This window comes from Rhinoderma darwinii, chromosome 8 (genome assembly GCF_050947455.1).
Source record: "Rhinoderma darwinii isolate aRhiDar2 chromosome 8, aRhiDar2.hap1, whole genome shotgun sequence".
Lineage (NCBI taxonomy): Eukaryota > Metazoa > Chordata > Amphibia > Anura > Rhinodermatidae > Rhinoderma > Rhinoderma darwinii.
Window position 1 is genome coordinate 12,377,671 of NC_134694.1, and position 121,896 is coordinate 12,499,566.

A 121,896-nucleotide genomic window follows, 5' to 3' on the forward strand; every position below is an offset into this window, starting at 1 on the left:
TCTCCGTTCATTTTGCTAGGCAGGTGACCCCGGCATCTATCAGACATTTATGGCGGATCCTGTGGATATTGCATAAATCTCTGATGAGAATACCCCTTAAACTCTTCTATGTCATGAGATGGCTTTTGTGGAGGGGTAGTCATTGGAAACTGGGAAAGGGTCCAAGTTCATGGTGTGTTCTGGTATTCTCATACATCCACAACTCTATTTCACCCTTTAACACAGAAGGTGTGAAAACCACAATGTGTGTCGGTACCCGAATAATGTTGTTGCTTTTTTTGAACCTCTATAATAATATTGGATGGAATTTGTTGTTTTTTTGTAGGAATCTCTTCCTGAGTGCAGCAACAGACGGACACGCTCACCTGTACTCCATGCTTCAGGAGAAACCCCTCACGTCTCTGCAGCTGTCACAGAAGTACCTGTTCAGCATTCGGTGGTCTCCAGTTCGCCCCTTGGTTTTTGCAGCAGCTTCTGGAGAAGGTAAGACTTGGGGCTATAGTGATACATGACTTATTGGGGATTTTTCTGAAGGTTGCATCTTGCAGGATAATAGAGGGGAATTTGAGACCCCTGTGGATTCCCTGCTCTATTATGGAAGGGCTTGTAGGAGTTCTAATAATTGAATATATAGCCATTACATAGTATTCCTCGCTCATGTAAGGAAAGGGTCACCAGATGTAAACCTATAATTCAGTCCACAACCTAACAGTCAAATATTTTCCCAAAGGAGAACTGCTGCTTTTTGACTTTGGAAAAAGCTCCCAGAAGCCATCATTGAGCATAAAGCAGACATCCAATGAGCAACCAGTTTATTGCCTTGAGTTCAACCGGGCACAGACCCAGCTCCTGGCAGCGGGCGATTCTACTGGTGTGGTTAAGATATGGCAGCTGAGTTCTGACTTCACAGAGCAAAGAGCCCAAGAGATGAACTTACTGGATGAGATGGCCGGAGCCGTCACCGACTGATCCTCAGGGACCCTCAGGCGCTCCATCTAATCTACGTATTCAGTCTGACGTACCATCATTGTAAATAGTAAGTCACTAATAAATTCTTATTTATGGGTCACAGCCTTCAGGTTCTTGTTCTTCATTCATCTACAAATACTAAAGAAGGGATTGTCTAAGGGCCTGTTCACATCAGTGTTGGGGTTCCGTCGGGTTAACCCCTAAACGGAAACCTTAGCTTCCGTTTGCATCACCATTGATCTCAATGTCGACAGAAACTTTGCTAATGGTAACGGAACAGAGCCCCCTCTCCGGAAGGGCACCGGTGAGATGAACAGGCTCTTAACCATTTTCTAAAATCACCACAAGCAGTTTTTTTTACGTAGATGAAGCTTGTTGTATCACGTATAGTTCTGCAACTTTCTAATATACTTTGTTACATTTCCTCCCCTTTTTCAAGACTTCTGCTTGCTGTCAGTAAATAGACATCTTTACATCCAGAGGCTGAATACCTGTCTTGATCACATACAACTATGAATTCAGCACATTTTAACCCCTTCCCACCGCCCTTTTTTGTTTTTTCCTCCCCACCTTCCAAAAGCCATAACGTCTTTATTTTTCCGTCGATATAGTCCTATGAGGACTTGAGGGACGAGTTGTAGTTTACGTAGCACCCTTTATTTTGCCATATAATGTACTAGGAAACGGGGGGGGGGGGGGAGGGAAAAAATTGTGGGGTAGAAAATGAAAAAAAAATAATTCCTCCATGTTTTTTTTTTTTTGCGCACCGTTTTTACGGAATTCACTGTGCAATTAAAACAACATGTTAATTTTATTGAGTGGGTCAATACGATTACGGCGATATCAAAAATATACAGAGTGGGCCATTTATATGGATACACCTAAATAAAATGGGAATGGTTGGTGATATTAACTCTGTTTGTCGCACATTAGTATATGGGAGGGGGAAACTTTTCAAGCTGGGTGTTGACCATGGCGGCCATTTTGAAGTCGGTCATTTTGTATCCAACTTTAGATTTTTCAATGGGAAGAGGGTCATGTGACACATCAAACTTATCGAGAATTTCACAAGAAAAACAATGGTGTGCTTGGTTTTAACGTTACTTTATTCTTTCATGAGTTATTTACAAGTTTCTGACCACTTATAAAATGTGTTCAAAGTGCTGCCCATTGTGTTGGCTTGTCAATGCAACCCTCTTCTCCCACTCTTCACACACTGATAGCAACACCGCAGAAGAAATGCCAGCACAGGCTTCCAGTATCCGGAGTTTCAGTTGCTGCACATCTCGTATCTTCACAGCATAGACAATTGCCTTCAGATGACCCCAAAGATAAAAGTCTAAGGGGGTCAGATTGGGAGGCATTTCTTCTGCGGTGTTGCTATCAGTGTGTGAAGAGTGGGAGAAGAGGGTTGCATTGACAATCCAACACAATGGGCAGCACTTTGAACACATTTTATAAGTGGTCAGAAACTTGTAAATAACTCATGAAAGAATAAAGTAACGTTAAAACCAAGCACACCATTGTTTTTCTTGTGAAATTCTCGATAAGTTTGATGTGTCACATGACCCTCTTCCCATTGAAAAAACTAAAGTTGGATACAAAATGGCCGACTTCAAAATGGCCGCCATGGTCAACACCCAGCTTGAAAAGTTTCCCCCCTCCCATATACTAATGTGCCACAAACAGGAAGTTAATATCACCAACCATTCCCATTTTATTTAGGTGTATCCATATAAATGGCCCACCCTGTATATATTTTACTACTTTTACAAGTAAAAATTTATGTGTAAAAAAGAAAATGTATTTTGTGTCACCAAATTCCGAGAGCCGTAACTTTTTTATTTTTTTGTCCATTAAGTGGTGTGAGGGCTTATTTTTTGCGGGATAAGCTGTCGTTTTTAATACCATTTTAGTGAACATGCGACGTTTTAATCACTTTTTATTTCATTTTTTTGTAGGAGATCAGGTGACCAAAAAATAGAGAGAGATTCTGGCGTTTACAATTTATTATTTCTTTTACGGCGTTCACCGTGCGGGATAAATGATATATTGTAATAGTTCAGACTTTCACGGACGCAGCGATACCAATTATGTTTATTTTATTTTTTTTACTATGCTCTAGGGGGAAAATGTTTGTTTTTTTTTAATTTTAATTTTTTTTCCCCATAACATTTTTTTTTTTTATTGAACTCATTTTTACTTTTTTTTTTTATTAGTCCCCCCTAGGGGACTTCAACCAGCGATTGAGAGATCGCTTGCACGATATACTGCAACACTAATATATTGCAGTATATCGTGATTCTGACAGGCTACTATTATATAGGAGTACAAAGATGGTGGACCTGGGGGGCTTCATTAGGCCCCCAGGCAGACATAGCCTCCCCCACCCCACCCCGCGGGGGGGGGGGCGCAATGAGCTTTTTGAGTGTGTCACCCCCCTCTTTCTAACCATTTAAATGCTGTGGTCGCTATTGACAGGTATTCAGCCTCTGGCTATAAACAATGTTTCTATTCACTGAAAGCAATACAACATATTAGAAAGTTGAAAAATTATACAAAGCTATACTTCCAAAACAGAACCAAAACCTTTATCTGACAGAACTTAGAGACTTGTAAGACGAGGAGGTCCATGAGTAGGAGAGGTTTTGGTTGTATTGCCCAGCACGGCCGCCTGTTCTCTGTAGATCTTGTGAAACTACAACTCCCACCAAACATTAGCTGTTCTGCAGGTCGTTGTAGCATAAAGTCGCGATAGCAGCAACCGCCGCATGTTCCTTAGTAACGACACAACGCTTTGAATAACTAGCATTTATTAAAGCACGCTGCTTCTATTGCTTCTTTAGTCGGCTAAATCCAAAGCTAAAACAATGACAAACACAGAGGGCACGGGATTGGAGCGATAGGACATGCACAGCCAAAGTCAGCGGGCACAAGCAAGGGCTTTAATTCTTCTCCGTCAGTTCACGAACAGCGATCGTGTGAATTCCACATAGTCGTACGCAGAGGGCATCTCCCGGCCCTTACTGTCCATGTAAGGTTTCATGTGTGAGATGCAGTAATCCGCCTGTTCACGGGTAAGGTTCTGAAAAGGAACAACATGGAGATTAGAGACTTGTTCAACAATATCAAGCTACAAGATTTACAAGAAGGGAAGAACTGGGGAGCGAAGTAAGAGCGTTTAGGTGAAATGGTAACATCCTCATCGCACCTCAATACTCTTTAGCATAAACTTAATAAAACTGGATTTCTCTACAAAGGAGGCAGAAACGGGTTAGTCTCCTCTACAACACCCTGGTACTAGTTTAACTCGGACATTCAGGTGTCCGACTCCCTTTAAAGTGCTGCGTTTCTTCATTCTGAAGATTGGTGGGGGCTCTGGGAGTTCATCAGAAATTGATTGTATATTGCCAGGATTTCCCATCAAGTCTCATGATGGAAAAACCCTTATTATAAAATTAGAAAGTTACAGACCTTTCTAAGTACATTGTGGATTTTTTTTATTTCACCATTTTCCAAATCACTGTTTGCAGTCAGTGAATCGAATACTTATTGTTTACACCAATGCCTGAAATACATCCTAGTCTAGTCCTGGTCACACATTGCTTAAGGCTTTGTTCACAGTGAAGAAGATTTTGCATGCATTTTTTTTAAAGCCAAAATTAGATCCAGGAGGGCAGACCTATAAAGGCCTTTTTGTTTAGGTTCTGTTCCTGGTTTAAAAAACAAACAAAACATGCAAAATCTGCATTGTATGAACAAGGCCTAAAAGGGTTCCCCAGAAACTTAAGCATTAAAAGCCTATCTTTAGGATCTGACCCCCAGCACAGCGGCTCAATCCAATGCATTGCACAGTCGTGGCTCCTTCATTGTGCGGATGTTCCCAGAAGTTGGATCCCCGCGATGAAACACTGTTGGTAGACCAGCAATGTTTAAAAGTTCTTGGGTCAGGACACACACAGCGTAAACACTTAATTGTGGAAAATCTGCAGCGTAATACAGTAGCAGCAGAGTTGAGATTTGAGAATGTCACCCAAATTTTTAAAAAAAAGTTCATAAATGGAGTTTTTCGTTTTTTTTTTAATCCACAGCATGTTCATTTATGTTGTGGAGTCGCTGGTTTTCTTAACTGAATTCAACGGGAAGGTAAAACCCATAAATGGAATTTTTTCTTCCGCAAAACTTGCAACATTTTCTACCACAAAAATGGATTAAAAAAAAAGTGTTAATATTTACCCCTCTGGGCGTGGTCATAGCGATGTATCCCTCTGGGATGACGTTTCATGCCATGTGACTGCTGCAGCCAATCACAGGTTGCAGTGGTCACATGGACTGAAGAGTGATCCCAGGAGGCTGGCCTCAGCGGAGAACAGAGGGATGCATCGCTATGACAACACCTGGGGAGTAAGCGTTATTTTTATTTTTTTCCTAGCACGGCTTCCGCAGTGGGGATGTTACGTGAAAATCTGCACCAGTTTGGTGCGGTTTTCCAGGCAGAATTTCCTGCGGGTTCCAGGACGGATACGCTGGGTGCTTCTACTCTGCATATCTGCCCTGTGTGGCCTTACCCTAAAGCGTGACGAGTTTTGCTATAAAAAAAATAAATACCACCCATGCAAGTGAACTGCCAAAGATCAGCCACTTTTTTTTTCTTTTTTTTTTAAATCCACATATGCCGTATCTGCGTTTTTGTACAGGTATTTGGGTGTATTGACACATGCAGGTTTTGATACCAGGACTGGATCGAGGATTCTACTGCTAGGTTTGCCATCAACACCTGCACATACAATACAGTCTTCTACTCATTTCAATTAAATTGTGAAATCTGCACAGAAACGTATAGAATGTGTTTAAAAAACAAACACTTTTGTAAAACACATTAAACAGTGTGTGAACATAGCCTAAGCCCTCACTATTCTGGGCAGTACACGATTTATTCCCCCCATGAAGCACTGAAAAAAACCACATCTACTAGGAAGAATATAGTGCAATATACGGTATTAGATTTTTAAAAAAAAGCTGCCGTGTTGGTGGTGTGCGCGCCCCCACTGAAACGCATGGTGGCTTTATCAGATTCTAAATATGCTTGTGTACATGAGCGATCGCGTTGTTAACAAGCCATGAAGTTTGACATGATCAGGACATGTTTCCAGTCTCTGAATATAAAACAAGAATGTACACATTCACTGACAGCAAGCAGATAATATGAAAATGGTGAATCAAAAACACACAGCGGGAGACTTCTTAAGACTAGCGTTTCATACTCCAGTCTTAACTTTCATACTCTCCTCTTAACATTGTTGCATCTCTGGTTGTCCGCGCGCCACGGAATGCAATGTACGCCGGCTCGGAGATCTAAGCCAGAAGACGTCTGATAAAGATAAAGTTCTTACCTGATATAATTCTTCCTTTGTGACGTACGGTTTCTGCTGTGTGCTGAGCGCTCGGAATGCACTTTCAATCTCCTCACTGGACTTGACGTTCTCCGTTTCCCTGCTGATCATGAAGGCCATGTACTCCTGTAGGGACACGTGGCCATCTCTGATAGAAAACAAAACATGCGCCATGAGTAGGGAGTAACAATAAAAACAAGACGTCTATTACCTCTTGTGGATATTCGGTCTCTCACCTGTTGGGATCTACGATGTCTAATATGTTTTCAAACTCTGGATCGGGTTCTCCTTCTTCCACCATCGGAAGGTCGTATCCGAGAGACCTCAAGCAAGACTTAAACTCCTGGTGGTTCAGACGGCCAGATTTATCCTTGTCGAAGTGCCTGGACAACAAAAAAGGTGGTGTCATTTCTGGGAAATTAAGTCTAAAAAACGATGAACTTTTCCATAGACAGCAACATGGAGCCACTCACTTGAACATCATACTGAATTCTTTGAGTGCGTCTTCTGTTACTCCGGTTGTGTTTCTAAGGAAGAGAGAAGGCGATTATAGTCCGACTCCTAACAGAACTTACAAGGGGCGCACATGTACCATATGGAATGGGAAAACCAACCGGGAGGATTTCATTGGCTGAAGACTGTAGAATATTGGAAGTGGATGTGCTGATAGACACCTAGTCCAGTTCTGATCTTTATTTTGTTTTTAGGTCCAATTTTCTGTTCTAGTTAATTTTAGAATGCAAAGAGCTCCAAACCCTCTCCTCTGGCACATAGAGGACAGGCTTGTGAACCCTACTCACTAGATAACTTATTAGAGGTCTTCCCGCTCACCTTGCTTGGATTTGCTGTTCAAGGTTGTGTTGCATTCTCATGCCCAGCTGATCCAATTGGTCCCATTGCTGTGCCAGCCCCACCGTACTGTGTTCTGTGTATTTATTATCCAATATCAAAGCTTCCTCCATTGCTGCTCCAAGGTCCTCTATCTTCTTCAACTGACTTCTCATTGCACGGATCTCTTGATGCTTTCTCTGGGGTAAAACAAACAGATCAGACCAGAAAGTGTTAAAAAAACAAACCACCATATACTGACACAAAGCAACGAGCTGGAAATGCTGCACAAACCTTAGTGGCTTCCAGCTGAGACTCCAGCGATCCAGACTCCTCAACCATACAAGACCTGTAGGAGACAAAGATCAGTTAGCGGATGATGGCTTCATATAGACGCCTTAACATTAACATGGCACAATCACTATTGTTTGAGTGGCATGGCCAAAATTTGTACTAAATGGACTGTGCCGGATAACATTAAGGTCAGAGCATGCGAACGGATCCATGCCAAGCACTGCTCTGCCATCACACACTCGACCAGTGTACAAGAGCCAAAACACCCTATAGCTCAGCCACACTACAGGTTAGTGAGTGTCCAAAAAAACATGTTGGAGAATAGAACTGAACACCGAGCTACTTCTAATTTACAGCTATTCAAATACATCACTCCAGGGGGTGGTGGAAACCCCCACCTAAAATACAAAATCAGTGCAATATGTGGGGTTAAGAGACCACAGCAGACTGTGCACATCACTACTATAGTGGGGGGGGGGGGGGGGGGTGGTAACGTACCCTCAAAATCAATGGGTGGTAAACGAAAAAGTGCTTTCCGCTCTGAGCTATGGATTCCATGTCAACCCATTCCGCTCATAGCCGCGAGGCCAGCAATGGCCATACTACCACTGCAGAGACACACTTAAATGGGTTGCCCATTTTATACAGTCCAAAAATAAATAAATCAATGGACTCTGAACTAATGTTGACAGCCCCAGTCCTACATTACACAGAGATCTAAAGATTTCCAACCTAAAGCCGAATAGATGCGTGCGCAAGCTAATGGTCCTAACATCAGCCAGGACTTGTAGAACGAATGGTCACCCTGTAGACAGCAGAGGCCATACACGTGCAGTGCAGGGTAGGTGTACACACTATTGCAGCAGTCCTTGGCAGTGTGAATTAGTATCAAAAAGCATCACAATGTGCCACAAAAAACCAGTGGAAAAAAATAAAAAGGAATAAAAAAAAAAAAAAAAAAAAGAGGAAACGCAACCTTCCAGATAGATCATCCCCAACTTCATACCGATACACACGTATGACTCTGCGATAGGCTATGCTAAAGAAGAGAGACCCAATGGTGAATTCCCCACACAACACACATGGATATTGAAACACGTCTGATCAGCGGCCGTCTGCACAATGTAGCGGCAGAGCACAGGTCGATCTGCACTGGAGGAACTTCAGCTATATTAGGGAACAGCATAAGGGGCAACTCCTTATTATACGGCATCATGATATGCCCTGTACACAACACAGGCTGCTGAACCTGCGCCTGTATTCAGCACCCACAGGGAGACACAGGGAATCTATTTTCCCCATAATCTTGCAGATTTAGTATTTGCCATTTCTTGGGCCAAGGGAATAGAACCTATTAGGTGACTACTTTTAATGCAAATCGCCAATATAATATTTACACTAGATAAACCGGAGCTTCGCTGTTTAGTATTACATGGATAAAGTTTTCATAGCCGACCATTGTGTGTCCCTCCCGTGTAGATCACGTTACACTAAATGGACAAGTGGATGTATGCTCTATTAAGAGGCTGGCCACTTTGGACTATCTCTTTTTGTTAGACAGGTCTCCCCGATAATCTGATCACAGGTTGCTAAAACCCCAGCGATTAGCTGTAATCTGTGGAAGGCAAGGGTTAAATTCTCTCTGCAGCGCCCTCACAGAAGAAATGAAGAATTACACAATTCCCATTAAAATCAACGAACTGTTCGTGTAATACATGGATAGCCGGGGTCCTCCAGAGCAAGATAGTCCCTTTGTAGCTGATCCATGTATACATTTAACTCAGCCCTTGTACACACAGACTTAGATAACATCTCACGATCACCACATGTGCACAAAGCAAAACCTGCACCATAAAATCTCAAAATACTAACCCGTCCAGTAGGTAGGTCCTATGGAGAGAGGCAAATGGAGGTAGCAGCAGACAGATCAGGGAACAAAAAAAAATAAAAAATAAAAAAAAAAAAAGAACAGAGTGAAAAAAAGCATCACAGAATTACAATACTTTACACAACATATAAAGCAGATACATTTTAAGCTACAGAGCGGTCTGAAACGACAAGAGATGGACACAGGTGGAAGAACACAAACAGACTGCACATAAACAAAGGTCTCGGAGGCGAGGGAATCAATAACCTGGTCTCCTGGATCCACTGGTGGAATGCATTGGCATGTTGGGCAAATTCTTGGCGCAGTTTATCGTTTTCTTCCTGTCTTCTCTGTTCCTTCTGTAGCTCCAATTCACGTTCCTGAAGAGAAGGATAAAAGAAGAACCTTCGTGGACTCCAACTAGAAATAAATACCCTTAATTTCTCAGCATGTCAAGGTCTTGGAGCCCATACCTTTATGATCTTCTGCAAGTTGCGCCAAGTCTCTTCCAAAGCCTCCATGGTGAACCAAGTATAAGGATTGGATGCCACACGATAACCCTTGATCTGCCTGTCCAGTTCAGCCAGTTGGTTGAAATCAGTCTGCGCGGAGCTGAGAGAGTTTCGGAATGCATCGTGTGCCTCGCGCAGCGCCTTGATTTCTTCCAGGGAATTACAGCGGACTGGATCAGTCAGGTCCTCCTCAGCGTTCTCAAACCAGCTGTTGAAAGCAGATGCCTTCTTGGCAAATGTCAGGAACAAGTCCTCGACCTGAGAAAACCAAAGAGTTCATTACAGAGTGGCCATAGAATATTAAGATGATCGGTTTATGATCTTATTTTTTTTCTCTTGCCCTAAGGGTAAGGTTACACGGAGCGAAGTGGGAGGATAGATGAAGCCTACGCGTTTCAAACGCTAGCTGCGTTCTTAGTCATGGCTGTAATCATTACAGCCATGACTAAGAACGCAGCTAGCGTTTGAAACGCGTAGGCTTCATCTATCCTCCCACTTCTCTCCCAGCACTCGAGGACATCATGCCGATTGACCTCTTTTAATACAATTCATTAAACTTGGAACAAGTTCCTTTTTAGTTACAGCTACGCTGGATCCAAACCACCTGTTTTCTCTTGTACTCCACACGACGCGTGCCGACGCGAGGATCCGTGCGAAGACTTCAGTACACCCATTTTGTACTCACAAGGTGAGCTGGAGGTTCTCCTCCTCCTTTTTTTCGTTACACGGAGCACCCCGCTCCAGTACCATGTTCACGCGGCAGTCAAATAGCCTGTTAGAGGCCGCACAATATTTCAGGTAAAACGGCCCTTTATCTGCAAAATTGTGCAGCCATTAATTAATAAACCCTTTATGGCCGCACGATTTTGCAGGTAAAGGGCCGTTTTACCCACAATAACGCCATTAACAGCAGCGCTGAACATGGTGCTGGAACGTTGTTGGCCGCATCGCAGCCAGCACCGGGCCACTTCGTCTGGCCTAACCCGGGGGCAAACAAAAATTGGGAATGAAAACCGCATCTACTCGCCTTTCGGTAATGCTCCTGAGCCTCCAGAAGCTTCTTCTTACGAGCAGCGGAGTTGTCCAGCAGTTGGTTCCACCTCTTCATGAGAGAGGCATGGCGAGTCTCAATGGCCCTGGACTGCACGTGTTTGGCTGCAAGTAACTGGTCTTTCAGTGCAGTGATGTTGGTGATGCCCTCCTGCTGGAATGCCTGGAGACCGGCATCAAAGGTTTCCTAAAATAAAGAAAGTACTGATCAGTATGACAGCGGAGAATGTAATAACATAACCCAGGATCAAATCTATTACGACTGTTTACCTGCTTAGTAAGCAATGTCTGCACAGAGGACAGGTCTCTGCCATAATCATCCGTCTTTAGGCTGTTCTCCTTCTCACCTATAAACCAGAGAGGAGATATTAAAAAAAAAAAACATTACATTTTTCACGTAATTGATGCACCAAATAAAAAAATAAAAAAGTGGCTGTAAATCCCACCGATCCATGATTCCACCACGTCGGCTTTCCAGTTGAACTGAAGGAAGGCAGAATTCTCATCAAGTTTAGCCTTGCGTTGAGCAGCCGCCTTCTCAAGTTCAGACACTTTTCCGCGAAGTCCTTGCATTTTGGCCGTTATATTATCCACATGGTGATTATTCTAGGAACAAGGTGGCAGAGTTTAGTTTGCTAAACTATCAGGCAGCTGCTGGAATACAACTCTTATTAGAAGACAATCTCACCTTATGGATGAGGTCTTCACCATTGGCACAGACATCATGAACTCTGTCCTTGTGAACTGTAAAGTCGGTCTCAAATGCTTCATGCTTTTTCAGCAATCCCTAGGACCCAAAAACATAGCAAGTTTGTCATCATAGGAGACGATCGGTTCATAGGTTAGGTTATACAACGGTCATCGCCAACTCACCTGTATGGCAGCCAAAGTATCACCATAGTCTTCACTTGCCACAAGAGTCATCTTCTCGTTAATCCAAGCTTCTTCTTCTTCCACGTTGGCAACAAACTGTTGATATTCTAGAGACTCTTCCAACCGCTGACCCCTGAAAACCCAACCAAACTACTATAAATAGGGTAGAACAAAGTACAGCGTTGTACAGACCAGATCTATTGTAACTTAGTCCTGCATTATGTGCTGGACTACCTGGAATAATAGTGCTCACCTGGCGGATGCCTGTTGCTTCAGTTCCTTCCAGTGTTCCACAAACTGGCCCAGCCTTTGCTGAATCTCATCCTTTCCAATAGTATTGTCATCAGACAGCTTCTTACCAGTGTCCAGCACGCTCTAAAAAAAAAAAACAGACGTCTCGATAATTTGGCTTGTTTCCATACTACCAGATTGCAATATACACGGACTAGAGAGACTAATCTCTACTCTTACCTGGATAGCTGGCTCATGAGCAGCCAGTTCTGCTTCCAACCTCTTATGTTTCTTCCTCAGATTCTGAACACCTGTGAGATCTCGGCCATAGTCATCAGATCCAACCAACAGCTTCTTTTCTCTGAAAGCGATACAAGAAATTCCTTCATCTAAACACAGAATATTAACGCTGATGTGTCGTGCGAACTCTGTAGAGCGCCTGAAGACCTTTGGAACATTTTGGAGATTTCACTTGCAACTTATGCACTTACTTGATCCAGGACTCTTCATCATCAAGGTCCCTGAAGAACTGATGAAGGCGATGAGACTCATTGAGCCTGCTGCGGCGGGCAGTTGCCATGCTTTTAATGCGTTGGAAGCGGTCATTGATGGCATCGCGCTTGTCCTTTACTTGCGAGGTATCGAAGGCGCTGCTGGTCATCAGGCTGTCAGCCTGTCCATTCAGATCCTTTAGACGATCCTGGAGGGAGCAACAACAAGGACTGTGAGCCTCAGGAATATCCATTCAGCCTATTCAGGTTTTAGAGATTCAGATTAAAGCTCACCTCATGGGCAGAGATGTCGGCTTCCAGCAGTTGGTGTTTCTTGAGCAGGTTATTGACAGAAGCCAAGTCCTTTCCATAGTCCTCAGAGGCAAGCAGGGCCTCCACCTGGTGACAATGAGAGATGTCAATTGTACGACTTTGCACACCCATCATTTTACCTTATGCAAAAGGTTTCACCCTCTCTCACCTCTGAAAGCCAAAAGTCAAAGTCCTTGATGCCGGTGTTGAAGTTCTGCTGTTTGTTGGCCTCCTTGAGTTTCTGACTCTTCTCTGCAGACTTGTGAACCAAAAATTGCCACTGATCTGCGAGCGCCGCCAAACGAGCCTGGAAAATCATACAGGGTTAGCGTGGTAATACAATCCTCGTCAACCCCATGTCCTTTGGCATTGTGGTCCCACCCACCCAGATTTTAAACCAGCTACTGCTCACCTTTACAGCATCTTCACTGCCAGCACAAGCGCCACGTTCAATGAGGGAGTTGCCCATATCGATGACGCCACGAATACGGTCTGCGTTGGCATGAAGCTCTGCCTCAAAGGCCTGGTGTTTCTGGTGTTTGCTCTGCCAGACAAGTAACAGGTCACTTAAGAGCAGCCATTCTAGCTAAAGAGTCTAAATATGGGAAGGCAGCTACATGTTAACCCATCAAACCCTCTCCTTGTATAACAAGTTTCCTTGGTCCCACAGCAAGGTAAAACGAATACAGGTTACTGCGTTTTTTTATTTCTTCATTTTTTTATTTTTTTTAAACCCTTGACAATTCTGGAGGGAAATAGTGTATTATGTGGGATGTGTGTGTGGACCAGGGAAACATGGGAGTCCTTATAGTCCACAAAGCCCAAGGGATGTAATGAAGACACAAAACATTACAATCTACAGGAAAAAATAATGGAACTTTCCACAAACAACCAGACTGAAGCTGAACACGTTCTGCATGAAGTAGAGGGCGCACAGGTCAGTATCAAATTCTTAGATTGGAAAATACTGCACACTGGTTAAATAGGACAGAGATGGATCAGCATCTATCTTCATATCCAACTCTTAATAATAGCCATATGCTGTGAGAGCCCCAGGCAACGCCGCCCCCTGCGGCTGAGAGAGCCCCAGGCAACGCCGCCCCCTGCGGCTGAGAGAGCCCCAGGCAACGCCGCCCCCTGCGGCTGAGAGAGCCCCAGGCAACGCCGCCCCCTGCGGCTGAGAGAGCCCCAGGCAACGCCGCCCCCTGCGGCTGAGAGAGCCCCAGGCAACGCCGCCCCCTGCGGCTGAGAGAGCCCCAGGCAACGCCGCCCCCTGCGGCTGAGAGAGCCCCAGGCAACGCCGCCCCCTGCGGCTGAGAGAGCCCCAGGCAACGCCGCCCCCTGCGGCTGAGAGAGCACCAGGCAACGCCGCCCCCTGCGGCTGAGAGAGCCCCAGGCAACGCCGCCCCCTGCGGCTGAGAGAGCACCAGGCAACGCCGCCCCCTGCGGCTGAGAGAGCCCCAGGCAACGCCGCCCCCTGCGGCTGAGAGAGCCCCAGGCAACGCCGCCCCCTGCGGCTGAGAGAGCCCCAGGCAACGCCGCCCCCTGCGGCTGAGAGAGCCCCAGGCAACGCCGCCCCCTGCGGCTGAGAGAGCCCCAGGCAACGCCGCCCCCTGCGGCTGAGAGAGCCCCAGGCAACGCCGCCCCCTGCGGCTGAGAGAGCCCCAGGCAACGCCGCCCCCTGCGGCTGAGAGAGCCCCAGGCAACGCCGCCCCCTGCGGCTGAGAGAGCCCCAGGCAACGCCGCCCCCTGCGGCTGAGAGAGCACCTGGCAACGCCGCCCCCTGCGGCTGAGAGAGCCCCAGGCAACGCCGCCCCCTGCGGCTGAGAGAGCCCCAGGCAACGCCGCCCCCTGCGGCTGAGAGAGCCCCAGGCAACGCCGCCCCCTGCGGCTGAGAGAGCCCCAGGCAACGCCGCCCCCTGCGGCTGAGAGAGCCCCAGGCAACGCCGCCCCCTGCGGCTGAGAGAGCCCCAGGCAACGCCGCCCCCTGCGGCTGAGAGAGCCCCAGGCAACGCCGCCCCCTGCGGCTGAGAGAGCCCCAGGCAACGCCGCCCCCTGCGGCTGAGAGAGCCCCAGGCAACGCCGCCCCCTGCGGCTGAGAGAGCCCCAGGCAACGCCGCCCCCTGCGGCTGAGAGAGCCCCAGGCAACGCCGCCCCCTGCGGCTGAGAGAGCCCCAGGCAACGCCGCCCCCTGCGGCTGAGAGAGCCCCAGGCAACGCCGCCCCCTGCGGCTGAGAGAGCCCCAGGCAACGCCGCCCCCTGCGGCTGAGAGAGCCCCAGGCAACGCCGCCCCCTGCGGCTGAGAGAGCCCCAGGCAACGCCGCCCCCTGCGGCTGAGAGAGCCCCAGGCAACGCCGCCCCCTGCGGCTGAGAGAGCCCCAGGCAACGCCGCCCCCTGCGGCTGAGAGAGCCCCAGGCAACGCCGCCCCCTGCGGCTGAGAGAGCCCCAGGCAACGCCGCCCCCTGCGGCTGAGAGAGCACCTGGCAACGCCGCCCCCTGCGGCTGAGAGAGCCCCAGGCAACGCCGCCCCCTGCGGCTGAGAGAGCCCCAGGCAACGCCGCCCCCTGCGGCTGAGAGAGCCCCAGGCAACGCCGCCCCCTGCGGCTGAGAGAGCCCCAGGCAACGCCGCCCCCTGCGGCTGAGAGAGCCCCAGGCAACGCCGCCCCCTGCGGCTGAGAGAGCCCCAGGCAACGCCGCCCCCTGCGGCTGAGAGAGCCCCAGGCAACGCCGCCCCCTGCGGCTGAGAGAGCCCCAGGCAACGCCGCCCCCTGCGGCTGAGAGAGCCCCAGGCAACGCCGCCCCCTGCGGCTGAGAGAGCCCCAGGCAACGCCGCCCCCTGCGGCTGAGAGAGCCCCAGGCAACGCCGCCCCCTGCGGCTGAGATGTGATCAGGACAACTTGTTAGAATATTTATTTTCCTTTACACAGAACGTTTGTCCACTTTTAAGAGAGGGTCTGGTGCTTGCGGTTGGCTGTCATTTTTGGCCTAGACAAGTATCCGTAATGTAAGTGAAATCACTAGTTCCTAGGTCATCGACAAGTGCAATATTAATTTTGGCGCTCTGCTTCCCAACGACACAAGCAGAAAACGGCGGCCTAGCACGGTGTTTGAATAGCGGATGCATTACAGAGTATCGGAGATGTTCATCCTCATAGCACCTAGTAGGTATTTACGGTTGGAAAAATGCTAAGGATTCGATTGGCTGTCACGAGATGCAAAGTTTTGTCCTTCGAATATGCTGAATGTTGGTTCCGATCTACGCCAGGTGTGGTCATAAATCACCTATAGACATTTTCGCTGCCCTCTATCAGGCTTCATGCAGAGTGCGTCTTACGGAGGATAAAACAGGCTTCATGCAGAGTGCGTCTTACGGAGGATAAAACAGAACCCTGTGGTAGTACCAGCAAGAAGGATGACTAAACGACTAGAACAAAAGTAAAAACCAAAACAACCGGGTGGTTTAGAGGAATGGAGAAACATGTTCTAATGTTATCACATAAAGGAGGTAAGAAAAGGAGAACTCTTCCTGACCACTTACCAGTAATTTGGAAAGCTATAAAACAGATTAAGAAGAGAAGACATTGAGTACAGGCCACAACACATACATGAAGCATTTGGCGACTACAAAGATTTCAAATTTTGTTATTTTTGTTTTAGTGCTTCAGCGAAAGACCAAGAAACCAGAGCAATTTATTATAATGTAACAGATTTTAGTGTATATGCGAAGAGCCGGTCACCAGAACAAGCACATGCAAAGGGGTGGTCTCAAAGACACAAGTGAAGCCGGCCAATAATAATCTAGTATAACATGCCGGCCATTCAAATGACACGTGTGGTTGGGCCAGGGTCGCCATTCACTCTTTGTTAGGGGCTCTGGCTCATAGGCCATATTGACAGGGGTTGTCTTAGAGACACAGTAAAGCCTTCAGCACAATTGCATCCTCTACTTTAGCGTTATTAATGGGGTCTGTCCTGTGCTATAGTAGAAGTTATGCGCTAGGATTATCAAAAATGCAATAACCAGACAGAGAATGTGAGATCACCGATATATCAAAATACGTCCAATAACTGCACCTCCTAAACTTACAATTCTCCTTAGAAAGTGTTATGAAAACGCTGTAAAAGACTGGCCACCATCACGATTAAACCTGCTACCATCTCTACTATAATGTCCTTATACCCATTTAGCTTTTATTATTAGACATATCCTGAGAGTCCATCTTACAACAGGAGACCCAGCTAACTGTAGCAAACACAAATCACGCCCGGTTTTTACACCCACCTGGATGTTTGTGGGGTCTTTGTAGGACTCATCACTGGCCGTCTGCAACTTCTCACTAATCCAGGCTTCAATCTCATCGACATCTCTGCTGAACTGCTGCAGAGTTTGAGATTCACCAAGTTTGGATCTCTTCTCGATCATCTGAGCCTTCAAACGGCGCCACCTGCGAGAAGCAGAACATCAAGAGGACCATGAAACCTTGAGATGCCCTTAGAGTGCAAACGGTTAGCACACCCAACTTCAATGATCTCTATCGGTGGCCCCACAAACTCTCAAGGATGGAGATGGTACAAGCCAATCTAGTACCAGCTCAAGTACCTGCTTTTTAAAACCAACTCACCTGTCCAAGACCTCATTGCGACGGGAAGCAATATCTCCCTTGGAATAATGGTCAGCAGTTATTAACTGATCAGCAAAGGACTGCAGAGCAGCAATCTTCTCTTCCTGTGAGACAAAGCCATAGTAGAGGCTACATATCAAATCAGGACAGTGATGTGCATCTTACTGAAGGACTCTGCGGAATGGTTAAAATAAATCTGAGAAAAGTCCTTTCTGCCTTTGTGGTTCTTGAAAGTTTACCTGCACATTAATTGCTTTGTCAAAGTCCTCGTGTTTCTTGATGAGGGCCTCCACGCTATCGAGAGAATCCCCTTTGTCTTCACTGTTGAGGAAGGCTTCACGGGCTGCCATCCAGTTCTCGGCCTGCTCACAGTCTCGGTTAAACAGCTGTAAAATGTATAGGGGAAAAAACAAAAGAAAAATGTAAAGCCCAAAAAGGGTAAATGGAACGGAATTAAAGACTTTGTTGTGATGTAACGTTACCTGAAGTTCTAGGCACTGATCCAGCATCATCCTGCGCTGCACCCAGGCCTTTTCCAAGCTTGCACGTTCCTGGTCTAGGATGTCCAGCTTCTCTTTAATTTCAGGACTGGCATAATGGCCTCTGGCAAGAAGCTGCTGCCCAAACTGTTCAAACGCCTGGAAAGTGCCAGCTCTGGCATCGATCTCTGTACGGTGTTCCTGAGGGGACAAAAAAGTGTTATAATGTGCAAGGTCTAAAAAACTGGAGCCATGAAGTGGTGATCGATCCAAACTGGGACAGACAGACCCCACTGACTTGTGTGCTGCGCTATCCGTGCCTAACAAAACTTCTTGATGGAGGTCCTTAACGGTAATGTGAACAGAGCCATAGATTGACAGGAAAAGGCTGATAAATCTATTCACATGGTTGAGCATAGCAGAGGTCAATGAGGATCGGTCGAGTTCTTAAAAGGCAGACTTCCTCAATACTATACACCATAACCCATACACTATACGGATAGATGGTTAACCCAATAGGGACAGTAGTACTAACCTGGTGTCTCTCCAGTAGAGCTTCAGCTCCAGTGACATCTTTTGCAAGTTCATCAGATGACACTAAGCCACGGATTCCATTAATCCAGGACATGAGGTCCCTAAGAAATCATGAAATAAAGACTTTATATCATATGGCATAGATACACCCATTAGTCTAACTAAAGCCGTGGTTGCCAACCTGTGTCTCTCCAGCAACTCTACAACTGCTGGCACGCTCTGGCAGCCTGGGAGTTGTAGTTTTGCAACAGCTGCAGAGACCACTGGTCTAAAGTACAATGGTAATGCCAAGATTGTAATCAGTTATGTTTAGGCATGCGATCTCCTTACCTGAAGTCACTGAGGAACCGCTGCAGGTCATGAGAGTCTCCCAATTTATCCTTCCGTTTGTCGGCACGTTTGCCAAGGCTGTTCCAAGCCTGGTTGAGCTCTGTGCATTTCTCCTGAATGTCCTCAGCGGATTCTGGGTGGGACTGGATCAGGCGCTCTGCAGTCTCTCCCAGGGAATTCACCTAGGAAAGGAGAAAAGTAGTATTGAAGGAATTCCTCGGATATGCCTTAAGGTGCATTTGAACCCAGTCAATTTTAGGTTGGCCATTAGGACATCCGACCGCTGCAATTCTAAATCTTTCATCTGCCCCTCACCTTGTCTCCCAGTGCGGCCAGATCTCTCTCGAATCCCTCATGTTTGCGCTGCAGTGCCTGAACACTTGCCAAATCATGCCCATAGCTGTCAGTGTTCAAGGCCTGGTTCTTCTCCTCTATCCATTCTTTGGTCTCATCCGCATCCCTGCAAAGCAAATACGAGCCTATAATGTCCACAATAATGCAAAAGTTCATGGATTTAAGTAATTCACACTAAAACCAGAGCCATTGAATTGTATTACTTTGTATCCTACAGCATAAGCCTCAGTCCTGGATCTTTGTTATTTACCTGTGGAACCTCTGCACTTCATGGGCACTACCCAGCAGTTGGCTTCTCTCCTCTGCCAGCTGCTGAAGGGACCGCCATTGTTCATTCAGTTCCTAGGGGAAGAAAGATAGTACAAATCACTTTAAGAAACAAGGTTCAGAGTATGGGGCTATTCACATGGCCGTGTATGACTGTATCTGGTCCGGTAAATGCGGCTGACATACGGTCCATATCTCATGGACCAAACACGTTCATGTGAATCCAGACTATTATGGAGACTGAGAAACCGTTCCTCTCTTACCTTGATGGAGTTAAAAGTGGCCACAGAATGCACAACCGTCCTGACAGCCTGTAATACATAAGTGAGGTTATAAACAGGTCAGGCACCACATACAGAGTTGTAATGCAGGTCATTAACAAGGTCACGGTCTTATTACAAGTTATATATGAAAGTCTATGGGAACTTGGCGCCAATATTGCAAGTCTTTGAGACAGATGGAACTAGAAAAAAACCAAAAACTTAATAGGGTACTGTCACGGTCTCATATGAATTACAAGCAATAGCATTATAACAGGTCCGGGGTTATAGGACTCCTACCTTCCATGGTGAGGCTCCCTTGGAATCTGCCTCATCCTACAAAAAGAGAAAACAGACAATGATGATGAAGAGTAAGACACGAACGAAGCCTACACCACGGCACACGAAATGCTACTTACTTTTTGTATGCTGCCGTATAACTCCTGACGGGAGGGAGAAAAAAAGAAAAAGAAGATTAAGCAGAAAGATGTAAAAATGAAATAAAAAAAATGTACTATTACAACATACACCACTAGAAGATTAGCCATCGAATGTCCATATGCACGCTAGCCATATATGTAAATTATCTATTCGTTTCTGTTGCTTATATAGCGCCAACATATTGCGCAGCGCTGTACAGAAGTGGTCACCACTCACTGGGGATCACAATGTAATTTCATGATCTGAATGTTTTTTTGGTGTGGGAGGAGACCTGAGACCCTGGTGGTAACCCACATAAACACGGGGAGAACACACTCCATGCAGATGTTGTCCTTGGTCGGATTCCAAACCAGGACCCCAGCGCTACAAGGCCACTGTGCTGCCCACTGCCTATTGCCAACGTTCCTACTATATTTATACACCACAGATGAGGAATCTTTGATAAATGAAATCCTACCTGCTGTTGTACGGCTTGCACTTCTTCAGTTATGAGCCCTTCAGACTCAAGGTCATCTGCAACCTTGTTGATATCCTTCAGACGGGATTCATTAGCCTTCAGATCCTGAAAGAGAATGGTTTCAAGTAAGAAAGTTGTGTTAAACCTTGCAAGAAGTGGATTTTAATAGCAATGTAGAAGCGAACCTCATCCGCACTATAAAACCTGTGTGTGGTTGAAGAGGATGCCCTGTTTTCAACAAAATAACTTATCAATTGCATGGACATTAGACATGTTTGATTACCTTCTGGAAATCATCAAACTTCTTCTGTAACACCTCCACCTGCTCCAGATCAGCCCCCACTTCCTCATTGGTGAGCGCGGCTTCCTTTTCGTTAATCCACTGCTGTAGCTCATTGGCCTCACGGAACAACATGAACTTCTTACAGCTTTTCTCCAGCATGTCTTTACGCTTCTCTCCAACTTCCAAAATGTTCTGGTATCTACAAACAGGATGATCATGGTCAGGTATCTGGGTACAGAACATCTATAGAGCGTCAGCCCAGGTGGCAAGTTACGCTACCACTACAAAAGTCGACATCAGTAATAAAAGTACAATAATAATAAGAGTGCAAAGTATTCTCACTGACACAGAAATGACCTGAGCTAGACTGGTTGTCTACAAACCTGAAGCCGTTCCCAAACTGACCACTAAATATTTCAAACCAGCATACAGGAGGGATACCAAGAATAGAAGGTCCAGGTCAGTCCTCCTCCAACTGAGGAGGGCTTCACTGGTGAGGTACCACAGAGTTTTTAATGTGGTGTGGCATACCTCCTAATAATCCCACATTCTATCACGATATAACTTCTAGAATAGTGATCACAGGCGTCTTCCTCGGCAGACTGGCACAGCAAATTAAACGTCCTTAGTTTGGCAGAAGTGTGGGGAAGGTATGTGTGGTGTTGACAGGGGGCACTTTGTCTGGCACGGACAGCACTCTAGATGTCCTTGTCTTGTCATGGATTCAGACTGCTGGCGAGGCCTAGATTTCATTATGGGTGAGGCTTGGAAGAAACAAGAACTGGTCTAGGTAACTGCCTATCACACCAACCAACTGGACGTGATGGGCCTTAATAAAGGTCAATGGATGGTCAGCAAGAGAATACAAGAAGAGATCGGTGACGGTGGAACAGGTCTACTCACAGTTCTTCAACCTGATTCATACGCAGAGAGACACTGCCAGCTTCCTTAGACACAAGAGTCCTGCACAGTGGAGAAGGGAGCACAGCAAAAAAAGGCATGCAGACAATTAGTGATTACCAACAGGCAGGAGGGTGCTGCTCCATCAGTGAGCGGTATTAGAAGGGTGTGCAGCGTATGGGGTGCAGTAGTTCAGATTACAGGGCTGTCCACCTTTACTGATGCCTAGTATATCTCCACACCCAAAGATATCTTCCCACTCTAGGAGGTGTATACGAGTGTAGTCAGATACATCTATACCTTCATAAGCAATACAGCAAACCATCTGGATTGTCACAATCTCTTTTAAGATGGACAGATCTAAGGAGTTGCTTACTATTGCCACTAGGATGGGTAAATATACCTCTAATGACCCCCTGCCACCCCACTAGAGCGGTAGTGAACATGATCAACCACCGCTCCATACAATTCCTTCCCTGGTGGGGAGTGATGGGAATCTACTCTTCTAGTCATCGATAGGAGTCCCAGCGGTTACACCTCTAACAATCTATCATTTACATGTATGGCATGGATAGGTGATACGGCTTGAACTAGGGTATATAGACAGTGCGGTCACATTGGCATTTTTGCCGCAATTTCGGCAACAAAAAACTACCCCTCGATATAACTGCATTGTGTAAACTAACCCAACAGGAAATTTTGGCTCTGTGGTCGGGTAGGTGCACACAATGAGAATTTAAATCAGTAGAAGTGGACATGCCCTTTAATGTTTAAGTATCACAAAACAGGTCACTAGGGTCCAGGCAGCCGTGTAAAAGGAGTATTGCTCAGCTTCTGAACTGCAGTACCTTACATGGACTGCATACTTGGTGGAGCTGTTGGAGTCGTCACTGACTAGCAATGTCCTTTCTGACCTCACTGCGGTAACATACTTCTTTTATACAGCTATGAACGACCCAAGGAATTATTTTTTTTCTTAAAGTGTGATACAATTTCTCATCAAATCACAGCACAATCAAAAACACATAGAAAGATGCGTATTAATTTTTACAGTGATCTGTGTAGTAGAATTGATGAAGGGTCAGAGAACATTACAAGAAGTTGTGTCGCAAGTGAAGAGTCAATTTGTACTTAGAAACACTTGGTGGTGATTTTATGATGGTGAATATTAGAACATGCAGGAGTCCGGGTGATGGGTAAAGCAGAGAATGGTAATATATGTACGTATGTATGACGGGTGCAGAGGAAGCAGAAGATAAAAGACACAGGAGCTTTGAATTTTTCCTATCCGCTCTGTCACATGACCTGTACAATAATGAATCCCACAGGTAAAATGGAGTCTTACTGGCCATCGATCTGCTCTTGTCGCAGTGCGATGCTTCCCTGTTCCTCCAGCAAGTTCTCACGAGAAGTAGACTGTGCCGGATCCAGCTTCTTCACATACGCAGCAGGTACAAAACCCTGACGATCATTCACTTCCACTTTCCACCAGTCCTGAAGGGACACAAAACATACCAGGTTGCGTTTAATTTCTGGACAGCCATTTAAAAGTATTTGTCCAGGATTAGCGCCACTCTTGTCCATAGGCGGTGTCTGGTATTGCAGCTCACCCCCATTTAAGTGAATCAGGCTGAGCGGCGCTTTTTATCTATTTGACCCATGTTCTGGTTTGGCACTTGCTTACCTTATTAGTGCTGTTAAGCAGTGTCAGGATGTCTCCTTTCTTCATGGTCACCTCCCGCGGGCTCTTCTCCTGATAATCATACAGAGCCAGGACCAGCTCCTTCCCAGTCTCATCATCTGTTGGTGCGACTTGTTGCTAAATGTGAATTATGAAGACAGACAATGTAAATCTGGCTATAAAAACGCTTCCATAAGTGAAGATTGACCTTTACATATCTTCATTCCCATTCACATCAGTGGGATTGCATGCGCATTACAGTCCCATTAAAGTCAATGGTGAAATTCTGACAGACAGATCTTCGAAAGGGGGGGGGTGATAGGGCATCAGTGATGCCCTCAGCCGTCAGAGACATGCCATAAGGTGAACCTTTACCTTAAGATTTTCATTATTTTAGGTCTTTGTACATACCCTACAAGCCTGGGCCTGCTCCCTCAATGCTTGAATGCTGCTTCCATAGGCTCGTAGATCAGACATCAGCGCTTCATGTTTTTTCAGCAAAGCCTGAATTTAGAATGGAAACATTAGTAATCCAGTTATATAAGGAATATTGTATATAGTGTAGGACATGGAAGGATTCTCAGACCTCAGCAGAATCTTCGTCTTTGCCGTAATCTGTGCTCCCAACAATCGGCTCCTTCTCCCTCATCCAGGATTCGGCTTCATTTGCATCGGCGAAGTACTGCTGAGCCTGCAGGGAGTCTTCAAGGTCCTGTCTGCGCTGAGAGGCCTTATTTCTGAGGGATAGCCACTTATCATTGAGCTCCTTCAGCTTTGCCTTCACTTCATCAGCTGCAAAGTGTCCTTTATGTCCAGGAAAAGGTCAGAAAGTCAAAAAAGAAGCCTGCGTGTGATGGATGTCACTGGTCTCCTTTTACCATAGAAGTCATGAGCTTTTTCATTAAACAAATGCCATATTAGCCTATGGATGGCGGATGCCGCTGTTCAGCATCAGTCACAGCCAACGTATAAGTCAAGAACGTTTCCAGTCACATACTCTAATCATATGGCAAAAATGTGAAGTGAATGGGACCCAATTGTAATAGACCCCTAGGTAAGGTGTGTTTCGCTGGGATAACTAAAGACAGCTCGCAAAACAATATACTGCATACTTTGGAAAATCTGATGACCCGCTGCTGGAACACCCAGTGATCAGCGGACATCTGGGGAAAACCAAGCAATAAGCGTTCCATTTCCCTGCAGCGCCAGCACAGGAGAAATGAAGCATTACACAGTTCTCATCAAATCAATGGGTCTTCTGTAAACTGCATGGGTGCGCTGGTTCCTCCAGAGCAAGAGACTCTTTGCAGTCTAATCTGGCGAATAGATAACGGTCCTGAATGAAGGACTCTCCTCAATTTAGAATTAAGAAATAACCCCTTTAAAGGAACAGTGTCACCACAATTTTTTTTTTCATATCAGTTTAATGTTAGTGTTTTATTAAAAACGTTTTTATTTGTGTGTTTGTGTGTTACTTTGTTCTATTTTTTCTTCCCTATGGGGGCTGTCATTTTTCTTTCCATTTCTGTGTGTGTCGATTAACGACACATACAGACATGGAATACGGCAGCCACAGTCCCATAGGGACTGCGAACGGGGCCCGTCCCATCCACTTGTGTACGCCGTCTGTGTGGGAACGGCGCATGCGCCGCTCCCACACAGTCCAATTTGAAATGCGCACCGTCCTGTGCCATTTTCCTGTGGACCGGAAGTCGTGGCCGGACAGTAAGATTACTACTTCCGGCCGCGGCTTCCGGACTTGTGCACTTGGACCAGCGGCAGCAGACGGAGCGGACGGGCCAGAGGGAGCCGCGGCGGCAGGAGCAGGTAAGAGATTTCTATGTATGTTCGTGTTTGTGTGTGTTTATTACTGTATGTAAACCTACTACACTGTGTGTTAGCTCAAAAAATGGCGACACACAGTGTAGGAGGTTAGACCGGTCAATCCCCTCGTTTATCCCGGCACTAGCCAGGATAAAGGAGGGGGGGGGATTCTCAGAGCTCACTAGAGCGAGTGCTTTTTTCCCAATTTTGCAGCAAAAAGCAATGTGGTTGCTTTACCACATGCAATGCTGCAATTTTGGGAATAGCTCCATCTAGTGACCAGCAATGGGAAATATTATAAATTAGAATCTAATTTATAATATTTCCTGACTCATGAAAAAAATAAAAAAAATTTGAACAATGTTTAATCACCTACACACTAAATGTTTAATTAAAAAAAAAATAACATGTTTTGCTGGCAACACATTCCCTTTAGACAACCAAGGCAATAATGGGCATAAAATACAATTTGTTATATCCAATCTGAAGTCTAAAACCGCAAACTGCAACCCTGAGACACCATATTACACGATTACCTTCAGTGATCATATTATTTCCCTTCTGGGTGACGGCCTTAATACGAGGTTCATGTCCAGCTATCTCAGCTTGCAGAGCTTGGTGCTTCTTCAGCAAGTTCTGAACGCCAATCAAGTCCTTGCCTGGAGACAAGATGCATCAGTGTAAGGTTTGACCCAATGGAGTCTGACAGATTGGTGATCACAAAATAGAATAACTAAGTTACCCCTGTTGGTGGAGGCTGCAATGGGTTCCTTCTCCCTTATCCAGGTTTCCTCATCTTCGACATCACGGAAAAGCTGCTGCAGACGCAGAGAGTCCGACAGTTTCTCCTTGCGAGCAATCATGGGCTCTTTCAAGGCGTCATACCTCGCAACCAGAGCCTCTTGTTTATTCTTGATGTTGTCTGCATCAAAATGGCCGGCGTCCTGAAACTGGCGTGCCTGGATGGTAATGCCGTCAATTCGGTCCTGTACGGATAACGCAAAGTTCACAAGTTGTGTATGCAGTATAACAATTATCTCCGTTCTACAGCTAGACATACTTCATAGCAATTACACATAGAAGAGGTTCAATGGTGCCCCCTGTAGTCAAGGAAAGACACTAAAGAAATCGGTTTAGTACCTGGTGAGCTGCAACATCGGCCTCCAGGAGAGCATGTTTCTTCTGGAGGTTCTGCACGTTTGTCAAGTCCTTGCCGTAATCATCAGACGCCAGGTGTCCCTCCACCTCGTATAACCAGAGCTCGATGTCTTCCACATTGCGGTTGAACTGTTGCTGCTGGTTGGCCTCACGCAGTTTGATTCCTGTGTAAAGACATTGCCATAATATTGGTCTTTGCTACTAAACTTCTTTTAGGAGAACATCTTAGATAACCCAAAAGTGCCCACCTTTGAGTTCTGTGGCTTCCAGCAGCCTCTTCCACAGGGTGATCACTTCATTCATACGCGCTGCCACTTCATCGGACGCATAATGGTTCACGTCAATTAACTTCTGGCCAGAATTTTCCAAAGCGTCAATGCGGCTTTGATTAGCAGAGAGTTCGGCCTCAAAAGCCTGGTGCTTCTGGACCTTACCCTGAAGATTGGATGGATCCTGTGTGGAAGCATGGAGAAAATCCATTGCAATTAAGTAAAATTATAATACAATAATACCATAATACCAATAGATACAATATCAAGATACAATAATATCTTCAGCCATTGTAACACATTAGACCTCACCTTGTGAGCCTCATCGGTGGCAGTCTTCATCTTCTCATTAATCCAGCTCTTCAGCTCATCAGAGTCTCTGAAGAACTGCTGCAGGTGGAAGGAGTCAGCCAACTGGGTGCGGCGATTCAGAGCACGCTCATGGAGGGCATTACGGCGATTTAGGAGCTGCCAAGAAAACAAGACATTGACAATATTTAAAGTGAACTGGTTGCCGACAGAGGACGAGAATACTCGCCCTGAGCGGCGGGTACTTGGCGCATCTGGACGAGTATTCTCGTCCTGTGTGACAGCCAGTGCCCGCACACCAGGATGAGCGAGGCAATGGCTGTAACACACAGCCGCAGCCTCGCTCTAACGGCGGAGAGAAGAGAAACCTCTCATCTCCGCCGTTAACCCCTTGAATGCCGCGATCAAAGCTGATCGCGGCATTCAAAGCTAAAGCGAGAAGTGGGCCTCCCCTTTGACTGCGTCACAGGAAGTCCCTGTGACGTGATCAATGGCTATACCTGGTATGGGCAGACAGCCCAGGGTCCATTGAAGGACCCAGGGCTGTCCGACCATATTCCGTTAGGGCATACTTAGGTATGCCCTAACAACTGCCTGTGTACAATCACTTCACAGGCTAATGTACTGACATATAGATATATGCCAGTACATTAACGCTCAAATATCAAAATGAAAGATCCCTCTATGGGATTAAAATAATTAATGTTAAATAAAACTATTGTAAAAAAAAAAAAATTACAAAAAAAAAGCCACAACACACATTTTTTTTTTTTTTTACAATAGATAAACTTTTCAAAATGAGTCCCAAAACATGAAATTTACGCATATTTGGTATTGCAAGTCCGTAACAACCTGTACAATAAAGGTTTGTTATTTATGATGCTCGGCATATGGTGTAAAAAAAAAAAAACAAACAAAGAAAACTGCAGCGGAACAGTTTTTTTTTCTCTACATTTTTGCCAAAATAAGATTTTTTTAAAATTTAACGATAATGTAAATGTTCCAAAAAATGGTACCTACACAAAGTACAACTCGTCCCGCCTAAAAATAAGTCTCATACAGCTACGTCGGACAAATTTTTTTTAAAAGTTATGAGCAAAGAGGGAAATATAAAAAAAAAAAAAAATTACGGTCCGCAAGGCCAAAATTGGTCGTGTCCTTAAGAAGTTAATGTACAAAAATATGAGGGAGAAGACCCACTCCTACCATACAAAAACCATAGGTAACACTGTAACTTACCGCATCTCTGCGTGCAGCGACATCCTCCATCGCATAGTGGTTATTTTGAATCAACTTTGTGGCAAATTCATCCAGAGCCTAAAAATATATAAAAATCCAATATATCATTTAAAAGTACAGAATAATAAAAATGCAAGGAGGAAAAAAAGTGTCACAGAAAATCAACTTTTCTTTTAGATCGACTAAGAGAAATACCAGCAGACAGATTAAATTCTCCCATTAACCCCTAACCTATCCCATATTATAGCAGTGTTCTTCTATTTTCCCCATGCAGCCTCTAACTTAGAATAGAAAATCCAGATCCCCTCTGCCATTGTAGAAATATCAGCCAGAAGTTTTGGTAACTAAAGGTCTCATGATGCCTTGTCTAGGCTTTACAGAGGTACCACACCTCCCTATCAGAAGCTAAAGTTATATGGATTATGAGCAAGATGGCGGAGAGCCTCAGATGCAGGTCTAAGGCACAGGAGAGGCTACACAGTGCAGCAGCATGCACATCACAGGCAGTGTGCAGACTCCAGCCTACTGCAGGACGAAGCAGGCGTCACTCAGGCTGGAGGAGACTGAGCGCCAACAATACACAGGACTAGGAAGATTCGTGGCGGTGACCCAGGGCACTCCTGGATTCCGACAAGGGATGTGGGTTAATGTGGCAAATTGTGCCAATTAAGCCAGCCAAGAGGTGGTATAAAGTTACACAAGTGTCGAAAGGTGCGCCAAATGCATCATCCAGCATGAGCCACTGTGATCAATTTGGTGCATAGTCTAAGCCGTCTGAATTTAAGACCGTTTTAATAAATCCACCCCATTCTGTCTGATATTTCGTTACTCAGAAAAATACGAGACAGCAGTGGCATCAGACGCGGTCATTACAGGTGAAAAATTCACATGGGAAAGTATGACCCAAAATAATATATGGCTAAATAAAGTCAATTAAGGCCATGTGCTACTTTAGGTTCCCAGAACTCTTTATGTCTATTCCTACTCCGGTAACGTGTACTTGAAGGCAACATACCGTGATTTTCTCCTCTTGTGCGCTAAGAGATTTTTCAAAGTCTTCGTGCTTCTTCAGAAGGGCTTCCACGCTGTCCAGAGAATCCCCCAAGTCTTCATTTAACAGGAAAGCCTAATGTACAAAGAGCCAGAAGGTTAAGATCAGATATATTTGTGGGAGATGCCCAGGCACGCTGCGCTGACGGCTCGGACCTCTTGTTTGCTCATCCAGTTGTCCACTTGTTCGGTGTCTCTATAGAAGAGTTGTAAGTCCATGCACTGCTCGTACTGCTGTCTGCGAAGGTCCCACAGTTCCAAAAGGGTAGTACGCTCCTCTGCCAAGATGGTGATCTAGGAGTGAAAAATAAAAACACTAATTAGATTATAAAAAAACCAAAAACAACTTGTCTGGTAAATATTTGGATTGATGAAGCAGATTTTAAATTGGTCTGGTAGAAGAACATAGAAGAGCTATGATTAGAAGTCCAGCCATACAATGCTGTGCACATTGGCTGAATTACAAAACACGCTAGTAGTGAGATTACCAAAAAATCAAAAGGAGTTTTCCCACCATTAGATTGGGCTCCCCACAATCTGCAGACCAAAGAGGAGCCACAGCACTGGCAAAGCTCTGCGGCTTCTCAAGTTTTTCCCTGCACAGCGGCTCTCCTGGCCACCCGATATGCAACGAAGGAACCTTGGTCCTCGGGATCGGCAAGGACCCCCAGAGAATAATGGTATGGAATATCCTAAAGACATACCATAACATTAGATGGGTATACCCCCTTTAATGAGCAGTAAGAAAACCAGTTTCATGGAAGCTCTCCAATTCTCATGCTTAGTTATGGCAAGCGAAGATAGAATAACCCATTATATGGATTGAATACCTTCTCTCTGACTTCATCAGAAGCGTAGTGTCCGGCACTCAGCAAAGCTTGTCCTGCAGCATCTGCAGCTTTAAAACTGTCTTCATGAGCATCGATTTCACCCTGAATCCAAGAAGGAAAAAAAAAGTGGTTAACCAAAGCTTTAATAAACAAAAGAACCGACGTGGTAGAAGAAATCAGTCCTGTCAAAGCAACAGACTACAGCTCACCACTGCGGTGACAGCATCTAACTGCACATACAAATTCCATCCTAGGGTCAGCTTTTAACTATGGGGATCCCCAGGACAAGTGTGAAAACGTTATGTCAGCAACGGTGATCTTTGGGGTTATGCGTTGATCCGATGCAGGTCCGCCTATTAATGACTACCTGACAACCATCTGCATTTACCTTATGCTCCTGGTGTCTATCGAGAAGAGCCTCAGCTCCAGCCACATCATTGGCGAGCTCATCAGCATTGATAAGGGCTTTCATTTCAGTCACCCAGCTGGTCAAATCTCTAAAATCTGCAAGAAACCTCTGCAACCTAAAAAGAAAAAACATTGAGAGAGACCCAGCAGCACAAATACCCAGCCATCTTTAGTTCTCCTACTCTACATGTCACGTAAACGCCGATTTATCATACAAGCCGTGTATGGATTACTTACTTGTAGGAGTCATTGAGACGTGTGTGACGTTCTGCCGCCAACGTGCGGATCTGCTCCCAATTTGTAAGGAGCTCCTCTCCTTTCACCTGGATCTGGGGTGCATTCTGAGGGTGTGACTCCTGCAGGCGATCAGATTCGGAGCGCAAAGCCTTAACCTGGTAATGAGAGAATCACTGAAGCCTCACTGGACCCCTTTATGATGTTCTCCCGCAGTTTGGGGTGTGCTGGACATACATACCTTCTCTTCCAGGGCTGCAAGGTCTCTTTCCAGGCCCTCATGCTTGCGCAAAAGTGCTTGCACACTGGCCAAGTCTCTGCCAAAGTCATCGGATGCCATCAGCTGCTCCTTCTCTCTGATCCAGCCAATAGTTTCATCGACATCTCTAAAGCCAGGAATGAGGAAGGCAAAGTAAGATCAGGCTGAAGTGGGCTACAAAAAGCGACTATACAGATTTCAGTCGGACCCAGCACCATCTAGTAATATCAGGTATCATTGGTTCAGAGCTGAATAAAAACAAAAGTTGCGGACCTGTTAAATCGTTGCACTTCTGCAGCCCCAAACAGCTTCCCTTGTCTCTGTAGAGCCAGCCCCTTCAGGCGTTGCCAGTTAGCATTGACTTCATCTTGCTTGGTCTTGATTAATTCAAGCTCTGGATGTTCCTCCTGTGGACAGAATGAAAACCGGACAGGGTGACATAATGAAATCCGTCTTGGCATTCTAGACAAACCGTTTTTTTTGGGGGGGGGGGGGGGGGGGGGGGGGTAATTACCTGTGCCAATTTGCTGGCAAACTGATTGACTTCATTCACCCTCTCCTCATGAGCTGCCAAGTCAGTCTGAAACTCCTCAAACTTTTTCTGCAAGACCTCTACGTGTTCAAGATCTTGTCCCAGCTCCTCGGAAGTCACAATGGCCTCCTGTCATGATCAGAATAAATACATTAGGTAGCAACAAGAGCCATACAGGAGAATACATTTTTGGGGATTCTGTGAGGTAGGGTCCGCACCAACCACAAAGACAAAAAGTATGCAGTGGTCTGTCGAGCACCTGAACCCCTTTGGCGCTGCTCTGTGATTTCCATCATTGCAAGTCTTCAACGCAATGCTCACAACAGTCCCCATCCTAAAGAAAGGCCAACAGTATCTGAGCTGCAGTACCAAGAGAAGCCACACTATGCTGTGCCTGTAGGGGCCCTCTGCTGAACTGCTGGGGCCAGACCCCACCGATCAAACACCAATGACCTATCTTAAGTCCCAGAAAACCCCTTTAACAAACAAATCTGCCAAACTTGTCTTCAGACATTTGAACTATTTACCTTGTCGTTGATCCAGTCTAGAACATCCTCACATTCCCGCAGGTACTGGACCAACTTCTGTGCCTGTTGCAGCTTAATCCCCTTTTCTTGCATTTTCAAAAGCAGCAGCTCCCACAGACGGTGCAGCTCTCCTAGACGTACCTGCAGAATAAGAAAAGTATCATGAACGGCCCATCATACTGTGAGTGTACGCGTAACCATCAAGGCACAAAATGTACATCTTCCTGAAGAAGAAGCCGAAAAACTCCAAACAAGGCAGGAAATAAAAGGAGGAAGGAAAAATTATATAAAAAAAACTCCTGAGCGCGGAGATGTTCTATACAAAGTTGATATAGGAAAGTTGATTTAGTACCAACCCATAAGGTCTCAGTGTGCCAAGGGGTATGAGGCGGCCAATGATTCCATTCTACAGGCTGTCATAAAACAGCCTACATCTCTGCTTCCCTCTATGCGTATAAAAGGTAGAGCCATGTGGGCGGAGCCTGTGAGAGAGAGAGTACACAGAGTCCCTATGATTCCATACTATAGGGCCCTAGGCACGGTGTGCCTCCATACAGTGCGGTGATAAGAGATCTAAGGGGTTAGGGGATGGCCATTTATCCAACATATTTGTATAGATGTTCTCCCTCAATATAATCAGTTTTACCGAGCTACAATACAAGGAATAAGATGGTGTGGGAAGCAGTTTCCAGAGGTGAAGTCTAGAGAGTTTGATAGTTGGAAGCCACGGGTATAGAGGTCATGCAGCAGGAAAGTAGGAAGTGATCACTGCACGTCCAGACACTTCCACCTACGCGTATGTGAGACCCGACTTGTACGCTGGTCACTATTGGTCGCTGAGCGGTCCGGTATGGCGTGAAAGACTAAACCACAAATATGCAAGTCAACAACTTGTGTTCCATGTCACAGATATCGCCAGGTTTAGTATCAGTGCATGTAAAAAGCGGATATCACACAGTAATGGACCAATGACCATTATTACGGTCACATTTGTTTAACACAAGAGGACACTGCGCAAATATTTATAGACTCAATGGGGGGTCCCGCTATTAAAAAAACAACTTGCCCTTGACCACCAATAAGATACCAGATTGCATATTCTATTCTCTAACCAACACTTGGAAATAGACACGGTTTGCTAAGAGAAGCAGGTTGCCCAAGATTAGAGAAACCTGGCTGCTTTCCTATAAAAATAGCACCACACCTGTCCGCAGGTTGCGTGTGGTATTGCGGCTCAGCACCATTCACTTATTAGAGCGAAGCCGAAATATCAGCCAACTCATGGACAGTTTCTGCGCTGTTTCTGGTAGAAAGCAACAGTGTTTTTCTAATCCTAGACAACCCCTTTAACTCTAGATACTTCTAGGCAGGATTACATGTAAGGCCTCATTCATATGGTTAACATGCAGAGCTAAATATGGATCAGTTTTATCTACACTTACATCCATACGGATAATAAAGCTCTATTTTAGGTCAATATTTTTCATACTTATTTCTCCTATAGGGCAGATACGATATATAAATATGGATGTAAACATGGAAATAAGGCTGTAGGACTGTTTTACACAGGGGTGATAGCGGTGCAGTCCTACCAGGACAACCATTTTCCATAGGCCCTATTAGGACATTGAGATAGGATTGCTTAAAGTTAGTCTCAAAGCCTAAGGCTGCACTACTGAGGGATTCGGATAACAATTAGATTAAACTTTATTAGATTGAGTCATATTGTACAAAAATTATTTTGTTAGATCGCCCTTATAAAGGACCGGTCACTTCTCCGGACAGGTCTAATTTAGTAAATACTGACTACTGGGTGTTAACATTCCCCTGGTCAATGGGACGTCACCCTACACAAACGGACACTGGCTGATCAGTGCTGACCTATTGAGACTAGGAGAACGTTGACAGCCAGTCAATCGAAATCATACATTTCCAGGAGGAATAACAGAGGAACAGCAACGTCGAGTTCTAAGAAAAGATGCTCCAGATTGGTTATTTTATGGTGAATACAAGTATTTAGTAAAGCAGACATGTCAGGAGAGGTGACCGGTCCTCTTGAAACCTCGCCGTTTGGCTTCGGTCACTTTAGACGGAACACAATTCACAGACGGCAGAGGTCAACATTAACCAGGAATACTCTGTTATTCCAGCTGTTGGACTCCCGTTAAATTAGTCCAAGATGATAAGAAGAATAGAAGTGTTCAGATACTCACTCTGATGGTCTCCGATGAAAAGTGGGACTCGGTAATCATCAGGTTTCCGGTGCTGTCCAGTTTTACAATAGCTTCGGCATTGGCCTGTACTTCTGCCTCGAAGGCCTGGTGTTTCTGAAGTTTCCCCTAGAAGCATATAATCCTTGTATTAACCCCTCCGTCACAGTACACCAGCATATTCCCTCCAACAGTACGTCTTTATTGTACATTGTAGTTGGACAACAGCAGGATAGCCAAATGCAACGCTGCAGAACATCTCACCTGGAGGTTAGTTGGATCCTTGTAGTTCTCATCGGATGCGATCTGGAGTTTCTCCTGGATCCATTTCTCAAGCTCGTCAGCATCGCGTTGGAAGAACTGGAAGCGATAGGAGTCCTCCAGCTTCTGCCGACGGATGGTGGACAGCTCCTTGAACCGCAGGTAACGGTCTAGAACCTGCTGGCGTCGATCCTGGATGTCCTCCGCCGTCTCCAACACTCTGATCCCACTTGAATCCATTTTCTGAAAGAAACAGAAAAAAAGTCTAGTAAGACCACGATAGAAACCCAGAAAGGGATAAACAAAGGGATAGCTGCGCTGATCAATGAATGATAATGAACTTATAGAGCAGTCCCTAGCCTCCGCCTGCGGCGGGTACCACATTCGCTGGCAGAGGGTACAACTGGCGAGAGCTCCACTGACCGCAAAGACAAAAGGGCTATGTTGCTTTTCCAAGTGCTGGGCTCCTTTGGCGCCCGTAGGCTGCGGTCATTTTTTTTTTCTTCAGGAAACACTATGGCAATCTTTTACACAAAATCATTAACCAAATTTGCACCCCCCTCCCCCCAAATACACATTCCTGTTGGTGGATCCAGTCTATGTATATGTATTAGGGGCTGCTAGAAACTATTAAAAAGGGAAGATTCGATCAGAAGTGACCTTCACAAATGATTCAATTGTCCCCCTCCAGGGATAAGCTGCACCAGAGCTAATGGCCCTCAGGGGTTTGTTTTTTTTGCCACATCCTCTATACAGCAGGGATCTCCAGCTGGTGGCTCTCTAGCCTGCAGCAGTCATGGCACGGTGGGAGTTGTAGTTTTGCAGCAGCTGGAGAGCCCCAGGTTGCAGATCACGGCTATAGAGGACGGATGACAGTATTTTGACCTTGAGGAGAGTGGACAGTGAAGGGATCGATGTGCACGTCCAACTGAAGCAGGAACAAGCTACAACCCTCTCCTCCGTAATACGGCAAAACAACGGCAAGAAAAAATAAAATGCAAGTTAGAAGAAAAGGATTCATATTTTTTTATGTCATCTGTCGCCCACACAATACAATGAAAAACAAACATGGCAGAGGGATGACATAACGATACAGAAGCAATCTATAGCAATCTATTGCGCTGCGCTAAAGGCGCATACATTACTTTAGTGCAAAGAGCCCGAGCGGCTCTATCTTAGTTTATAGGTTGGAGTTTTTACCAAATAAAGCCGTCAAGGCAAACGAATGAGCGCTGCTGCTGCTGTACTGGAGGAAAGTACAATGGACAGATGGAAAGACACATTCCACTAGCTGACAGCCACACCTATAACCAGCTCCCCTCCCCCACACACATGACTCCCCAGCTCAGCTCTGGGTTGTTGTTTTTTTTTTCCCCGGATAGATCTGGAGCGTTACGAGCCACATTCCTCTTCGCTGCCATCGCATGAAGAAAAGCAGCCAGACAGCAGCGGACGCGATCTGGTAGAACTGCAGCCAATTGTCTATGCAATGAGCTTTTAGGGATCAACCCCAGGGCTGGAATTTCACACTGCGGTTTTTGTGCGATTACAGCAAATTGCAACATTACGTTAGCGAAAAGCAGCAAGAAATAAACCAAAACACCAGATTGATACCACACGGCGGATTTAGGTGCTCATACGAATTACATGAAATGTGACGTGATCAGCCGTGTATATAACGTGTACGGGGTGTTGTGATGTTTCTGCGGGAGAGAAGCCCTCAACCTTAAAAACACATGCACACTGGGCCGATACTGTAAGGGTGTGCGCCCCCCACGTTGTGGCCGCTGCATGCAGATGAAACCATGCCCACATGCGGCGGGCCAATAGCCACACAACTTTTTCAGTAACACCGTGGTAATACCCGCAAACTAATGAGACCATTGGCCGACACATGTGGGCGTGGTTTTGTTCACATGCGGCCACCACAACGTGGGAACGTACCCTTGGTATATTTAGCTGCAGTTTTTCGATGTGGAATCCGCATCGAAAACCCGCTACTAAACGAATGGGAATGAGGTTTAGAGCAAATCTGTCACCTCTCCCGACAGGTCTGTTTTAGTAAATAATTGTATTCCCCATGAAATCAACATATATTCTTAATAATCTGCAATGTTCGATTCCTCTATTATTCCTCCTAGAAATGTATGAATAAATTGACATCTTTGTGGTTACCAGTTTGGGGGGGGGGGTGTCCCTACGCAGTGTGACATTATCCAATCAGTGCTGACAGTGACTGTAAGGACACACCCCTTTGACAAGGCGAATGGTAACACCCAGTTGTCAATTTATTTGTAAATCTCCATGAGCAGTAACAGAGGAATGGGACATACCATAGTGCTAAGAAGAGATGTTCCAGAATTGTTATATTATGAGGAATAAACCGATTTACTAAAAACAGACATGTCAGGAGAGGCGACAGGTTTTCTTAAAAGAGGTTTCCCCACAAATTGACATTTATGACCTATCCACAGGAGACAGCCAAGTACATCGAATGGAGCAGCAGTCCTTGACAGCCGATGAGAAGTCCTCCTCACTGAGGTTGTGCAGGGAGGCGAAACGATCGTGGTGGGTGGGGGGGGGGGGGTCATACATTTATCACATCTTCTGTGGATACGTGATAAACGCCAAATATGTGAAACCACCTTTAATATATTCAGCAGAGAACAAAATGTATAGATTTGAGGGCATACTACTTTGTAACAGGTGAAATCCGTGGCAAACGTGGATGGGACACCAGCAGATTTCATGCACATTTCCTCCAGCTGCAACACCTCCTCTGGCAGCCATTATCTCCTACTGAAACAAAGGATCAGCCCCCGATAGACATTATACTGTAGACACTATGAGCCATTTAAACCCCCCCCCCCCATGCAAATTTACCGCTCAGTAGATACGTTGATGGCCATTAACAGTTAACGCAAAAAGTTAGGAACCAGCAACAAAACTTCTAGAAACATTTGCCACCACGTCCAGCCGCAATCTATACTATATAATAATAGTGCACCCCATGCAGAGTCTCATGCCACCTTACGTCCCAGTGTTCACGAATTAAAGTAGCAGTACCTATTCTAGAACAGGGGAGAACGCTTCCAATGAGAGGAGTAAGGCCTAGTTCAAAAGGTTTTTTTTTGACAGGAAGGGAAAAAAATAATAAAATAAAAATCTGCCGCGAAATTCCTTCAAGAATTTGGAGGAAGTTCTCACTGCCAGCGTTTTAGGACACTTTTTTTTTGCCCGAGGCCGTTGAATCTAGTGCAAAAATGCTCAAAACCAGCGCCGCAGGTTCGCTCTGCCTAACATTGATTTCAATGGAAGGTCAGAGGTCGAAAGCGCTAGAAGAGCATGCTGCTTTTTTTTCGCGATCAACCAAAAACTGCACGGAAAAAAGTTTTGGGGCGTGGTTTGAGACGCAATTTCCGCGCCCAAAAAAAAATAGTGTGAACTGACCCTATGGCCTCATGCACACGACCGTAGTGGTATGCACGGCCTGTGATTTACGGCCGCAGAGTGTCACCCGTGGGCCACCCAGAAATCACGGGCCGTGCACATTAATTTCAACGAGCCTTGACCGCAAAATGCAGCCGTAATAAGACGTGCTATCTTTTTGCGGTCCAGGCTCCCAGGCAATGCACGGACCATGGAAACCACGGTCGTGTGCGTGGGCCCATAGAAATGAATGCGGCCGCAAAACCAAATAGGTCTAAGGGTGCATGTTTTAAAAACCCTATTCCGACTCCACCCATATAGTATAGATCTACTTTACAAACACACACATTAACATGGGCGCCACAGTTCCCACAGGAGTTGATCCCCGGCTTTCCCAGACCCCTGAAGGACAGATCTGCCTAACTCTACAGGGCTATGCGGGCAGGGGATGCATCGCTTATATAGGCAGAATCGCTAGTCATCTTTCTTACATCAAGAGTTAATTTGCTCACGTATCTCCAGGGGTTTATTTGGCAGCTCCCACCCTATGAAATGTACTGGACCGGGCCCCATCCTCCTGGAGCACGGTTTCCCGATGGTGAGAATTGTCTCATGGCGCCTGGAATGTGGAGGAAGGACGTACAGCGATATCTTCACGTATAAACACTGAACAGCAGAGTTCCCTTAATATTGTGTATGCGACTATATCCTGCACACAACGCCTTAAAAGTGCCCCCCCCCCCACCCCACACGGCCGTGATGTTAGATACTATTCAGGGGTTTCTTAGTTAGATCTGCTTCTGAGAAAGCGGGGTGCCCATTACATGACCTCCAGTACAGCTCCCACCCCTTCCCTGGAGTCTCGGAGGACGAGTTATGAAGAGACATTGTATAACTAGGCAGATTTGGCATCCAAGAAGCTAGATGACCTTCCAGGGGAAATATTAACAGTGGCCATATTGGCTTCCATCTATACTAGTTCGGATCGAATAGCAAATCTGCCACTTCCCTGCATGTTTGGCATTCAGAACTCTAGGAAAGCTGGGTGACACCCCCTTTGGGAGCTGTATTGGAAGCCATATAGGCGGTCACCTAACTTTTCAGAAATAAGTCTAACTAAGAAACAGCTGAATACATTTTTTAACTTCACAGTAGAGGATTATTCAAGGCGGTTAACACTTGAGGTGGGTTTAGATAGTAAGCTCTTTGGGCTAGATGCTCTAGGGAACCGGTGTAATGAATTGTGACTATTATTCAGATCTGTGTGTGTGATGTTTTGAGGTTGTGGACCACCCCGGCCTCCATGCTGGTATTAACTGGATAATAGGCGGTGTGATAGTCAGCAGAGGTGCGCATTGTTCTGGAAGGGCTGCGGGCATCACTAAGGGACTGATCTCTCCTGCTGCAGATTGGCACCGGGCGGACAGGGTGACGTCAGCCAAAAACCTACCCAGCGGCATCGTTCTGCAGAGAACACACCAGTACTAACGCAGCCGGAATATTAACAGCCTCAGTGCAGACTCCCAGGAAGCTAAGAAAGCCCTGGCGATGCAGTTCACAGCATTACCACAAAGCAAGATCCTGCAGAGCTTCCAAGTTCATTCACCGGCTCATATGACCGCGGTGCTATGTCTGCATTTACATAAGCCAAGGCTGGCCCCAGTGCAAGAAGGCAACATACCCACACCCCCCTCCTAGAACGGGAGGGCTCAGCTCTTGTGGGCCCCTCTTCCTGACCCTAGCAAGATGGAAAGGCATTGTGATAGGCTAATTGGCTTCCTATGTAATTGGCCTAGTGCCTGTTGACAATCTGTGTGCAGAAAGTATTAACCCTTCAGCTATACTCCGGTTGAAAGTCAATTTACACGAGCGTTCTTTTTGATGCAGCGTGACTTTTCCATGAATATAAACGGAGAGTCTATCCTGAGATCTGATGAGCGGTGGGGTCCAACCCCGTATCCTCCACCAATCAACAAAATCGCAGAAATACCGCAGAGCTGAATAGATCACGGTGGCTGGATATACATTGAGAAGGCCTCTTACTCCTGGTTGGTGGGAATTCGTTTCGGGGTTCAGACCCCCTCCCACCCCAATCATACATCAATGTATATTGTAGAAAATAGGAAAATGCAATTGGATCTCAAGTCTAAATAAAATTTTAAAAAAATCAAAATGATTATAATTCTCATTCGTGGTGATCCGGGCTCCAAGTAAGGAACTTTGCCCTGTTATATGTCCCATCGGTATTTATGTCACTGCCGCCCTATCAGCACTCGCCAGCTTCAGATAAGGCTGCATTCATTCCTCATAAACGCCACATTACTGCGGAATCCATCACGGAGGGTATAGAAGGCCGCCCGCCCCTCCCTTCTGCATCTCACTGATAACAGCAGAACCTTCCGCACCTCACATTCTACAGAGGACCCTGGAAAACAATTTACACCTCAATGTAAAACTAAGAAAGGGGGGGGGTGTAGTTCTCTGCATCTACTGGGGTAGCGCTGTGCTGAGAAAGAAGCCCCTTCATCCTAGGGATCAGTGGCATATCGTACCCAGATAGAGCACCATTCAATACCGGGCACGTCACCCCAATAGGAAGGACTCATGCAGGACCACAGAGCCCCATGCAAGGGGTCTTTAATCCATTGTGTATACAGCACCACACAACAGATATACAAGAAATGCACGGTCACATGATGGGAGTTGTAGTTTTACTACAGCTATAGTCAGGAATGATACCTGGTCTTCTCTCCTTACCATCATTCATGCACCAATTCCTTGAAACATTAGAGGGGTTCTCGTGACTTTTATACTGATGGCCTGTCCTTAATATAGGTAATCGATATCAGATCGGTGGGGTCTGACCCTGCTCTCCGTGTCTCTGTACGGTACGGTTACACGGAGATCATTTCCCCTAGAAGCAGCGCTTCTTCCCTCCGTAATACGGCATCCGATGGAACATTTTTATTCTCAATGGATTCATTCAGAATCGAACAAAAAAAGCCCCCTATATAAAACCGGAGGCATACGGAGTTACAGTAGGGTCCCAAGGACTCGAGTGCCATGTTGCAGATCTATATAAATATCTAGTTGTGATTTTCAAGTTTCAGCAAATTAGTATTTTTTTTGTATAGTTATAAGTTATACAATTTTCCAATATACTTTCTATATTAAAGGTGTTTACCCATAACAAATATTTATCACCTATCCACAGGATAGGTGGGTGATCGGTGGGGGTCCGACCGCTGGGAGCCCCATAGGAATGGAGCAGTACAGCGCATGCTTGGTCACCGCTACATTCATTTCTATTGGTCTCCTAGGATTGGCAAGGTAAGCCTGTTCTCGTGATCGGTGGGGGTCCCACCGATCAGATATTTATCACCTGTCCTGTGGATAGGTGAAATATTGGTTATGGGAAAAACCTTTTAATTCCTCACGGTTCTCAATATCTCTGCTTGCTGTTATTCAGTAGGAACATTCATGGTTTACTTCAAGTGGATACAATTCTGTCCGTGGTCATGTGATGGACACACAGGTGCACAGCTCGTTACAGTATGTGTATCAGAGCTGTGTCTTGATCCCAGCACCTGTGTGTCCATCACATGACCATGGATAGAATTGTATCCATTGGAAGTAAACAATGAATGTTCCTACGGAATAACAGCAAGCAGAGATCTTGAAAAACTTGAGGAATACAGAGGGTATATTGGAAAGTTTTTTAACTTAATTACACAAAAAAAAAAGAAAAAAACATTAACTTGCTGAAACCAGACAAACCCCTTTAACATGACGAGTCTTAAAAGCATTGCGATTGCAGGCATTTCATCCATCATATCTATTCACACAATACATCCATATAAAAACCATCTACATATACACCCAGTGCCGCACCCTTCGTTACCAGCCACTCAATAGCTGCCATTAAGCAGATTTCACATCATAATGAACATTTCACTATTCCAGTGATTCCTCTCTGCTATGCGACGACACAGGGGAGGCATCCTGAGCATCCAATAAAACACATTTCAATGGAGGTATTTATAGACCAGCAATGCAATCACTTTGCACTTTGTGCTGGCAGCGCTGCATGCGACTCTCAATATGTGTCACAATGGCGTGAGGAGGATCACGAAACCGTCCAGCGACCGCCACAGACTCCTGAATGCCATCACTACATAACTTCACCCCCCGACACACGCGTTACTATTGACCTAGGGGCATTACAGTTCAGTAGTCTGGGTGACCAGACCACCGCTGTGGGAACAGTAATGGTGGCCATACCGGCTTTCCCAGATATCTGAACAGCAAACCTGCCTAGTTATTCGGTGAGGTCTCCCGATGACATAAGCCTGTTTAACCACACAGATTTGGCATTCATGTCTCCAGGAAAGCTGGTCACCATTAGAATGCCCACAGGGCTGGTCATCCAGCTCAGAAAGTTGGTGTCAATCACCTGTGGGAGCAGTAATGGTTGCTGCTCGCCTCTGTCAGCACCGGTTCTCGTAAACGAGGCGTTGGATTTCCTATACAGCAGTGAAACGTTTATAAGACCACCTCACCTAGTGGGTTTTTATTCCACGATGACATCGTGTAGTCTGACCACAATATAACCCTCCGCGCCTAATATATAACGATCTAACAGAAAATCCAACCCGATTGACCATAGCAACCAATCAGAGCTCAGCTGGCATTTTTTAAATGGCTCTGGAAGAGTGAAAGCTGCACCGTGATTGGCCCGTTTTATACGGTTAGACAGTTATATCTGTATTCTGCAAAGAGCTGGTACATGACAATTCTGACTAAAAACCATTAAATATTTGCATCCTGGCGCTGCCCCGCTGTCCTGGCAGAAACAACCGACCAATGGCTTCTGCTGAACACAGAAGAGATGGATTAAACCTACTGAAGAGGCAGTTGACTATCGCAACCAATCACATTACAGCTTTCATGCTCCAATGCGGCGCCGAAAAATAAAAGCTAGACTCTGATTGGTCGCCAGGGGCCATTGCTCCAGTTCTCTTTTCTCCTACAACAGAGCCCTTGTAGTTGGCAGTTATGAAGGCATTTAACAAAAATACCTGTACCTAATCAATTTTATGTCAAGTAGCGATTACGGGGGCAGATATTTCCCTAAATTCCCGGGTCAGGCTTCATGCACACAACCGTAAGGCTCCACGCACACGACCGTGCCCGTAATTACGGGCACAGACTGCCACGCACAGCCGGCCGTATTCCCATTATAAAGTACAGGAGCACGGTCCATAAAAAAATAAAACGTGTCCTATTGTGTTTCGGCAAGTTTCTACGTCACGGACACCTTCCCGTAAATATATGGGGAGGTATCAGTCAGCAAAAGAAATGAATGGGCCCATAATTACGGTCCCTAATAATGGGCGATTTTACGGCCGTGTGCATGGGGCCTAAGGGTTTTTATTGTCCACCAATATGGATCCGGAAATACGGATGCACAACCCGCAATTGCAGAAGCACAGACGTATATGGGCAAGTGCAGGCAAGAATAGGACATGTTCTATATTTTACGGCCCGGACACACATCCGTAAACATACGCAAAGGCGTTCATGGCCTGTAGAAATTAATGGGTCTGCAATTTCATCCGTAATTACGGCTGAAAACTACGGTCGTATGCAATAGGCCTCAGTCCTCATTTTCACTAGTCGCAGCCGCTCCCCAGAATGAAGTGGCTGATAACAGGGAACAACAAGTTGCCTTCACCTGTACAGAAAAGCCTTACAAGCAATACTTGGGATTACCGTTCCTTTACGGCATCTACATGTCCTCCATAGGACTTATGTGAAGCTGCATTTCCAGAGAAAACCAGTTCTGCAGCTACATGTTGGTGTCCTGATCCGCAGCGAGGAGTGCGGCTGGTCGGACGGGATCACTTCAAGGTTGCGGCGTGCGAGTTTGATGCCGAGGATGATCTCGGAAAATAATTGCTTATATGAATGTAAACCACACATGGCTTCTTAAATACAAGGGTCTTTGACCTGCAGAGGCGGCCATTTTGTGGAAGGACTTATATTCATTCACCTTATTAACTTACTATTGAGACAGCCATAGATTTTAGTCAGTGGATCCCTCCAATTTCAACGAGATCCACTGACCTTTCTATGGGGTCTGACAGATCGAAAAAAACATTTTGTCAGTTTTCTTTTCTTTTTGTCTTTGGTTCCCGGCAGATTGACCATTTCCTCGATATACATGGATGAAATAACATTTGTTATGGATACTCGGGAGCGCGGGTCACAAGACATTAGTCAGGGCAGAATCTTCTCTAGCAATTATCTATACATTCCAGAATTAACCCTTCAGGTACGTCCACGCAAGGCGGAAACCAGCAAAGCGCAACTTTCCTTCCGCCTATGGATAAAAGATCTGTGGCTGCATCATTTGACATAAAAAACGGCGGTATATTATAGTACACACACCCATGTAACAGCTGATGTAGCAGAGTCGATTTGGTCTCTTTGCACAAATCATGGTGATATCACAATCTTATGTAAACCACAACTTAGTCCTGACCAGAAGATGGGTTTGCTACAAATTGCCTGTGTTGTTTCCATACGACTGCAGTCATTCATCAGGATGCATAAAATATGGAGTTAGGGGTTAAGTGACATACTCAGCTCTACTACAGCTGTATACACACTAGTATTTATTACAGTACTTGCTGGTGCAGAAGACAAGCCTACAGCCAGTCTGCAGAGATCCAAATCCCGCCCAGAGGACTGCAGAACTTTCTTGTAATAAACAAGTCCGGAGCGCTGCCAAATGCCGCACCTTCCACACTGCTGCATCAGAACCAGCGCAGCACAGCAGTCAAGCTTGAGGTCCACGTTTTAGCTCTACCCATCAATCCCCTTAGTTTAGTGCTCCTCAGACTATGGCTCTACAGATGTTTCCAAACTACAACTCCCATCATGTTCTGACAGCTGCAGACACTGGTTTAGATTGGAAGCTCTTCTGTACTTATTTGACCAGTGCACTCGTAGTTATTGCATCTTTACATGTTATTTACCTTTCATATCACACTGCCCAGCGCCACAGAAAATTATAGTCCTGTAAATCCTAGAAATTATATTCTGCGGAAACCTGGGTGACATATGAGCCCATTGCAGCTCGCACACACACACATTTTCCAAAATCCTGAACGGCATGTATGACTAATATACATCCTGCTCTCATAAACACAAGGCAAATTTGCTGTACAGAAGATTGAGAAAGCTGGGTGACAACCCTTGTGGGAGATGTGCCGGTGGTCACCCAACTTTCCCAAAAACAGAATTTAACGTTCTTTAATATTTTTAAAATGACGGTTAAGAAACGATCCCCTTTGCATAATTTCTACGGACCACTTCCCTAGAATTCTACTACTCCGATTATAGAATACTGGAATAGTAGCCAGAATAAGGCTGTGATGCAACCGGATTATGTAGAAAACGATGAGCCCGGTGATGCAAGGCTGTGCCCCGAGGACTAGACTGCTGTATACAGAATAAGTGATCATGCAAAATCAGAACACATTATAGATGCACGCCAAGACCACACAATATAGACGTGACCCCCAAAAAGCAGAGGACACGTAAAAGGGTTCATAGAGATGCAAATAGATAGCAGAGAGCAGGAACACATCACGGCACATGCGGATACCTGGACTCGGATCTTACGGAGGGACAACATGGCGGAACACAGACCACTCTGCCCCTTTAAAAACAGGACAGGTAAATGTAGCCATAGATCAGTCTTATACAATCAGTCACCAATCACATTGTCAGATCTCCCAGCACCTCCATAGCTAGGACTGCAGGGCACCATTATCAAGGGTTGCCAGGGTGGTCCAGCTATGTGCGGGCACGGTGCCAGCTAACCGGACTAATTAGCAATCTATGACAGCGGGGGATGTTGCTGCCCCTCAGGAAATCATTAGAATTAAGTTTGCAAAGTCACCGCTGCGGAGTTGTAAGGTTATTATTGGAGTTACCTCTGGAGAATACGTTTCATTTCTTAGTTTCTGGCCCGTACTGCGGCAGCCCTGAAGTAAAGATGTTAAAGGGGCGACAGCACCTAAGCGGACGCCTCACAATCACGGTCTTTCTAAGCACCATAGCAACTGGTACACTTCTATGTATTATCCGACTGCCCACACGCGTGTTCAGAGCCTCGGTCGCGGCTTCCATTAACATTGATGGAACGGAGAAAGCAACTTACAGCGCTATTTTTGACATAATAAACACCAGAATTCTGGCGGACCCCACTAGAGAGAATATAGTCCAACAGGTTCCGCCAGTATCCAACTGAAACCTATCCCGCATAGTTGCCACGGCTCGGTTATAAACAGAAGCCATGACGCTTATGTGAGCAGACAGAATCATCAGCTTATACTTTTACCCCTACAAATGAGAAAAAAAAAAAAATCACTGGTAAATAGAAGATCTCAACTTTAGTTATCTCAGATACTGGAAAAGCAGAGTGACAACCAATATGGCCGCCAAGATAGCCCTTATTGTCACCCAGTTCTCTCCTGCTCATATCCAGGGTGACAACCAATATGGCCGCCATTACAGCACCTGCCGGCATGGTCATTCAGAAACTGAATGTTTGCAGGAAAGCCGGGTAAAGACCAATACGGCTGCCGCAAGGGATGGGACTAGAGCCGGGGTCAGAAACCTATGGCACGCCAGCTGTTGTGAAACTACAGTTCCCAGCATGCCCTGGCTGCAACAATAAACTCTTTGGCTGTCAGGGCAATGGGAGTTGTCATTTCACAACAGCTGGAGTGCTGACCCCTCACTAGAGTATATATACAGTCCATCACTGCATAACCGGGCTGCCTGGAGCCTGGGAAATCGGGGTGATCACTCCCCTGTGGGGTGGAATGGTGGCCATATTGGCTGCTTAGCTTTTCCAGAATGGACAACTCCACTACTTCTATTTACTGAGGATTTTTTTCTTAGAGGGGAAATCCTCTTTATAGCATAACCTCGATAAGCATCTCGTGTTAGTAACTTCATTGAAATGTATTAGTGGCGTGGAAGACAAGACATTAGAGTAAACCTAAGCACTTGCCAAGACGGAGCAGATGGGGGTCACACACGGAGGGCAGCTGGCTTGGGCACAGATATGAGAGCACGCCTGGAATCCTTAGTATGCAGGGCATGTGTGCATGGCGAGAGCATAACTCCCCACACACAGGGCGAGATCACGCCGCCTTCACAAATCAAAGACTTTACACGGCTCTTACAATGAAGATTTAAAAGGTTTTGCAAATGGCGGTCAGAAAATGCAAACTCCACCTTGGAGCCCCTGTAATTATTTTACTAGAGAATTGAATAACTGGCAATTCCTAACGTATCGTGAGTCACTCACAATACAAGTGGTCAGGTAACCAAATCCATAGTAAAAAAGGTTTGTGGCGCCATAAAGTAAGCAGCATTTATGGAATCCGGATCCCGGTCAATGAAGGGGTGGCAACACATAGGCGGCATATACCAGGGTATTGCCAGGATACAGGTAGGGCAATGACAGGAACTGCAGGTTATTCTTAGATCACGCTCATTAACGGGGCGATTTTGCGAATGATATAATACTAGTTATGCAATCGCTTTTTATAACGGCGCCAAGCTAGAGCGTCATTTTTTATATTCTGCAAAGAACACGTTTTCATCCATATAGGTCAACGAACTACAAACGGGTATCACTCCAACACTACAACTCCCAGCAAGCCATGACAGCCACATGCTGGGTGTCGTCGTTTCGAACCCACTAGAGAGCCACACCGCTGATATAGGTAAAGCTGTCTGATAATTTAGGGGATCATGTCTAAAATAAAAAAAGTCTTTAGGATGAAGATGGGAAGAGATTATTAGACCTTGTATAGTGAAACCCCATACCCCCGGGGGCAGAGGGCACAGCCAAGGGAGAAAAGCGGCTGGGTGGGGGCAGGAGTCCATGCCGAGAAGGTCCTTGTCCTGGGAAATGACATGGCTCATATTTTCCTGAATGACATTCTTGCAGTTAACGCCCTACTACACCCATAGCAATGTACAACATGGCCCGCCGGGAACAATGCAACACAAGCAGCTGGGAGGGTAGGGGTTAACATTTCTGCAGCTCCGAGCAGCCTTGGGAACAGGATTAAAAATGTATGTACTGGTGGGCTGGATATGGGACAGAAATAGGATTGTTTGCACAGGAAAGGAGAGATTTAAAGGGAACCCGGCTTTTCATCCCCTATCTGGTCTCATAGCCATTGTTTGCTAATGCGTTTCATTAGTCCTGGACTGGCGGGGGTGTCCTGTTTAGATAAACCCTGTACATATTGTGGGGGCGCGTAGACAAGCCTGGACCTCCGCTTGGCCAGAACATTCATTATACACAGTTATTTGGGGCACATGATATATGGGCTATTTGGGTTTCCAAAAAGCGACTCAATAGCAAGAGACTCGTCAAATTGAGGAGGGGGGGGGGGGGTCAGCTCCAGAGCAATGCACAAATATCAATGGCTGTCAATTGTTTTCAATGGATGACAGCGGTTTCCATGGGTGGTAATAGGAAATATTACAAGCATACCCAGAATAATATTGTATCAATTATACAAAAATATATACAGTAATACATGGATAATAAAAAAAATAAACATCAGATGATCGACACAAACCAGAGCACATAATGCATTCAGGCCACCAAATATCACGTCGTCTATATACCCTACTGACGCAGACATTTTCTAGAAGAACCACATTGCAGCGATTGGGTAACGCAGTCACCCCGCATCCCAATACACAAGAGCGATCGCAATCGTCCAACCAGACACCTCCCATTCATTTCTACGGAAGGCGAGCAGTCAATAGCTCCAACTACCGCATACCGTAGGAAGCCGCGCCAAGCTGCCCATAGACGATGCGATGTTTTCTACGGTCGTCCGTAGTCACCTATATTTTGCTACAATCTGATATTTTTTTTTGCATAGAAATTTTTGGCAAAAAAAATGGACGGATTGAATACTTGCAAATTATCGGTGGCGATAATGGTGCGCGATATAATCGCCAAATATGGGTTGTATTGGTTAAGTCATAGGTGCGTCTATGTCCAGCTTTAGCAAACGCACAGAAATCGATCACTATGCCGGAGAGTGGCTTATACAATGCATTGCTATTGTTTGCAGCCTGCGATAGAGACTCAATAATAGAGTATCTGCAGCCTGGAGACATGTGGGGGAGCCGGTAGACGGGACAGGGTGGGGTGTCGGAATGGGGGACAGGGGTGCGGCCTCACCAGTTCTGAGGGCGTTTTGCACTCCAGCTTCCTCTCCGGATCTTCGTCTGAACGCTTCGGTAGAGTCTCGCCGTTTTTATAGCCGGGGCCCGAAGCGCTGACGTCACCTTCCGCAACCTCTCCGGAAAAGCACGAAGATTCCCCGAGCTCTAGAGACACGCCCACCGCTCCGAACCTGACTGCGGCCTCTACACGAAGATGAACGAGGACTTCCGGAAACTTCCGAGGGCGTGAAGGATGAAATGGCTTGTGTAGGAAGAGGAAAAATGGCGGCTCAGCTGTGAACAATATATAAGACCAGGGAGAAGTCAGCTTTTTAAATAAACGCAAATAGCTTTCTAGTTAATGTGGAAATGGCTTAAATACCAATTCTTTATATTAAATCATCACCTAAAGCGAAATTCATCAAAACTGGTGCAATGAAAAAGTAGAGTAGTTGTCCATGGCAACCAATCAGATTTCATTTTCAGAGGCTCCTTTGAAAATGAAAGCGGCTATCTGATTGGCTGCTATGAGCAATGACTCCATTTTTTCGTTGCACCAGTTTTGATAAATATCTTTCATTATTTTAATACAGGGAAGCTGAGAAACATTAAAATCTCCTGTGACGTCCCGGTCTACAGGTTCAGACTATATACCTCCCCTCTGATCCTCATGAAGGTGTAGTCAGATATGGCAGAGGACAGAGCATGCTGCCAATATACATGGCGGCCATATTCAGGGTTCATCTAAGGCGCCTTTCATACTGCGTTTTATAGTCTATGATTGACGTATACGCCAGGAAAATGCATCTGACGTATATGTTATACGGCGGCTGTGCCGGATGTCTAACAGTGGCGCCCATCACCATCATTAACCTTGTCATGGCGTATACGGTAAACGGATACCACGATAGTCTATGGGGGAAGAATGCCACGGTTAGGCATCCGATTAACTGATCCATCACCCATAGGCTATAATGGTATACGTTTAGCAGATACATCATGAAAAGCTATTAAAGAGTCTGACGTATCCGTTAAACCGACGCCACACAGTGGCATCAGTCAGCCATATACGTATTTTTACTGGATGCCTCTGGATAGAATAGTGTGGGTCTACTATGCTATTTTATCAAGCAAGAAACGCGGAATACCCGCCGTATACCGCCCGTCAAATGTCTTTTGGTCTGGTCGGTATATTGAGATGCGGCGGGAGCTTTCCAGACGCATACGAAAAACGTGCAGATAAAACACTGTGAAAGGAGCCTGCGTATTTTACGGCTGTTTTTGGAGCTGTTTTTCAATAGAGTCAATGAAAAACGGCTCCAAAAACGTCCCAAGAAACGACCTGCACTTCTTTTTACGCGTGTCTTTTTACGCGCTGTATTTAGAAAACAACGGGTAAAATTACGCCTCGTGGGAACAGAACACCGTAAATCCCATTGCAAGCAATGGGCAGATGTTTGGAGGGGTAATGGTGCCGTATTTTCAGGCATAATTCGAGGCGTAAAACGCCCGAATTGCGTCTGAAACCATTGCGTGTGCACATACCCTCATAGTTTAAGCGATCAGAATCATTTTTTTAATTGGAGAATCAATCCCATCCTTATAATCACCTTCCCATGTGTGCCACTTCACCGGTGGGTGCCCGCAAAGCGAAAAGATTTGTAATGCTGCTCAGTTCAGAAAAAATTATTCATAATCTAGTGGCAAAGTCACCATGACAGGGGACAGAAAGGAGTAGCCTACAGTGTTAGCAAAGATGGTGCAGCCATAGGCACAGCCTGAATCTCTTGGCGTCTGGACCAGGAGAATATACCCGGTGCCATCAGCTAACCAATTACTTTAGATTCCACTGTACAAAATCTATAGAATGGTTTTAATTTGCTTGTATAGTGACATAGCGATCTAGTGTAATGACGTCACTTTATGTCGCCACATAGCTCACTGCGGACGTGTAGCACCCAGGTTTATACGCCACAAGGACTGGGGGCCGAATTGTATCTGAACGTTCAATGTCAACTCTTATGCACCATTTTATTTATTTTTTGAGGGGGGGGTAGTGTTTTTCTAAACAGGGCCAACACTGGGTGCAAATTAGTTTCTTAAAATAAGCCGTACAGCAGCTGGAGCTTTTTTTTTCTTCGTATACAGAGCACCAAAAGCCTTGCATAAACATAATAACATTCTGGCAACCTGCAGCCACCACTAGAGGGCGCTTACTGCATACTGTTTATACATTGAACTCTGTAATAAACCAGTATGCAGTAAGCTCCCCCTAGTGGTGGTGACTGTAAACAGCCAGTATTTTAGTGTTACATTTTATGACTATGCCGGGATTTGGAGCGCTTACTGCTATAAAGATATGTTATAAAAGTTAATCGGCACATAATGAGATGCAGAGAACCTTCCATCAGCTATGGCTGCACAAATCGTTATCATCTCTGAAACTCAACCGATCGATTTACATTCTGGGCACTGGGCATCGGCACAAGACACATTTAGTACAATGATTGGATTGCCTAGGACCACAATGCATTAGCAGCCAGACGGTGCTCATCACAATGACAAAGAACCAGCGTTACACATCCGTTACCAGCCCATTTGTATTGCAATACACAGCAAGGGTCCGCACACAGGGAGGGGCAGTAATCGAGGTCAGCACATTAAGAGCCAGTAATATGCTGGAGAGGAGATTACTTTATGTGCCATCAATAATTACAAATATAATTTATAACATCTCCAAGAATAACCGGAACTTCGATTGCATAAGATATCCGAGAAGATGGCAGACTATACATATATACTATATTCCAGTTACCTAGTCTCATGCACATGGTCATATTATGTGGTACAGAACGGTAATCCAGCACCCATGGTCTATGAGGCCATATTGTATGCCTCACACTTCCTAGGGAGGCTCATGGATTGGCACGCTCCACCCGCTGCCGTTTCACAGAGGTATTCTTCAACCTCAATAAAGTGGCACAGGTACCTACTGTGCGTGGGGCCTACTAAATACCTTCATCTGTTCTCACCAGCCCTGTCACCAGGATACATGCTCCATGAGGTCACGTCGAGCCAGTGGGACGGGGGATGGGGGAGGGGTACCAAAGACTAGCTTGTCCTCGTGCCCTAATCCGGATTCCCTTCCATGTGCCAGAGCATCTGGTTAATCCATATATTACACGGACGGCCATTCATTTGCATGGACGCCAAGTAATATTGCATTTCCCTTGCAATGGACAGCTGATCGGGGGTTTCCACAAGCCAAAGCGTTGGTGATCACCTGATTGGCGTGATAGCTTAATCTTTTTTAAAAAAAAAACAAGTTTTGATGATTGGTGGGGGTCCCAGCACTGAGACCCCCACTGATCGCTCAAACGAAGCGGCAGTAGTGCGCGTGTGAGCGATCAGCCGCTTCGTGTCCGTTTGGCTTTGTCCAGAAAGCCAATGTATTGGAGTAGGGGCTCATAGACTTTCTATTGAGCCCGTACTCCGATACATTGATTGAAACAGCCTCACACTGATAGGTCGACGTCAGAGGCTCAGTGATAGCTAGCCAAGTGGGTTTGGCCGCCAGCGATTCTCAAAGGGCGGAGCTAGCAGGCAATTTGCATATTGGCTGCTAAATAAAGAGTGGGCACAAAACGGCATAAAAAAAGAGCCCTTATATTGCAGTTAATGTCACCCACTTATTTGAAATCTATTTCTCCTACTAAATGACAAAGATTCTAATATTACTAAAATACTTTATTTACAAGTTTGTACAAAGTTTATTGGCAAAAAGAAGGCCGGCAGAATGGGCCAATAAAGAGGAGCTTAGAAGACCATCTTAAAGGGATACTCCGGCTCGAACAGAGGTGCTGACACTTATGCAGTAATCAGATCTTGGTGTTCATGATTTGGTTTACATGGGGCTCTTTTAGGGATAAAGGCAGTCCGCAACTATACAAGCAACGGTTTCTGCGGATTACAAGACGTGATGTACGTTTTCCTTGCATATGGACATTCTCCATGTAAACCGAGGACACTAATAGCTTCAATCTGCAAAATCAACTCCTGGTGACGGAATAATTACACAGAGTCTAAAAAGAGGTTTTCCAGAAACAGCACCACTCTTCTCTATAGGCTGTGTCTGGTATTGCAGTTCAGCATTTCCCTTGAGCTGTAATACCAGACACAGCCCCTGGAGAAGAGGGGCACTGTTTCTGAAAAAACAAGCATACCTTTTAATTTGTAATCTCATACAACCCCTTTGAGACCCTTTAAAGGTGACACTAAGCAGCAGAATACAGTATGGCTCAAAACACATGAATCAATCTACATTTTACATCTTTCTTACAACTAAAGAGTGGGATTCAAACAGTAAAATAAAAGACTGACTGCAAATACATATTAAGGCTCTGTTCACATCTGCGTCAGGGTCTCTATACACATATTTCGTAGACGGACCCCCCTGTAAGTCAATGGTGTCCGTTGTGAAACGCATTCGGCATTGCGACGCAGATGTGAAAATAAAACTTACAAAAGGTACATGACAAAGATTCTTCATCTTTATAGTCAAGTCGCAACGTTCTTATAACACCGCCACAATGCAGAGTACAGACTGCTATTTACAAAAGCCTAAACTGTATCTGTAGATTCCATGTTGTCGTAAAACAGCAAAACCGCCCGTGTCAGCTGTCAATGCAGCGAGATCCAGGTTCCCTGAAGATCCGAGTATGAGGTTATATACACGGTAAACGCTCCGTTGTTTTAAGACGGCCCCAAAAAGAGGAGTTTTCTGTTCATAATACCTGGGCACCTGGCAGCTTTTTAACCCCTTGTCATATAGAAACAAAAGCCATACACATTAATGGGGTCACCATACATGATAATCTTCACAGTAGTGGTTTTCAATAGTAGCAGTTGGGGTAATAGAACATAACTGCAGTAACTTACAATTCATGACTGGGACGGAAGCGCAGACCAACATATTATGGTAGAGCTGCGCTATTAGGGCAATGCAACATTTTTCCAAAAATTCCTGGGACTTTCCCATTCATTTGAATGGGTTTTTGCGGAAATCCATGCACATGTTGCAGAAAAAACCCAATTCAGATGTATGGAATGGGTTTATTCAATCGAAGAAACATTTGCATTGAATTTGCCAAGTGTGAATAAACCCTACTGTAAGGCTGGCCATACGTTTTAGATAGCGGTCGGCCGAACGCTCGTTCATCCGACAGCTATTCCTCCCGATTCCCTCATATGCAGCAGGCACGTGGTCTCCGGGAGAAAACCGCTGCCAGACTCGTCTGACAGCCGCTTATCCAATACCAAACAAAAGGATCGGGCTTGTTAAAATCTACAGGTGTAAAGAAAGAAGCAATTAATGAATTATGCGGGGACGGCACTCTTAGGGTATGTTCACACGGCCTATTTTCGGCCGTTTTTCGGGCCGTAAACGCCCGGAAAATCGGAAGCAGAACGCCTCCAAACGTCTGCCCATTGATTTCAAAGGGGAAACGGCGTTCTCTTCCGACAGAGTGCTTTTCGCGGCTTTTTTTTACGCGTAAAAAAATGGCCGCGAAAATGAAGTGCCGTTCACTTCTTGGGACGTTCTTGGAGCAGATTTCCATAGACTATTGAAAAAAGCTCCAAAAACGGCTGTAAAAAAACGCAGCAAAAATTGCGAGTGGCTTAAAAAAACGTCTGGAAATCAGGAGCCGTTTTCCCTTGAAAACAGCTCCGTATTTTCAGAAGTTTTTGACTCCGCGTGTGAACATCGCCTTATAATAATACATACTAAAAACCAGTGGGGGGGTCACAAAAAGCCTCTACCTTATACAATGGGCATCCTGACTTTCCCCAACTAGGATTATACATTTAAAAAAACCTCTTACAGAACAAAAAATAAAAATCTACTGTTAAAAACAAAATTTGCTGAAAGCGACATGATCAAGTCCTCCAGAATGAAGATTGCAAATATCCTTTAGGCAAAGGGATATCCCTCCGTCTTATTGCTGCCTGAAATACATGGAAAAAAGACTTCATTAATGGTGTACTAGATACTTGCCATGCACATTAGCCACCAGATCGTCAACTTGCCTCTAGGAAGTGTTTGAGTCGAGACGCTGACCCCATTTCTGTACTTGTGGTTATCTTCTCAATTCTGCAGGAGAAAGAACATGGTCTAGATGAGACAGTGTCATATAATGAGTGGCCAAGTTGGCTGTTTATTCAGGATCCTCATCAGTTAGCCAGAGCGGACAGTAGCTACAAGGAGCATCTCTCTGGAGGACCCGCAACACCCATTGATTTCAATGAGAACTGTGTAATGCTTCATTTAACCTGTGGTGGTGCTGCAGGGAAATTGAACACTTCCTGCCAAGTTCCCCTGCAGATTATAGAAAATCTCTAAGGGTCCCATCAGTGTGACAACATGTGATCTGCTTATCTTAGGTAGCCTAACAAAAAAGCGGACAACCTATGTATGCGCATCAATGTCTTGCTGCTGTTGGGGAAAACACGGTACGGTTATGTTTTATTTAACAGGCCTGATCCTTTGCAGGATAAGTAGTGCCGGAGGCGTCTAGCAGCCACTTATCCTCCTCTGCTTATGGCACTAAACATGAATGGCTCAGAGATTTAGCAACGACTTGCTATGACTTACTGCTCGAAGTGTCTGGGAAGCGCTAGAAGGTGGAGGCCCCTAGGCAACTGCCCCTTTTGCCCTGTCTATAATCAGGTCCTGGTTATAAATGTAGGGGTTGCCTGTAAAATGATTGGATAATACGTTTTATCATATTGACCCCCCCTAAATATTACAATTGGACAGCATTCTGGAGGTCGATTTGGAAAAGCAGAATCCCAGCTTTTCTAGCCTGAGCGGAGAACCAGCCTTGGCTCTGCCGGGATCCTGTACATTGAACAAATTCAGGGTCATCCATAGTTCCTTCATCAGTAACCGCGCTGTCCTAGAAATCTGCTGAATAAAGTTCTACAAAACTTACTTTGGAAAGTATTGATCATTGATTAAGAATACGAGTTTCCAGAACTGATCCTGGTATTGTTTAATCATGGCGCTGCCACACACCTGTAGATATAGAAAGACGTCGTCAATCACAGAAGATCGATACAGAGCACAAAACGTGGACACCACAAAGAAACGGAAGGCCACGATACAGGAAACCGCCATCTACGCAGGAGTAAAATATTCCTGCCGTCACTACCATGAGTACGGAAATCATGAACGTTTACGTGCACCGGAAGGTAACTGGTCCCAAGGCAGGGACTGTAGAGATTTTTTAAAGGGGGATGTCGAGAATTAGAAAAACATGACTGCTTTCCTCCAAATACAGCGCCACTCCTGCCCATGAGTTGTATTTAGTATTGCAGCTCAGGCACAGTTACAGGTTTTGCAGGCACGGTTTTTGGAAAAGAGCAGACATGTTTTTCTAATCCTATACAAGCTTTTTAACCATCGTAAAGGAAATCTCCACAAATGGGTGAGTTTTCCTTTAAGGGTATGTTCACACGGCCTATTTACGGACGTAATTCGGGCGTTTTTGCCCCGAATTACGTCTGAAAATAGCGCCTCAATAGTGCTGACAAACATCTGCCCATTGAAAGCAATGGGCAGACGTTTGTCTGTTCACACGAGGCGTATATTTACGCGCCGCTGTCAAATGACGGCGCGTAAATAGACGCCCGCGTCAAAGAAGTGACCTGTCACTTCTTTGGCCGTAATTGGAGCCGTTATTCATTGACTCCAATGAATAGCAGCGCTAATTACGGCCGTAATTGACGCGGTGTTCAAGCGCCTGCACATGCCGTTACGGCTGAAATTACGGGGATGTTTTCAGGCTGAAACATCCCCGTAATTTCAGCCGTAACGGACGCCCTCGTGTGAACATACCCTAACACGTCTCACCAGACAGATACACATTCAACTACAAACATCTGATCGAGCCCCTCGTAGACCACTACAGCGTTGGGCAAAAGCTGCAAGTTATATACGAATGGTTCTACCGCCCTTCTTAAAGGGGTTTATGGGATTCAGCCTGATCATTTAAAAAAAAACTTGGAAACCCGTGTGCGTGTACGAGGCCGCGGTGACGTTGTGTTCATACAGACGTAACATTATGTGATCGCACTGTCCAATGACTTTAGCCGGACATGGCGTCACTTCGGGGTACATGACTGGACAAGGTGGTCACATGACATTACTTCACTTTTGATGCAAGTCACTCTACTGGAGAACCACATTGTAGTACCACACGTTCATGTTTTTTACGTGAAAGTTTTAAATGCTGCAGTCACCCCATTGACGTCAACAGGAAAACGGGTGGCAAAATTACGACTGGTTGGGAACGCTCCAGTTTTACCAAAGAAACGCAGCAATCCTGGAAATCGTGTGGCTTTAAACCACACTGTGCATTTAGGATTGCATAAAATCCCATTCACAGCAGCGGCACCTCAGAATAGTAGTGCCAAATATGCCAAATCACAGGGGCAGAGTGCGCAGACAATGGGTGAAATAGACGATATCCACCTACCTCCAAGAAATCAAAAAGTAAGGTAGCCGTTATATCAGACAGGGGCTCCATGTTCACCATCTGTGCTAACCAATGCCAACCATGATTTAGTCCATGTGGGTGGGTCTAGAAGAAAAGTAATCTGTATTACAAAGAGGTAACCCGCAAACTAACAAAACCCATCAATGACCCCCGTCTCCAGTCTCCTTGGACACGGGAGTGACCAAAAGTGGAAGAAAAGGGTAAACTGGTTGCCCGGTGTGACCTATAGTAAAATGTAAACAGAAATGTGAAGGTTTGCTGTGAGAAGGGCCCCAAAACCTAACTGCTCAGACACCCACTGCGACCAAGAACGAGGTCTGGAACACATTCCTAGCAGAAAAATGGCTTAGTATATAGGAGGTATTGAAACAGTTGAGTAAGAATGATCAGCTGTTTACGTCTCCCCCATAAAGTAATGGATAGTGACATTAGCGGCCACTTCTCTACTAGGAATGGGGGACTGTGCACGCGGATTCTCGTCGGCGCTGGAGATCCCAGCAGTTGGACCCGGGCCAATCTAATTTTTATAGCAGATCCTCATGGGAAACCAGTTTTAAACCCCCATTTCTCCCTTTGTACTGTATTAAAAAGAAAGAATATTAAAAGGGGTGGTCTCATGAAATTTGCCTATAAGGGGATATGGACATCAGAGGGTGGGGTCACGAGTAGCCCCCGATATTGGCGAGCTCGAGCCATTCTTGTATTACCAGGACGGCCATTGAGATCAATGACCGCCACGTAAAAATACATTTCCCCTGCAGTGATTGCCTGGCTGGCTGCGGCCTTCCCTGGCAGTGCCAGCTGTATGCTGGGTGCAGGTGATCAGCTGATCGCCCCAGGGGCTGAACTCGGAAAGGGGCTGTCTTTGAAGAGACAACCCGTTTATTGATAATATCATGTATGTTAGATGGTTAATAGGAGAATCAGACATTAATTGCCACAGCGGGCTTCATACCAGGATATAAATAGTAAGAGCTACAAATGATGGACCGTCCATTTTACCCTTTAGAAGTAGAATAAAAGGCTTGCTATGAAAAGGAAAAAAAAAAAAAAAAAAGTTTACACACCCCTTGATTTGTCCCGTATGGCCAGCGAACTTGCATAATGGCAGCGTACAGGCGAATCATTCCGGACATCCGTTTCAAGAAGCTATCTTGCTGTTCAACTACAGAATCCTTCACCTGGTATCCCAGCAACCTATGGAGCGAAAACACATCAGAATAAAACACAACTATTACAAACACGCACAGAAGGCACAACAGATTGTGGGCAAAACGTCGCTGCTAAATTTGGCCATGAATCTGACGAATGTTCCATTTTTTTTTTTTTTAAGAATTGGAAAGTTTGTCGGGAAGGGGCCGCAAGTGACAAGGTTTTTTCTAGCATAAGATTGTTCTACGGTGAGTGTAATGACCGATAATTTGTTCGGAGATGAATGTTTTTGAGATGAGATGAATGCCATTTATGGCATATTCTGTGTATAGGTCATGATCGCCTAAGATGGGAATACCCCTTTAATTGTATTTCCATCTTATTCCCATAATCGACAATTATCCCCTATCCACAGAATAGGTAACAATTGACTAATCGCTGGGGGCCCCAGAGCAGCAAACGTGGAAGTGGCAGGCAGCGGCGGACATGACGTTAAGGTAAAGGGGGGATGGGAACACCTGTATAACTTTTATCCCATAAAGGTCATGTGTTGGCCAATCTTTCTCAATAGGGCAACACAGATCGGGCTAAAAGGTTAACTAAACTTTTAACAGGTCATAATGACATATCAGAAGTTTAGATCGGTGGGAGTCCGAGCACGGAGACCCCTACCGATCGCTAAAACTAAGCAATAGAAGTGCTTAGTTTTAGCGATCAGTGGGGGTCTCAGAGCTCGGACTCCCACCGATCAAAACTAATGACATGTCAATTTAAAAAAAAAAACAAAAAAAAAAAAAAGTTCCACTTTAAGGATTGATCACAAATTGGCCAATCCTTACCCAGACCTCGAAGATACGGCGAAGTGCAACTCTACTCAGACTGATCCTACAATCCCCGCCTCACCTCTGATATTCCTCTAGGGAGGCCCCTTTCATAAAGGCCGGGTAAAACGGCACAGCGTAAGGACATTTCTTGTGCAGGTTAGCCAGAAATAGTTCACCCACTTTGGGATACCGTTCCCATAGAGCAGAAGCCACTGATGCAATAGGAAAGGCGGATTCATGATGAGAAGCAACTTCTTCTTCCCCTTGACTCTGTAGAAACAAGAATAATGAACACCACATACAATAAACATTTTATTCCAGTACGGTTATCGTTGTACACCGGGCTATGACAACCATTATAATACACAGAGCTAGAGACAGGGCACAGCTAGACTGCCTGTCTCTGAATTATATATAATAGGTGAAAGCAAAGGCATGCCCAAAACCTTCATTATAAGGGCTTAAGGGGTTGGATGAGATTTGACAAACATGGCTGCTTTCTTCCAGAAACAGCGCCACTCTTGTTCAGAGGTTGTGTCGGGAATTACAGCTTAACCTCATTCACATGAATGAGGCTGAGCTGCAGTACCACACACAGCCTATGGACAAGTCTGGCGCCACTTCTGGAGGAAAACAGCGGCGTTGTTTCAATCTCGTACAACCCCTTTAAGCTACTAAACAGCAATTTTGTAAATACTCACCACTAACTTCTCCGCCAACTTTAAACATACAAAGTCCAGACTCAGGGGATGTTGAGATAAAAGAATTGTCCGCCCGGCAGAAACAGCTGGTTTTCCCATCAGGAAATTATTGATCTTGTCAAACGTATCCTTAACTTGAGAGCCTAATAAGGTTTAAAGACAACATTGTAACATCGGTCCAGACTCATCCAAACTGGCAACCCCTTTAAGATTTAGGGTAGGGTTACCTGGCACCTTTTGGTCACCCATGTAAAATCGTGGCAATACCACAAAAAAATTGGATTTTTTGAGCTGGTCGTCAGATGGTGTTGCGTTAATGCACCGTGACACAAATAGCAGCACAATGTGGGGGTTTTCACAGCCGTTCTATGACAATTTCTCTGCAGCAGCAGAATGGCATAGACTCACCTGATACACTGGATATTTGGCTGACTGGGGTAGTAACTGCCCTCTGAAGATCGGCCCTGATCTTTTTTGTCTGGAAGATATGACACAGATAGGTAAAGGATGGCAAAGCTTTGGTTGGGGGGGGAGGGGGGGGGAGAAAAAAACCTCAAAAAACAAAAACAAAACAAAACATAAAAAGATGAAGGCTTTAGGTACCTGAGGGTCTTTGCAAGTGGCCAGATCTTCACAGACTTTTTGACACTGCACCAAGACGTTATGCAGCTCGAGGAATCTCTGCAACGTCCCCTTTGAAGCCTTTTTCTGAAGACCTACAAATAGATCAGTTAAAGTGTTACTTTTGACATGTAAGGCCCTGTTCACACAGAGATTTTTTGCAGGAAGAAAAATCTGCCATTGAGCGCTGCGGGCTAAAAACACAGTGAAAAAAGCTCTGTCCGCCTCCCATGGGAGGTCAGAAACGTAAACACCTGAAGATAGGGCATGCCGCTTCTTTTTCCCGCGAGCGGTCTCCGTGTAAAAAAGCTCTATGTGAACACCCCCTTATAGTGACATGTCAGAAGTTTTGATCGGTTGGGGTCCGAGCACTGAAAACTTTTTATACGTCTGAAGTTTTGATTTATTGGTGTCTGAACACTCAGGCCTCCGCCGATCGCTAAAACTAAGTGGCAGAAGCAATGGGGTGAGCGCTGCACCACTTCATGTCTGATCGGCTTTCCTCTAAGTAGTGGACGTGCTCAATAGAGAGTCTAGGAGTCCATACACCGCTCCGAGGAAAGTCGATCGGAAACAATACGGCACAAGGTTCACCCAATCGCTTCTGCCACTTCGTTTTAGCAATCGGCGGAGGCCTGAGTGTTCAGACCCCAATTAGTCAAAACTTTTGACGTATCAAAAGTTTCTTAAAAGTTCAGTTACCCTTTAATAAAGCAAAAAAAAAAACATTACATTTTTGGAACTTTTCACAATACAATGATAAAGGGGTTTTCCAGTTTGATGGAAGCTTAAAGTCCTGGCAACAACCCTGAGATTGTTGTGCATCTCTTCATGGCTGTGACTGGGTAGAAGCAGGACACAGGGGAGGTCGGTTGTCATTGTGATGGAGCACTTGCCTTCTTGCTTCGTTTGCTTCTGGTCCTGCGCTGGAGCCGGGGTCTGAGGCTTTGCCTGTTGTTGCTGTTGCTGTTGCTGTTGCTGTACTTGTACTTTGGCAGTTTCTTCCTCCACCTTCTTCCTCTGCTCAGCTGCTGCCAACTCCTTCTCTATGGTAGTGGCCAACATCTGCATCTCCTGCAGGGAGCGCTCACCAAGACTCACGTCATCCTGAGTAGGGTACCCTCTCTGTGGAGAAGATGAAACAGATCAGGATCGTTATGGATCACGGTAAGGATTGCAAAAGGCGAAGACGGATTATTCCAGCAGTACGAGTGTTAATTAAACAACTAAACCTGGACTACGAGGCAGAATCTTCCATCCCTCAATCCCCAAGAACAACGACTGTCCATCTGATCACTTACCAGTCAGACAGTACAACCACTAGCACCTTCTGCCGTGAAGCTGTTGGCTAAATGATTGTGACGCGGACTTCTATCATCCCAATGGCCTGATAAGCTCGGCAAAGTCAATTGCTGGTGTCATTTTTATGGGGCGGGGGGGTTGAATAAGTGGCAGCCAGACACATTGGGGGGCAAAAGGATCAAAATAGGAAAAAAATCCACCATGTTGGATCCTTGTTTTTCCCCCACATTGCTCTGATAGACCCCATAGACAACAGATGATTGGTGGATTCTAAGATGTACGGGGTCCGCCAGCAGAATAGTAATATCTATGGGTAACTTTACACTGTACTACATCAGTTTTTCTGGAATCTGCCGACAATCCAATTCCTGTGTCAGAGGAAAAGTGAATAAAAGGGATGAATTATCTCCATATAAATTACACAAGTCTAACCAGGCGATGATACAGGTCAAGACCAGTTCTACTGAATCTTATAGACCCCCATTCTACTAACGGAGCACGTATCAATAGGGGTGTGCGGTGCCAGACACATTTGCATCTTAAGGTGCCCATAGACATTAGACAAAACCGGTCGGAACCTGACGATTTTGGTTGATGGTCTACGGTGTATAGGAGCACCCACTCTCCCCTCACAGCAGATGTCAGGAGAAAGGATGAGCGGACATGTTGGCTTTCAATACAGCCGATGCTTTGTTCTGACGGTAGAGAACCTCTGGCGGTGGCTTAGTAAGAACACATACCAGAGGAAGGTGGGGGTCGGGAGAAATAACATATCCAATGCCAATCATCCCAAACTCCCACTAGAACATACGGCTATGGGGGTCTTATAGCAACATGGACTTTAAGAATTGAGCCTTTATACTTTTAAAGTTACTGAAAGTACTATTGTGCATTGGGCCCAGTGTAGGAACCGTATGAGGAATCCTGACTGCCAGCAGCTAATAAAGGGACAATCCCTTTAACAATATTGCTCATGTAGCCAGAATTAACCTAGGTTTTCATTATGAGTGATGCACTTTAATAGGCATTTTGTATAATAATCCATTTTACCTCACTACTAGAGCGAACGACAGAGGATAAGATGCCACATATCTGGTTCCCACGATGGCCATATGCAGAGAGGTCCACGCGCAAGGCTTCCTGCTGTTTGTAATCCACTTGGATTTTCTGAACAAGCTGCAGCACTTCTTGCTGTAAAGAGCACAGCCGGCGCATCCTATCGCGACCTTCTTCTTGTCGGACGCGCTCTATTTCCTGTTGCCGTTGCTGTTCGGCTTCTCGAAGCTTCAAATTCAAGAGCTGGGAGAAAATAAAGATAAAAGTTACAGACTGAACACAGAGAAATGAGTGTAACCCTGGTCTATGTATCTAATAAACATACACGCTTTAGTTAAAGGGGTATCCCAGCAGAACACATATATCACCTATGTTAGTTCCTTTAGGGTGCAACAGCTGGGCCCCCCACTGATTGCAAAAATAGGAGGACGACTATGGTCACCCTACCCCTAACACAACTGCGGATGGGGCAGCGGGGGGAGCGTGAACACGGAAATAAGCAGAGGGAACATCAAGTGCTCTGAATCAAGTATACAGTACCCTACCTGTAGATAATGTGGGGGGGGGGGTGCAACCGTGCCCACACTATCAAGTAGATGTGACATTTGGAGGTAGGGTTACACGTGCAGATGTATGACATTATAAGCGCAGATTGCCTATAAGTGCAGGTCAATCGGCTCTCGTTTTAAACTCCCTTTACACAGGCAAATGTAAACCGTATCAATAAAGGGGTATTCCGAACATAGACATTTATGGCATATCCACAGGATATGCCATAAAGGTTTGATGGATGCAGGTCCCACCTCTGAGACCCGCACCTATTTCTAGAATGCACCCGACCACCATTTTGCCTGGTGCGGCGCACGCCGGCTGTAGATTCCAGACGGGGACTGGTGGAGCGAGGGCTGGCTGTTTCCATTCTGTTCAATGGGAGTCACGGACACAGACGAGTAAGTGCTGCTCGGCTGTTTCCAGAACTCTCATACAACATGCACGACCCCCTCTCCACTAGTCCCTGACTCGAATTGGCATCATGGGGCCGCCGCACCAGGCGAATTGGAAGTCGGATGACCCCCTGTGCATAACATAGGTACAGGTCCCAGAGCTGGGATGTGCATCTATCAGACATTTATGGCATATTATGTGTATATGCCATAAATATCTAAGTTGGGAATACCCCTTTAACACGATTGTTCAGTCCCCATAATGTTGGCAGCAAATCCAGTTTACACAGGAAGACGTGATGCCGACAAAACGATTTCCAGGGCTGCATTAAAGAGGAAATCAGTGGATGAAGCAGCGTTTTCTGATTCGATGGCAGACGACACAGGGCAATGATCAGGAAGGAGTTTGTATGAATGCTCGTTTGCCGAATCATTGGGCCATGTAAGGACTGTATGTCATTAACAGGCACCGCAACCGTCCGCAGAGATCAGGCCACGTCACTTACTATAGAGCAGAAGGGCCGTTGCCACCTATTGATAACAACCACCAGCAATTCGGCCTACTTTGTATTTCACATGTGAAGACGGCCACCAGGCATTGGAGTGTGAATGATCAAATATAACATTGAAGTCATATTGCTAGCAGCTCTAATCTCCTGACATTTTCCCTTTGGGTAAGTCATTGCAACCTTCACACAAGTTGCTGGACTTTTGGTCCACCGCTTCTTTATACCATGGAGCAGAAGTCCAACCATAGATATAACCGAACTATCATAGGATGCGGACCTTTGCTCTATGACGATGTTCCTCCTTTAGTTTTTCTTGCTGTCCCAAGGCCTCCTTAGAGCTTAAAAAAACAAACAAAAAAACAACAGGGTAAAGACATGAATGACCGACCCTCCGGACCCTACATAACACTGAAGTCATTGTCAGCTCTTTCCTCGCTCACCCCTTCTCCAGTTGTTCCAGCAGCTGATGCTTCTCTTGTCTTTGCTTTAATTCCATCATCTCCTCGAAGCGCTTGAGCTGCTCTGCAGACTTTTCAGCCAGAGATTTGCTAAACTGATCACACATGTCAAGGCGAGCCTGCAATTCTTCCTAAAAATAGAGGCAAATATTAGGATGCAATAGGGAATAAAGTGTGCCTCACCCTAATAAAGAAAAAAAATGTATGGCCAGCCTAACTAATTTTAGATGTAACGCTCGTTCGGCCAATAGATACTTCTCCCAACTCCCCATACAAATGCACGCTCAGCTGAAATCAGTGGGATAATCCATCATACATCTATAAAATGACTAACAGTTCTGATCGCACATGGGCTGTCGCCAACTTTCCTAGGGTTCTGTATTGCTAAATACACCTGGTAATGTAGGAGATGTCTCACTGCATATTCAGGACTCCAGAAAAGAAGGTGGCAACGTATGTGGAATCTAGAAGTAATGGCAGCCTCATTGGTGATCACCCAGCTTTCCCAAAAACAGATAGAACTGACAATTTTTAACAAGCGGACAAGTCAATGGTTTATATGTATGGATTTTTCCCTTTAAAGAGTAACTCTAATCTCAAAGATTTTTGATAGGTCATAGAGACATATCAGGAGCTTGGATTAGTGGGGTCCGGGTGCTGAGACCTCCACCATCTCTGAAACGAAGGTGATGAGTGCTATGCACCTTCGGCTGTGATGGGCGCTCTTTGCCAGGCTGAAGACGGTTCACATAGAAAGTCTATGAACTGGTCTTCAGGTTGACGAGAAGCGCTGACCACAGCCGCAGGTGAGGAGCACTCAGCACCTTCGTTTCAGCGACGGTGGAGGTCTCAGCACCCGGACCCGTTTGAACTTACAGTAACCCTTTAAAGGGAAACACATAGGAATCACACACACCTTCCTATGGACCTACCTTCACTTTCATCTTGTGAGCCTTCTCAAATAACAATATTCCGCCTTCCACTTCCATAACTTTATCCATCCGCAGTTTTGCCGAAGATTCCACATCTACGAGTGACAGTTCGGAGCGCTGGTTATCCTGAGGGAATCGGTTAGTGAGATCAAGACGTTTCAATGGAAGGAACAGCGATAAAAGTAATGATCGGCTTACCGGCTCATTGGATGTGATGGACGGGGAGTCATCCTGAAGAAGCGGCCTCTCGTCAGGAATGTCGTCCGATTCTGTGCGGTGGTTGATGACATTATCCAGAACCCAAGCAGAGTACTCCGATAACACCACATTAGACTCATTTATACCCAGAGCATTCTAATAAACAAATGCAGGAAAAGTAAATCACGAGAGGAAGCAAAATAAATCAGTAAATTAAATTTAAAGGGGTTGTCCACTCATGTCCTGCTTCAGATCCCCTTCTGTTAGCAAGAGCGACTGCAAAGAACGGCTCTCGCTCCAGAGGACTCGGTGTGACCATATATTATACGGTGGCTCACTGACTACCAGGACGCCGGCACTGGGGATATGTGAACCCATCGGCTATCAGCTCTCGGTTAGGGGAGCGGACTCAAGAAAAGGGGGTGTTCTATATAAGTTTTCCACACCTGGTGCAAAACCACACTCCCAGCATGCCCTGTGGCTGTTAGGGCAGGCTGGGAGTTGCAGTTTTGCAGCAGAAGGATAACATTTCCCTAGATGGACAAACCCTTTAAGAGCATTTTCCCTGAAGAATCAAAAAAGTCGCCAGTAAACGCACATCTTTACAATTCACTTAATCACAATCGCACGTAGAGGAACGCTCAGAAGACGCCGTACAACGAGCCAACAGACCGGCTCTCCGATTGTCATTTTATATCAGTTAGTGGGAAAGCTGGGTGACAACCAATATGACAGCCCCCGAGTGGTCACTGGCTCCTTAAAGGGGTATACATATCTTATAAAGTGATTGTGTGTATATATATATATATATATATATATATATATCACTACGTCTCTTTATGATCGGTAGGGGTCCAGTCCCGATCCTGAGAACGATGGGAAAATCAGTGTAAATTCTCTAATGGTGCCCCTAGTGGCAGTCACCCAGCTTTCCTAGACTCAGACATAACATATAAAGAGCTGAAAAAAAACTTTTAACAACTTTTATGAAGATAAGCCAAAGACTTTACCTCCGAGCTCCATTCTCTATTATACTGCAGCCTCCCCTTAGGAGAATTCTTCAGCGCCTCCAAGGTCTCCCAGTCCCGCATGGTCGGAATAGCAGCTCCTGGCAGTGACTGGCCCGACCACACAACCAGGGAACTCAGCTTCCAGTAGGCGCCCTTCTGCTTCCGGGTCAAATGTCATGTGACTCTTTCAAACCAGGAAGTCAAACGCGTTGCCGGGTTGTCAAGACAACTGACGTTAGAAACTAACGCCCCCTTCTCCTGCATTCACCAATAAGAAAACGCGTTGTTTTGGGACGACGTTTAAATAAACCAATAAACGGCCTGGAGGCGTGTCCCGGAACAAAAGCCAAGCTGAGCTGAAGCTAATGGGGTGTATATAAGAAAAAAAAAAAAAAAGGGGTTTTGGGGGTTCGGTGATAAAGATGCCGCCGCCAATGGTAAGAATGAAGCTGTAAGTAGATAATACGGAGAGGAGGGGGTTAACCGGCGGTGTCTGCATACATCTAGCTAAGACTACATTTTGGTTTCCTTTTGTTGTGGAACTGCAACTCCTAGCAGTCTCTGGTGGCCTAAACTTGATAAATCTTATGATTAAGTTCTACACCATCTAAAAATAAGAGGTTGAAATCCTCTACAGCAGCAACCTCCAATCTGTGGCTCCCAGCTGTTGAGAAACTACAACTCCCAGCATGCCCTGACAGATGCGGACTGTCAGGGCATGCTGGGAGTTGTAGTTTTGCATCAGCTGGGGAGCCATCGATTTGAGACCTCTGCTTTACACTACAGGCAGAGATTATTCTTGGGGCGATTAGGTAAAATGTAATGGTTTCCTGGTCGTGGACTATTTTTTTCGCCATTTTTAATGTTTCCGATTAACCTGTTCCTTCCTCTTCTTTGAACTATTGAAAAACCCAGCTGGGCCCTTGGCACCATGTGGCATATTTTGAGGATAAACATGTGGCCGATCACAGATCTCCGGTAATATATCTCGGTTTAGGGTGACCGCGGCACAAGTTATACGATTTTTTTTTCACAATTTTATGATACATATCCGTTTTCTTATTCATGTCCGCGATGGATAATCTATTGCACAACCTTTTGTTTAGAGGAACGTGTACAAAGATCCGTTCTGTAGATTTTACCTAAATCCATCTCAATCATTGTATAATGGACAGTTCTGCAACTTTCGAATATACTTTGCGTTCCAATTCTTCACCATGTCGAAGATCTCTGCTTTCTGTCAGTGAATGGAAACATTGTTTATACCCAAAGGCTAAAAACCTATCATATTCCCACAACAGCTAAATACATGTGTATGTGGAACGGTCGGACCCGATCAGATCAGGTTTCCTACTTCTGGATATCAACAAGAATGTTCCCATTCAATGACCGCAAGCACAGATCTTGAAAATCGTGAAGAATTCATACATAAAAAAGTTGCATAGCCATTAGTTAAAAAAAAAAAAAAAAAAAACTGCTTACAAAAGCAAGTCCAAGTGAAAAAAACCCTTTAAAGGGAATCTGTTTTGATCAAATTCCGGTCGCCAGAATGTCAGCGTTGTGTAGACAGACTGTTTTCTGGTATAGATTACTACGGTCTCCTCCCACATCAGGGAGCGGCTTGGCTTCTGGAGTAGACGGTTGTAAGAGGCATCAGTAACTATAGGAACAGTTTACTAGGAGAGGAGTCTCCGGGGCTTGTTGCTACAGTCGGGTACAGTCGTGTCAAGCCGCAGCCGGACTCCTTCTTATGAGGATTTCTCCCCCTTCACTCCGGTAGGAGGACGCGCTTCTATTATACAATTTCCGTATGTGTTTATTCTGCGCACTTGTTGTTTTTTATATTGGAAATTCATCTAAACGGTCGGAAATGGAGACTAGAATGGATCAGCTGTCATCTATGGTGGTGATGGACCCTGTATAGGACCAGCAAGAAAACGCTAAAATGCCTGATCACCCTATACCAACCACTATGACGTATAGGATACCTTTGGGGAAAATGGGGGTCCTGTGATACCCCGTTGGGGACTAGGACAGCCACTGCAAAAGGGTAAACTGTGCACGACTTTGTATAGGTGGTATAGAAACAGGCCAACCATCTTCTTCACCGCTTTGCAGCAGCCACCTGACCTCTAGTGCGTAACGGAGGGTTGCAAAACATTAATTTACATGTAATGTAGCGGTCCCAGGGACAAGGACTCCCTCCTATTAGGTCTGATAAATGCCGATTTAACTGGTTCACAGTCAGAACTGCAGACATGGACTATTTTATGATGGCCTGTGCTGCATAATACAGGCTGTCATAAACCGCACCATGTATTCTGATGAGGGCCTCTCTATAATCTGATTGCTCTTGCTTGTTCATGGGGTGATGTGATATATTGGGGAATTGTCAGGCTTGTAGATATCTTCGATTTCTGATTATTTTACCTTTTTTAGTTCTTATATTTATGTTGCTGAATTTATTTCCTACAGAAAACCATCCACCAGAAAACTATGAAGAACCGGTCCCCCTCGCCACCGCTGCATGTCCACGTAGACGAGAGCACTCCCGTACATGTCCATATTAAGAAGGCTCCGAAAATCGCCTCAAAAGTACAGGTAGGACGTGGTTACCCGATGACCTATTTTTGCGTCTACACACCCTGCCTGCAGCTGCCATTGAATTCCATAATAAATCAGAATGCAATCTGCTCATTAGCTCCCCCTAGTGGGAGCTTAATGTAGACATAATGTTATCATTTGACTCTCTGGCGATATGATTTAGAGGAATGTTAGCAGTGAGATTGATGCATCAATGTGCAGAATAACTCTAGAAGGGAACCACTGCTTGGTTATAATGGCCGCTATTAGTGTATCCATAGGGTTTGTCGCCTGGTTGGGCATAGAAATCTGCACTGTTATGTTATATTCTCCTCTTTCTTTTCCTGCTCTGCTTGTGTGTCAGAGTACTTCTTGCAGTTCTTGCGTTTATGAACCAGGAGGCTCAGGATGAGCAGTGCGATAGGTCACTGCTGTGCTTCTAAATGTGAGAAGACCGTTAAAAGGGAAGAAGTAGCGAAAAACACAATCTGGACAACCACTGGAATAGAGATCCGATGTATAGGAATATGCATCATACATATCAGGCCAACTAGTTTAATTGAAATATTTTGTTTTCGGTTACCAGAAAGGAACCAAAAGTAAAATGAAGAGTGACGTGGGAAATTTACGACGCAGTGCAAAAGTAAAGACCAGAGTCCCTTGGATCCCCCCTGGAAAGACGTCTATGCGGGATGCAGGATTTAAGTGGGAGGTAAGTGATTGCCATGTATATAATTAAATTTGCTGCAGTAAAGGGACACAGAGGGTTAAACGCAAAATTTACAAGATATCCTTTTTATAAGATGTGCTGCGGAGTCGGGGTGGACTATATGGTTCATGATGAACTGGGCTCTGGCTTCACATTTAGGGGGGGGGGGATCTATGCAAGGGACAATCCCTACTTGTTAGAAGGGTCCCTTGACAATTCGATAGTCACAATGTGTCCCACTGCTCGAATCCCCAGCGATCAGCTGTAATCTGTGGGGAAACCTGGCAAGAAGTGTTAACTTTCCCTGCAGCGCCACCACTGGGAAAATGAAGCATTACACAGTGCCCATTCATATCAATGGGTTGTCTGTGTAATACAGGACAGGTCCTCCAGAGCGGGAGATGCTCTTTGTAGCTGCTCTCTCTACAGGGTCCCCCCTCTAACTTTGAATTCCCTAATCGGAAGGCCTTTGTAGGAAGCAGAGTGGAGCTGTGAGAAGACTAAGTGGCATGGCATTATCGTAGCACGTTCGCTACTTTGTTTTAGCAAATCGCTTTGCTCTGATACGTCATCAGTGCCCGATCAGTTGGGGTCACAGATCGGACATTGATGGCATATCCTAGCATTATAACTGTATAATTATATCAATTCACTTCAACAGGGTTTGACCCATCGCTTGGAGATTACCCCCCCAGACATGGAGAAGATGATGTCCGCTCTGCGTATGAGCGACCTGTCCACCGATGAAGAAGAATGCATGCGCAGCAAGATCAACTCCTATGAAAAGAAGATTGACAGCTTGATGTGTGAAGTCGGGACCTTGAAGAACGAGGTAGGGGCAAGTCTCATAGTTCATTGGCACAACGACCGGGAAAACACATAAGCTTATACTCTCTACTGACCATCAGGTGGAGCAGCAGAAGAGGGACCACTCCATTGAGAGGTATGAAGATCGACTGGCATCATCCAAGCGGGCACTAAGTACCAAGAACGAAGAGCTGCATGAGGTGTCTCTAGAACTGGCAGAGACAGAAAATGAAAACTCCCGTCTGAGGAGGAGCATTGACCGAATCAAGGAAGAGACCGACTTTAGTGTGTAAGTATCTGAACACGATTCAGCCATCAAGCAGCAAATATTCACCAGTAAATAGAAGTCCTTGAGGTGTCGACACCCAACCCATCAGCTATTGATGTCCTGTCCTGAGGATAGGCCATCAATTTTTAGCGACTGGAAACCCCCTTTAAAGCTCCGGGATTGTCACTCAGCTTTCCTAGACTCCTGAATAGCAGTCTTCTGTAATGTCCATCAGCAGTAAAGCGAAGGGGAAATAAACAGTAGATTCAATGTAACCTCAGACATGACTCAAAACCAACCATGAAGTAGACCTCTTTCTATCAACACTGAATGGACGTTGTCAGACTGTGTAGGGACGCACCCTATTTACAAGGGGAATGGTAACGCCCAGTTGTCAATTTATGCCGACATTTCCAGGAATAACAACGGAGAAATGCACAACTCAAGAAAGATGCTGACAGATCCTCTATACTACACCACACAGGAGAGCTGACAGCTCCTCTATACTTCACCACACAGGAGAACTGACAGCTCCTCTATACTACACCACACAGGAGAGCTGACAGCTCCTCTATACTTCACCACACAGGAGAGCTGACAGCTCCTCTATACTTCACCACACAGGAGAGCTGACAGCTCCTCTATACTTCACCACACAGGAGAGCTGACAGCTCCTCTATACTTCACCACACAGGAGAGCTGACAGCTCCTCTATACTACACCACACAGGAGAGCTGACAGCTCCTCTATACTTCACCACACAGGAGAGCTGACAGCTCCTCTATACTTCACCACACAGGAGAGCTGACAGCTCCTCTATACTTCACCACACAGGAGAGCTGACAGCTCCTCTATACTTCACCACACAGGAGAGCTGACAGCTCCTCTATACTACGCCACACAGGAGAGCTGACAGATCCTCTATACTACGCCACACAGGAGAACTGACAGCTCCTCTATACTACACCACACAGGAGAACTGACAGCTCCTCTATACTACACCACACAGGAGAGCTGACAGCTCCTCTATACTACACCACACAGGAGAGCTGACAGCTCCTCTATACTACACCACACAGGAGAGCTGACAGCTCCTCTATACTACACCACACAGGAGAGCTGACAGCTCCTCTATACTACACCACACAGGAGAGCTGACAGCTCCTCTATACTACACCACACAGGAGAGCTGACAGCTCCTCTATACTACGCCACACAGGAGAGCTGACAGCTCCTCTATACTACGCCACACAGGAGAGCTGACAGATCCTCTATACTACGCCACACAGGAGAGCTGACAGATCCTCTATACTACGCCACAGGAGAACTGACAGCTCCTCTATACTACGCCACACAGGAGAGCTGACAGCTCCTCTATACTACGCCACACAGGAGAGCTGACAGCTCCTCTATACTACGCCACACAGGACAGCTGACAGCTCCTCTATACTACGCCACACAGGAGAGCTGACAGCTCCTCTATACTACGCCGCACAGGAGAGCTGACAGCTCCTCTATACTACGCCGCACAGGAGAGCTGACAGCTCCTCTATACTACGCCGCACAGGAGAGCTGACAGCTCCTCTATACTACGCCGCACAGGAGAGCTGACAGCTCCTCTATACTACGCCGCACAGGAGAGCTGACAGATCCTCTATACTACGCCGCACAGGAGAGCTGACAGATCCTCTATACTACGCCGCACAGGAGAGCTGACAGATCCTCTATACTACGCCGCACAGAAGAGCTGACAGCTCCTCTATACTACGCCGCACAGGAGAGCTGACAGCTCCTCTATACTACACCACACAGGAGAGCTGACAGCTCCTCTATACTACACCACACAGGAGAGCTGACCGGTTGAGGAACTGATATGAATAAGCTTTATTTACATAGAAAAAGGAGAAGCCTTTAGTATGGTGGTTAATTGAGTCCCTATTCTATAAATATTGCCACCTCCGAGACCCTAAACTGCTGCTACTAAACCTAGTGATCTAGTATATAATCTGCCTTGTATTTAATATCTACCATTTCAGGCGGGAGAAGCATCAGCTGCAGCAAGAAAAGTCACATTTGCTGTCAAAACTAGTGGAAGCTGAGATGGACGGGGCAGAAGCAGCAAGACAGGTTGATCAGTTGCGGGACACCATAAATCAAATGAGACATGTAAGTCACATGTATATTACCGGACATCTGTATGGCTGACTCTCTAAATGGAAACGCCAAAACCTGATAACTTCTATTCTTCTCAGGAGAAGAGAATGACCAGTACAGATTACAACATGATCACCAGGCAAAAGGAAATCCTGCTGGAAAAACTGAATACATTTGAAGAGACTAACAGGACACTAAGGACTCTGCTCCGAGAGCAGCACTGTCGGGAGGTGAGCAACAAAGTGGATCTCCAAACCCTATGCTGGAGCTCTGAACGCTGTCTCATGTAGAGCGCGGTCTATACAATATTTTAAAGGGGTATTCCGGGTAATAACAAATAACCAGTGGAGTTCTGACAACTGGGACACCCACCAATAGCCAGAACGAGGGGCCCGTTTTCCTCCCAGCAGCAAGACCGCTGCCAGGAAGAGATGAATGAAGCGGCGGTCGAGCATGCACCCCGCCGCTCCATTCAAAGCCTATGGCACTAACGCAAACAGTGGAGCACAGTGCTCAGCAGTTTACGTCAGGGGAAGCCACCATAAACAAAAGGGGGAAATAAAGCAGGGGCTATGCATTTCTAGGAAGTGGGGGCACTCTGTGACTAAGTGATAACTCCACAGATGCTAAAGTTGCAGCTGTAACTTGGCTATTTCATTGACCCAGGTAAAAGTGGTAGAAGAGGTACGGCCAATAAGTTTCTGACATAGAAAGAAAGCCTAAAAAATCAGTTTAAAGTACACAATAATTCCCCTAGAAAGCCATGTCTGACTGATGGTGAGAGCTTTGTCCATCAATACTGTACATTCATAAGGGGTCTACTAGGATTAAAAGGATCTAAGAAGTTGTATGACATTACAAATATATGGCTGCTTTCTTTCATAAACCGCACCACACTTGTCCAGCGGATGGGTGCTGTAGTCAATTAACTTCAATAGATCTGAGCGGTAATACCAGACACCACTCATAAGCAGGTGTGACGTTGATTCTGTAAAAAAAAGCCGCCATGTTTTTCTAATCTGGTAAAACTCCTTTAAATCACAGATGTCATTTTGCTTTTACAATAAATTATTAAATACAAAAATAATCCAACAAAATGTGGATTGTCTGGTCCTGAAGAAATACTCTAAGGCCGGGTTCCCACGTTAAACGCTGCAGAATTTCCACAACGGAATTCTGTGTAGAAATTCCGCAGCATTTACAGTAGCAGCAAAGTGGATGAGATTTAGAAAATCTCATGCCCACGCTCTGGAAAAAAAACCTGCAGCGTAATGTTAATAAATTGACCTGCAGTGCGGAATTGCATGTCAATTTATGCTGCGTTTTAGTTGATTTTCCATTGTGGGTTTTCCCCATTGAATTCAATGGGGATGCAAAAGCCACATCAGAAAGCCAAGCGATGCGACTTTGGTGGAATAATCGCAACTACGGAAAAAGAAAAAAAAACATACTTACCCAGAAGTCTGTGTTTCTTCATCCAGGGATGAATTTTCATCCCTCCTGGGATGAATTTGCATCCCATGTGATCACTGCAGCGGTCACATGGGCTGCAGCGTCATCCAGGGAGGCTGGATCGGACAGCAGTGGAGGGACGTGTCGCCATAACGACCTAGATAAGCATGAGCGTTTTTTACCGCTGCTTTACGCAGTGGAAAATCTGTCCGAAAAGATGCACCTCAATGGAGTGCGATTTTTCGGACGGTATGTACTGTGGGTTCCAGGTCAGACGCTGCGAGATTTTTACACTGTGTATCCGAGCCGTGGGAACCCAACTTAAATGTCTGTGCATTGCTGCGGAGACGTGAAGAATACGGATTCTGAATCATTCCTTGTTTTTTACAGACTGAGACCCATCGACTGCTGGAGCAGAAGGAGCTGTTACTAAAGAAGGTGTCAGATGCGGACACAGAGAGAGCGGTATGGATGCTGCCCTCTATAGGGGAACTGGCGGCAGTACACTCATGGTGATCTATCATGGGCAGGAATATATGAAGTGGTACTGCCTAGATTATCTACAGAAACGGAGAAGACAGGAACTTTAAGGCTGGGTTCACACGAGCATGTTCGGTCCGTAAAGGACGGAACGTATTTCGGCCGCAAGTCCCGGACCGAACACACTGCAGGAAGCCGGGCTCCTAGCATCATACTTATGTACGACGCTAGGAGTCCCTGCCTCTCTGCAGGACAACTGTCCCGTACTGTAATCATGTTTTCAGTACGGGACAGTAGTTCCATGGAGAGGCAGGGACTCCTAGCGTCGTACATATGTATGATGCTAGGAGCCCGGCTCCCTGCAGTGTGTTCGGTCCAGAACTTGCGGCCGAAATACGTTCCGTCCTTTACGGACTGAACATGCTCGTGTGAATCCAGCCTTATAAGCCTCGTCCGCCTTCTGTCATTTCTCTAAACCGTGTGAGCACTTCTAGGCTAAAGGCGGCTGGAAAAGCTTTCACTGCTGCATCCTTGCTCCCATCTGTAAGGACAGAGAATATACAATATGTCTCAATTTTGCTAAGCGCTAGCCAAGACATTCCCCTGCATAATATCATCATTTGTAAGGCTTCATGCACACGTTCGTGTCTGTAATCACTGTCTGGACAGCCACCCGCATTTTCGGCCCGTGCTCCCATACAAACTATGGGAGCACGGTCCAAAATAAGCAAAAGACAGGACATGTCCTATCTTTTGCGGAGGCTTTCTATGCCCCGGACACCTTCCCGCAAATATACCGGAAGGTGTCAGTGGTGAATAGAAATGAATGGGTCAGTAATTGCGGACCGTAATTATGGACGAAATCTACGGTCGTGTGCATGGGGCCTAAGTCCTGATGTTTTTCTCAATATAGCATCTCCAGATCAGACTACACGAGAGAGAGAAAGAGCTTGAAGATCTCCGGACTCAGCTGAAGACAGAAAAGGTTTGAGACGTTCCGTTCTCTCTTTCAGCAGGAGGATTGGGGTTGTTCCTAATGTTAGTTGCTTTATTCTGACTTTTCCGTAGGATCTATGTAGGACATCAACTGCATTTTCCAAGTCTCTGGAAGCCACAAAAGCTCACTTACAGGGGCAGCTGAGGAGCCGGGAGGCCGAGAATAATCGATTATCTGTCCAGCTGAGGGTAAGAAGGAAGGGAACGATATGCTGTAAACAATCCCTTGTTATTTGCTCTAAGAGGGCATCTGTAATGATTAAGGGGTTGTCTCATCACAGACATTGGTGGTGTACAGGATTTGCCACCAATGTCCGATCTTGGTGGCTCCGCCCACTGTGATCCCAGTCGATCGCTAGAACAAAGTTGCAGTAGCGCTAGAAAACTTCCATGCATCTTAATCTCTGCCTGGCTTTTTCTGAGAGTCTGCCTGCTTTGCCCTTATAGTCCATGGCTGACCATACAGTTGCCCAGGAGAAGTGCGACAGCAATGGCTGATCATGCAGGCACCAAAAAGGAACAGGGCTACCAGGAGTAGAAGCATTTGGCGGGGTTGCACCACTGACCATCAGACAGTGGTGGCATGTCCTGGCAACGTAATAAAAAAAAAAAAATGTCTTTGAGACAACCCGTTCTGAAAATGATTGACGCGGGTCCAGTTTCTAATTCAGCTGTTAGCATCAGGGAAAGATATGACCAACCATGCATTTCCCCTGCAGTGGCTACTACAGGAGAAGTGTAGTATTACATAGCAGCCATCCAAATGAAATCAGCGTCTCTTCTCTAGTGCAAAAAGGGGGACATCCATATGCCCTAATATTGCATATGGACAGGGATCCTGATGGGACAACCCATTTTTAGCTTTATTTATGCCAGACTAGACAACCCCTTTAATACAGATGTCAAAGCGTAATGGCCCCAGCAGGATGTACTACATGACGCCTTACTTTTCTAAAGCTCTGGTTTCCATTCTTGTGGTTTCAGAACACGGAGCACAATGAAGTCCGACATAAGGAAGAACTTGAACTGCTGACTGCACAACTAAATGAACTCAGGAACAAACTGGAGTCCGACAAAGAAGGTCTGAAAAAATCCGCTCGTGCCCAGAAGCAACGGGCCGCGAGAAGTGAGGAGACCGCGCAGATGCTTAATAATCGTCTCATGGCAAAGGTGAATAACATTTACTGCAACTTACACGTGAATCTAATGTCAGGAAGTCACATTAGTGGGATCCAACAACGGAGACCCCCATCATTGTCCTGAATGAGCATGGTAGTATTTGCAGGTCTCTGAAAACAATGGTGATATATGTGTGACCATCTTTATCGCGAGTAGTGGGATGTGTAACGGCAAAAATGAATTATTGGCATGACTTAATTTCATCCGCTCAATGCCATCTATTCTATTCTTCTGACAGGACGCTGAGCTTTCTACAGCTCTATCAAGTATCGACACCTTGAAGAGCCGTTGTACCACGCTGACGAAAGAGAGGAGTCAGGTGGAGTCCGAGATCGTCCTGCTGAATGAGTAAGATGGGTGACCAATACTAGCAGCCTGTGTATGGAGCTACGTATGTACAAGCAAAGTAAATGTTGTCCCCTATGAGCAGACGTTCTGTGGACACCGCAGACCCCAGTCAAATCTACTGGTCCCATACTGGATATATAGCTACGTTTACTCCACCCTTGTCATGTGCTATAATTCTATTCTGTGTTTTCTCAGCCGCATGACCCAACTGTTAGAAGAAAAGCAGCATGCTGAGGAGAAGGCACGTTCTGACCGGGAATCTCTGCTAGAGAGACTACACCAGCAGACAACAGAGAACACCAGCCTCCACCTGGAGCACGAGAAACTTAAGGTCTGATTAAGAGGAAGATGTTTTACTACATAAGAAGCTAGTCACTGATGCACAGCGTAGGGGGGGCAGTAAGAGGCGCCACTGAGTGCTCCACCAAATGTACTAAGCCTATGTTAAAGTTAAAGGGGTTTTCTAGTTTAGAAAACCGATTTCCATACACCCTATTAGGGAATTCTGAGTTAATAGAGGGGGGTCCCCTATTCAGGATCCTCATCTCTTGGCAAGATTGAAGAGCGGTTACAAAGAGCATTTCCTGCATCGGGGACTTGTCCTATCCTGTATTACACAGACAACACATTGACTTGAATGGGCACTATGTAATGCTTAATGTCTCCTGTGGTGGCGCTGCAGGGAAATTAAACACAGCCAGGATTCGTCACAGATCACAGCTGATCGCTGGGGATGCCAGCAGGGGCACACTTTGTGATCTGCCTATTATCAGGGTAAAGATTGTGCAAAACGGAGAACCCCTTTAACACCCATTATTTAATTTTAAAGGGGTTTTCCCATCTTGGACATTTTTGGCATATCCACAGGATATGCCACAAAAGTCCGATAGATGCGCGGCCCGCGCGTATCTCTAGAACGGGGTCCCCCTAAACACCGTTCTATGTTACTCGGCTCCGCTGCCTCCCAGCCACTTCCTGGTTAGGTGATAGGGAGTTACGGAAACAGCTCGCTGAGCTACGCTGTTTCCGTAACTCCCATAGAAGTGAACGGGAGTTATTGAAACAGCGTAGCACAACGATCTACGCTATTTCCAGAACACGGTAGCTACGGAAACAGCGTAGCTTGCGTGCTACGCTGTTTCCGGAACTCCCATTCACTTCTATGGGAGTGACGGAAACAATGTAGCTCAGCAAGCACTCGGCTGTTTCTGTAACTCCCGGCCACCTAACCAGGAAGCAGCGGGAGTCGAGTAAGCTAGAGCGGGGCTTAGGAGACCCCGTTCTAGAGATAGATGAGACCCGCATCTATCAGGCTTTTATGGCATATCCTGTGGATATGCCATATTCGTCCAAGATGGGAAAACCCCTTTAAGGTTTAAAATTCTGTGCTGCTTAATTTAATAATTTTATAAATGATCCCTAACGTGTCTTTGTTTAGTAGACGTTTCATCTCGTTCCTTCTGATCTCTTTAATATAGACACAACTAACTACTGTGGAGGAGAAACTGACTGTGGCTCACAGTGAGGTGCAGCAGCTCAAGAGTTCTCTGCGGCAGTACGAGGGTCTCGTAGACACCTACAAAGATCAGGTTTGTTATACCGCCTAACCTGGCTTGTCCAATAGTAACCGCAATACACAGGCTAATAATCTGCCAGTGCTCATGGCCACGCAATGAACAATTCTCTCCTATAGATAGATACAGTATCTATATACAGTATCGTCAATGCTGACTGAATGAAGTGTATCACCGAAAGTGCAGTGACATGGAAGATACAGGCATATTTACCATTCAGGAGCCTGGGAAAGCTGGATAACCTATTTTTAATTAGCAAAGATCTATTCTTTCCTGCAGATGAAAAAAACCCGTCTAGAAGCCGATCAAATGTGTTTACAGATGGAAAGATCTGACCTAGAGAATAAGAATTTGAAGGAGGACATGAACATGGAGTTAGAGCAGGTATGTTACATTCTTAAAGGAGTTTTACAAATAGGTCTATTTATTTTTCAAGAAATGGCGCCACTCCTGTCCAATGGGCATGTACGGTACTGCAGCGTTTACGTTAATGGAGCTTGTCTGTTTTTGCAGCACATCTATTAACATTTTAAAACAATGACCCTTGGGACCCCCGCTAACCAGCAGAACAAAGGGGCCCCCGGTACTGCAGCCCATTCAAATGAAAAAGACCCCCACTAACCTAGATCAATTGAAAGTCCTGGACAACCCCTTTAAGTATAATTAAAAAGGCTACAGCAGATGTATTTGTATCTTTCAGGAGGTGTAAGGTGCCAGTTTTAGGGGTGGTCCGTCGCCAGCACCAATCTGGAGAAATACATCCTGGTGCAATTGGTTCCTTCTATACGGAACAACGTTCTAGACATTGGTGGACACAGATGCAATGGAGGAGGTTTTTCTGCCAAGATATCGCCAAATTATAGAGCTACAGTATGTGGACTCCATATTCATGAAGATGATGAATATTATTATATTTTAGATTATGACTTGGGACGCAAACGTGAAACGGTTTCAATAAGACTCCTGAGGCCGCCAAGCTCTATTGATGATCCACGGTCTATCGAGACATTCCGTGAGACCGATGCCCATTGAAGATTTTAAGTTCCCTGTTGGATATAATCGAGACAATAATTTGCGCTGAAATTTTGGATTTCCCCAAATTTCCATTGTTTTCAAAAAAGTTCTATTTAAATATGGAATACCTTTTGAGCCTTGGAAGGAACCATCCGCTCAGTTCATACTGAATTGTACTCTAGTGTGAATTCTCAATCTAAAGTACCACGTTTGGATTGTGGAGCCTGAAACAAGGAACAGCTGTCGTCTTCTTCTACATCTGAAGTCCATCTCCAACATAAATGTATTCATTGTAGCTCCTGAGCTATTCATAAGGTACCAGGCCTAAAGATGGAGACTTAGGACATGGATTTTGCATCGCTGTGAGGAGCCCTTGCCCTCTGCTGCAATGGAAAACTAATGTTGAAGAACATGCGTCGCCATTGCTTAGTCCACGGAGGAATCCAACTTCTTGGTGTCTGTGTCCACCAATTTGTAGAAAAGTTACTGTAGACTAACCCTTAGTCAGCCGTATCTCCGAATTCAAGTAGCCTTCCCCTGTCTTCAGGTTCATAGGAAGTTTCAGAGTCGTTTGGAAGAACTAGAGAAGCTACCGGAGATGTTGAAGATGACGGAGCTTCGACTTCAGGAATGTCAGGACCAGCTGCAGGGATATGAGCAGAAGAACTCCGGACTCTCTTCTGTCATCTCTGATTTGCGTATTCGGGTAAGGAACTGGCGCACCGGTGACTCGGCTATGAAGATGCTGGATACGGTGGAAAGGAAGTCGTCCCCGAGTTCTCAGCGTGGCTTCACCGATCCCGATCTTTAATGGCTTGCTTAGTCCTATAACGCCATTTAGCTTAAAATCGCAGTAAAAGTCAGCCAATAAAAATCACTTTTTTTTGTGATGACCTATGCTGTGCTAAGCAGGATAATTCCAAAAAATATGACATGGATAGGAAAGCATAAAGGAGCCCAAATCACCCATCATACGGCTCTGAGAAGGAAACAAGTGCCGGATTATCGGATGCCAGAATAATGTTTTTTTTTTACTCATTAACCTGAGTGTTGGGGGTGAAGCAAGGGATGGATAACTAAGGAGAATTCGTATTGAGGCGCCTGGGAAAGCTGGGTGATAGCCACTGGTTCGCTACCTCAGTTATTAGTTGTCCATGTATACAAAATATCAATTTTACATGTTTAATTTTTTAGATGGAGCAGCAAGGAGACAAGGTGGAGTCCACAAGAGATCGCTATCAGTCTGCAATGGAAGAGAATAAACTTCTAGCTCTGAAACTGGAAGAGTTAGAAAGGTAACACATGAAACCTAATGCATCGCTCCAAACCGGATACTGTATTATACCGAGTGACAGGGAATCCAAGAACCGCAAAGAAGCCATCCCTGGATCACGCGCCTCCCCCTCGGACCCTGCACTAGGCATAATCGTACGTTTAGTCTGAAGTGTTTCTTTAAAGGGGTATTCGCAGAATGGACAATTATCACCTATCCACAGGATAGGTGATGTGTCCACTGCTGGGACCCCCACTCATATCTAGAACAGGGGCTCTGAGCCCCCCCCCCCCTAGAGGAGCACTAGCAGTAAAGATGTCTTTTTGTTAACGTTTCCCAAACTTTGCGGAACTATTAATATCAAGATTATCAATCCCTATTAAGACCCCAAATTAATCAGACTCCACACCAGATTGCTAAATTCATACTACCGTTAAACTCTGTTTTGGAGTCTTCCGTCATCGGAAGAGGTGAATGAGGGTCCAATCGGAAAGCATCGCTTCCGCTAAAATTACAATGGATTTCAATGGTAATTCTTTAGTTTCAGTTGCTTTCCGTTTGCCTCCGTTCGCTAGGTTTCTGTTTTTTTGACGGGAACAAATGTGCAGTCTGCAGCTTCCGTGATTAAAAACGGAAACCTAGCGAACGGAGGCAAACGGAAAGCAACTGAAACTAAAGAATTACCATTGAAATCCATTGTAATTTTAGCGGAAGCGATGCTTTCCGTTTGGACTCTCCTTTCACACTACCGGTATAGTAAGTTTAGGAGTCTTCCGTCAGAGGAAGAAGCCTAAAATGAATTAGACCCCAAACCAGACAAAAAAAGAAAAATACATTCTTACCACTGAGTCCTCTGCACTTCCAGGCGACACCGCACACCATGTCCTGAAGCTGGCATGACGTCAGGAATGTGTGTGCCACGCCCTGGTGGTAGTTCTGCTCCTGACTGCACACCTCCCACCATAGATGCATTGGAGGAGACACTGTCCTCCTCCAAGGCATCTATGATGTCCGGACAGCTGGACTATGTACCTCTGCTTTAAGGAGTTCCCAAACATTAGAGAAATATACCTAAGGGGGATTCATCAACCCTTCTATGCCAGTTTTCTGGCATAGAAAAGTTGCAAAACAGCCTTAGATTGCGTTGCAATTTCAGTCTTTTGACTGTTTGAGGCTGCCCTCATCACTTGTGAAAAGGGGTGTGTCTTCCCAAGTGGGCAGGGCCAAAGCAGCTTGACACATTTATTATAATTTGCGCCAGAAAACTGATGTAAATTAGAAATCTACGCCAGCTTGTAGTGTAGATTTCGCTCTGTGGGGCGTAGCAAGGTGAAGGCTCGTGCCGTGTCCCCCCATCCAGACAGTAAAAATAAATAAAATACATCTACTCCTCTCACCACTCAGGTTCCCTCTGCATGCTGCGGTTCATACACCGTACTGATGTCGGGCAGCGCCAGGACCTTGTATGATCCGCCGCACACAGGGACTTAAGGGACCCGGCGGGGAGAAAAGAAGCCGAGGTGTGAGCATACTACTTTTATATTTTACATTATGTCAGATGAGAAGGGGGGAGGGGAATGGATGGCGCACGGCCACAGTCCTCGTGCCACAAGGCGCAGAGTCGGCCGAAAGATGCAACAACTTATTAAGAGGCGATCACCTCTTTAAATGCGACACATTTATTACTCTGGCTTTCCGTACGAAACGCAGTCTTCATAAATTCCCCCGAATGTCATTGTTTTAGAATAGACCTGTAACCTTAATATTATTATAATGTGACTTTTAAGGAGACTTGATGACTCTGGAGCTCAGAATAGAGAACTGCTACAGGTTGTGGCCAAACGAGAGGAGACCATTCACCAGAACCAGCTGCACCTGGAGGAGAAAACCCGGGAATGTGCGTCCCTATCACGCCAGCTTGAGACTGCCATTGAGGAGTCCCGTAGACAGGCAAGTATTTTGCACTGAGACAGTAGTCCTAAGTCTATTATCTTGTAGCCCTTAAAGGGGCTGTCCCAGTATTAAATGTTATTGCAATATAATTCAGCAATTAGAAATTATTTTTGTAATTTACTCTGTTACAAAAATGCTGCAGTTGTGAGATATTCCCTTTACTTCATTATAATAGCGCCCCCGGTGTTCAATCTGTATAGTAATGTGCACCTCCTCCTACTGAGCTGATTGAGGCGGGACGCACATGCTCAGTTCCACTCTCGAACTCCCACCAGCCAATAGAAAATGTATTCTCTACTTGTCAGTAAGAAAGAAATAGCTTGTAGTGGGGATGGAGACTCACACAGAAAGGGCTTATTCAGTCATACCCCCACGGCTACATGTATTTCTATGAGGCTATTCAGACAGATGTTGTTTTAATGGACCATGAAAAAAAATAGAACATGTCCTAGTTTTGTCCATTTTCACAGATCCCTCAATAGATTCAAGATTGAGGGATCCATGAAAACGGGTGCAAATCGCACGTAAAAAAATAACTTTTTTTTAAACGATTTGACACATGTTCGTCTGAATAAGGGCTAAAACACACAGGCGAGCCAGCAGTTTGCTTAGATGAAGAGGGAGAGCCTGCATACAGTACTACTTACACACAACGTTGAGCTCTTCCCCTCTCCTACTCATCCTCACTGTGTGTAACCTGCGGCTGTCCCTCTTCAGTGATATAGGGCTGGGCTCTCCCTCTTCAGTGATATAGGGCTGGGCTCTCCCTCTTCAGTGATATAGGGCTGGGCTCTCCCTCTTCAGTGATATAGGGCTGGGCTCTCCCTCTTCAGTGATATAGGGCTGGGCTCTCCCTCTTCAGTGATATAGGGCTGGGCTCTCCCTCTTCAGTGATATAGGGCTGGGCTCTCCCTCTTCAGTGATATAGGGCTGGGCTCTCCCTCTTCAGTGATATAGGGCTGGGCTCTCCCTCTTCAGTGATATAGGGCTGGGCTCTCCCTCTTCAGTGATATAGGGCTGGGCTCTCCCTCTTCAGTGATATAGGGCTGGGCTCTCCCTCTTCAGTCATATAGGGCTGGGCTCTCCCTCTTCAGTCATATAGGGCTGGGCTCTCCCTCTTCAGTCATATAGGGCTGGGCTCTCCCTCTTCAGTCATATAGGGCTGGGCTCTCCCTCTTCAGTCATATAGGGCTGGGCTCTCCCTCTTCAGTCATATAGGGCTGGGCTCTCTCTCTTTAAAGACATGTAATGCATTTGTAAAGCTTCTCCTAGAGGAAGAGGAGGCAGTGAATCAGACCGATCTCCATATTTAAGCTATGACAGGGAGGGGGGAGGATCTGCAGCAGAAAGGACACACCCCCTGAACTGCAAGCCTGGAGTAAATCTAGCAGAGCAATTGGAGAAAGAATGGGGAGATCTCCGGATCTATGTAAGATACAGGGATGTTTGAAGCTTTGTTAGAAAGAGATGGTCATGCAGTAGATCACGTCTGATTTTTAAATTTTTTTTCCTCATTAATTCTTGGACAACTCCTTTTAATTAAAATAATAAATTTTTCAGGCGGATCAGACCAGGGAGCGAGCCTCATCCAAAGAGAGGGTAACACAATCCAAAATCTTGGATCTGGAGACACAACTGAGTAGAACCAAAACTGAATTAAACCAGTTTCGCCGCAGCAAAGATGATGTAAGTTGTAGGCCATACATAGTATTTAGGTTAACAAAGTGAATGTCCGACTGTATTAACCTTGTAGGAGAATCTTCTTTAGCGCGCTCGTCTGATAATGGGACAGAATTAGCGTGTACGCCGGGAGCTTTCCTTACGTATATGCTTAACAGCCAATCGGACATTTCCTGTGGATATGCCATAAATTTCCAAAATGGAAATATCCCTTTAAATATTTCCATCTAAAACAATGATGATGATTTCACTACAATACCTACTTTTAATCCTGACCCAACTTTCCTTCTCTTTATATCTTCTCTACCCTATGGCTGGTGCAGTGGAGACAGTACTGGAAGGTGACACAGTGTGTGCAGTATAAGATACATGACGGTTTATAACGTGTTCCTATCACTATTTTCTGTGTCCTACGTACTAGGGTGTGCAGTGTTTTTTTGGGAGGGAGAGGGGGGGGGGGGCTGCTTTTCATTACAAGATCCTAATTCGATCCCTCTTCTACTCCTCCTCAACCCATTAGGCTGAGCGACGGTTTCAGAGTCGCCTGCAGGATCTAAAAGACCGTCTGGAGCAGTCTGAAAGCACCAACCGCAGCATGCAGAACTACGTCCAGTTCCTGAAATCCTCATACGCCAATGTTTTTGGAGAGGCTAATTTATCCAGCTCCCCCATCCGTCCCCGAACGCCTCTCTGAAAAGACGACTAAACCTCCTTATACTTCAAATATTAGATGAACAGAAAGCACAAAGTCCCTGGTAATTGACTTCTATATTCGGAGTACTCCATTAGGCTTGAATGTCACGGACCACGAGGCATCTAATGATCTATTGCAATGGACAAACTCTGGGATGAGTTAGATCAAAAATTCAAATTTCAGTTTAATACTAAATTTAAAATTCACTCCTAAATGGGCTTACGGTTTATATACTACATATTTTTTTTACTAATTTGTTATTAAATTTCCTTATTTATATATTTTATTTTTTTTAATGTATATTGTATTTGTAAAACATACCTCCTGCACTCATTGACGTAGCAGTTTTGTTTCAACCCGCATGAGGTACAATATGAACAGAACGGGTGTCATTCATAAAAACTAGAACGGTGTAGCCAATCAGATTCCAGCTTTCATTTAGCGGTTACAAAAAGAAAAGTGATCTGATTGGTTAGAAGTCTGCACTACATGAGGTTCCTTATACACTCCAATGTAAATCTTCTTAAAGGGGTTTCAAATTAAGCCACCCCGACAATCAGATGGTAATCCTGGGGAATTCTACAGATGGCTAACACATTGTAGTATAACATGCCAAGCATCCAACTACAAGGCTGGGTCTGCCAAAGTGGGAGCTGCCCTTACGTAGGAGCCACTGTCTATCACATTCATGTCCTAATAATTTTGAGTTGAGGGGTTCTCTAAGCCCCTTACACACACATGCTCTACCAATAACTACTGCATGAACCAGGCATGTCTATGCATTTTTAATGCACAGAGGACCATACATTTCAATGGGTATATGATGTATAATGTATGCCATATGTACCATATTGTGATAATTGGGGCCAAGATCGCATCTCTACCATCTACCTCTGACTGATGTTGATACCTGAGCAGTATTCCCAGGCATATTGGCTGACAGATGCCACCTTTGTACAATCCAGCGTCTTAATATAATTTTGTTTTTGCCTAGTTTTAATCTGCAGTGTAGAAAACAAAATCTAAGACTTCCTGGAAACCATCAGCAAGCAGGATAGCCGGGATTATAATACATATGACTGGCATCTTCAATGCTTATCCCGTCAATTTTTACTTCTGCAACATGACATGTACTGTATTCAGAATGATGGTACCCATTGCTATATTTAAAGAAAAAGGGTAAAATTAAATTCTAGGCCTCTATATTGTGTGTACAAAAGAGGTGACCGATTATCAGCAAAACAGCCGAAATCCAAATCAGAGACAAAGTAATGTTTGTATTGTGTTTTTTATCTTTTTATATTTATAAGAAGTGTCACGATCATTTATATATAGATCTTTGATGTGTCAGTGAAAATCTAGAGGTGCGGCAATAAAACCTCTTGTAACCTGTAATTCCAGTGAATGTTTTCTTTATAATAACTCAAACATTTGTACATAAATCCCTCTCATCCAAATGTATTACAATCCGCCGTTTTAGAGATGCGTGTCCCTACCCCAAGTTGGTCGTCTTTAGTCTAGGGTTACACGAATACTTTGGCCGCGACATAATCTTTATAGGCCATATTGTGACCCGCACTTTGCCGCAACACAACAGTGGTAAGAAAACCAAACTTGCTGGATTTTTTGTGACGGTTGCGGCAAACCCACGGATCGCAACGTGGCCGTAATGATATACATTGCCTGAGATGCAGGCAGGGATCTTTGGCTTTGCAACCCGTGTTGACCCAGTCGTGTAGCCCTAGCCTCAATCACAGGTATGGTTACCTACCTTTCCTAGACTCCTGACTGGCAAGGCAATGTGTCACACGAAGGGTATGTTCACACGCTTAGCAAAAAACCTTCTGAAAATACGGAGCGGTTTTCAAGGGAAAACTGCTCCTGATTTTCAGACTTTTTTTTCTTAGCAACTCGCATTTTGTACGGCTGTTTTTGGAGCTTTTTTCTATAGTCAATGAAAAACGGCTCAAGAAGTGACATGCGCTTTTCCACAGGCGTTATTTTACGTGGCCGTTTTGAAAAAATGGCACGTCGGAACAGAACTCCGATTTTTCGGCCCGAAAAACGACCAAAAATAAGCAGTGTGAACATACTCTTAGTCTATTCACACATCGGTCATATCCTGATACTTGCGAAATTGTGGCATTAACGCAGTGTCAATAGACCCTCGCAGGTGTAATGCACACAGCAGAGCGATCAGCAAAGAGCCTGTATGACGGCAGACTGACTCCCTGCGTTACTGTGTGCCACCGCATGGCGCCTCTGCAAAACTTCAGTGGGAATATTTCCATTATGGCTGCATAGCACACGGCAATTTTATGTCTGTCACATTCTGTATACAAATCAGACCTATGGAAGGACGGTCAGGCGCGTTGACTTCTATGGTTGCCTATTTTCTCTTCACATTACCATCTTTATATTTTAAGAAAATGATTTTAAAAAAACGAAGCGCTGTATTAATGCGACTTCTTGTGTTCCGTTATCATAAATTACCTGCTATTTGCTGGCGCCGGTGGATGAAGCTACTTTATAGACGGTACGCGGAGAGAAGAAAAAAAAAAAATCAAGGATATTGGCTCAGCCTGGCAATGTCTGGTGTCCTGATAATAACGCAATCTCCTTTATGGGGTGGGGAAGTCTATAATATAAAGGAAGAGCAATGTTCAGGGCTTCATGGACAGGCTAGATTTTCATTAAAGCTTTTCTTGTATATTAATTGCATTGGAAGCCATTTCTTAAACTACATCCATTACTGTGGTGGTCTCCAGCTGTAGTGAAACTACAACTCCTGTCAGGACATGCTGGGAGCTGTAGTTTCACAACAGCTGGAGAACTTCAAGTCTGGGACCACTGCATTACCAGAATAAGGCCTAGTTACATTGCGTTTTTGCCTTCCGGAGGTAAATTCCAGGAGCACTCCTGACGTCTACCTCAGACGGAAGGCTGAAATATATCCTGTTGTATAGGCATACAGTGGGATACGTCGCCCGAACCCCCCTGGCAGAGCACTACCTGAAGCGCTGTGCACAGGAAAACTACCTCTGTTTCGGTCTATATATGGACAGGGATGTCAGGAGCTACCCAATGCCGGAGTCCTGGGGCAGAGCGTCGAAAGCACTCTACCCAGAACTCCGGCTTTTGAAGCTCCTGATATCAATGTCCATATATGGACAGTGACGTCAGGAGCTCCCCCAGGGCCAAACTCCGTGGGCAGAGCGCTCCCGATGCTCTGCCCCAGGACTCCGGCATTGGGTAGCTTTTGACATCACCTTCCTGTGACGGATGCCATACAGTGACATCCATTACCGACAGGCTCCCATTTAAAAAAAAAACACTGTATACAGCAGGCTATACTTTTTTGTGGGCCCCCTAGGGATGGAAAAGCATAGTGAACTTCAATATTCCATTCTCAAATAAAAAAAAGTATAGTGACGTATACTAGCCAGATGAAATAAAAGGACACTATTGGTATCCGTCGGGCTAATGGAGCCCTATGGACATGTTTAGCATGTACGTCAGGAGAATTCCCCCAACATACATGCTAAACGTAGGGCCAAAACGCGATTTAAACTAGGCCTTTATAAGCAATTTGGGTACTGCAAGAGAACATCAGCAGAGGAATGCCAACACCCGTTCTCAGCAGAATACCGGCATTTACCACAACTTTGATGGGAGCAAAGAAGATGTAATGTATGTAGAAAGCAGATTATGAGTTAATATTGTGTTTCTACGATCATCTGATAATCCGGCACCTACCAGGTCCCTTTCATGCCACTGGATGATACCAGTCCTATTAAGCCCCATGCACAGGACCGTATTTTTCATCCATAATTACGGACTCATTCATTTCTATGGGCTACAGACACATTTCCATGTATTTACAGATGGGTGTCCGTTGTGTAGAAACGATCCATAAAACACGTCCTATTCTTGTCCGTAATTACGGCACGAACTCCCCATAGAAGTCTATTGGCGCTTCCGTAACTACGGAAGGCTACGGATGTGAACCCGTAAACGTCCAGAATTACGGAAGTGTCGCTAGGTGACGCCAGGTTTGTAGATGTTGCACATCATGTGGTTTACGTCTTCTACTTTTTGCGGATCCGTATATAGGGGTACATTACGGATCGCAGATACGATTCTGTATATGCGGATGACTACAGATCTGTATTTACGGACAGTATTTAAGCCCCATGCACACGACCGTAAAAATCATCCGTAATTACGGACCCATTCACTTCTATTGTCCACGGACACCTTCCCGTTTATTTACGGGAAGGTGTCTGGGCCGTAGGAGTGTACCGCAAAAGTTAGGACATGTCCGTTCTTTTGCTTTATACAGGTTGTGCTCCTATACTTTGTATGGGAGCACGGGTCAGGAATGCGAGCTGCTGTCCACGGCCGGCCGTGCCCACAATCGCGGCCCATGATTACGGGCACGGCCGTGTGCATGGGGCCTTACGGATGGATGAAAATACGGTTGTGTACATGGGACCTTACTGTGTACAACATAAGACATACAAAGACTATAGATAACAATTCTTAAAGAACAAGCAGAGACAACATTTGTATTCCTCTTACTTTATAGCATTCCCATTAGGAGAATTACAGCGTCACATACCAGCAAAACAAGTCGGGTGGAAATACATTATAATGTGCTGGAACCGCTCAGTCAGTCTCACAATAGCGCAAATCTGTCTAGTTATTCATTTAAAAAAATCTAGTTATGGTCGACCAAACCAGTAAAGCTCAGTGTCTCGTTCACACACTTCAATATCACACAAGAGATGGTTGTGTAGGAGGCCGGGAGACCAGCACGGCTACTGGTTTTACATTGCAATAAGACTGGAGTGTAGGATTTAGGGACCTGCAGTGAAATTTAGGACAGTGTCCTCAATACTTGGATGCCTGTAATATTTTGCTACCCAGTGCCATACACAGGATTCCCTCAAAGGGAAAGGTGCTTCAAAGTCATTAAAGGAATTGTCTGGTTTAGAAAACCTATTTTCAAATACCGGACTGATCGATTAGCCAAAACGGAGAGCAACTACTAAGAGTCTCACACTCTGGAGGACCCCGCAGGCCCATGAATTATACAGACAGCCGATTCATTTAGTTTGAAGCAGTGTAATGCTTAATTTCTCCTGCAGGAGTGCTGTAGGGGAATTTAATTCCACCATAGATTACGGTTTCCAGCAGAAGGACATCCTGTCATCAGTTTAACGTGGGGGCTCTTCTAAAAAGAAGAATTGTTCTAAGCAGAGAACCCCTTCAAAGGGATATTACCAAAATCATAAAATGATCACTTATCCATAGGACAGGTGATCATTTTCTAAAAGCTGGGGTTCCCAAACCCCCAGATCCTTCTCACTGCACTCCTCGCAGTGTGGAGAAGTTGTAGTGGAGCGGCGGTCGAGCAGGCGCCAGAGATGAAAATGATCACCTATTCTTTGAATAGGTTATGATTTTGGGAATACCCCTTTAAGAATCGAATTATGTGGCTACAGACCTACTAACAGGTGGCCGTACAGGACAACGCAACGCAGCTCGGTATGGCCGCATGCAATATGTGCGGTCATCAGATGAGCAGAGACTGCAGTACCAATGGGGGGCGGTATTAGACTATAACCTACCCCCACGTCTATAGGCAGATACCCAGGTAGAGGGGTAAAAGAATGTGACCTGTTAAATTCTAAATGCCATAGGGTCTACCCAAGAAAAATCAACATGAGGACTGCCATAACCGTTTTCATGGGGACGGATACTAACATATGTCTTTAAAGTAGCCGCCATGTCTGAGCCTCCCGACAACCACAATTGGTATACACCTTAAATTAGGCAAAACCCTCCGATTTCAGAGAAATTCTACTTGAGGATTAGATAACCGCAGAGGTCACGTTGTGTGTCACTACCTGGAGATTACAATTCAAGTGGTGACCGTAATCTTCTTGGTTCCTGCTCAATCAGACATAGAAAAAAACCTTTTTGGCTCTGATGAATGGTGTAAAGCCCTTGACGGACAGGAACGTCCCTTACAATGTTCTGAAGTTTCGTGTCATTGTGCTTTTGACTGTTCTTGAATGGCTTTGCTCATCCTCCGGTACCAGGGCTCGATCTTGGTGTTTACCATCATGTCATCAAATGACTGCAGGCCTTCCATGACTCTCAGGACCCCATAAACAGCCTGCGGAGGAGTAGACAGCCCCACGGTCAGTGCATCATGTATAACCACACAGACGTGAACTTCTTAAATAAGGACCAGTCTTACCAGATCCGCCAGATTTGGTTGTGAGCCACCAAGGAACTTCCTATGCTTCCCCACAGCGGCCATCCAGGTATTGGCTGCTTTGTACAGATCCTGACGCACATCATCTTGTAAGTTGTGCCTATAAGGAGTCCACAGAAAGGTCATTGCAAGTCCTTTACAGGTTTTTGCATTGAGATTTCAATATTGATGTATGGCGCCCCCTATGCTGCAAATATTGGGCCACAGAGTAACGTATGTACACAGGATGTGTGACCGGGCAGCAGAGGGTTTACATACAGCGGTGTAGTGTACAGTAGACAGATGGAAAAGGGGACCAGGGGCTGCAGTTTGAGAACCCGAGGGACGTCAGTTGCACCTCAGTTATACTGGTCCCCTTACAGCAAATCTTAAAGTGGGACAACTGCTTTGAGTGCCATTTTGTCACCCACAAAAGTGAAGGCGGATATTATATAACGGGCACCCCAAGCAACGGTGATAACGGTATTAAATAATCGACACAAACCTGCTTTTTAGTCTCTTGCCAATGAAAAACATGGCTGATGCTCCCACGTATTTGGCAAAGACGCCTTCCACTGCGCCAAAGTTCCCCTCACGAACAATGTAGTCAAACGAGGCCAGCGCCTCTCCAGGTGTGCGGTAGACATTAGGAGAGATGAGGTGAACCAGCCAATCATCTGCCCACCGGCGCCATTTCATTTCCTCCCTACAGAAAAGGAAACAAATATTTCTGATGCTGATATTTTATAGATCCGCCATCCTGACCCATTACAATAGATCATATAGTCACTCATTCCCCGCACCCCCTTCTAACATCTCGCGTATAAACTAGTCGTACATCCTGACCCTGTAAGATATTTCCTGTGTCCGCTACCATTCCCGCCGGACCATAAACATTTATTTACTATTCCATATCCTCCCATTCCCATCAGAACCAGTAGTAGATCTGGGAAAGGAAGCAATGGAGGTGACTAACCTCCATCTTTGTGGATCTGAACCACTGGACTCCTAAAAAGAAAAAAAAGTCTAAAAGGTGGCCATACACGTTAGATAGCGGACGCCAAAAACAAAAAAAATTCTCCGGTCCCCCATACACATTCATCATGTATGAGTAGAGGGAAATCAAGCGGCTGCCAGACACCTGTCCCGTGAAAACAAAGGATCGGGTATGTCCAACATGCTCGAACCCCCCCCCCAATATTTGACGTCAGCGTAGAGTTGGGACACCCCCATAAACAATATCATAAAGCCAGCGTGGCCATATGTGGCTCGGCAACCTCTTTTGTGCATCTTCCGACTCCCCAACCCCATGACCCATAAGTGTTCAGGGTGCAGCGAGGACACTGGAACGTCATACTTTCTGTCTAGGTAGGAGAGATCAGTCATAGATTGCTTCTGCCTGATGAAATTCTCCATAGATCACTACATTTGATTGGCTGCACAAGTAGGGTGGAGCTTACAGGTGAACCATTTGCTGTGGCATGGAGTCTCCTGTATACTCCACCCACACCCTTCTCATTTCACTTCCATTTGACAGATTATCTTCCCAGCAAAAAAGTTTAGCAAATTCCCCAGCTCACTTCTGTGATTCTTTGGACGGGTACACCCGCTGTGTCTCCTGCTCGTCCAGCATGAGCCAGTATCTGTTCTGGTACTCCGTCACCTCCTTCCCTTTCTCATTGGTCACCTTTATAGTCGGATAGTACGACACAATCTCCTCCAGGCTTTTCCTTCATTAAAAATAAAAATACTAAACAGGTCAAAAAAAAACAAAACACCACCTTATGAGGAAATATAATATTGAAGGGATATGCCGGAGACGGGACGGCGCGCTCTCGGTTCTTACCTGGACAGGAGGAAAGTTTTCATGGCGCTGATGATCACAGAGGAGTCGTTTAGTTGCTGATGGAAATGAAAAGGAATAGTAAGAAGCAGAATAATGGAGGACATGAAAGCCCACGCCAAGTCCGGACAATAATATACACATCAGTCATAGGAAATTCCAAGAATTTTTTACAACTATTGTGAGCAAGACTGTGAAGATCAGGGGTGTCCTAACTTTCCTTAAAGGGGTATTCCCATCCACAGGAGGTGCCTCTATGGGGAGAACAGCGTTCCCACGACGCCCATCCCACCTGGTGAGGCGGTACCCAAGCAGATGAGGACTATTCGGCGGTTTCTCCAATCATTCTCGGCACCAGATGGGACTGGGAACCACCGTTTTCCACATAGGTGAAGGTGCCACCTCTAGGACCGGCACCTATCAGACATGACTAATCCTGTGAATTTAAATGGGGTCCCAGACTTTAAACTGATGGCCGATCTTTATAGGATCATGGCGCGATTTGAGCTTCATTATATAAAGAATAATGTTTCCATTCACCGACAGCTGGCAGAGATCTTGAAAAGGGTGAGGAATTTTAACAAAGTACATTAGAGATTTGCAGAATTTTTTTTATTATAAAATGAAGATTTTTTTTTTTTTTACATTAAACCCAAGTTGCCCTTTAAGTTCCGCATTCACAGTAAAACGACATTCAGTTGGGCGGTGTTCACACTTTGCAGCCATATTGCGTTTTTTTTGCTCCAGATCCACAGCACTTTTGCAAAAACACAACCTTGACGTTTACTTACAAAATCTACTTACCAAAGAGGAATCGGCGCCGGCTATAAGAATGGGAACTTTTCTATAGTTGGAGAATTTAATCTCTTTCCGGAGGACGGGATTCACCTCTACAATCTCATAGGGCAGCTGGTGGTAATCCAGGAACGCGCGAACCTTACTGCAAAAGGGGCACGTCTTGTACTGGTAAAGGGTAAGATGTAGACCGTCTTCTGAGACCTGAGAAAAGACGGCACTAATATAAATGAGAGGTAATCCCGCCATATACTACAGCATTTTAGGTTCTGTATTACGGAAGTGTAGACACCGTGTGCTGCCGTTAGGGGCCTCCATGAGGCGCTGTTGTATTATTGCTCCTAAGAGAGACGATTTCCGTATGAAACCACATAAATAAACTTTTGTATAAAATTGGATGCGCACAAAGAGTAGCGCACTGCAGGGTACGGTGCTGTATTATGTATCTGTACACAGATCCGCAACACGGTCTATTATGTATGCCCAGACATGGCGCGGATTTGTTGCGGATTTTTCGTTGCGTGCGGATTTCACTCCTCCTACACTGAACAGCAGAACGAGCATGCGGTGATATCCGTGCGGAAAATATTCTACAGCATGTGGATGAGATTAGTTTGAAGGGTAAGTAAACTTTTACAAAACTTTTGACTTGTCATAGTAATATGTCAGAAGTTTTGATCGGTGGGTGTCCGAGCACTGAGACCCCCAACGATCGCTAAAACGGAGCGGCAGAAGTGTTGGGGTGAGCGCTGTGCCGCTTTGTTTCTGACCGACTTTCCTCGGGAACCCGAGCGAGCGGTATACAGGCTCATAGACTTTCTATTGAGCCCGTACACAACTCTGAGAAAAGTCAAATCAGAAGAGAAGCGGCTCGGCGCTCACCCGAGCACTTCTGCCGCTCCGTTTTAGCGATCGATGGGGGTCTTAGTGCTCGGACCCCCACCGACATGTCAAAAGTTTTTTAAAATTTTAGTTACCCTTTAAATCTCATTCAACTTGAGGATACTGTAATCCGCCACAGATTTTCCGTCCTGTGCGCGGTGCGACTTTAACCTAAGGCTCTGTTCTCATTCTGTCATGTCAGGTTTCCGTTGCTTTTTGACGGCCAGGATAGCGTAGCACGCTGCGCCATTCAACCCAGTAAGATAAAACGGAAACGACTAACCCTTTATAAGTCAGATTTGTCACAAAGCAGATCGATCACATTCCTTGTTAAAAGTCTCAACGCCAGTGTGAAAAACGGCCACATACTACTGGGCGCAGTACAATGCGTTTCTAGAGAGGCCATATCCCTAAACACTAAGAATAAGGCGCAGGGACACATCTGCCCGTCCCACGTCTGACGCCACCACGGATTTCAACGGCTGCCCGTGACGCTATGAAAGGAAAACAAGTATAAAACGCAGCAATCATGGGAGGGGCTGGCAGCAGTAAGATCCTGCAATATGGCTGAGCGCACAAGTATAGCCAAACCTCAGATCACAGGCAATTCAGCCGCCACGAATCTGACACAGAATGGTTGCTAAGGAGACCCCATATAATAGGCTGTAGTCGTCAGGCAGTGTATCCCTAGCAACCAAGCCATCAGATAGCATATAACATGGATCAGCAGTGGGTTCACGCCAGACCAGTCCTAATCTCTGCCTGTAATATTAATCAGAGTCTTCGCAAAAAAATGCGTTTATGTGGGAGCCACAAATGACAATATCCGGATAGGGGTCACTTTTTAATATGATAGTAGGGCAGCCAGGACCCCCCCCAAGATCATGATAGCCGGTTACACGGTTTACAGCAGCCTGTATTCTGTGAATGAGCCAAAGACTATAGACCAGCCGGTCATAAACTGATGGGATCGGACGGGTAATTGAAAGTCCCCCGAGTTTCCCGTATATCGGCAGTTTCCATTACTTATAATTTTTTAGGGAATCGCTAAGAATGCAATTCCCAAATATTATATGATGGTAACCTACAAAGTGGAGTTACCCTTTAAATTCTTAAATTGCGGTAAGCGACAAAGTTTGCGTGTTCCTCAAAGACAAATGTGACTTTCGTACCTGCTCCTCCTCCGCCCTCTGCTCCCCCAGGGAATATTTTAGGGTCTGCATCACCCCAAATGTGCCACCAAAAGCAAACACCAGGCCCCACATCCTGCTGCCACCTCTCCCTGCCTCCTGCCATCCAGTCCTGTACCCACGCCAGCTGCTATTCCGAGAGCTAACCCAGCTCTGCTGTGCTGTCAAGGGCAGACTTCCCCCCTTAACTGGGCTCACGGAGCAAGAAAGTCGGCTAAAACTCCTGACACTGGGTCCACAGGAAGCTACGGAGCCCCTCACTACCACCCCAGATACAGGGACCCGAAGTCCTGCCACACCAGCCCTCAACTGCCCTGCCAGTCGCCATGTCATAGTGCCCAACTCATGAACCCTGTGAGCCGCCATCTTCCCTACTACTAAACCCCGCCCCTTCTTATTAGTATTCAGGACGGCGAAGGCGCGGCAACCAATCAGAACTCTGAGAGTCCAGCTACGTCACCGCTGCCAGAAGTACATTATGAAAAGATCACATGACTGCCGGTCACATGACGAGGTTGATCATGTCAGGACCTAATGGGGACCCGCAAGTTCCTCTGGGTGAAGTGTCCGGGGAGGAAGGTGCGTAGTTTCTGATTATTAACCCATCGTCGTCTAGCATTTATAGAATTGCGGCGAATTCGCCATAGCGATCGCTAACGAGAAGTGTCTATAATACAAAAGACATCGGAAAGGACCAATTTAAATCTGTAACGATCAAAATCGATTAGCATGGTATAGAGTTTAGCTGCTGTTATATTGCTTTAAGGCCAGACAGATATGCCATTCAGGAGTATGGAAAAGAAATGGACTGGCTGTATGGGTTGTCACCCACCTTTCCTGGAAGCAAAAATAACAAAGAACTGGCCGACTAGAGTTTATGACGACTTATATTTACAGGGGATTTTAGGATGAAACATACCAGAATATTGATTGTTGACCTAGATGAGAAAAAAGCGGCTCCACAAATAGCGCCACCTTTGTTCATGGCTGTGTCTGGTATTGAAAGCTAGTTGAATGGGGCTAAGCTGCAATACCAGACACGTCCCATGGACATGAGTGGCGCTGTTTCTGAAAAAGGATGTGGATCTCCAGCATATCAGTATCATATTGCTGGGACCACACTAGGTAAAGACCCTTCCAAAGCAGCGCCACTGAATCCGGAAGGATTTACTTGAATGTGGCTTGTCGCTATTCCCCACATTGCCCGGCGTCCGGAGTTGCGCTGTTTCGGATAAAAGTCTGTGACGCAAGTTAATGATAGTCCAGTCATCTCTTTCCGGTATGTCGGGCTCGGTCAGGCATTATTTACCTATAAACATCCCTTCTACAATAGTAACGCAGGCAGTCGCTGGTTGTAGGCAGAATTTTTTGGTTACGTGCGGCCATTGCTAACTCAAAGCAAGCGAAGTAACCATAGCGACTTTATAAAGGTCTATACATAAAATATGATCGGCTGCAATGCGTCTGATCGATCGTCAGTGGGATTGTTCATATGACTGATCCCACCAACAGCAGAAGAGACTAAACGGACTCCCTGGGGCCAGCGCAAATGATAGTCCGAAATCGCCACAGAGATTCAAAGATCGACTTCATGCGTCATCCACCACCACCTCAGGCCCCGCACTTGTCATAAGGCCTCATTCAGACTGACGTAATGCGTCTGCATTTTAGCGTACATACTACGGCGGCAAGTCCTGGCGCGACTGTGGGTCTAATAAATCGAGCTGTGTTCTAGGGATCTGCGATGCTGTTAGTTCAGGTCGTTAGACTTGCGATCTGTAATACGGACGCGGAATATGAGTTTTCCCCAGAGTGTTTCTTTAGGGTGAGTCTGTGTTTCTTCGACCAGGTCGGCCTCCTGGGATGACATTTGATGAAATGTCATCCCAGGAGGCGGGGCTGCAGAACGGCGGTGGGACGCATCGCCATGGCTACATAAGTATGAATCTCCCTGCGGCGACCAGGGTGGACACGCTGTGTGCTTTTATGCATATCTGCCTTGTGTGAACAAAGCCTTCATGTGTCCAATCTTTTGTAACCATGGGAGATAAGCAGCATCAGAGGTATCTGGCAGCCACTCATCCCCCTTGCTTTAGTGAAATGACAACCCTGCGGAGAATTTTGACATGCGCTGCCAGCACCGCGCTGCCCTTCCTAGCGCTGTATGTAGATCACTTTTTACTTTACAATGGAAAATGAACATTTAGAGATAATTTGCCAACGCTGGATTATCATTTCGTTGTAATGGAAGACATAAAGGAACACGCAAAACTGATATACTGTATTATTCCTAGTGCAGGCTCTGAAGGGGCGGAGCATGACACCAAAAATAGAATCTGTGTCATGCTCCGCCCTCTGACTTTGCACTAGGCATAACACTATCACTTTTGCTTGTTTTTTTTTTTTTCCTATAATATTTTATTTATTTTTTTCTTTAGATTACGCAGCCTTGGACTTTATGTTGGACCAAATCAATTTCTGCCTGGATCACTTAGAGGAAAAGAATGATCTCTTGCACGCTCAGCTTCAGGATCTTCTAGAATCCAATCGGCAGGCCCGACGTGACTTCCAGGAACAGCTGAGCCAGAGTGGCGAGAGCGCCACATCGAAGCAGGGGGAGGGGCGATAATCCCCATACAAATCCAGCAAGCATCAGTGTCCCGTATTTCATCTTCAGCGCCGTCACACAAGACCTTATGGTCTCTGAAGAACAGAACACAAGAACGACTTGGCTGTAATGTAGTCACGTTATATATGGAAGGTATATTATTACGTATGCGGTCTTCCCTCTATGGGGGGGGGGATATGGGTTGCAGAGTCTGGAACATGTGACTCCTGAGTGTCTCCCCCCATGTGTCTTCTACCAGACATTGTATTTCTCATCACGTTTGATTTGATTCCTTAATATTAAATTATTAGAATAAAACCTTTTGTTAAAATCCCCAGTAAATGTTGGGGACGATTGTAGGGTGACAACCGATATGGCCACCATTAAATGCCAGAGTGGTTGTCACCCAGATTTCCTACGAGCCTCAAGGCAAATCGAATGATTTTATTACTAACCTTTTCAACCCACAAAAGGAACAACCGAGTCGAATTTTTAACATTAGAGAACGACTGAAGAATTTATATTTACCGGTGAAACGCTCCTCAGTGATACGATGCTGTAATAAAGTATTTCAGAACCGCTCGCCTGTTTCATTATTTTGATGTAAGATTATTAGGGATTGAGACCTTCAGGGTAAAGATTTAGGATAAATTCACACTTGGCAGATTTTTTTAGATGTAATATATGTTGGACAAACCTGGCAATTTTGGCGGAACCAGCCTACCATCTAATGTGCATAGCCGCGTCCCATCTGCCATCAGTAGAGAGAAGGGTCGGGCATGTTGAAGGGGCCGCGGTGCTGGTACGTGTGCTGCTTCCCCCTCATTTCTGGCCCTGCTCCGTACTGTGAATCGCTGACACTTGTAGCGGCGTCTCACTGTATACAGCATTTTCCCATTCACTTCAATGAGAGGAGGCTGTAATACTGTGAAAAACAGCTGACCCTGCACCAATCAGCTTCTCTGGCTGCCTGTGGGCACCGGATGCCATTGCACACTATGCAGTGTACGGAAGTGGTTTGCTCCATATATTGCATAGCGGTGGTGCTGCAGCTCTGCTGCTATTCCACAACCGGAGCCATCTGCTTCCGTCATGGACGGCCAGTGCCCGGAGGCAGCCGGAGCGGTGCGCAGGTTCGGGTGTCGGACCCGCACCGATCATATACTGACAACCTATTTGGTGGATCGTTGTCCAGTCGTGGACAACCCCTTCAACACTGTCATTTATATACTGGTGATATGGAACTATAAGACCCAGCATGCCCTTCACCTCCAATCAGACCATGTTTATTTCCTTGTATTGGCACAAGTAAGACCCTCAAGTGCTTTATGGCACGCATTAGAGGGTTTTTATTCAGATCTATACTCTAAACAAACCAGATCAGAACTGCAGACTAATAAAGCATAAAAAACCTGTGTCAAGTGTGACAGCTTCTAAATCGGTCTGGATTCTAAAACCCTCAGCGCTCAGCTGTACTAACTAGGAGCAGTTGCAGCCAGTCATACATTGTAATACATGTACGTGCTGGGTCTGCCAGAAAGAGAGCTGCCAATTCTCACTGGAGTGGCTCTCATTAGCCCCCTCCAAGACATCCATATGCCCTCATAGAACATATGGATAAGGGATGCCCGCTTTGACAACCCCTTTTTGTTACAAGAGTCCTCTGATAAGCTGATCACGGTGTACCCTAAGCAATCACTTGAAATCTGACAAGTGTTTAATTTCCATGTAGCGCCTCCGCAGGGTAAAATAAAGCATTACACAGTTGGGCTGTCCATATAATGCACAGACGTATTGGGTCGCTCAGCGAGAGAGGTTTTGTGTAGCCGCCCTCCACACTGGCTAATAGATGGGGGTCCTGAACTGAATGTAGTCTTTTTCCATAACTACGTTGGCATGGCGATCCTTAATAAGTGCCCTCATACATCAAGTAAATGACACCAGCATCGATTTGGACTTTACTGATAGAGACAATTCCCAGATCATTCTCTGAAGGTCTGTGGTGGACCAAAATGTCACAATTTAGATTTTTAGATTGCTAATAGAAACGTGAAAGAATTTAGTAAGAGAAGTTGTCAGAGGACAAAATAAGACAAAGTAGTAGAAGTTACCATCACACTTTTAATTGTTCGAAATCTAAGTAGTAATATAATAGTAATAAATGAGATGACGGTGGGACTGGAACGTCCAAAACGTGCTTCCATTTCAGTCCTTTTTGACCTTAATATACAACCACAGTCATGAAAAAATTATTACAGCCGCAAATAAGATCATGGCCGCCCCATGGATGACGTGTGACCAGATGCAACCACGACACTATTCTTTTATAGATTCTATTGTTACAAAACTTGTACCAGAATTCCCTGGATTTATAGAAGCACCATAATGGTTATACTAATGATGAATCCTGGCACGTACTGTCCAGCCACCAGGGGTAAAACTATCCTTAATGTTAGGAAATTATAGGACTAGCATTCCCATAATCTTTACTTCTCTTCAGACTCACGTTATAGGGGAGAGCAATCGAAAACTCGAGCTGATAAACAACATCCCTGAATTTTAATTCCTCACAGCTTTCCCTTGAGGAGCCAAAGATTATCTTACAACAGAATACAGGACGTCCTAAGCAGAAACCTATACACTACTGCAACCATTTTTTTTTATTTATTGATCTAACACTCTTATGGCCGTGGACGGACCCATTCACTTTAGCGGGTGAATCGGATCTGTGAAAACAGACCCCTGGCTTTCCAATTTATGGAAAGATAGGACACGTCCTATCTTTCCACGGATCACGGACGGGACCTGGCTGGCGCACGGTCTTGTGCATGAGGTATTAAATGGTAACTAAACTTTCAAAACACTTTCATGTCATAGTGACATGTCAGAAGTTTTGATCGGTGGGGGACTGAGCACCAATTCTGGGGTGAGATATCTTGCCAGCAGCATATGTCTTTCCCACTCTGCTCCTCCTTCCTCCCCCTCCCCTCTTCATAGACTTGCATGCAGTGTGTCTTTCTGACTCTCTGCTCCCGCTCACCTCTCCATAAACTAAATTTCCAGCATGTCTGTTGCTAATACTCCCTGATTCCTCCTCCCCTCTCCATAGACTTGTGTGGACAGGCAGTGAAGAGACACGCCCCCCCACCATCTGCAGCCCTTCAATTCTGCGCTATAACCAGGGAGAAGGATAGCAGATTACAGCAAGGGAGACACCTAGTGGCAGTAACTTTACACAGGATTTGCATGGATAAAATAACTAGATTTTAACAGTAAGAAAATCACCAAGTCGATCACAATCCAGTATGCTATTAGATCAGCATAAATTATTTTAAAAGCTAGTGTCTATTTCCCCCTCTATCTACGGTCTGTAACTGTAGATACACAAGTCTGCATAGGATCTGTATCCACAGACCGGTAGGAGGCTTTTAAATTAATGTTGTTTCTTATTTTAGAAAAAAAATAAAAATGGTTGCAAAAGTGTGTATATTATTTGATTGCTCCCACTTGTGTAGAAGCCGTTATGAAAGTAAACCTATATTAGGGAATATGCAATTTCCTCCTAGTCAAACATAACCCTACACTTTAATAGGCCCCATTAACTGCTTAAGTGATGATGCTGCTTCAGTATTAGAAGATCTAAGACGACTACATGGTAGGGTTTTCCGACCTACTGCTTTTTAACTGCGGCAAAACTACAACTCTCATAATGACCTGGCCAGAGCATGCTGGGAGTTATAGTTCTGCAACAGCTGACGAGACAGGTTAGGGAACACTGCTGTATGGTATACGAAGGTTACCAATAGATCAGTGCCCCTTACCCTAATGCGCACTATTGTTTCCCTAGCTGAAAACTCTACTTATTTCTATTCCTGCCTCTGCCCAAACATCGTGGCCTATCTACTCAGACGCTACCCGAATGTGAACCGTCTTTTCTTCCTGTAAATAACATGTAAAACTGGTCATTAATATACGGTGCATCTCTAATCTACATTGTATTGCTGAAATAACTGAGCTGTGTCCTACCTTGTCTGAACGCTGCCACATACATACTTGATTGAAGCTTTTCTATGCACTTCTAGGGCAGTGCCGAAGCCTAAATATAAGACACTCTTCCAATACCCTACGTTACGCCACTCTGTACACACTAATGGACTTGCACACTGGAGCAGAAACAGTGAATGCCACAGCAAAACTGAAGGGAGTATTTCTGGCATGCAATGCCTTCGTTTTTTAGCCTGAGTCTGCACTCGTCTGGCAGAAATGGGATGTGCCTTGGGAGAAAATACAATATCAAATTAGCTTTTTCTTGTTTTTTTAACTAAAGCTGTAATAGTGGAAAAGAAGTTTAAACAATACAGTGATTCTATCTCCATATATAAAAATGTATTGTTTGGGTTAAGCTGTCCTTTAACTAAACTGTTGTATCTCCCAGGGACTGGAGCCTTCCAATTCTAACCAATAGGAAGTGCCCTTACGTGATGGCAATCGCGACCACGATGCAATTCAAGTTTCTACATTATCTGACTTTGTGGCGAGAGGACTTCCTCCTGGTCAATGAGGTTTCCTCGCTACAGGTCTTTTCTTCATCAATTTCTTCTTCTCCGCCCTTGTCTTCCTTTTGAGCGAGCAGCGTTTCTGGATCCAGTAAGAAGCTTGAATCTTCCTCACTTGTGCCGATGACCGTATCTAAGACTGCAACAGTCTCTTCCATATCACCGCACTTGTTGGTTACAGAGATATCTCCGATTCCCACACCATGTACAACATTTCCCGGTTTAATGCCACCATCGGACTCTCCATCTGCCTGATCAGCAATTTCTACCTTCCCCTGATCTCCGTCTTCATCCCCCTGGACCGGTAGTTCGGATTGTGACTCCACACGGCTCTTTTTCTCCGCCTCGCATCTCTAGAAACAAAAGTGGCACATGAATGAGGAATGCATTAACATGCGGTGTAAGAGCGGAGTCCGAGATCAACTAGAGGGAAAGATCTGGAGTAATACCCCTGTTATTACAGATAACTAATCTCCATAATGGTTTCATTCAAACTTCTTACTGAATAATTTTCTCTCCGCCCTACATAGCCAATCACAGAATAATAGGGGCCATTGCATAGCAACACATCTTTAGGAAGCAGGTAACAATCCCAAAGCACCTTAATGTGTGTGTCCAGCAGGTCAAGAACCTGCTGGTGGTGTGTATGAACGATACTCCACAAGCACTAGAGCGCCCAAAAGTGGTAGAAAATGTACCCATAATGAAGGTAATAAAGGGAGCCCCTTCCTCGATCGTAAAACTGTCCTAAGCTTTTCTGCATGTAGAATAGGGGGCCGTGCTTGACACAGGGATTCTTCCTTTAGTGTTATTTGAATATCTGTGTCACGCTTCACCCCCTCAAGCCCTGCACAATGTAGAACACAGTGTATCAGTTTTGCCAAGAGTGTTACTTTCAAGTGTCCCTTAAATTCCAATCTCCCGCCGGATCTGCCGTTGGGTGTGGAGAGTTGCTAGGGCAGTATAGCTGCCAAGGCAACCATAGGATGCCCGGATCATGCACAGGTCCTATGCACGAAACTCTTTGGCCATGATATGGAATTAGAGTGGTACTTTAAAGTAGCAGAATACATATAGTACAGCTCCTGCTTTTGTGGATCTCAGGGACCACTTCTTATATACAGGCTGTTTTATTACATTTGTATCAGGAAAAAGCTATCTGGGCAAAAACCTCTAATAACGTGGATGCAAATCCCACATCCAGACTCATACTCTGCCTGGATGAGTGGCGCTAATGTTAACGTAAATAAATCCTATTCATGTCACGGTCATTAAAAAAAATAACCCTGGTTAATCCGGTTAGATATTAGGAACTCTGTACAAATCAATATCGTTTTAACTGATCTTACAGCGGATCCTACGTGACGTGCATATTATACTCCGACTCGTCAATCTGAACAAAAGCTATTAATTCGGGGAGCAGATGTTGAGTGCCATAAGGTGGGAGGGAAATAAGCAAGAGGAAAGATGATCAGAAGAGCCATGTGAGGACGTACGACACAGTGATCTAGAATAACAACTAAGGACACTTGATAGGGTGTTTATGTGACAGCAGAAACAGAGAGTGGGTGTTATCAAACAAAACAGAAGCCGGGCCATGCAACAGGAGAAGGGTCTAACCTGGACGTTCTGAAAATGCACCAGGGACTTGCAGTGTGTGAGCCGGGCAGCAGAGTCACTGGGATAGAATTTGTGACACAGCCTGCAGAGATAACCCGCGACGGGGACCATATAATCCAGGCCTGTGAAACGGGAGGGCAAATCACAGAATGGATATCAAAAGGGGGAAGACAAAATAAAGAACGAGCAGAAAGCATGTTAAGGGAACCAGAGCAGGAATATGACAGGATGGATGTTTCACACACAACAAATAATGCACAGGACTAAGAGCTGGCTCCTACGGCCAGTGGTAGAGGAGAGTTCCAGCAGGAAACCAACGAAGCAGACACTAGGGGAACGTAGTCAGAAAGCATAGGGAAGGAAGCCATGTCGGTAATGTTAACTCTTCACTGGATCTGACCCTCCAAACCTGTGATTCCTGCACTCCGGTATAAGGCGGATACAGGCCACGTGGTGGCAGTACTCACCATAGGATGAATCTGCATTGTATTCTTCCTCCGCATCTCCTTCATTGTGATCGTCCTCTACCTTAGCCTGCAAAAGACAGCTTGCTCAACTATGCGCTTTAAAAACAAAATGGTTAGTAACAATACAAGGAATGGTGGGGAGAAATTAGACCTATAAATCAACTTCAACCCACTCGGGACTACCATCTATAAGCCGCTAAAAAGTGCGGCTTCTGCTGTGACACAATCGCACAGCCACGACTAAGAAATGACACACGGCAGTGTCCGATACGGGTGAAAATACGGAGCTGTTTGCAGGAGAAAACAGCTCCGTAATTTCAGACGTAATTGCTCCTCCTCGAATTTTGCGAGGCGTCTTTGACGGCCGTATATTTGAGCTGTTCTTCATTGAATTCAATGAAAAACGGCTCTAATTACGTCCAAAGAAGTGTCCTGCACTTCTTTGACGAGGCAGTCATTTTACGCGTCGTCGTTTGACAGCTGTCAAACGACGACGCGTAAATGACAGGTCGTCTGCACAGTACGTCGGCAAACCCATTCAAATGAATGGGCAGATGTTTGCCGACGTATTGTAGCCGTATTTTCAGGCGTAACTCGAGGCATAATACGCCTCGTTTACGCCTGAAAATAGGTCGTGTGAACCCAGCCTTACAGATTACATGGTCGCCCATTCATTTGCATAGGCCGTGTAATACTATATTCCCCTAGCAAAATGAACGGCTGTACACAGCTTCCAGTAACAAAAACATGGTGACTGCAACCTGATGACCAGGGCAGAGTCAACATGAGAAGGAGTTGTCCAGTTGGGCGATATCTATTTACTGCACAAGATTTGTGTTTTCTTTTTTTTTTACCAGGAGACATTCGGTGTCCTCAGAATTGTCATCAGCGCTGATACCCTCCTCCTCTTCATCATCATCATCATCATTATCCTCATCATCATCCTCCTCAAAACAGCCCACGGCATCCACAGTGATCAGTTCCTCGGACTCCTCTGGGCTCCACGTTTCCTTCTCACGGAGCTTGACCTTTAGAAGATTATGAGAGTCAGTGATGCAAAGACATGTATAGGCACCTACTGCAGGGAACTTACTTATGGCTGTAGTTATGTATAAAGTGTATTCTTCTGTCTAGGAGAATATTAACCTTAAATAAATCTGCAGAGAGCATGGAAAATCCTCCAGAACAGATCTAAACTGTGCAGACCAACATGTAACATCATCAAAAAGGTATGATTTCTGCCAAAATGCTTGGCAAACTTTCCCCATGGTGAATACTAGAAGCCGATGAGAATACAAGTCTGTATGTAATGAAGAATTGAATACATTTCACCCCCACATTCTTCCCTTTGTCTTCCTTTTACCTCTTGGGACTTCTGCTTGTGCTCAGGAGACTTCATATGCTCCACAAATTTGCGAGGAGTCTTGAAGTGGCGGCTGCAGACGCTGCAAAATGGTCTTAAGGAGCGTTTAGCCATCTGAAATAAGAGAAAGCCTGGTTAAGATGGATCACAGTACCAAGAAAGCATGTGACTGCCAAATCCACTCCTAAAACATCCCCTCTCTCAACTCCCATTAAGGGTCCTGCAAAGGAGGGTGGGCTGATTGGCCGACAATGACGACGTGGCTGCATCCTCTTGCTCTTGGCCGTTTCACTTGCCTTAATTCCTGACCGGAGGACCCGTCCCCTCCATGTTTACATGGATGACCATGCATTTGAATGGCCACCAATACTACATTCCCCCTACGGTTGCCTCTGCAGGAGAAATGTCTGACTGCTTTACATGGGGCAGTATTTTCGGATGACGATTACAGGTTTAATTTTCCCTGAGAAAGTTGATTAGGTTCTCTTTGAGACACAAACCTAAAGTATTTTATAATAAAAGATACATATAAATTAGGTCTAACAGTGAATTTGGCTAAGCTGCAATACCAGAGACAACCCATAGACAAGAGTGGCACCGTTCCTGGAAAAAACAGCAGACCCCTTTTTTCTAATGTCATGCAATCCACCCAAAAGCATGAAAGTAAATAGAAACCTTGTGCTCCCGAGTCCGGCGATGTCTTATGAGATCACAGCTGAAGTGAACCTGGCAGACATTACACCACCTCATCTGCTTCTTTTTACTGTAAGGAAAATAAAATAGGGTTTATATTTCCAGCTTTTGCAATAAGCCAGTGAGAGTAGACGAACCCCAAACACTTGAGTGAATCATGCTTCAGTGATGCAATGGAGTCAATTACCAAGATCACAAGGTGCAAAGGGCTACAAGCCAATAGAACAGCTTCTTTGCTCGATAGGAGAGTGGCATATACACAAAGACCCACTAGGGATGCACGATGCATCGAAACTTCGATACTGTTTCTGTACTGTGCATCCCCAAACGGTTCGATATCCTTATTTCATGTATTTCGATACTAAACTGTGCGGCCGCAAAGCTTAGCATTGTAACACATGAATGTATGAGAGCGGGGCTGCGGCTGTGTAATACAGCCATTGCCCCGCTCCGGAGTCCTGACATGTGCGCGCGGTCAGGATGATGCGATGCGGCCTGCGCTGCACTAATGAGCGTCGGCACTGAAGACCGAACATGGCGGACGCGCTGCAAAACATCCCCATGTTCTGTCCTCAGTGCCTGAACCTCCGCTCATTAGTGCAGCGCGGCCGCATCACCTCATGCTGACCGCGCGCGCACATGTTGTCAGGAGCGGGGCAATGGCTATATTACACAGCCACAGCCCCGCTCTATAACGGCGGAGGTCAGAGAAACCTCTCATCTCCGCCATTATTCCCAGGAATTCTGCGATCAAAGCTCACTGCAGCATTCAAGAGAAAGCGAGAAGGGGGGATGCCCCTTGGATCGCATCACAGGAATCCCTGTGACGCCATTGAGGGACATACCATATATGGGCAGACATCCCAGGGTCCATTGAAGGACCCCAGGGCTGTCTTACCATATTTCCTGTTAGGGCATACTGAGGTATGTCCTAACAACTGTCTGTGTACTATCCATATATAGAGATATGCCAGTACATTGAAGTTTAAAAACAAAGTAATATTATATTTAAAAAAAATACACAGACACCTTTTTTTACAATAAACATTAAAATAAGTCTCAATACATAAAATACACATTCGGTATTGGCGTGTCCGTAATAACCTGCACAACTATTTTTTTGCATCATTTATGATGTGTACGCTGTAAAAAAATAAAATAAAAACTGCTTTCTTTCACTTATTGTGGGGCACGAGGTGTGATGACTTTAACCTCCATGTGCCTCACATTAATAGTAATTAACCCCATCGTGTACCTTACATTAGCCGATTATAACTGAGAAACATGATGGGGTTAATTACTATTAATGTGAGGCACATTCAAAATTCAATCACACCTCGCGCCACACATCAGAAAATGGAAGAACTTTTTTTTTTATCGTTTTGGTATCGAAATCGCAATACTACACAAAGTATCGGTATCGAAGTCCAAATTCTGGTATCGTGACATCTCTATTACCTACAATATTAATTATTTTCCAAATGGACGATGGCTCGTATCCAGGGAAGTACCATACCCGTGCATTACTCCACATACACTTTCTCGGATGATAGTACAGTCAATTCTATTATTAGGTTTACCACTAATGACCATTTTAAAGCACGACTGACAGGGCAGAATTTCACCGATCCTTTTTAGTGCAATAGATAATTATTGCTAAAAGGGGACAACACCTTTTCTAATTTAGGATTTGCTGTCACCACGGATCCTGCAGTTGAAACCGCCAGTGATTAGAAGTACTCGCTACAGGGAAGCTGCGAGCAACCACCGCAGGAGATATAAGGTATTACATGGTGCCCATTTAAATGAGCTGCAGAGGCTCTCTGCTCAGGTTAATAAAGGGGGTGCCGAGCAGTGGACCTCCCGCTCTAAACATCAATATGCCGTAATAGCGCACATGGACAGGGGTTGTCCTAATAGGACTCCCCTTTAATTATTGTAAAATCATTTGTATTGGGTTTTCTAGAATTAGAAATACACGACTGCTTCCTTCCAACGGCACCGTGTGTTTGATATCGCAGCTCAGCCCCATTCACTCTGAAAGAGCTTAGCTGCCATACCAGATGCAACCTATGGTACTGGGTTTTTTTTTGGAGCAAAGCTGCCAGTTTAACCCGTTAGTGACCGGCCCATAGTCTTTTTACGTCGGTCACTAACGGGCCTTATTCCGATGCCATAGACTTTTTACGTTGCGGCATCAGAATAAGTAAACAGAGCAGGGAGCTGTCAAATCTCCCTGCTCTCGGCTGCCAGATGCAGCTGAGGGCTGGGAGCGTCCCTGCTCTGCCGGGTGAGATCGATATTAGTTTCGATCTCACCCATTTAACCCCTCAGATGCGGTGCTCAATAGCGAGCACCGCATCTGAGTGGTTTTGGAGAGAGGGAGGGAGCTCCCTCTCTCTCCCACCGACACCCGGCGATAAGATCGCTGAGTGTCTGTGTCTCCCATGGCAGCCGGGGGCCTAATAAAGGCCCCCAGGTCTGCCAGTAATGAATGCCTGCTAGATCATGCCGCAGGCATGACCTAGCAGATGCCTGTCCGTTTTAAACGGACAGGCAGTAATATACAGAAATACAAAAGTATTGCAGTGTATTATAATAGCGATCGGAGAATCACATAGTGAAGTCCCCTAGTGGGACTAGTAAAAAAGTGAAAAAAAAAAGTTGAATAAAGTTAATTTAAAAAAAATGTAAAAAAAAAATATGAAAAACCCACTTTTTCCCCTTACACAATGCTTTACTATTAAGAAGCCAAAATAGTTAAAAAGTTACACATATTAGGTATCGCCGCGTCCATAACGACCCCGACTATAAATCTATTACATTATTTAACCCGCACGGTGAACGTCGTAAAAATTAAATAAAAAACGACTGAAAAATTGCTGTTTTCTGTGAATCCTGACTTTTAAAAATGTGTTTAAAAAGTGATCAAAAAGTCGCATCTACTCCAAAATGGTACCAATGAAAACTACAAGTCTTCCCGCAAAAAAAAAGCCCTCATACAACTGCATCGGCGAAAATATAAAACCGTTACGGCTCTTCAAATATGGAGACACAAGAACAAATAATTTTGAATAAAAAGCGTTTTTCCTGTGTAAAAGTAGTAAAACATACAAAAACTATACAAATTTGGTATCGTTGCAATCGTAACAACCCGCTGAATAAAGTTATTGTGTTATTTATACTACACGGTAAACGGCGTAGAATTAGGACGCAAAAAAGAGTGGCGAAATTTCAGGGTTTTTTCTATTCCCTCCCCCCTCCCCCCAAAAAAAAAGTTAAGAAAAGTTAATCAATAAATAATATGTACCTCAAAATGGTGCTATTGAAAAATACAACTTGTCCCGCAAAAGACAAGACCTTATACAGCTATGTCGACGCAAAAATAAGAAGGTTATAGCTCTTGGAATGCGATTATTCGAAAACTTAAAAAATAGCTTAGTCATTAAGCTCTAAAATAGGCTGGTCATTAAGGGGTTAAGGAATCCTGCATGTAGTTACCCAATAATATTGCAATAAAAAGGATCAATAATAATAATCATGCGTGACTTACCCATCTTTGCTCCCCATGGCAACCTGACTATCTTTCGCAGTGGGAAGAAGAGTGACCAGGCAGGCATTGCTGAGATGCTGGATTTTCTGGATCTTTTGGTGATGTTGAGAAGTCACCAAATGAGACTGGAAATTCTGACATAAAATATAAAAAATGTTAAAACAATGGTTTTTGGGTGTTTTGTTTTTTTTAATCTGTGACATACTGTTTACTATGACAAAACATTTTCTTTTATCCGTGTGACATTCTCATAATCGTATTGTACCGGCAGGCTGTGGTAGCTGGTTTTGCAGATGTAGCAGCAGAACCTGGGGCCGCTGGATGTGGAGCTGCCAGCTGTACGGCTCTTTTCGGCACAAGCCGGCTGCAGAGCTGTGGTGCGACTTTCACTGCGAACCTGGATAGTGACTTTCAACGCGCGTCCACCGCTTGTACCCTAGCATGGAGGAAATCACAAGTTATCATCACATGACATAGAAGAACATGTAATACCCCTATAAATTGCAGCTCTGCACCAACCTCTTGGGAATGTGACTCCACGCTGCGCTCCTCAGCAACATCATCTGCATCTGCTGCTGTCCCTGTAAAAAAAAAAAAAAAAGGTGTCCGAATAAGACAACTAACACTCCGCTCTGCTTTTGGGCACCTTACAGCTACCTCATATGTGGGTCCCTGTGGAGGACGGTATTTTACTAAATAGCTGTTCTTTGAATCTGAGCCATGGAGAAGTCAATGAGGATTTGCGACGAGCTCTACATGCGCGGTCCTTCATAAGTTGTGTACAAGGTTGTCTCCTCATTTCCCTATATAATAGCTCAGACCACTATTGCAGTGCTGTGAAACGGAGCCGACATCATGAAATTAGACAAGTATGGCCAGAGAGAAGGTCCCAGCATTCAAGAGTGACCAGATAAAAACCAATGAAACCACGGCTGCCTACATGTACACCCTCCAACTATAGACTCACCATCTAAACTTGTGTGCAATGAACAAATGCAACTATAAGAGTTAGTGTCCAAACTACGCATATAAAATAAACCTTATTTACCTGACAGCTTGGTAACCCCGTCACACCAGGGCCAATAAAACCTCTTACACCCTAGCAACACTGAATTAAAAGGGTGCAAGCTGTGAAAATGAGGCAGCAGAGAGTTTCTCTTTAAAGGGACCAATATAGGAGCCAGCAGCACAGTAAAGAAACCATCAAAATAGGGGTCATGTGAAATGCCTTAAGTTACCTTCTGCAGTAAAGCTGGTCCCATCTGTGCCAGTCTCCGAGCTGTTAACAGAACAGGCACACATTCATTAGCCATATCATTTTGTGAAGGAAACAACATCCATTGTATAATAGAATCATACAGCTCAAGTGTTATCAATGGAAGAGAGATTGGTTATCGTTCTGCAACATCTGTTAACAGATCATACACCGGCCCGAACACTTCACTTACATTGAATGGATGTGTACAACGCCACTCGTGTGCTATACATACATTGTGGACTTCGATAAGCGGCAATAGAAGAGTTTGGCCACGGCTTATCCTAATGTCTCTAATGCAATAAACGTGCACGCTCAGCCAACCACATGTGATGTTTACGGGGCTTGGTGGACATGGCTGGTAGTCCTGGGCTGACATCTATAGTGTATGACCCGCTACAGACAATAGAATAGGCATGTATACATATATTAGAAGCTCTAGACAGCACACAGAGGAGATTGTGACAATGATGAGGGTTGGTGCGGCTTTGTTAGTTTCTCTAGGGTTACCTCCTTGCTCTCTTGGCTGCAGGTTCAAGCGAGTCGGTAATGCTGCATTCAGTGAGATTTTCGATGTCTGCAATGACAAGTTTGTGAAAGCAGACAGGGCACAATAGGCGAACGGAGAAATGTAACCACTAATAGACAATGGGAAGGAAAGAATGTACACCGTCATGGTCTCATCTGTTTTACTAGAGCACGGGCAGCAACCTTCGGCACTCCAGCTGTTGTGAAACTACAACTCCCAGGATGCACTGAAAGCCAAAGGCCTTATTATTCCAGCCAAAGGCTGCCAGGGCATGCTGGGAATTGTAGTTTCACAACAGCTGGAGTGCCAAATATTGCTGACTCCTGAGCTAGAGGTTATACTGCCCCGTTAAACTGATCTGCGCCTTTCTTCTGGCTAAACAGGCTATAAATGATGTTTCTAAAAGATGGCCGACTTGCTACGGCTCGGTAATTTTGTAACCTATATAACTATTGGAAGTGTCCTGCTGTCTCCTCCTTGAAACCAAATACAAAATTCAACGACTCCTAGAAGGTGAAGCCACCCAAAATGTATGTCTAAAGTTTAAGAAATCTTCCGATAAACCACGAGAAGCTGACGACATGGTACCAGATATTCTGGATTTTTGGACGTCATAGAATAGTAGTAGAGAAAAAAAAAACAAAAAACTCACTTGTAAGGCCTCATGCACACAGCCGTGCCCGTAATCACGGCCTGCGATTGCGGGCATGGCCTGCCGCCGACCCCCGCATTTTCGTGCCTTGCTCCCATACAAAGTATGGGAACACAGCCCGCAAAAAACTAAAAAGTAGGACGTGCTCCATATTTCACGGCACGGTTCTACGATACAGCGATACGGAAAGGTGTCTGCAGCCAATAGAAGTGGGTGGGTCCGTAATTACGGAGAATTTTTACGGTCGTGTGCACGGGGCCTCAGAAAGCTAAATTTGCAGGAAGAAGGCCTGAAAGAAAATTATAACGTTTTGTGGGATTTTACATTGATGGCATATACTTAGGATAGGCCATCAACGTGTGATCGGTCTGGGACCCCCGCCAATCAGCAGTTGGAGGTCCATGAGCCCTTCATAGCAACACTCATATATGTATAGTTGTGTCTGGTACTGCAGTTGAGCCCAATATAGCAAACAGGTCTGAGATGCAGTAGCAGTACCCTATAGTAATTCATTGAAGGGGCTGTGGAGCCCCTTTATTCTCATAATCAATGGAGGTCCCAGGAAAGGGACCCATAACGATCACACAAAATATGTTGCAATCACTTTATTTGCTATCATTTTTATACATTATTAAATGTATTGTTGGAGAGTTTGGAAAATACGATTATACTGTACATCTAATACCTCTCCACCAGATCTGATGAACACATAACAACTAGAGGAGGTTGATCAATGTCTTCCGGGGGAAAAACCTGACTCCTGAGTTTAGGAGGAAACACCCCAGTCTCTTCCTTAGAGCCCGGCACTTGAAAGTAATCGGCTACTCACCTTCTGAGTTAAGATTTTCATCTGCTTCTGACGCAGTTGGGGGAGGTTCTGAGTTTCCTCTCTCTGAGTTTGTGTCGTTGGGGTTTTTGCCTGGCACGGATGAGCCCGCTTCACCATCTTTCTTGGCATCAGGGCTCTTGTAGTGATCCTACAGTCAAGGGACAGGGATTGTAATGGTCAAATAACTATTTCCCCAATGTCGCACTTGGCACCGATTTTATTATTCAAGAACGTTAATTCAATCTAATCATTTTGAGCAGATTCATTTAATACTATATTTTTTTTATAGGGATCAGAGCACAGATTTCTTGCTACATTGCTGCAAATCCTCTGAATATACAGTGTTAAATGACAATTCTGGCTGCCAGTAGCAGCCACTAGAGGGAGCCTACTGCATACGGTTTTGTTATGGCGTTCAAAGTATAAAATTTATACAGTAAGCTCCCCCTAGTGGTGTCTGCAGACAACCAGAGTTTTATCATTCACATCTGTTAATTCAGGGGATTTGAAGCAATAGAGCTACAACAGTTAGAGTTAAATTAATTAATTACCACAAAATATTGGATCAAAAAAAAAAAAAAACGTTAAAAAGGTGGATAATCACATTAAATAAATTGTCCAGGATTAGCAAAACATGGCTACTTTCATCCAGAAACAGCGCCACACCTGTCCATGGGCTGCGTCTGGTATTGCAGCTCAGCTGCATTGAAGTAACTGGGCCTGAGTTGCAATACCAGACACAACCCATGGACATGTATGGCACTATTTCTGGACAAAAGCAGAAATGTTTTGCTAATCCTGGACAACCCCGTTAACATCTCATGAGTCTTAAGAAAGGAATGTTTTGTGACCCATCTGGTCTGAGAGAATTTAGTGTTTAGATTTTTGCTGCAAATCTGGACCTGAATGTCATGCAATAACTCAGGTTTACGTAATCCACTTGGGAGCAGAAATAAGACTCTTACCTTGTGATACATACGGGGCTGCTGAAAACTCTTGGGTGTATATGGCCTATTGGGAGCTTTCACCGTAACACCCATTGGAGGAATGCCCAGGATGGAGTGTCTTCCAGCTGCAGTAAAGAAAGGAGGCATTGGAGGTGCCACCATGTTGAGACCACGGAGATTACCTTAAAAAAAATAAAAAATAAATTACAAATCTTTGCCGTGCTGCATTAATTTGGGAATATTCTCTGCTAAACAGCCCGGCACTGCGTGATAGTTCAGTCTTGTAGCAACGAATTTAATGAGCTTTTTCCTTGTGTGCTCAAGCCCCCGTATGTAGGTCACTGTCATAAATCTTGTAATACTGGACATGGAAGGGGGTGAGGTAACCACATCTAATCCAAAACGATGCCATGTATGCATATCTTAAAGGGGTATTCTCTTCTCGGGGCATTTATGGGATATGAACAGGATATGCCATAGATGTGTGATAAATGCGGGTCCCACACCATCTCTAGAACTGGGCTCCCTCGTCCTACTATCGCTGCTTGCCGGCCACGGAGTTGCGAGGTGACCGAGAGTAGGGAAATCGTTACTCCGATAGAAATGCATACGATTCATGGAAACAGCATGGGACAACTGACTTTGCTGTTTCTGTAGTCCTGGCCACAGGGGGATAAGAATGGGGGTCAGGGAGCCCCATTCTAGAAGTGGGACCCACATCTATCAGACATTTATGGCATATCCTGTGGATATGCCATAAACGTCCAAGATGAGAATACCCCTTTAATCATGAAACTATGAGAAGAACTGTGAAGTGATACATATTATACCCCAGTAAGGGATCTTCAGAAAGGTGATAACATGAACTACTGGTTCACTAGGAAACAGATATTCCGGATTATCGGACAAAGAGACTAAAGACCTAAAGAAAATGAAACTTACCCTGCATTTGTTGCATCAGCAAAGCACGCTGTATCATGGGGTGAGTATTAAGCAGCCGGGCAGGGTTGCCCGTCCGCATGTTCAACATCTGCTGTGGTTGCTGGTGCTGGACAGGGTTTGGTAACGGCCTGGGTGCTGCATGCTGTGTAGGGAGTGGGTGCTGTGGCGTCTGTGGATGGTGTGTTGGTTGCTGCACTGTGTGCTGCTGATGCTGCTGCTGCTGTAGGAGATGCTGAAGCTGAATGAGCTGGTGGAACTGCTGCTGCTGCTGCTGGTTAAACATCTTAAGGACCTGGAATAGAGAGTTCATCTTATCCTTCATTCTGAAAAGGAACCTCAACGAGGATGAAGACATGGCATCTCCTAGCAATACGTCATCACTTAGGAAAGGAATACCCACGTACATTGCATTATCGGAGCAGAGGGTGAACCGCTACATAATGGCGAAACTACCTGGAAAAGTTACTGACCCCTGTACAAGCTGGAATAGTGGCCATCCTGGTTCTCAGCCATCTCCCTCAGAGACCGATAGAACGAAGAAACTGACAGATCTGAGGATTACTGTAAAGCGGTCCCTATGGTGCGATTCTGCAGGAGCGGCGGTAAATCACTTATATAACGTGTATCCTAGTAAATAATGAAATGTAAACCTTCCTTCAGAGGAAACGTAAAAACTGGAAATATGAACGGCTCCGTGTTCAACTCCTAAACCACGAATCACTATCTCTGCAGTGTGGGGTGCATAATGGACCCACGTCTCAGTTTTCTGCATCCCGGTCATATAAGGGAGTGGGATATCATATCACTGCATATCTTCTGGAGGTTTTAAAACTTTTCTAGCTTCAATTCCTCGGAAAGCCATCTAAAAGATTACTAGTGTCGGACATTTTAGCTCTAATGGGGCAATTTTCTGTCACTCGGTCACCAAGAACGTGCTCGCCTTCGCTGTTTAATTGTCCAGCAGTCTATAGGTTTATACACAAGAAGTGGTGGGAAGTGTATGTCAAGTGTGAGGAGGGAAGCAGCTATCTTCTTCTCCTACTGTTATCACAAAACAATACATGACAGGAATGGTGTGATCATTGCAGCCATTATAATTGTGGAGCGCTGGTCTTCAGCCTGAAAACCACTGACCTGGTGATATAGACCAGGAACAGTTTTTGGTTAAATATATGAAATATGCCTTAAAGGGCCACTGCACTGCAGACATGCTTCTTTTCCTTGCTTGTCAGAGAAGGGGTTAAATGGGAAATTCAGTCAGAAGTCTGCCAAATGCGGGAACCTTGAAGGCGGAGGACCTGCCATCCGAGGACCTGCTGAAAGACGACTATTCTTGTCTATGTCAAATGACGTACTGCAAAAAAATCTGAATAATACTGCAGGCTGAGATAGCCGGGTCTGACATCCTCTTCTAATCCCTGCTTTCAGCATAGGGACTTCACCAGCTGATTGCGAATAGAAGGTAGCAACAAATCCTGCTCCACCTTCTAACATCTCATTACATGGTATGGTCAGGCTCTCTCCAGCAACATATATCCACCTACATTACATACATGTATATCTCTCCACGTCTATGGTGTTGTATTTATCTCATAGAACATATATGCCAGCTATACCCACCAGACAAGAATTACGCATGTCTAGTTTATATTACACGCCAGTCGTTAACTGCCAGCCTCTAAAATATATATATATATATATATTCCCTGTAATATGTATATAGGCTCAAACATGACAAGTACACGCCACCCTCAATGCTCACGAGACCGCACATACATGTTAGGGATAAATATGTTGACATTTTAGGACGGAGGATATTGAGGGTGGCACATACATGTTACATGATGAGGTGTTTGTGGTGATATGGGGCATTGAAGGTGGCACATACATGCTACATGATGGGAGGTGTTTGTGGTGATATGGGGCATTGAAGGTGGCACATACAGGTTACATGATGGGAGGTGTTTGTGGTGATATGGGGCATTGAAGGTGGCACATACATATTACATGAGAGATGGATGTAGTGGCATGTTAGCTGACCAATATATGTTAGGGATGAATACAGTGGAAGCATCAGAGTCAAATTTCAGGTAACATGGCACCACATCCACCTCATTATCACATGTATGTGCCCCCCTCAATGCCCCAGCTGATGTAACATGTTTCCATATCTACCTTTCATTATATATGTGTGTGCCACACTCAATGCCCCATCTTTTGTAACGTCACCACATCTACCTCATTACTATATATGTATGTGCCACCCACAATGCCCCATCTCATGTAACAGGTTTCCAGATCTACCTTTCATTATATATGTGCCACACAATGCCCCATGTAACGTCGCATCTACCTCGTTATTATATGTATGTGCCACCCTCAATGCCCCATCTCATGTAAAATGTCACATCTACCTCATTATTATACATGTATGTGCCACCCACAATGCCCCATCTCATGTAACATGTTACCACATCTACCTTTCATTATATATGTCACACAGATTGTAACGTCACATCTACCTCATTATTATACATGTATGTGCCACCCTCAATGCCCCATCTCATGTAACACGTTACCACATCCACCTCATTATTATATGTGCCATCCACAATGCCCCCTCTCATGTAACACGTTACCACATCCACCTCATTATTATATGTGCCACCCACAATGCCCCCTCTCATGTAACACGTTACCACATCCACCTCATTATTATATGTGCCACCCACAATGCCCCCACTCATGTAACATGTTACCACATCCACCTCATTATTATATGTGCCACCCACAATGCCCCCTCTCATGTAACATGTTACCACATCCACCTCATTATTATATGTGCCACCCACAATGCCCCCTCTCATGTAACATGTTACCACATCTACCGCATTATTATATGTGCCACCCACAATGCCCCATGTAACATGTTACCACATCTACCTCATTATTATATGTGCCACCCACAATGCCCCCTCTCATGTAACATGTTACCACATCCACCTCATTATTATATGTGCCACCCACAATGCCCTCTCATGTAACATGTTACCACATCCACCTCATTATTATATGTGCCACCCACAATGCCCCCTCTCATGTAACATGTTACCACATCCACCTCATTATTATATGTGCCACCCACAATGCCCCCTCTCATGTAACATGTTACCACATCCACCTCATTATTATATGTGCCACCCACAATGCCCCCTCTCATGTAACATGTTACCACATCCACCTCATTATTATATGTGCCACCCACAATGCCCCCTCTCATGTAACATGTTACCACATCTACCGCATTATTATATGTGCCACCCACAATGCCCCATGTAACATGTTACCACATCTACCTCATTATTATATGTGCCACCCACAATGCCCCCTCTCATGTAACATGTTACCACATCCACCTCATTATTATATGTGCCACCCACAATGCCCTCTCATGTAACATGTTACCACATCCACCTCATTATTATATGTGCCACCCACAATGCCCCCTCTCATGTAACATGTTACCACATCCACCTCATTATTATATGTGCCACCCACAATGCCCCCTCTCATGTAACATGTTACCACATCCACCTCATTATTATATGTGCCACCCACAATGCCCTCTCATGTAACATGTTACCACATCCACCTCATTATTATATGTGCCACCCACAATGCCACCTCATGTAACATGTTACCACATCCACCTCATTATTATATGTGCCACCCACAATGCCCGATGCTAACCTAGTCTCCTACACGGATATACCGCACATGTTGTAGGACAGCAGGCACACTTCATCCGCCACCATTCATCCCAGCCCCTCCGCGGTACAGTGTCCCTCCCCCCACGTACTTCATGTACGACGCGGCTACACCCAGAAGCCGCCTCCTCCTTACCGGCTGAGCGTTAGATAACGGGCTGTGTCCCTTCCTCCGGACAGCTGAGTCCTCCCCGCAGCCCCCTCTATCGCAGCCAGGCCTCCTCCTCTCCTGCACCACAACACAGACAATAGCGGGAAAGCCGGCACATCCGTACAGCGCGCCCTCTGCTGGCCCGGAGGTGTGATGCGCTGCAGTCTCTTGTTTATGTATGATATACACATTGAGCCTCATGAATAAATCGTTTTATGGCGGAAAAATTCATAATTCAGTATTTATAGTAGATTATTAGAGACATGTCAGAAGATAGCATGTATGAACTCTCCTTTTATGTATCTAAACCTA

At 45.3% G+C, this 121,896-nt stretch overlaps 7 protein-coding genes across 13 annotated transcripts in view; 3 read left to right on the forward strand and 4 right to left on the reverse strand.

The window, feature by feature from the left end:
- The window catches only part of DYNC2I2 (dynein 2 intermediate chain 2), a 42,985-nt gene extending 41,914 nt beyond the window's left edge, over positions 1–1,071 (forward strand). Inside the window, exons 8-9 of the mRNA XM_075834167.1 lie at positions 326–483; positions 731–1,071. Coding sequence (XP_075690282.1) covers positions 326–483; positions 731–969 — 397 coding nt within the window. The 3' untranslated portion in view covers positions 970–1,071. The remainder of the gene's footprint in view (positions 1–325; positions 484–730) is intronic.
- A 2,694-nt stretch (positions 1,072–3,765) lies between these two features.
- Positions 3,766–49,348, reverse strand: SPTAN1 (spectrin alpha, non-erythrocytic 1). 4 transcript variants are annotated; one of them, XM_075835113.1, is made up of 57 exons: positions 49,265–49,348; positions 34,543–34,782; positions 34,282–34,407; positions 32,069–32,209; positions 31,524–31,670; positions 31,283–31,416; positions 30,992–31,136; positions 30,754–30,908; positions 30,497–30,632; positions 30,109–30,210; positions 29,435–29,572; positions 29,244–29,354; positions 28,229–28,306; positions 26,993–27,148; positions 26,660–26,864; positions 26,394–26,575; positions 25,996–26,239; positions 25,790–25,912; positions 24,016–24,233; positions 23,841–23,933; positions 23,433–23,567; positions 23,094–23,242; positions 21,752–21,811; positions 20,849–21,047; positions 20,566–20,670; positions 20,087–20,110; positions 19,968–20,003; positions 19,671–19,718; positions 19,391–19,482; positions 19,102–19,246; positions 18,787–18,968; positions 18,458–18,557; positions 17,926–18,123; positions 17,683–17,829; positions 17,444–17,547; positions 17,104–17,266; positions 16,360–16,374; positions 13,233–13,364; positions 12,990–13,127; positions 12,803–12,907; positions 12,509–12,717; positions 12,258–12,378; positions 12,040–12,161; positions 11,787–11,919; positions 11,602–11,700; positions 11,360–11,519; positions 11,184–11,260; positions 10,891–11,100; positions 9,825–10,121; positions 9,619–9,731; positions 9,357–9,374; positions 7,485–7,539; positions 7,194–7,390; positions 6,836–6,889; positions 6,599–6,745; positions 6,363–6,510; positions 3,766–4,054 (listed from the first exon to the last, which is right to left on the reverse strand). In XM_075835113.1, exons 2-57 carry the CDS (start codon positions 34,777–34,779, stop codon positions 3,929–3,931), a joined length of 7,434 nt encoding a protein of 2,477 aa, XP_075691228.1. In that variant the 5' UTR covers positions 34,780–34,782; positions 49,265–49,348; the 3' UTR covers positions 3,766–3,928. The 4 variants fall into 4 exon arrangements, with proteins under 4 accessions (XP_075691228.1, XP_075691230.1, XP_075691229.1 ...); XM_075835115.1 differs by lacking the exon at positions 21,752–21,811; XM_075835114.1 differs by lacking the exon at positions 16,360–16,374.
- Positions 49,349–52,974: 3,626 nt separating this feature from the next.
- Positions 52,975–67,672, reverse strand: GLE1 (GLE1 RNA export mediator). Its single transcript, XM_075835117.1, has 16 exons — positions 67,514–67,672; positions 66,504–66,659; positions 66,306–66,431; positions 65,356–65,504; positions 65,193–65,253; positions 63,457–63,705; positions 62,001–62,229; positions 61,087–61,199; positions 60,892–60,961; positions 60,484–60,626; positions 59,862–60,052; positions 58,874–59,003; positions 57,786–57,890; positions 56,241–56,323; positions 55,332–55,399; positions 52,975–55,250 (listed from the first exon to the last, which is right to left on the reverse strand). Exons 1-16 carry the CDS (start codon positions 67,592–67,594, stop codon positions 55,186–55,188), a joined length of 2,019 nt encoding a protein of 672 aa, XP_075691232.1. The 5' UTR covers positions 67,595–67,672; the 3' UTR covers positions 52,975–55,185.
- Positions 67,673–67,765: 93 nt separating this feature from the next.
- On the forward strand, positions 67,766–86,956 carry ODF2 (outer dense fiber of sperm tails 2). Of its 3 annotated transcripts, none has more exons than XM_075835120.1 (20): positions 67,766–67,964; positions 69,989–70,114; positions 70,683–70,808; positions 71,467–71,637; positions 71,714–71,901; positions 73,917–74,046; positions 74,133–74,264; positions 75,877–75,951; positions 76,880–76,951; positions 77,035–77,151; positions 77,947–78,132; positions 78,380–78,489; positions 78,685–78,820; positions 79,968–80,078; positions 80,343–80,447; positions 81,625–81,783; positions 82,272–82,372; positions 84,138–84,300; positions 85,864–85,989; positions 86,504–86,956. In XM_075835120.1, the coding sequence occupies exons 2-20, from the start codon at positions 70,010–70,012 to the stop codon at positions 86,675–86,677; spliced, it is 2,487 nt and encodes an 828-aa protein (XP_075691235.1). In that variant the 5' UTR covers positions 67,766–67,964; positions 69,989–70,009; the 3' UTR covers positions 86,678–86,956. The 3 variants fall into 3 exon arrangements, with proteins under 3 accessions (XP_075691235.1, XP_075691233.1, XP_075691236.1); XM_075835118.1 differs by having other exon boundaries at positions 67,766–67,950; XM_075835121.1 differs by lacking the exon at positions 81,625–81,783 and having other exon boundaries at positions 67,766–67,950.
- A 1,093-nt stretch (positions 86,957–88,049) lies between these two features.
- PTGES2 (prostaglandin E synthase 2) lies at positions 88,050–98,036 on the reverse strand. 2 transcript variants are annotated; one of them, XM_075835123.1, is made up of 8 exons: positions 97,635–98,036; positions 95,590–95,784; positions 94,789–94,844; positions 94,523–94,672; positions 93,448–93,648; positions 92,946–93,063; positions 92,714–92,861; positions 88,050–89,315 (listed from the first exon to the last, which is right to left on the reverse strand). In XM_075835123.1, the coding sequence occupies exons 1-7, from the start codon at positions 98,016–98,018 to the stop codon at positions 92,733–92,735; spliced, it is 1,233 nt and encodes a 410-aa protein (XP_075691238.1). In that variant the 5' UTR covers positions 98,019–98,036; the 3' UTR covers positions 88,050–89,315; positions 92,714–92,732. The 2 variants fall into 2 exon arrangements, with proteins under 2 accessions (XP_075691238.1, XP_075691237.1); XM_075835122.1 differs by lacking the exon at positions 88,050–89,315 and having other exon boundaries at positions 91,243–92,861.
- Positions 98,037–98,125: 89 nt separating this feature from the next.
- On the forward strand, positions 98,126–100,842 carry BBLN (bublin coiled coil protein). The gene is made up of 2 exons (XM_075834168.1): positions 98,126–98,231; positions 100,091–100,842. Exons 1-2 carry the CDS (start codon positions 98,144–98,146, stop codon positions 100,279–100,281), a joined length of 279 nt encoding a protein of 92 aa, XP_075690283.1. The 5' UTR covers positions 98,126–98,143; the 3' UTR covers positions 100,282–100,842.
- Positions 100,843–102,361: 1,519 nt separating this feature from the next.
- Positions 102,362–121,692, reverse strand: CIZ1 (CDKN1A interacting zinc finger protein 1). Its single transcript, XM_075835133.1, has 15 exons — positions 121,570–121,692; positions 117,667–117,958; positions 116,743–116,906; positions 115,778–115,925; positions 114,278–114,344; positions 113,751–113,791; positions 113,032–113,093; positions 112,778–112,948; positions 112,513–112,646; positions 108,942–109,029; positions 108,267–108,380; positions 107,758–107,931; positions 106,904–106,970; positions 106,437–106,558; positions 102,362–105,169 (listed from the first exon to the last, which is right to left on the reverse strand). The coding sequence occupies exons 2-15, from the start codon at positions 117,947–117,949 to the stop codon at positions 104,780–104,782; spliced, it is 2,025 nt and encodes a 674-aa protein (XP_075691248.1). The 5' UTR covers positions 117,950–117,958; positions 121,570–121,692; the 3' UTR covers positions 102,362–104,779.
- Positions 121,693–121,896: the final 204 nt, after the last annotated feature.

Coding starts and splice junctions, on each gene's coding strand:
- SPTAN1 (XM_075835113.1), bottom strand. CDS start 34,779: ATGGATTCAAGTGGGATCAGAGTGTTGGAGACGGCGGAGGACATCCAG. Junction 30,211..30,496: donor ATAGACACCAGGAGCATAAG/GTAAATGCAGAT, acceptor TCTTGGATTCAG/GGTGAAATCGATGCTCATGA. Junction 19,483..19,670: donor CCACTTTTAACTCCATCAAG/GTAAGAGAGGAA, acceptor TTCTTCCCCTAG/GAACTGAATGAACAATGGCG.
- GLE1 (XM_075835117.1), bottom strand. CDS start 67,594: ATGCGGGACTGGGAGACCTTGGAGGCGCTGAAGAATTCTCCTAAGGGG. Junction 62,230..63,456: donor TCGTTCGCTCTAGTAGTGAG/GTAAAATGGATT, acceptor TCTTCTCCACAG/AGAGGGTACCCTACTCAGGA. Junction 59,004..59,861: donor TCCCTAGAGGAATATCAGAG/GTGAGGCGGGGA, acceptor TTCGCTCCATAG/GTTGCTGGGATACCAGGTGA.
- ODF2 (XM_075835118.1), top strand. Junction 71,638..71,713: donor TCGGGACCTTGAAGAACGAG/GTAGGGGCAAGT, acceptor ACTGACCATCAG/GTGGAGCAGCAGAAGAGGGA. Junction 80,448..81,624: donor TGAACATGGAGTTAGAGCAG/GTATGTTACATT, acceptor CCCTGTCTTCAG/GTTCATAGGAAGTTTCAGAG.
- PTGES2 (XM_075835123.1), bottom strand. CDS start 98,018: ATGGCGGCTCACAGGGTTCATGAGTTGGGCACTATGACATGGCGACTG. Junction 95,785..97,634: donor AGAGGGCGGAGGAGGAGCAG/GTACGAAAGTCA, acceptor GTCTTTTCTCAG/GTCTCAGAAGACGGTCTACA. Junction 92,862..92,945: donor AACCAAATCTGGCGGATCTG/GTAAGACTGGTC, acceptor ACTCCTCCGCAG/GCTGTTTATGGGGTCCTGAG.
- BBLN (XM_075834168.1), top strand. CDS start 98,144: ATGACTGCCGGTCACATGACGAGGTTGATCATGTCAGGACCTAATGGG. Junction 98,232..100,090: donor TGAAGTGTCCGGGGAGGAAG/GTGCGTAGTTTC, acceptor TTTTTTCTTTAG/ATTACGCAGCCTTGGACTTT.
- CIZ1 (XM_075835133.1), bottom strand. CDS start 117,949: ATGTTTAACCAGCAGCAGCAGCAGCAGTTCCACCAGCTCATTCAGCTT. Junction 114,345..115,777: donor TGAAAATCTTAACTCAGAAG/GTGAGTAGCCGA, acceptor TTGTCATTGCAG/ACATCGAAAATCTCACTGAA. Junction 112,647..112,777: donor CCAGCTACCACAGCCTGCCG/GTACAATACGAT, acceptor ATTTTATGTCAG/AATTTCCAGTCTCATTTGGT.